Raw genomic sequence first — 144,179 nt, forward strand, 5'->3', positions numbered from 1 at the left:
CTGCAAATTCCCCTGCCCAAAGCAGAATTCGGCTTACCTCCCCTCCCTCATGGCGGCCCAGCTTCTGGTGCCACCATGCCTGTTTATATATGCCACAGCCGTGGCATTGTCTGACTGTACTCTGATTGCCTGACCCTGCAACAGAGGATGCGCCAGCAGGAGCGCATGAAACACTGCCCGTAATTCTAGGATGTTTTTAGGCAGTCTTGCCTCCCGCTGAGTCCAGTGACCCTGAAAATCTCTTCCCAGAGTCACTGCCCCCCACCCTCTCAGACTTGCATCCATGGTGAGGAGAATCCAATCCCACACAGCAAACTGTCTTCCTGCTAACAGGTGAGAGGGATTCATCCACCAAATGAGAGATGTTCGAGTTTTGGATAGTAGAAATCGCTGGTGGAGAAAGAGATGGGATCCTGACCAGTGGGAGAGAAGGTCCAATTGAAATGGCCAGGCATGAAATCTCGCGTATTGAATCACCTCGAAGGTCGCCTCCATCTTCCCCGGAAGGCGAATACACAGATGTACAGACTCTGCAATGTCGCAGTATCAGACGCACCATGTGCTGAATGGAGGAGACCTTGTCTTGAGGGAGGCATTCCTTTTGTTCTACCGTGTCCAAGATCATGCCCAGGAATAGCAGGTGTTGTGTTGGTATTAGAGACGATTATTGGAAATTGAGAATCCACCCATGTTGTAAGAGCAGACTGAGTTAATTGAATATCCAGTAACAAACGAGCTACTGACGGGGCCTTGGTCAGGAGATCGTCCAAATACGGAACAATTATAACCCCCTGAAGCCGAAGCAGGGCCATCATAACAGCCATGACCTTCGTGAACACTCTTGGTGCCAACGAAAGACCGAAAGGTAAGGCCTGAAATTGCAAATGAGAGTCTAGCATCGCAAACCGAAGAAATTCCTGATGAGGCCAGATGGGGATGTGGAGATAGGCATCTTTTATGTCTAAGGACACAAGAAACTCATCCTTCTTGAGTCCTGCTATAACAGACTGGAGGGACTCCATCTTGAACTTGAAGGCTCGTAGATAGGGGTTGAGATCCCTAAGGTTGAGAATGGGTCTCATTGATCCGTCCAGCTTGTGCACCACAAACAAGCTGGAATGAAAACCCTGGCCTCTCTGATGGGTCGGAACATTCACTACCACCTGAGACAATAGCAGTTTGTGTATTGCTTCCTGAATTACCACCCATTTTCTGTTGCCAGTGGTAAACTGGTCGTGAAAAAACGAGAAGGTGGTTGGATTTTGAAGTCCAACTTCAGTCCCTGAGTAATGATGTCCCGGACCCAGGCATCCGGACAAGATTTGATCCACGCTTCTTTGAAGTTCAGAAGACGAGCTCCCACCCTGGGATCTCCCAAGTGAGAAGGGAGAGCATCATGCAGTGGGCTTTGCTGCGGCCTTGTCCTGCTGGGACGAGGATGCAGAAGCTCTACCATGGCCTCTGGAACTGCGGGAGAAAGCCGGAGCTCCTCTGGAACGACCTCTAAACTTTCCTGGGACACGAAAGGACGGTCCTGTAGCAAATCTTCTAGGAGGAGGAGCAGTGGATCGTAGATAAGTGGATTTACCACCTGTAGTCTGTGAGATCCACTTATCTAACTCCGTTCCAAATAGAATGTCCCCATTAAAAGGAAGAGCCTCTACTGCCCTTTTAGATTCCACATCTGCTTGCTATTGTCGCAGCCAAAGAGCTATTCTAGCTAAGATAGCTAAAGCCGAGGATCTAGCATAAAGACTACATATGTCCTTAGAAGCTTCCCCAAGGACAGAGGCTGATTCAGCAATCTGTTCGGCCAGCTGAATAAGATACTCTGTTTGTGCTCCAGTCTTAAGACCCTCTGAAAGATGCGTAGCCCAAGCTTCTACAGCCTTGTTTACCCAACAGCTAACTAGCGCTGGATGAAGGGATACCCCTGCAACTGTATATATAGATTTTAACGTGTTTTCCAACTTCCTGTCAGAGGACTCTTTAAGGGAAACTGGCCCTGGTACCAGGAGTACTGTCTTTTTAGAAAGACAGGACACTGAGGGATCCACTGCTGGAGGAGTCTCACATAATTTTCTGCTTTCTGTGGGAGAGGGGTAATAAGATAAAAGTTTCCTTGATATTTGAAACTTCTCTGGGTGTTTCCACGCTGAGGTTAGGATCTCATCCAATTACTTTGATACTGGAAAAGTGGCAGCCTGTCTTTCACTTCTAAGTCCTCCACATGTAAAACTTGGTGTACTGCAGTAATTAATGCTTCTACGCCCTGAGTTACAGGTTCTGACTCTTCCAGAATCTGAATCTCCTCTGGTTCTTGAACCTCGCCCTCCTCTGGCTCCTGCATTTCTTAATCCTCTGATTCATCCCACCTTAAAAGATTCTGAATCAGTCACTTATTAGGGACATTAGAAGACGAGGCTGCAGGAGGGACCTGGGACATAACCTTTGTGAGCTCCTCTACAGATCTGGCTAATGAACAAGCCCAATCTGGTTCTGAGACGGAAGATGTCTGTGTTCTGATCACCTCTCTGTCTCTGCGAGCTGCTTCCAGCTCTGCAGACAGATGAGACATAACTGATGTCAATTGATCTGTCCATATAGGCTGTATTGGTGAGTCAGCAGTCTGAGACTGAGAAACACACTTATCACACAGCAGGGAAGCATTAGAATGCCCCTGTGTGCATTTCTCTGCACAATTCTTGCAGGAGAATGATTTTTGTGCAGCCTTAGATCCCTTGGAAGACATGGTTAGCAGTTCACTGTCACACACACACACACAGGTGAAAGGACAGTGAGATCCACACAGAGACTGTATAAAGAAAAAGATAAGGGCATAGAGGGAGATATGCTATGACCTCCACAGCGCTGATGCAATGAACAGCGCTGTTATATGTGTAATAAATGCTACTATAATTACAGCTACACTAGCCTGACTCCTGTGTCACAGAGTCGGGATGCAGACAGTCTGTGTGCAACAGTAGCTAAAATGGCCGCCAGCCTCCTACTTGAAGCACTGGGGCTGCTGGGAGGCAGGAGCAGAACTAGACATTAGACTCCACTCCCCGCTATGGCGCCCGTTTTCAGCGCTAGCGGACCGATATAATGTATGCCTGCCTAACGTCCTGGCTTCCCTGCTATTCAGGGAGCCAGGACACACTAACCTGATCGTTGCCTTGTGCTGCCGGCGGCAGGCTATGCTGTGGGAGACCGCGACGTGCGCCACATGCAGTACGTCTTGGTACTCCCCAGAGACTGAGGTCTCTATAGCAGGAGACCCCAGCGCACACCACAAGCAGCTACGGTGAGGTCTCCCCAGCAGCTCCAACATAGCAGACAGGCAGGGGCAGTGAGCTGCCTGTCTGTGTCCTCATTTGCTTTGTAGTTAAGGATTTTTCTTAGAGAGCCCGAAGGAGGTATACCAGCTCCCTGGGCACAAATTTTAGACTGACCTGTAAGGGGGTACAGAGGGAGAGGAGCTAGCTTCCTTTGAAATTTTTAAAGGTGCCAGCTCCCGGTTAAACAACTTCTATACCCCACTGTACTGAGACTCCAGTGTCCCCTAGTGGATGAAGGCGAAAGTGAGATTACTGTATATAATAATTAAGACAAAGCAAGAATTAGAAGTACTGTTTTACTCACCTACAACAAACGCCACAAGTGTTGGAAACTGGAGTTATCCTCTTATCTCCTTGTTAAGCAGGTGTCTTGAAGAGAGCTTAGTCTGCCTTCTGCTAACCAAGACTTCACATAAGGTACTGGATTCTATACGTGAAGGGGAGGACCACATATACTTATCATCATTAGTTCTGGTAGGTGAGGAATTTAAATAGCTTGGTAGCTATCAAGCACACTGAAACCTGCATTGCTAACTGGCACTGTTTGAATGCACCGTAAAAGCTGCAACAATTCTTAAGGTATACTTTTGCCTCTGTTTTGTTTGAAGTCTGGAAAAGCCATCTTTGTGTTTCCAAAATTAATTTGGAAATGGTCACGTAAGGTTTTCAACTCTTTTTCACCAAACTATTGGCAAGACATCAGGCCAGAAGTCACTGTAAAGACACCGTTTTTCAATATGTCCTTTTGGCTAGCATAAAGCTGCCCCCGTCTGATGGTTTTTACTTTAGAATTCTTAATAAGTTCTATTCCTTTGAAATGTCCGGTAGCATTAGCTTCAGAATCCTCATTTGTGAACATTCCAGATACATTTTCAATATTTAAAATACAGTCTGTGCTACGCTTCCTTTTGCTGAGGATAACGTGGGAAAGAAAAACACATGTAGGTTAGGCTTGTACTTGTAGTTCTCCGGCTACGTCGGCTAACAGTCTATGCAGATAGCAGTAGTTCACCGGCAACTTGCAATAATTTAACACAGTCTTTGGGCCTAGAGAAAATAGGGATAACAGTCTTCCTAAATGCCTATGCCACAAATTACTACCACCAGAATTGCCAGCCAGGGTTACACAGGGCTAAATAAACCATTAATGTACATTACACCACAGAAATTGACAAGGGTGAAAAATCACAGCTGACATGCACCTTGTGCTAAGAGATGACAGCAACGGTAGTATACATTACATCAGCATGAATGTACTTTAGAATGGATACCAGCAACAAGCAGTGTATAAAAGTCACTTTACATTAACACCAATACCAGCAAGTGATCAAACATTTCATGGCAAGTAAAATAATAATCAGCATTGACAACAATAACACAGCGAGCAGTGAACAGCTTTACAGAGTGTTATAACAGATAAAGGGCCACGGAGAGCCACTATCAACCACTTTAGCTAACACACGAGTCAAACAGTAAACAGAGCCAAATACAAATCACATGGCATTACATTTAGTTTAAAGATAGACATAAAATACTTTATACATCACCCACAGTGGCATTGGACATGAGCCGACACCCATAAATCACGTCCCCTCCTGGACTTGAGCCAGAGGTTCACAGGAGAGAAAACAACCAACTCTTGGGGGGTCAGAAGAGGTAACCTAACTTTCACTTCCCCCCTTATTTCCACATTACAGACACACTTTAAGGCACAATGAAGTGGAGATGGGACAATAATATGCTAAAAAAAAAAGAAAACCCCCTGGTGGGCCTGAGAGTGAATACTGGCCAATGACTGCACGGCGGCAGCTCCTAGGAGGTGAGAAGGGACCCATTAGAAAGTACTATGGGGAGGGGGCAAGGGGTATCCCGGCAGGGTGATATCTAATTAAAAGCAGGAGTTGCGCTCAGGGGCAGGGTGGAGGTAAGAGCTGGTATAGGGAGGTCTGATGTTCTCACCCCTGGCTGTGGCTGTTCAGCTTCCACGATATCCAGGGAAGCTCCAGGATGCTAAGCACCGCACCAGAGCCTCCTGCACGATCCCCGGCAGGCACTCCTCGTGATCTCCACGCAGGTAAGTATTCCTAATAGCCTGAGGATTCCATCCGGTGGGACTCTTCTCCAGCAGCTCTTCTCCTTGTACATGGGCACTTGGCTGATGATATCATCCGGTCTCTTCTCCGCGGCGTCCTCTTCACCGGATGGCACAGCTCCTTTATCCGGAAACGATCCTCCTCAGCGGCGTTCACTCTCACCCAGCAGCGTGTCCTCTCCCTGGCGGCAGTCTTCTCACTCCTCTTCATTGCCTGTGGCTGGCCAGCGGTACCCTCGGGTCTCCTGAGGGGCTTCCAAACAGCAGGGGTCCCCCAGGGTGGTACTAGCACTCAGCTCTGTGCGGCAGTGGCCCCCTCACTCCGGCAACGGTCACCAGCTACTCAGCAGGGGTCCTCCGATTTGCGGGCACTGCTTCAGGCAGCCTGTGGCTGAAAGTGGTCCTCTCTGCGGGTCCTTTAGTCCTCCCAAGGGTTCTGTGTGGCTGACTTCAGTGCTGGGGCTTTCAGTGAGTCCTCTTCACCCAGCGACGTCCGTGGAGTGGTCCTGGATCTCTGCTCCGGCCAGGCAGTCCAACGACAGGGCAGGCATGTGGCAGATGAGTCAGGCAGGTGCCGTATAGTCAGTCCCGGCGGTCCTCTCCTAGGGGATGGCAAGTTCAGTCTTCACCCCGCACTGTCCTGCAATCCTTCCCCACAGCGGGGATCCTCACAGCAGCCCAGCAAAACTCTTTAGTTCCCGTATATATATTTTTTCTGACAGACTTTGATATTCACATAACACATACCTTCCCGTTAAATTATAGAATTTGACATTGATGGTTTACTAAAACTTACTGTTATATGAAAATGTAATCTTTTCATACATATATCAATTTGAGATGTCCTCAAATCTACAGACACCCGAATGATTTATGAATATTATATCACTGATTAAAGAACATTTAACACAAGAGACTCATAGTGGTTAGATTTGTTTAATTGAATCTTAATATCACATTGTTTATTATTATGACACTTTGTTATGTTTGTTTTCTTCTATATTTCGCGGACAAATATTTTAATTGAAATACCAATAAAGGTTACATTTTAACTGATAACAATTTCCTTATAACAGTCGACACATTGTCTGCTGAAATGTTTCAGTAATAAGTCCATGAGTTCCCCATAAAGGAATTACTTTCCTCCTTTGGATTCTTTGATAAATACACTCTAGCCAAGCATAACTAGTCCTCCCCACCTTCCTTGCAACCTTCCTCCCTCCTCACCTCCTTTCCATAGAGTTCCCTGGCCTGAAACAGCAGCACAGAGTTAATGACGAAATATTTTTGATAACAACAATATCAGCACTGAACCAATATATCAGTTCTGAACAGAGAACAGTGGGAGAGGTACAGGGGAGGAAGGGGGGAGAGGCACATGGTGGAACAAGAGGAAAGAGAGATGGGGAAACAGACAGAGAGTGAGAGAGATAGGGGAAGGTGGGAATGGGGAGAAGCCATTTACAAAATAGAAGAGGAGGACAGAGACACACAAAGAAATAGGGGGAAAAGTGGACAGAAATTAAAAAGGAGAGGAAAGAAAAGAGAATTCTGGGGGGAAATTGCAATGACAGCCAATACAGCTAGTGACCTGGCGTGTACAATCACTACCCCAATCAACAAGAAAAGAGATGCAGGAGTGAGAGAGAGGAGGAAGGGGACATAAAAGACGGAGGGGAGAGAGGAGAAGGAAACCAATAATAAGGTAAGAAAAACCCAGGAAAATTAGTAAAACGGTGAGATTGGGGAGGAATAGTGGGAAACATGAGGTATAGCAGGAGGAATAGGGGAGACGGAAAGAGTAGCTAAAGACAGATGGAAGAGAGGTAAAGAACCCTACAAAGTAACTAACAACATGATAAATAAGTCCAAGATACTAGTATATTTATAAATATATTCAGATAAAGTTAGACCTGTTTCTGTCCAGTTTTTTATGTTAGTCCGTCTGTTTTCGACCATCTAAAACATTTCAATATACAAAATACAATTATTATTTATAATACCCACAGGTATACTTTTATATGCAAAAGGAAAATATTCCACACCATCAAATCTTCAAAACGTGGATACTGGCCCTATTGGTGGACCGCCTCCAGATCCTTTGGTGTGGCTGTTGACTTGTAACATTTTTCTTTTAGCGGAGACGTTGTAGACACAAAATGGCTTTTTACAGAGTTTGACACTTCTGCAGACCCCAGTCGCACTTATAGATACTATTTCCTTTCAGGACTGTAGCTTCCCACATTTGGCCGTCCAGACATTTGGCTGTAGTGTAAGCGCCTAAGATTCTAGTGCTCTATATTGCCTCTGCTGTCCCGGCAGCTGAAGTGATAGAAATATTGCATTATAAAAAGTGCAATAATCAGAGAAAATTAGGTGCTACTGTTAGTACCATTTATTCACCATCTGTAACACCTGTCCTGAAATGTTATTTCTATCAGACTTCTCATTTTCATAGAGTGGGGACATCTTGTGACCACAACTGATACTGCAAAACTCAGAAGATCATGTACTCAGGATGTACTTGTGCACCTGTTTGTACATATATATGCAAATACAGAAGGAAACCTTAATATATTCCCTCAAAGTTTGCACATAAAAATATGGACATTTATTACTTGACAGTTGGGTTTCTTTTAATCATTGCCAACTCTCCCTGATTCCTACTATTTGAAGGAATCTCCCTGACAATCTCCCTGAAGAGCCAGCAATCTCCCTGACTGCACCTTACCCTATTATGAAGCTGTTATATAAAAAAAACAGAGATATATACTTTCAAATTGGATCATTAGTATAATTTTCCCCACATTGGTTATAAGGCACAATGGGCCTGATTCAGACCCACTCGCGAGCGGCTGTCCGCTCGCAAGTGGGTCGATGTTATGGACTGAGCATGTGCACGACGGAGGGAGCTCCGTCGTGCGCATGTGCCAGATGCGACGAGCGAAGGAAAGTCCTTCGCTCGTTGTGTCCGATCAAAGGGGGCGTGCTGTCAATGTTGATTGACAGCACGCCCCCTTTGGTAGGCGTTCCGGGGGCGTGCCTCCCTGACGGGGGCGTTCCCACGGGAACGCCTCCTGTCAAAAGCCGGCCCACTGACATCACTAGTGATGTCAGTGGGAACTGACATCACTAGTGATGTCAGTGGGAGTGATTTTGGCTCTGATAGAGCCAAAATCACTCCGGAGCTTGCGGTTGAAAACCTCAACCGCAGGCTCCGGCTCGCAATTTCGATGGTCGTGATGGTCACGACCATCGCGCCCATCAAAATGCACGCTCGTATAGCCTGTGGGTGGTGACCCACAGCTATACGAGCGTCCAGGAGGACGCTCCATTTTCATGGAGCCCGGCCCTCATTCAGAGCGTGCGCTCTGCTCAGAGCGTACGGCTCTGAATGAGGGCCAATGAACCCTATAGCTACATGCATTTTCTGAAAAGGACCAGTGTGTTTTCATCAACAGGTAGATCTTGATAACTGAGTTGGGGCGCATTTACATTTGGATGTAAGTCAGGTTTATGACACGCCCATCACATGTATGACACGCCTCTCAGATGTAGCAGGACACGCCCACTGTACCTCATAGGTGCTGCTTCCACAGTCTCCCTGACATGCTTTTCAAAAGTAGGCAAGTATGTGTTTAATGTTGCTTGCACCCAGAGTTACCAAGAGGATAGTGGTGCATACAGTGCCCAGGCCAACCTGGGGGAATACCAGAGAGATACAACCAAACCCCCATGATGACAAGGACCTTCCATCTTAAACACATGCAGCTTTTGCAGAGGTCTCCAAGAGCAGCTCCACCCCCCTCTCCCTTACTACCAGGGTCTAACAGATCTCTTGGTACTTTTGTAGCGTTTTAAATCTCCGGTTTTTATTATTATTATTATTTATGTCATTGCATTTTCTACTTTATTCCATTAGATATGAATAAAATTAAATGTAATGGACATGTAACAGACCAAGTAATAGATAGGAGTCTTTGGGCAGGATGAACTAAAGTGGAAAATGTTGTTTTACCGCATTTTCCATGTGTACAAAGCACTAGAATGCGATGCATGCATCTGAGTTTGACGTGTAAACGGAGCAGAAGAATTTTGCTTCGAACAACCAGAGGACTGTGATTAACTTTTTTTCCATGGCCTACAATGACTACAAGGCCTGCAGTACAATGACTACATGGCCTACAGTACAATGACTACATGGCCTACAGTACAATGACTACAAAACCTGCAGTACAATGACTACATGGCCTACAGTACAATGACTACATGGCCTACAGTCAAATAACTACATGGCCTATAATACAATGACTACATGCCTACAGTACAATGACTACATGCCTACAGTACAATGACTGCGTGGCCTATAATACAATGACTACATGGCCTACAATATAATGACATGGCCAACAGTACAGTGACTACATGGCCTACAGTACAATGAATACATGGTCTACAGTCAAATAACTACATGACATATAATACAATGACTACATGCCTACAGTACAATGACTACATGGCCTACAGTACAAGGACTGCGTGGCCTATAATACAATGACTACATGGCCTACAATATAATGAATAAATGGTCTACAATGACTACAAGGCCTACAGTACAATGACTACATGGCCTATAATACAATGACTACATGCCTACAGTACAATGACTACATGGCCTACAGTACAAGGACTACATGGCCTACAATATAATGAATACATGGTCTACAATGACTACAAGGCCTACAGTACAATGACTACATGGCCTACAATACAATAACTACATGGCCTACAGTACAATGACTACATGGCCTATAATACAATGACTACATGGCATATAGTAATGACTACATGGCCTATAATAATGACTACATGGACTACAAAACAATGACCACATGGCCTACAGTACAATTACTACATGGCCTATAATACAATGACTACATGGCCTGCAGTACAATGACTATATGGCCTACAGTACAATTACTACATGGCCTATAATACAATGATGGCGGCTGCAATTGATGATATCACTCTGGCTGATTCTCTCTGTTCTCCGGAGGTCACTTCCTGCTTCTCCACCAACATGCCCCAATGGCACTTTTTCAAGGAACCAGTTTTAAATTTATGGCATACTGCAATAAATTAGAAGTAACCTATTTTCATGTTGGAAACATTTTCATTGTTGCACAGTATTATTGTTTTATTTATAAACATTTTAACAGATGGACGTCAAAGTGTTTTGTTATTATAAAGCTGTAGCTTTTTCCTTGGTGAATGGCTTAGCAGTTAACATTTCAATAGCTCAATATATATATATACTCAGAGTCTGTGTCAGATAGTTAGCTAGCCGATAACGCAGGCTGGGGGTGGGTGATTCATTGCTGCTCTGCTGTCCTGTGTGTGCTGCGGGCTGGTCCCCGCTGACTCCCGGTGAGCGATGTTGGTGCGGCCGGGCAGAGTTTGGGGTGCAGTTTGTGTGCAGCTTCAGAACCACGGCTGGTTATAAAACACTTCTGTTCTAATATAAAGTTGAATGATACAACGTAGCACAGTTACTGTAAAATTAATCTCCTTGCTGTAACCCATTGTCAGAGCAATTATATTCAGTTCATCAAGCCATTTTATCTATGCAGCATATCTCAACACAGTCTTAAACGCTGCTGAAATTCATTGTTAAACCAGTTGTTTGCATTAAAACAAGACACACCTAGTAAAAAGTCACAGATGTATATACAATAAGTTACTGATAAAGAAGGGGGGGGTAGGGGGACCTGGTGTGCAGACTTGCTGGGAAATAGTTAACAAGTGATTTTACTATAATATTTATTATTACTTTAATGAAAAATGTGCGCATTTTGGCACTGAGCAATTGCTAAAAGCTGATAACGCATCAGCCAGCGGAAATTAATTAATTAAGACACCCACCAGAGCCCTCGTAGTTTTCCACAAGTGTGTACACAAATGCAGCATTGAACGTAGATCCTCAAAACATCGACTCTTTGAGTCTATGGTCACTCAGATTGGCCGCGGTAACTGAGACGCTGGGGCTTTGTTCTCTGTGTGCGTGATCGCATACGCCGGCTAGTACAGGCTGTGTCAACTAACAGAAGGTATCAGTGGATACATTTGTGGGATGCTAATGCCTTTAGTAGGTAGGTGGTGGCAGAAGTGGGGTATCTATAATGGGTGCAGGGCTTGTGGTGCACCACACACTGCACCCATTACCACTCCAGAGTCCTCAACACAGAGGCCATTTTCCTGGATATTTGTGCATGCACAGTACAGAAATCTTCGGGAACATGGCACCCACTCCGTGTCCCTAGAGACACACACATGCGCAGTAGACTGGCTCAGTGCTAGTGTCTACTTGCAAACTTGGAGAGGTGAGGGAGCCCACATGGAGGCTACACACAGGAATAAAAGTAGCTGCATAATGTGCCCTTATTTTAGGGATCTTGCTTTTCATGAGACAATGTCATTGTTTACAGAAATCCCTGGCTCATTATAATGGGCCTAGGCATTTTATGGGTTAATGTCTTTGGCTTCTGGAGGGTTAGCAGATATATTAGCTGATGTTAGAGGTTTATGATGATCATTGTCCTCTGCCATCACTAAAGTTCTTTTACACGTACTAACATACTTAGATATGAGTTTGCTTATTCTGTCTTGTGCGCAGTAAGATTTAACCTTACAAGCTACTTATAAGGAGTTCCGTTAATCTAAGGTGCTGTCAGTGGTGTCACATTGTACATTACGTAGGGAACATTCCTATTGGCAGACCATACTATGGCAACAGACTAGTGGTGGAACTGCGGGGGTGGGGCTATTATGGTGATGAAGATGAGGGAGGCTCTCACTGCTGGGCTACCAACCTAATACCCCCATTTAAGAACCTTGTACCCACCTTCCCTGCTCTCCACTGAAAACAGAAAAGCAGGTACCTCTACCGAGAAGCGCATGCTCTGATGGGGAGACTTGAGCGGAGTCTTTGAACCACTTCCCCCAATTGTTGCTACTGTATGCTGCACAGCTCAGTAATTCCCAGGGATTGGAAAGGCTTCCACAGTGTAGGTGACCGATACCCTTTCTGGTGCCGCAAAGCGTCAGGTGATCTATGGAGTTTCCTCAGATTATCCACCATTAGCCTTCCATGGACTGCACAAAATATACTGTATTTTTTTTTAAATGTATAGTAGTTAATCCTGCTGCTGTTAATGTTGTGTTTTATTCTTATTAAAAACCTCCGATTGATATGATAATTGTCGATGTATTGTTTTAAGTTAATCTTGCCCGGTACCTTCTGATGGTTTCCTGAGCGTATATATAGATGATGTTTTTACTTGTGAGATGGAGATGGATATGCTCACATCCCCTCTCTTTCCTATTCACTATACTAGCACTTGGCAAGCAGCCGTGACTACTTTTAGGTTTTACTTTACGTTATTGCAACTCACTGAGGGGAAAATTTAATGAAGCTTCCAAAAATGCTTAGCAACCAATCAGCATCTAGCTATCATTTATCTAGTACATTCTATAAAATGATGGGTAGAAGCTGATTGGTTGCTATGGAAAACGCCTCCACTAGCCCTCTTAAAGGTTTGATAAATATCCCCCTAAATCACAGTTAACTGATTAGATGACCTCACGCGCTGTGATAACGCCATCATTACTATGTGATCGGCCAGATATCGCACCACGTGTGGTGCCAAAGAGAGTGAAGCCAGATAATAATCCTATTATAACAGTCGGGAAAATGTGGGAGGAAGATGTCTGCTATCAGTTCCAGTGATCATGGAAATAATCCGACCTCTCGACCATAGCGGTCGGCCATTCGGATCTTCTTCTGGTGCCGATTTCTAATCCCACAGAGATAAACTGATGGGTTGTATTGAAAAAATAAAAACGACAACAAAGAATCAAACTACGGTTAGTGGTATGAATTTAATTTTTATAATCTTGTAACAAAGCAGATATTAGCCCGTCTGGGTTTATCCAGATTATTATCTAAATCTAAATACTGTGCATCTACTTGGCTGTATATTTTTTGGCAGAGCTTTGTGAAATCTACGTGAGTGGCACTGATTGGCTGGGTTTGGTGAAATCAGAAGTGAAGACGTTCAGATAGACAGAGACACCTGATGATACAACTTAGGCCTGGAAGTGGGGCCAGTCCTGAATGACTCTGTAGAGGCTGTCTCCTGGGCAGCTTGTGCTCATCACATTGCGGTGCCCCTTCAGTACATAATTACTTATGATGAAATTTCCGGACACCCAACAAGCGATGAGATTTTTAGCTGCAGTTAGCGCCGCGTTGTTGGGCTGATGATCTGGGATAGAGAAGAAAGAAGATGTGAGAGTTACTGAATTGCTAAACATAACCGCTTGGTGGAGAACACAAGACCACAAGGAAAGTCCAGGCTCTGTAGGAAATATAAATAGGAGAGAGAAGGTAAAGAGAATGATACTCGTTACTTCTACGTCTATGGTTATCTCCCGTTTCTCCTTGTTATATTCCCACTTACTGGTGAAGGATCCAATGAAGCTGATGCCAATGGAGATGGGGTTGTAGGATTTTGCATGACCTCCCTGAGATGTCCAACCTCGGCCTTCATAAACTTGCCCATCCTCCCCAATTAGGAAGCTGTGGGAGAATATTGGGAAGCATGCCGTTATATATTCTACAACTTTACCTTTTGTTACATTAGTTTATCTTTTATTTAGCCTTATGTATTATCTTTATACCTTTTTGGTTCCTTTTTTTTTTGCCTATCTCTCTACCCTGTACAACTTTTTCCCCCATCCTCCTTTCCTTATCTACCTGCCCTCTCACCACTTCAATCCACCCTCCTTCCTCCTCCACTGCTAACTTCCAGGACAGCTAAAATCAATCCCACTTTTGCTCCTTTTGTCTTTCATCACCCGGTCACTCTAGAACAGTGATTTTCAACCTTTTTTAAATCAAGGCACACTTCACAAGATTTTAAAATTGTCAAGGCACACCTTCCGGCGATGCGGTGTGTGCAACCTATGAAAAAACACACTACATTGGCCCCCACAGGAACAAAATGCACTACATTGGCCCCCACAGGAATAAAACACACTACATTGACCCCCCGCAGGAACAAAATGCACTACATTGGCCCCCACAGGAATAAAACAATCACATTTTTGGGCCACCACAGAAATAAAACAATCACATTTTTGGGCCACCACAGAAATAAAAAAAATCACATTGGCCCCCACAAAGAAAAAAAACACGTTGCTCCCCAACTGAAAAAAAAGCAGATTGGGTCACCCCACAGGGCTGGCTGTCCCCGGGTGAGAAGGGTTGGCTCGGTCACTGGTGCAGGGCTGGTGGGAAGCGCTGGCTCGGTCACTGGCGCAGGCAGGGCGAGCTTGCATGCAGGCAATGTGGCATGCGTGACCTGTGATGTTACACCGCCGCGTCTAGGTATGTGACAGCCCGGGGGCGCGCCTGAGCCTCCCAGAGGAGCTCAATGGCAGCCTGGGTCGCAGTACTGTATAATGTGCCTGATGGCTCTGATAGCCTCTGCAGCACACTTTACAACCGCTGCTCTAGAATGTAAGCTCTCACAGGCAGGGCCCTCTATCCTGTGTCTAATGTCTCTGTCCTGTAACTGAAGAAATTAAATGCTTGTGCTTAACCAAATGTGTCCAATATGCTGTTTTTCTTCCCTAAGTGTAATAGATTAGGGGCCAGTGGAGAAAAATCTAAAGATTCATGGATTGTAGTGTTAACTTGTAGTCACCTAGGTAACAGTTACTTCACAATCAACTGTCTCCATTCCCGTCCACCATTCCCTTTGCTATTAATTTCTAAATTTCACCTCCTCCATATCATTTTTTCCTAAAACCATGTATTTCATTACTGATAAACTCTGCCATTTGTAGCCTTGCTTGGCTGCTCACTTGTATGCGATGTCACACCAGCCTCTAGTGTTCATATGATAAGTTTGTAAATTTTGGACTTGTGCACTGCATGTAGTCCGGGAGTTACAGAAGGCCCCATCAGTGTGGTGGATGATCACATTCGGTACAGGAGTAGACAGCCTGGTACTGCATGTGGAATTCCTGGCCCCCCATTGTGCCCTGCTTATAATGGTTGGACAGCCTGGGGAGAGTAAACAAAAAATTATATGTGACATTTCTATATAAAGCTATAATAAAATCTGCAAAACACATGGATTTGTGCACCAAAATGACCACATCTGCTGGGGTGCACAAGTTTGCAACTTCTAAAAAGAGCAGATCGGGGGAGATACGCTGAGTACTGGTTAAGCGGTTGGGTGTTTTTGCAGGATGGCATTATGTAAAGGCTGAGAAGGTGCATTTTGAGGGCATTCCCAGTTTTTCAGGAGAGTGCAGAGCATTTTCCTTCATTTCTCAACAGCCTCAAGTGGTGGAAATCAGATCTCTAATTGGAATAGAGTGAATAGGATGAACTTTGAGCCCTATAGTTGCACATTTGTGGAGAAGTGATATCTTGTAATAAAAAGCTTCAAACGCACAAATTGGCCGATCCAGTTCAGGGCTATGTGCCGTAAAACATCACCACGATGTTCGGCTGCGCACTTATTTGCCCATTACAGTACTCTCAGTATCGCACATCTACAGGGTTCGAGGAAAACCAAGCAATTTAGTTGGCTGCGATGTGCAGTTCTAGAACGGTCCCAGGAGACACGTTATTAAGCCTCTCCCAAAGTCCTCTCACTTTCCTAATTAATTGAAGATATAAATGAGCAATTATTATGATAAAAAATAATTGCATTAAGTGGGCGGTCCTACAGTGGTAGTATGTTTGGCTTTGCAGGTGACAATTCTCTGTATAAGCAGTTTCAGGTGTATCTGCAAAAGTCGCCGTAAAACCAGGTATTTTGCGCTTACCATTTGCCACGATGCAAAGCACAGACAGGAGCACGAGCAGATGAATCATGGTACTAGTAGTTCTCCGAGCCCGATCCCTGGAAGAGGAAAAGAATGTCCATGAAAAGCCCTTTTACTCGTTCATCTACCGCGGATTCCACAAATAGACACGAGGAACCTGTGAATGCGTCGGTGCTTATTACATTGCATTGTTAGATGTTCTTTAGTCATAACATGGGAATGCTAATTAGTTATAATAACTAACCCGTTCTTGTTATAATGACCATTTTATTTATTTATTATATATTAACAGTTTCTTATATAGCGCAGCATATTCCTTTGCGCTTTACAATTGGAAACATTTATAGAACAAAACAGGGTAATAACAGACAGACATAGAGGTAAGAGGGCCCTGCTTGCAAGCTTACAATCTATTTTAAATACTGTACGTGTGTTTATGCACATGTGACAGGCAGGGGCGTATTTCCCTATTGGCCAGGATGGCACGAGCTGCCTTACCAATGCCTGTTTAGCTGTCAGCGCTTCCGCGTCATACCACCTGGCACGGAAGCACTGACAGCTGAACCGGCAGGGTCCGAGCGGCGCGCCTGTGCTGCAGTAACAGTTAAAGACCTTTCAGAGGGAGCGTGGGAGAAGGCGGATCACGGCCGCCCAGCAGCCCGGCACCTAGGAGGAGGTCCAAGCAGCACAGCCCACACGTGTGTGTAAGTATGCTCTGTGTGTGTGTGTGTTTGCAAGTATGCTTTGTGAATGCTATGTGTGTTGTACTGAATGTTGTGTGTGTGTATGATCAGTGTTTATGTGTGTACATATACAGTATATATAGATATATATACACATACATATACACTGATCATACACACAACATTCAGTACAACACATATATATATATGTATATATATGTGCTTTTCCTCCTTATTAATACTTGCCTCTGCCACTATAAGGTGCTTGTCCTTGTCCCTCTCATATATATATATATATATATATATATTATTCTATAGAAACCCCCCCACTAAAAGTCCTGCGTTCGCCACTGGCCAGTTTAGTCAAAAGTCTGTGCTTCTGCTGATCTGTTAGTCATAAGCATCATTGCTGGACAGCGAGGGAGGGGAGGGGGGAGCGATTGACACTCGTACAGCCATTACGGTGTCTGTTACCTAACTGCCAATGGGGTGGGGGGGGCGCCAGGCCCCTATTTTGCCAGGGGCACTCAGACCTCTAGATACACCCCTGGTGACAGGGATCTGAGGAAGGTGTAAAATAACCAGGCTACAATGTGTATGTACAGAAGCTGAGCTGTATGTATTCCTATTGGTCCTGACTCACTGACCAGTCCATGTGGCAAATGTCAGGAGCCAGAGCCAATCAGCATCCGCTCTACAGTTAGTGGCCGCTGATTGGCTGGCAGATCGTGACAGTTCTCGATGATCAGTGGAGAGCTAGTTAGCGGTGTATGTGGTTACACCAGAGGTGGGCCGGGGGGCAGGGTGCCATGTGCCCCTGGGCCGTGGCAGTCTGTGTCTCTGTGACACAGGCTGCACCGCGTGTGTAGCGCTGACCGGACGGAGTTCGGTCAGCACTACACTGATGCCGGCTCCGGCAGCTGTGTGTTTATTTTGATCAGCAGCCAATGAGAGTCTGACAGACTCTCATTAGCTGCTGCTGCGCCCACTGCAGGAGCTGTTCCATCTTCCAGCTCCCGCAGTGTGTAATGGGAGAGGCGTCATGATGTCTCTCCCATAAGGAAGAGCGGCCCGGGAGGACAGATGGGGGAGCGGGGATTCAGGTAAGTGGTTTTTTTTTTTTTTTTATTATGTGTGTCTACTGGGGGGGGGGGGGCTGGAACTACAAGGGGGAGACCACTACTGGGGGCACTGTAAGGGGGGGGACTACTACAAGGGGGGGCCTACTACTACTGGGGGCACTACAAGGGGGGGACTACTACTACTGGGGGCACTACAAGGGGGGGATTACTACTGGGGGCACTACAAGGGGGGGACTACTACTGGGGGCACTACAAGGGGGGGACTACTACTAGGGGCACTACAAGGGGAGGGGACTACTACTAGGTGCACTGCATAGGGGGGAGGGGACTACTAATAGGGGCACTACATAGGGGGGAGGGGACTACCACTGGGGGCACTGCATCGAGGGACCACTGCTGGGGGCTCTATATAAGGGCAATACTGGGGGTACTGCATAGGGGGGAGACTACAACTGGGGCCACTATTTAAGGGGCACTGCATAAGGGTTACCACTATTGGGGGTGGACTGGTACTGGGGACACTATATAAGGGGCTTACTACTGGGGGCACAAGGGGCACTGCACAGGAGGGACCACTACTGGGGCACTATAAGCGGCACTGCATAGGGGGATCACTACTGGGGGCACTACTGGAGGCCTGCATAAGGGGGTCCTCTCCTGGAGCATAGGGGGGCACTGAATATGGGCACCACGACAAGGGGCTGCCCCATATCTTTATTTTTACTTTACATTAATCCCATATGGACCCGCCTCCTCCCTAGAACACTTGAGGGGGGGGCCGTAGCACGCACGTTCTTCGGGCACCCTGGCTACACACTACTCCTCTGCCAGGGCCCCCCAGGCTAAAAGTTGCCAGCCAGCCCCTGGGTCACACACATACACCGCTGATGGTAAGTGACCCCCTTGGATGCTACGGACACCAGCGCCAGGATGGAGGTGAGTATAGGATATTTTTTGCAGGTACATCCAAACGGATTTCTACATGGGAGAAGTGGACGTGAACAGATCTGGCAACAGGTAAGTATGTGTGAATGGGATAGGTTTATGTAATAAACTTTTACTGTATACGGTGTGTGTGTGTACTATCTTTGTTTAACTATTTTTTTACAGTGGAGTGCTGGCCGCCTACTGGCACTTGTAGTTCCACAAGTGCCAAAGGGCAGGCATGCTGGCACCTGTAGTTACACTGTAAAATACAATAGTTTGCTACTTTTAAAATGCTTTATTACCCCCGTACCCACAGCCCAGGGGTGCGGGGAAGAGCCCCAGGCTTCAGAGCAAGCCTGGGGTTTCAGGAGAGGGTTGACCCCTTCTTGGGTGGTCCCCACCTCCCCTGAGATCCCTAGCTTGGGGTGTTAATGCTTTGGCCATGGAGCCCCGGTGATAGGGTCTCCTGGCTGTGGCATTACACCCCGGTTGGTTTGGGTCTGGTGCTGATTTTAAATATAGGGGGACCTCTACATAATTTCTTTTCCCTATATTTAAAACCAGCACTGGCCCTGCAGCCAGGTGCTGGTTCCTAAATTACGGGGGAACCCTACTCGTTTTTTTCCCCGTCATTTTTGGAACCAGGCCTGGTTGACCAGTCCAGGGCTGGTTATGCTTTTTTTTGGGGGGGGGTCCCTATGTCATTTTTAATAAAAATTAACCCTTCTTTTACAGGTCTAATACACAAGCAGCCTTCAAATATCTCACTGATGTCTGCAGGGTGCTAGCTCAGGAGAAATTTGCAGAGAGAAAACACTGCAATCTCGGGTGAGTAATCTCCTCTAAACTTGCAACTCGGGGGAAATATCTCGATTTGCATCACCATCGGGAAACTCACTTTATCCTAAACTCACATAGTAAATTTGTGAGATGAAAACCGGGAATATCATCCGAGATTCGCCGATGCAAATCGAGATAAAAAAAAAAACAAATCTCAAACAAACTCGATTCTTAGTATATTTAGACCCTGGTGTCTGTCTAGGCACTGTGGACCTTTTTACTGTCTATCTGTTAATCCACACCCGAGAAATATGTTGTTAAATACAGAATAAAATACAAGTTAATTTAGTTAAATAACACAGTGACGTTTTCTGTCCCTTATGTCATTGTATAGATATACAGTAATTAGGGCAAAGTATATGTTTCTATCAGTAAACAATAACCTGAAATTTGTATATCAGAGACACTAAATGCTTTATGTTAGTAGCTGCAATCTATTAAAGTTTAGTAACACAAAACCACTTTGTAAAGCGATTCAATTAATAGACTTGTAAAGCTGAATAATGTTTTCCAAATTAAAAATTCAATTCAATAGCAGAAAGAAAAGTTATGACTAAGCGGCAGCACGACTTTAAAATAAAAACCCTGGACTCTTTTAATCTTAATGTAGTTTCAGAAAAAATATACAATTACGTTACTTACGGTAAGAGTAATGTTTTCCAGATCTGGGAGTATAGGACACAGCTGAGACAGTCTGCAGCAGTTTGTAAGCATGGAGTGGAGATGTGATGCTCTGCAGATCTATGTATCTAGTAAACTTGTCATTCCTGAAATTCACTGACAGCTCAACTTTCTCCTATGTGGCCTTTTATATACTGTACTTCTCTGCCTGGGCTGGTGGGAGGGCTGAATATTTCAGTTTAGATCCTGTTTGTTTTAAAGGGATGTAGTCAGGAAGCCGACGGTCTAAATGCCGACCGCCGGCTTCCCGACTGTCAAATACCGGCAAGGTACTAAAGACGGGTGTCGAAAACTCGACGCCTGTCATTAGACCTACGCCGGAAGCCCAAAGTCCGACATACCGAACAAAGGTAAGCCGAGGGCGAGGGTTAGGTTTTAGGGCTCCCGGGGGGAATTATGGTTAGGCACCCCCCGGGAGGGTTAGGTTTAGGCTAGGGGAAGGGTAACGGGTTAGGCACCCCCAGGGGGAGGTTAGGGTTAGGCTCCCCCCCGGGAGACTTAGGTTTAGGCTGCGGGGAAGTGGGGGTTAGGTTTAGGCACTTAGAGGGGGGTTAGGCAGCCCTAAGGGAGGGTAGGGAGTAGGGTTAGCAGTACTTACCTTATTTAGCGTTCGGAATCTTCACTTCTGCCGGGCTTTCACTGTCGGGATTTGAACGGCCGGTGGTAATACCTAATACACCCATTTTAAAGGCTGTGTTCTTCTACAGTATTTAGTGATTTAATAACTAGCTGATGTCCCCGGGTAGACCATAGAGATATTTAATATTTCCATTTCCTTCAACAGCTAGCAACACGGTGACACCCTCCATCACTCCACCGTTGCCCCTGATGTCTTTGAGGGTCCTTGTTAGGGCCTCAAAGATCGCATTGTGCGCCATGGTACTCTCGTCCCTGACAATGAGCTTACAGTGTTGAAGTCCTTAGCAGTGGTGGCTGCAGTGCAGTCCAATATTCAAATAGGGGAACCACACCAACTGCCACCCCAAATGCTGCCAAACATCACTGGCAGTTGGTGTGGCTCCCCTATTTCAATATTGGGCTGCGCTGCAGCCCCACCTCTGGAGCCACCACTCGTCCCAGACAATGAGCTTACAGTCCCACAGTACTTGGAATATTTTGTTTTGTCCCCCAATCACCTTTAGGAGCCGAATTGAAAAAAATCCATGATTCTTCCACAATGAAATCGCTTCTGCCATCATTTTTTTGTTTATTTGAGATGTTCTAGTTGTGTTGCTTCTGCATGGGGGCCCTGTCACAGGAGTGGCAAACGTTATACAGCAGCGTTATACAGGCTGATGGCAGAAATGCCTTCACCCAGCACACCCACCAATGTCACTGTGTGCCCTTTCTGGCCTATCTTATTCAAGTGAAAGCACCTGTTCCCCCACCCCTTACCAGCCGCGCTCATGAGGACACAACTATCTCTTACATTGATTATGTAAAAAAAAATGTATTATTAATTTTGCTAAGCTTTAACTTTACTGATCAAGATGAAACAAAGTGCAGGTTATTTCTAGGAGTTTCCACTACAAAATGACGACATTCATGAAAATCAGTTCAGTAGTTTTAGCACCAACTTGAGAAATAGGTATAGTGCAATGAGACTACAGCCCTGACGAAGCCCGCACAGGTACTAGCGGGTGAAACGCGTTGGCCACGCCCCCCCATCTGCATGATCCACTGATTCCGGTTCCAGCAAACCGGCCGGAATTCAGCGTGCATGCTGACCACCGGAGCGCTTTAACACAGCAGCAAGTTTACCCCATCTGCCGATTAACAGCACAAGCGTCAAAGGAGGAACGGAGAAGAAGGAAGAGGCCCACTCACCATCACACCACACTTTAGGGGATTCGCATTTGGACACTATGCACAACAACAAGATGAGGTAGGAGGGGCGCGCACCCATTCTCATTCAATAATACACACTTCCAGCTGACGAGCTGTGATTAAAAGACTATTGTGACTAAGGTATTACCTACCTAACAAATTTATATCAGAACGGAATTATTGAACCCCCTTTTTTCTTTTGCATCTTTCATATGGTTGCAACAATTGTGACCACATTTATATGTTATCAAATACAAATTTCTGTTCTGTTTTGATCTATCTCGCATAAGATTGTGTATATTTTTTAATATGCCAATATATTATTACCAGTTATTATTCTTACCAGTTATTTATATAGCGCACACATATTCCGCAGCGCTTTACAGAGAATATCTTACCATTCACATCAGTCCCTGCCCCAGTGGAGCTTACACTCTATATTCCCTATCACATACACACTAGGGTTAATTTTATGTTTTGGAGCCAATTAACCTACCAGTATATTTTTGGAGTGTGGGAGGAAACCGGAGTACCCGGTGGAAACCCACGCAAGCACAGGGAGAATATACAAACTACACACAGTTAGGGCCGTGGTGGGAATCGAACCCACGACCTCAGTGCTGTGAGGCAGTAACGCTAACCATTACACCGTCTGTGCTGCCCAATATATCTTATTATTGACAATTTTTAATAACTTTCTGAACCAATCGATATTATTAAATCATTATTACTTTTTTACTGTACTGTGGTTGGTTTCAACTCATTATATTTCATATGTTGCGCTATTAAATAGACACTAACTTTCTTATTACATAGTGCAATGAGTACCGAAAGACAGCTGTTTGTGTTGGGTGCGTTGCTGGATCTGAAGGTGCCACTCCTAAGGTTGATATAGAAAGAAAAGTTTGAAACCTTCGCTCAAAACCCTGTGGACCTGATTCAGAGCCGGACGCTATTTGCGGACACTCGTTCATAAAAAGGGTCTGGCTTTTTAAATTAAGCGCTCGCTCTTTGCGGTCTGTTGACGCCTCTATGTCTGAACGAGCGAACGAAACATGTGCTCACTATTTAGGAAAAAATGCCCCCTGGCCGCTCGCATCCTACGTTATCTCCGCTATTTATTTGATTAATCGAGTACATCGAAAGGCGTATGAACTGCTCGCAGTGCTTGTGGTTGGATTTTCCTACCGCAATCATGCAAGCAGTTCAGGCTAAAAGACAACCAAGTGACGTGGTCAATGACGCTGCTTTGTTAATTATGCACTCCCATTAAACGCCCATTTTGACCGTTTGGCACGCCTGCGTTCTGATCTCCACTCCCCGTTTTCAAGCACCTTCCCCTGTTACCACCCACAAACGCCTCACTCTGTCACTCAAATTAGCAGGCATTCGCTATTTTGCTAGCACACCATTTTCCACTGCACTGACTGGTTCGCGCATGCGTACTAAAACCCATACGCATGCGCAGATGTGCGAACATCGCTCGGAGCGAACGAGCGGCCGCTTACGAGCGGCTCTGAATCAGGCCCTATGTGTGTAAGTAAGTATATGTATGTTCAGAATTAGGTATACCAGTTGGCAAATTAACATCACCCAGAGGACACTTATTGAACACCGTTTGAATGAACAACCTTATGTGTACTATTTAGTGTTCTATATGAATTGGCTCTATTTATTTTAATTGAGATGTTACTGTTTGCACTGTATATGACGTTAGTAAACTTATTCAGAATATTTCATGATTACTACACATAGGCCTATTTCACACCTGCCGGTTTTGCCCAGCCGGCAAAAAAACAGACACAAGCCGGCCGTTTTTTGCAGGCAATGTGTGCCTTTCACATGCAACGGCTTTGAGTTGTTTTTAATGTTCTTTTATTTATTCTTCATGTGTTGGGCATGTGCAGCAGCATCTGTACTACGAGCTGTGAAAAGCCGGCCGGTGTGTGTGAATGGCTACATTGTATACTGTGATTGACTGCCTTGCATGTACAACACTACATAGCAGCCGTCCTACTCAGTGGATATTCCCGGCTGTAACACGGACACCGCGCCCGAGCCATCTGAAAGGAACCACCCATTTGCACGTTTAACTAAATTTCACACAGCAGTTTTTTTGCCGGCAAGTGAAAAAACGTCGGGTGTGAAATAGCCCATAGGATTTTGAGCGCAGGATTCAAACTTTTCTGTCTTTAGCACTAACTTGGACACAATGGCCCTCATTCAGAGCCGCACGTTAACAACAGTACGCTCGTTGCGTTCCGATGTTGACTAACCGCGCATGCGTCGGTGTTACACTGCGCATGTGCGTACGGCAGATTGCGAGCTTTTTTTCTCTCGTTCCTAAAATAGCGTACAGGAAGTGACATGTCAAATGTGATTGACAGAACAGGGCGTTTTTGGGTGTTGACGGGGGTGTAGATGAAAAAACGCAGGCGTGGCGAGGCGTTTTTGGGGCGTACATACATTAGCAGATGCGAACGTCAAATGTGTTCGGACCGTCTCATACGTCACTGGAACATCCGCTTTCCCTTCAAAATGCTCGCACAGCTTAGGGTCAGGATTACTCGACCACATTGGCGATGGCCTTCTCCTCCGTCCCGGGACTCAACGATGGTGCTGCGATTAATCGCGGCTGGTCAGTAAAGTAATTAGTGTTGGATTGAAAACCGGCTTGGTATGTGTTTGGAAAGCAGTTTATTGGGATAGCACAAAAGCGTACGCAGGTGGAAATCAGAGCTGCTAATGTCATGATTACACAATCAATTCGCGTACATTTTTGGTGTTTTATTTTGGCCACAATTTGTTGGTTATGGCCTATTGTAACAATAATGTCATCATGTTTTAATTAGCTCCCCTTTTTTTTGGTTTACTGTGGAATTTGCATCGCTATGTGATTTTTTAAACGTTCCTTAAAGAGGCCTTTTTTTTTTTTTTAAGAGGGTCAGTTTTTGCCTTTAGGGCCAGGATTAAATGTAACCCATTTGTACAATAATGTCACAATACAATGTCAGTTTTTTGTTTTAAATTTATTGTTTAAACACAAACAAATTGGCCTAATATTTTGTTGCCTTTTTTTTGTGGCAAAGATATTTGTTAAAAAATAAAAAAAAGCCATAACTGGTAACATAAACGTAAATACCAAAATTAAAAACATTTCACAAGAAAGGAGAGGGAAGTTTTGACCAGAAAGGAATATGAGCCAAGCACAGAAGGAGTGTGGGAAAAGTCGCCATTGCTGTCACCGTTTTCTCGCCCGTTTGGCTGGGTGAGGGTGGGCGCCAGACCGGGTCCGGGATGCCATCGGGCTGGCCTGTCCAGAGGCAGATGTTGTGGCCTCTGGACTAGGCACAGGGCTAGGCACATTTGGAGGATTGGCTGATGTGCCAGAGGTGGAGGATCCGGATGTTCCGGCAGGAAGGGAGGTCGGCTCCACCATGTGCTGGCGAACGAGCTGCTCCAGGGCATCGGCGATGCGGATGTTGGCCCTGGTATTTTCCGCCAGGGCCTGAGCAATGGTCACGTTGGCCGCAGCATTTTGCTCCAGGGCCTCAGCCACCCGTATCAGACTGGCGTCCATCCTCTGCAGAATCTCTGTATGGAAATCCGATTTAAAATTGAGTTCTGTGAGGAGGCCCACTGCCTGCGAGGGGGCACGCCCTGGACTGGCTTCTGCAGGGTCCTCAGCCGGATGTACTGGTTCCTCCCCTGCAGAGCCAGCAGAAATTCTGCGGCCAAGGCTCCCCTCTGGAGCAGACTCATCCGCCTCTGTCTCTGTTAGGAAAAATGCGAAAAGACTCACATTAGAATCTACATATTGGCACAATAGCATTTCAGAGTTGGTGACATCACAAGACTTACCTTGGCCAACATGAGGAGCCGCAAAGTCTGGCATGTCCGTATCCAATGGGGTTTGTTTATAGGATGGGAAAGTGTTTACTTACCGCCGTTTGACATCCCGGGCTAGACGGACATAATCACCCACCCTATTGACAGCAACGGCGACCTCCTCCCACATTCTCCACTTCTGGCTTTGGCTCATATTCCTGGCTGCCTGGGGCAGGATGTCAACGCACTTCTGGATCAAAACATCCATCTCCTTGCTTGTGAAATGTGGCTGCCTTTTTTTTTTGGCAGCTTTGGCGGGTTGACTGGGGCCAGCAGTCTCTTCCATGTCATCCTCCTCACCTATTTGGGTAAATATGCAGATTTAGCCACTTCACAACTTGCACAATATTATGTTTTAAAAGAATCATTGAGACAAAATGCATGAAGGCCTTACCGCCGGAATTTTGGCCATTGTTTCCCTGGTCTGAAGCCATGTCTCTGCTTCCAGAATGAAATCAACCAGAAATTAAATGTGATTTCGTGACGTATTTATACATGCGTCCTTAGTTTGCGGCCGCATCATTGATTGTGCGTCCCTATGATTCATCCTTAATTTGTGCGGGAAAATAAACACTATTTATGGCTTGGTGTGTGTGGAGTCGAGGTTGCGTTGTTGGATTGTTGGCGGTTAAGTTGGTTGGATTTGGTTGTTTGCGGTTGGAGGATTTGGCGGTGTTTGTATTTTTTTTGGTTTGCTACAGTTGTTTTGGTTTTCCGTTCGCATTTTTTTGGTTTATTTTTTGCCATCGTTTCCTGATTTGGTAAGTTTTGTGCAGTCTAATTTGTGGCCAATTGGTGTCTACTTCTGTTTTTTTGTTTGATATTTTTTTTTTAACACTAATTTCATCTATTTTAGTTTGTTTTGGCTTTCGGACCCAAAGACCTTTTTGAGGGAAATCTTATATATTCGATTTTGGTAAGTCCATTATTTTTCTTGCATTTGCGAACTAATTAACGCATTTTTGACTGTTGGTGTAGTGACTTGCATTTGCGAAATAATTAACGCATTTTTGACTGTTGGTGTAGTGACTTGCATTTGCGAAATAATTAACGCATTTTTCGAGGCTTATTCATCATGTAAACCAGTTTTGTTCTTCCCTTTTCCATTTTTGGGGTCCATTTGACCCCTATTTGACGTACGGTGTGCAATGTCGTTTTCATCGATGGCCAAATGTGTGTTTCGCCTATTTTATGTGTTGGCTTGCACCAATTTGACAAACATAAAATCACCCTCTAAATTTTTGATGTCTCATTTTTGGCTTTTTTACAGTTTATACGTATCATGACAATACCCCGGCATGTAAGCAGCTATGGATGGTATCATAAAGCTAAGTTGTTTTATGTTACTTTTGGGGTGGCTCAAAAGCCTTACATTGTAAACTTTGAATTTCAGGTAGATCTGGGGCAAATTGTTCTGGCCCTGCTCCCGGAAGACGACCAACCTCAAACTCATCGTAGGCATGCAAGGCCCCAGATATTTCGAACACGTGTCACCCTTTTTGGAATGCCCGATGATGAGGTTTTAAGACGCTACCGTCTACCTCCCAAAATCATCATAGACACTCTCTCATTAATAGAAAGTGATCTTGAGCGGCAAATTGACAGTCCAACAGGAATACCACCACTGACGCAATTTATGGCGGTGTTACATTTCTGTGCCTCAGGATCATTTCAAACAACGGTGGGAATAGTGGCGGGCATCTCCCAATCCTCCTTTTCCCGGATCCTGAGGGCAGTGATGGAGGCACTTTTCAAGCACCTCCATCATTTTATTAAAATGCCTTTGGATATGGGTGCCCTTAGTGTGGCCAAGGCCAATTTTTACCAAATAGCTGGCTTCGCACACATCATAGGGGTTGTGGATGGTACTCACATACCACTTCAGCCTCCAGCACGGCTGGAGGCAATATTTAGAAACCGTAAACACTATCACTCCCTGAATGTAATGGTGGTATGTGATGCCTCCCTCCAGATCCTGTCCCTGAATGCTAAATTACCAGGAAGTGCTCATGACTCCTTCGTCATCCGGCAATCAGGGATATGGCAGAAATTAACCAACCTACAAGCTGGTGATGCGTGGCTTCTGGGTAAGTGGAGACCTTTAGTACATAACAATGTTAAGCTTGATACACAGTGTTCCTGATGTTGTCTATTTTTTTTCACAGGAGACAGTGGATACCCTTGCATGTCCTGGCTGCTCACTCCTTATTTGGCTCCCACACCAGGGCCACAAAGTGCGTATAATTCCGCACTTACAGCCACCAGGCAAGTGGTGGAGCGCTGTATCGGCCTTTTAAAAGGCCGATTCAGATGCCTCCACCGCTCTGGTGGCGAGCTCATGTATGTGCCGGATATGGTGTCTAAAATTGTGGTCCTGTGTGGGATATTTCACAACATTGCCATAAGGAGTGGTGTCCCAATGCAGCCAGAGGATGCCTTACCTGAGGATGGCCCCCCCGAGGTTGGTCGGAGGTCAGTATGTGGGGGGGCCATACGCGATGATGTTGTGGCCAGATTTTTTAGGTAAGTTGTAACAAAACTACAGTGTTTATACCTAATGTGTTTGTGTTTGTTTGCGAACATCTAATTTTGTGTTTTTTTTCTCACCATCTTCTGTTCACATAATCTTTGGCACTCCAACGCTCACTACTTCCTGCTACCCTTACCAAACCTGGATCTGGTCCTTTTGGGCATATATTCTGGAACCCATATCGCAACGCCATGTTTGTGGAATCATGTTGGCATGGTCCTTCGTCAACCAGTTCTTGATTTTTTGTTTTTATTTAATTATTTCTTGGTATGTGTTGTATTTGAATTTATCACTGTGTTCTTTTTTTGGGAGTGACCACTTTGTTTTCTCTGTTATGTTGTGAATAAATGTTTGGAGAGTGAAATGGACTTCCTTTTTTGGGACGTTAACAGCAAGTGTAACCAGGTTAACACTTGACTAAGGGGTAATCCAGTACTGACGCCAGTTGAGCTAAACTGAAATATGTTTTCAGCTTCCCAACCCACACCAAAAGGAAGCCTGGCCCAACCTTGGGATTTGTAAGATTGGCCTAAGCAGCTTGCGCACCAACTAGGAACCTGTAAAATGTAGAAATATGTAATTGACACTACACCCAAAAAGGGAAATGACATTGTTACTGTTATGTGTTTCTTGTGTCTGTTTGACATACAAAGACAAAACACAATCTAACTTTTAAAAAAGGGAAATCTTGCAGGAACAGTCTACTTATGTCAGGCTAAACTATCTTGGTTTTGGATTTAAAAAATGAGCCAGAACGTATATTTGTATTAAAAATTAATTTTGAAAAGTTAACAAAAATAAAAAAACTACTGGCGAAGGAGGCCAGACAGCCGGTCGAGGGCCACAAGAATGCCAATTACATGTTGGCGCATCTGGCCAACACAATCCGCCACCTCTTGCCGACGCCTCTGTTCCTCTGTGGGTGAGAAAAGTGTGTGGGTTAATACAACAATAGGGAATCCACATTAAAAAAACAAAAACACAACGAAATCACTCCTAAACCTAAAAAAAAAAAAAAAGGGGGTGCTGCCAAAAATACAAGGCCTATGTACAAATTCCCACAGGTGTGATATGTGTATGTTGAAATCACCAGGAAGAGGTAAAGGCAAACTGCGAAATCACCAAAAGTCAAGCCACAAAAACACGAAGAAAGGCACGACACATGATTACATACAAACAGTTTGTGCTTTAAAGAAAAACAAAATAAAAACATACCGGGAGCCAAAACGGGAGCTCCGGAAATGCCTCCATGATCCTCCTCGGAGGATCCGTCATTCCCCAAAGAATGGGGAGGAGTTATGATGGACTCCGGGGAGGGGGTAATTGGAAGAGGGGTGGGTGGAGGAGAGGGGGAAGTGGGACGGAGGGGAAGGAGGCCCGACATTTCCGGGAGAGGGTCTGGGAAGGATGGGGAGGAGTGGGGAATAGGGGAAAGATTTGGGGTGGAGTGTTGGCTGGGGGTTGGGGATAGTGGCCGGGAACGCCGTCTGGACGGACGGTGACGGCGGAGTCTTGGCTGTCCCCCTAAAATATGTCAAAGAAATTGCGGTTAGTTTATGGACAAATCCGGGGACCAAAACTAAAAAAAAAACAAAACCCAAAAAATAAGCCAAATAGGAGTAGAATGAATAAATCAGAAATAGAGGGAAAACATGCACACGCAGATATGAGTACAAATAATAAATAGGACAGACAGGAAAACATGCACACGCAGATATGAGTACAAATAATAAATAGGACAGACAGGAAAACATGCACACGCAGATATGAGTACAAATAATAAATAGGACAGACAGGAAAACATGCACACGCAGATATGAGTACAAATAATAAATAGGACAGACAGGAAAACATGCACACGCAGATATGAGTACAAATAATAAATAGGACAGACAGGAAAACATGCACACGCAGATATGAGTACAAATAATAAATAGGACAGACAGGAAAACATGCACACGCAGATATGAGTACAAATAATAAATAGGACAGACAGGAAAACATGCACACGCAGATATGAGTACAAATAATAAATAGGACAGACAGGAAAACATGCACACGCAGATATGAGTACAAATAATAAATAGGACAGACAGGAAAACATGCACACGCAGTTTGCCCCACAAACACAAACATTAAAACCACAATACATAACACTTACTTTCCTCGATCTGCATGCGAAAGCATGCCAGCAAGCGGGGCGTTCGCCGTTGCAGGTCGGACCACCTGCGCTCCAGCTGCCCGATGTTGCGGCGTGAGCCGAAGGACCGCAGGCGGGACCGTGCCTCCGCATACGCGGAGCGCTTCTGCCGGTTGGTGATGGGTGGAGGCTGGCTGGTGATCCGGCGATCCATGACCTCCGTAAGCACCAGCAGCTCGCGCCTGGTGAATGCGGAGGCTCTCATGATGGCAATGGTGTTTTTCTTAAAAATCATTTTTGATAAAGTGTGTAAAAATTTTCTGATTGGCTAATGTATTTTGGAAATTAACAGGAGCAATTTTATTGGTTAGTGTATGAGTCATGTGTTCGACAGGGCCAGAAATCTCTGGAGAGTTATGATAGGCTTGATGCAGTGACATGCGTAAGCAAATTTAAATAAATAAATGAACCCAGGGAAATATGCGGGGATCCACAGCAATAGTACAATTGTTTAATTGTGGTTCACATGTTTTTTGAACAATAAAAGCGAATGTTTCATCTGTACGTATTCTGCGGGTAAACACAAACACGGACAAGAGTAAAGTTTCTTGCATTGTGTTGAAAAAAAACAAACAATTAAGCTAATTGATACATTGATTGGCATGATACGATTGATGGAGGTAGGCAGAATAAAGGAGCAGGTAATCGACATCTGACAAGGCCACTTCCTGTTTATACTTGTGCGTGCGTTCCTTTCAAGCCATTTCGGGGATGTACGCTCGCTATTTCGTACGCTCGTTAGTTAGAGGAGGGGTCGTCAGAGTTTAGGGAGGAATTTTAGATGCGAACGAAAATACGAGCGAGCCATTGAATTTAAATATTTTTGTACGTACGCCTAACGTACGTGCGCCCGCTTGCGAGTGGGTCTGAATCAGGGCCAATGTTCTTATAATATTATTATAGATTGTTCAAAGAAATTTCCCTTGAAATCATGTGACATCCACTAATTTCCACATTTGGGTGTAGCCACTGAATATACATCGTTGATCCATTATCAGTCATATCCTTATGGAGGTTAGAGAAGCAAATACACCTAATGCAGAAAGGTCACAAAGTGTTTGTGAGGATACCGGGTTTATGTGTGCGTTATTTTCACCTATCACCTTGAGAAAAGCAGAGATAGGTTCTCGCACGGTTCCCTGGTTCCTTTATGAGTTCTGGGTTCACACAGTAAGCGTGCAGTAGCACCTTTATTACACACACAATAGTTATGCATTTAAACCGTAGCCACACTATGTACAATATATACAGGTAGCATTACTATCAATCACAATTAGGACTTTTCTAAAAATCACACAAAGGAAGCCTCCACCCCCTGGACAATCAATAGTCGCCTCAGGGAGTAAGTGAGCCTGGACCGCTGCACGACTGAGACTCCAGTGGGTGATCTGCCGCTGGGAGAGGTACCACTGTGCGACTTCCAACAGACGACTCTCTCTTTCTCTCCCTCCCACCTGCATAGATCACAAACCACAGCATGTAAAGTGATTTTAACAATGCATCAATCTGCAGCGGCACTCACGGGTCAATAAACCAAGCTGGTGACAACGGTTTAATCTGATGCTTCAGAACTGTTAAATTCTTTCTTCAGGGCTTCCTGAGGAAAGAACTTAAAAGTTCTGAAATGTCTGATTGAACCGCTGTCATCAGTGTGGTTTATTGACCCATGAGTGCGGCTGCAGATTGATGATTATATATGAATGCAATAGTCTTTAAAATAATTACATTTTATCTGTGAGAGATTTGGGTATTTTCAGTTGTTGCAACTTATTATAAAAGGGGTTATAAAATAGGTTACTCACATTATGTAGAGTTAAACAGAGTGCACGCTTAGATATGTGGGTGAAACAAAATCCGGAATGTGAAATTACACGTGTAGGAGCACGTACAAAGAATAAAATAGACAAACATTCATTATTTAAATATTTTATTTGACATACATAACTCCAGCCTGAAACACTTTCACTTTAAAGCAATTGAACAACTCGGTGAAAGGTGATATACTATAGACAGGATTTTATCCCAGAGAGAGTAAGATTGCCAAGTAACATGTTATAATACATTTTGATGGATGGTTTATTTGTTTTAGCACCAAGGCACACAGGCCCACCATTTTTCAATTATTACACAAGGTATATTAAGGGAAATTTGGCCATGAATAGTTATGCTCCTGAGGAAGCTGACCTGAAGCATACTGTAAAAGCAACCAAAGAGTTTTTTAAGGCTAAAAAGTGGAATGTTATGCAATGGCCAAGTCAATCCCCTGACCTGAATCCGATTGAGCATGCATTTCACTTGATGAAGACAAAACTGAAGGGAAAATGCCCCAAGAACAAGCAGGAACTGAAGACATTTGCAGTAGAGGCCTGGCAGAGTATCACCAGGGATGAAACCCAGCGTCTGGTGATGTCTATGCGTTCCAGACTTCAGGCTGTAATTGCCTGCAAAGGATTTGCAACAAAGTATTAAAAAGTGAAAGTTAGATTTAGGATTGTTTAGTTTGTCCCATTACTTTTGGCCCCTTAAAAAGTGGGAGGCACATATAGAAACCGTTGTAATTCCTACACCGTTCACCTGATTTGGATGTAATTACCCTCAAATTAAATCTGAAGTCTGCAGTTAAAGCACATCTTGTTTGTTTCATTTCAAAGCCATTGTGGTGGTGAATAGAGGCCAAAATATGAAAATTCTGTCAATGTCCCAATATTTATGCACCTGACTGTATGTCTATAAAATACAGAGACTGTGATTCCACCTAGTAAACAAAGCAGTCAGAACCGGCTCTAACTGCATACGTAGTAACCTTGAACTTGTCTGAACCTGCATGACAAGCAGCAACACTCTATGACGTTCAGTTGATTGCGAGTCGCCATTTAATTTGGTTGTGTTTTCTGTAGAGTGCCGAAAAAATGCTACATTTAAAAGTTGAACGTGTCAATTTGAAATTTTTAGTAAAATTGCACAAAACACCAGCAGAATGTTTTCAAATGCTTACTACGGCCTATGGTAATGACTGCCTGTCTCGTGCACATGTGTTTGAGTTGTACAAAAGATTCAGCGAGGGATGTGAGAATGTCGAAGAAGATGAACGCCCTGGACGACTTTGCACTTCAAGAACCGAAGAAAATGTAGAAAAAAATCAGTCAGATTGTTCGAAAAGACCGCCGACTCAGTGTTCGAATGATAGCTGGATCTGTGAACATTGGCAAAGACACCGCATGGAAAATTTGGCGTCAGGATCTTAACATGACGAAAGTTTGTGCAAAGATGGTCCCAAGGGGTCTCACATCAGAGCAAAAAGAACGTCGCAAGGAATATTGTGTCGACATTTTGCAGCAACTTGACGCAGATCCAAACCTGTTTCATAAAGTAATCACTTGTGATGAGACCTGGATCTTCCAGTACGATCCTGAAACCAAAAGACAGTCAGTGCACTGGAAAACACCGTCATCACCAAGCATGAATAAAGCTCGTCAAAACACGTTAAAATTCAAAGCAATGCTCATTGTTTTTTTCGATATCAAGGGTGTAATTTTTCAAGAATGGGTTCCAGAAGGCGCAACAGTAACCAGCATTATTATAAGGAACTTTTGAAAAAGTTGAGAGAGAGAATCAAAATGAAACGGCCGCAACTGTGGAAAAATGGTTTCATTCTTCACCGGGACAATGTGCCTGATCACAAAGCACTTTCTGGGACCGACAATCACATTATTACTACACTTCAACAACCTCCATATTCGCACAATTTAGCACCTTGCGACTTTTATCTTTTCCCAAAAGTTAAATAAGTGCTTAAATGGACACATTCTGAATCAGTTGATGCTGTAAAGAAGAACACAGCAGATATGTTGAAACAGCTAACAGACATTGATTTGCTCCATGACTTGTGGAAAACAAGGCTACAGCGATGTATTAGTGCAAATGAGGAGTATATTGAAGGGGACTTGTATGTTGTATGTTGATTGCTCAACATACAACGATAGCAATTATTCATAATTACGTATACTTACCTTTATTACTCTACCTCAGGGCCTGATTCAGCTTTGGGAATAGAGTGAGAAACAGCACATAACTGATCATCTTGGTGAAACCAGGCTGCACCGCAGGTGTGGGCAGATGTAAAATGTGCAAAGAGAGTGTTAGATTTGGGAGAGGTGCGTCCAAAATTGACATCTAAATTGCAGTGTAATAATAAAGCTGTACAGTATTTGTGCGCTACATGCAAAAGCAGCTAGTATTTACCCTACATGCAAAATAAAATGTATGCATTTGCACCCCTTGCATTGCAACATGGTTTGTCCTGGTTCACAGTTCCCTGCTCTTTCTCACTCTATTCCCAAAGCTGAATCAGGCCCGCAGTGCGGTGTTCCCCCAATCTCCCTTCTCCCTAATTTATGCTCTCTATTTCCAAACGTTGTACCTGTTCCAGGGCCGCAACTAGGGGGGGGCTGGAGGTGCACGTGAACCGGGTGAGCCGCTGTACCTGGTGCCAGTGACCTCCAGCCCGGCGCTGCAGAGAGGCTCCAAGCCGGACGTCCGCTGGTAATATTTATTACCAGCAGGCGCCCGGCTCCTTCTCTGCAGCGACGCGGTTTTGCCGGAGCCGGAGGCTGGAGTTCTCTCCCGAACTCCAGCTTCCGGCTCTCCCCACGGGCACTATGGGGGAGACGTCATGACATCTCCCCCATAGTTCCAAGGAGCAGCCGGCGGACCGGACGCGACGCTGGATGCAGGAGCGGGGTTCAAGGTAAGTATTTTTTTTTTTAATAAGCTGCACTACAGGGGCATTATTATGGGGGCAGGGGCATTACCACAGGGGCATTACTATGGGGGCATAGGCAATAAGGGGCATTACTAATGGGGCATGAGCACTACAGGGGCATTACTATTGGGGCATGGGCACTACAGGGGCATTACCACAGGGGCATTACTGTGGGGGCATGAGCACTACAGGGGCATTACTGTAAGGGCACTACAGGGATATTACTATGGGGGCATGGACAATACAGGGGCATTACTATGAGAGCATGGGCACTACAGGGGCATTACTGTATGGTGGGCACTACAGGTGCATTACTATGGGGGTACTAACATATGGGCATTACTATGGGGGCATAGGCAATAAGGGGCATTACTAATGGGGCATGAGCACTACAGGGGCATTACTATTGGGGCATGGGCACTACAGGGGCATTACCACAGGGGCATTACTGTGGGGGCATGAGCACTACAGGGGCATTACTGTAAGGGCACTACAGGGATATTACTATGGGGGCATGGACAATACAGGGGCATTACTATGAGAGCATGGGCACTACAGGGGCATTACTATGAAAGCATGGGCACTACAGGGGCATTAATATGGGAGCATGGGCACTACAGGGGCATTACTGTATGGTGGGCACTACAGGGGCATTACTATGGGGGTATTAACATATGGGCATTACTATGGGGGCATTACAATATGGGCACTACTGCAGGGGGAATTACATGGGGGGCGCCAAATTACTGTCTTGCCCCTGGTGACAAAAATCCTAGTTTCGGCCCTGACCTGTTCAAACGCAGTGAAGTTGCATTAAAGAAACCTTGTTGGCAATGTGTCACAGAAATTAAATATACGTTATCTTTCTGATACGAGGAAGTGATATTATTGTGCTGGCTGACAAGATAAAGAAACCTCGTTGCCAATACGTCACAGAAATTAAATGTACGTTGTCTTTCTGATACGAGGAAGTGATATCATTGTGCTGACTGACAAGATAAAGACACCTTGTTGGGAATGCGTCACAGAAATTAAATGTACGTTGTCTTTCTGATACGAGGAGGTGATATCATTGTGCTGGCTGACAAGATAAAGAAACCGTGTTGGGAATGAGTTACAGAAATTAAATGTAAAAATTATTAAAACATGAAAAACAGCACTATGAATAAAATAATGTACTCTAGTAAAATGTAATAATCACATACACTTATATAACAGCCTATAATAACATATCAATGAATATCACAATAGGCTTAGATAATAATTGACCTCAGGTTGGTTGTTAAAAAGTCTGTGCACAAAAGATAATCATATATCCACAAGTTTTGGGACACTGTCCAGCTATGAAGACTTTGAAAAAGCTGCTATACAGCAGCGAAACGCGTTAGATGCTGTGACCCAAGTATTGGAATTTAATTGGAGAAGCTTCCCCATACGAACTTTACCACTGTCTATATTGGGGACCACCAGCATGTGACTTGCAAGACCGAGGACTAGGAGCCTGTACATCTGCTTTGGGAATTATTAAAACCTGACCTCCGCTAATTAAAGGACTCCATCTAACTGTCTCACAGAGCCGGTAATGAGTCTTCATAGCTGGACAGTGTCCCAAGACTTGTGGATATATGATTATCTTTTGTGCACAGAATTTTTAACAACCAACCTGGGGTCAATTATTATCTAAGCCTATTGCGATATTCATTTATATGTTTTTATAGGCTGTTATATCAGTGTAAGTGAGTATTAAATTTTACTAGAGTACATTATTGTATTCATAGCGCTGTTTTTCATGTTTTAATAATTTGTACTATGGTGTAAGGAGATTGACTATCTCCTATTTTAAACAGCAGCTTTTAGTTATTGGAACTGCAACACGAAAGCAGCGCCTGTCTGTTATTACTAGTTAACTTATATTTAATTTCTGAGATAAATTATTATCTTTCTGATACGTGAAAGTGATATCATTGTGCTGGCTGACAAGATAAAGAAACCTTTTTGTCCATGCGTATCCACTATTAGATGGAGAAACGAGAGCACGATTACGACATTGTAATCGTGCAGTCATTTCTCCGTCTGTGATGTGCCTACACTGAACGTTCAGTGTACCATCATCCCCGTACATGCTGAACCTGACGTGATCGTCAGGTTGACCGGCATGTACGGGCGATGATAGATGTCGGAAACGACCAGCGGGCGTGCGCATCGCTGGTGGTTTCCGACCAAAATGTGCCCGATACATGCGAGATTTTCAAGCGATTGAAAGATAACGATGTCGTTATCGTTCAATCGCCTGTTAAAATCGATATGTGGATACGCAGCTTTAGGAAATATATGTAATGTCAGCCCAATGTCAAAAGAACAGAAATGAAAGAATAAGTATTTTCCCAGAAGTCACAGACAGAAAGACAACCATATATTATATAAACATTTTATTGTTACACATAAATCCAACCCGGAACACTTTCACTTTAAAACAGTGGAACAAATACTGAATGAAAGGGGAGGTAAACTAGAAAGGCTTTTAACCCAGAGAGAGAGATACTGGATCTTTATAATTCATACTCTATTACCCAATGGCCTTAATCACAGCTTCTATATTAATCCCTTTCTCTGATCTGGTTTTATATTATTTATATTTATTTTCCCCGTATATTATCAGGTGTACTTCTAGTAACGTAGGACTACATATGTTTCATTGCTATATGCATTGTTCATTAATATAAGTTTTGTTTTTTTTCAAATGTACCCACTCCATCTTGAGATAATAACACATTTGGGGGAGAACCCCTGAGAGTACATATATAATCACAGTAAAACAGAAAAGAAAAAGAACTCTCGTTTTGTTTGGGGGCAAATAGTAGATACATACAACCAAATATAAACAATAATAAATGATGTTGCAGGGAGGTATATTGGATGCTCCAATTTAACTCCCGGCATCCCGATGGCTTGAATGAGTCGATAGAACTCAACTCAGTTATTCGATAAAACATATTTTTGTTTATTTTATTATTATTTGTAATTACTTTTTATAATGTTAATTATGTCATAATATTCTGCTAGATTCACACTAATATTATTTACATCTATTTATGTGAAATCCAACCATGTGATTCATGACATGTGACTATATCTAACCAAAGAAGTCAGTTCCCATTGAAATTGTATTATGGGTACGGCCTAATAGGCTGGGACCAAGCGCTGTAAATCTGTGTTTCTATATAGGAAAAATGTGTATGTAAGTAGAAAAATAGAATACAGTAAGGAGACAGAGATCGGAAGATAAAAAAAACAGTGGTAAAAATGAAAAAAATTAAAATGAAATAAAAAAAGGCAGATAAAGTCAAATAAAATGAATGAAATAAAATAACAAAAAAGGACAAGTAATTTACAACTGGCAGTCAGCAAATTTAAAGTAGTGGTTAATAACCACATACATATAAGTAATGTTTACAGTCTTTTTGGACTGATTGGTGCAGCGATGGGATGTCCGGTTTGTGCAGTCTTGCTCGAGGATGCTTCACCCTGGTGTGGATGAGGATGTCCCTAACTGACCCTACCTGTGGATGCTGCTCCTCTTCTTGCCGCGATTTCCAGTGGTGTGCGGCAGAGACCCAGTCGGTGTGGCCGCAGCGGTATGTGATGACGTCGGATGCCGTCTTCGTTTCTAATGGGGTCTTGCCTCCTCCAGCTAGTTTTTGCTTGCATGCTTCTCTTCCCCACCAACGCGTTTCACATCAAACGATGCTTTGTCCCATTGAAATTTACGCTATGCAGTCTGGTCACATGGCCGGTATGCATCTCGAGCTCATTGGTTGGTCCCACCTCATGTGACCGTAGCTGATTATGTGACCGGGAAGCACAATAATGAATTTGAGGCCATTGAGCAAAACCCGTGTTGATTGGATGGTCCCAGACCAGTGCTGGTCACGTGACCAGGAAACCAAACATCGGGATCTCCCGAATCTTAGTATTTTCAATTTGTTTTTATCAATAAATTTTTATTAATCATATGCAAACAAATATAGGGTTACAAAAAAAAGAAAAGGGAATAACATGGGGGGAAGGAAAAGGGGACAAGTAATGGGAAGGGTAACAGGTCATCTACAGACATCAAGCAAACATCAAATCTGTAGTTAAATAATAGGTGAATAAATCAAGCATCCAAATCCACCATTGGAGGTTCATTAAGGTTAAAGGGGGGAGTAGGACTCCATTGGATAGAGTGTGCAGGGTGCGCATACAAATGTCATGGACCATTACACTGTAGGGGAAGAGGGGGCCATGGAGTAGGGAGCCCCTCTCATCTCCATTTCAAAATTAAAATGCATTTTGGCTATAACCTTAGCAAATGGAGGGAGGGCAGGAGATTTCCAATATTGAGCTATGGTAGCCCTAGCAGATCTTAAAATGTGACTGAGAACATAACGGGCAGATTTAGGAACAGCAGAGGGGTAGCAATGTAGAAGGGTTAAAGAGGGGTCTGGGGGTAAGGTGAGAGCAAACACCTCCGTCCAAAAAGGACGCAAGATGCAATCCCAAAAAAACATGGTAAATGGTACCGTCAGAGTGGCAAAAATGCCAGCAGAATTTGGAAATAGTGGGCCATATATTATGTAGTCTAGAATGGGTCAGATACAGTCTATTTAAAAGTTTAGCATGCATTTCGGTGTGGTTATAGTACATTTAGATAAGGAAAAAGAAGAAAGATGAATAGATTCCCACTGTTTAAGGGTGAAAGAATATTGAAGATCTGTCTCTCATTTAAGCTGGACAGGGGATTTGTTTGTCAAATCCGGGGGCGACAAAAGGGAATACCAATAAGAGATGGCACCACGAGAGGAAAATTTAGATATTCTGCATAAAACATGATCTGGGGTTGTTTGAAACACAGTGGGGCCACTATTCATCTGGTCAATCCAATGTTTAAGTTAATGGGCAGAACTTGATTTAATTTATAATAGGAAACAGCACTATAACTATCTAAAATAGCATGAAGGGAAAAGAACGAGGTCTCCGGGTTGGTCACAAACAATAAAACATAATCTGCGAAGAGTCACAGCTTATGGAAAGTATTACAAACGGAAATCTCAGGGAACTCAGAAGATAACCAGATCTTTTGAGCAAGGGGCTCTATGGCCAACACATATTAATAGGGAGAGGGGGCACCCCTGTCTAGTACCTTTAGAAATTGGGAAAGAGGAAGGGCCAGTATAAAGAGCATTAATAGCTCGAAGAATGAAACCTTGAAGTCCAAATGTGGACAGCCCTGGAGCATATAACCCCAATGGAGTCTGTCGAACACTTTTTTAGCATCGAGAGAGAAGAGGAGGAATTGTGACACACTTTCAACCAAATCTTAAACTCTACCTGGTCAGGATGTATCAGCTGTGGGAGTAAGAGATTAAGGTGATTAGCTATCAATTTAGCATAGATTTCTACATATGTGTTAAATGCTATGGGTCTATAGTTCTTACAGTCAGAGGGGTCCTTACCGGGCTTTGGGATAGTTACAACTTGAGCTTCCACTATTTCAGCTGGAAAAGAACCCGTATTATAAGCCTCTGTATATAGCTGTAGGAGAACAGGAGGAAGAACCTCACTGAATGCAGAGTAAAAGTAGTTGACAAAACTGTCAGGGCCAGGGGCCTTAGGCATCTGCTGAATTACCAGCTGTACCTCCTCCAAAGACCATGGGGTGTTCAGGGACGCCAGGCTATCTTCATCTAGAGAGGGGGGAGAAAGGCCGTCTGGAAAAGAAGAAATAATGTCCGCTGAAGGTTGTGGAGTGGAAGGGTCCTCATGTAAAAAGTACAATTTTGGGTATTCATTTGAAAACAAATTGGCAATATCAAGGGGGTTAAGACATCTTGAACCGGATAGAGGGAGAAGACATTTGATCCTATTACGAGCCTGATGGCCACTGAGTTTATGTGCTAGTAGACGAAAAGCCTTATTCCCAGCAGTATAAAACTTATGGCAGAGACGAGCAGGAGCCAAATGCAAGCGGAGCATGAAAAGTTTATGAAGCTGTTATCGCACCTCCTGGAGCTGTTTACGTAATATTCCAGTAGGATGGGCTTGATTCTAAGACTCCAGAGACCATAGGGTAGACTCCAAGTCACTCTGTGTTTCTCGGGAGCGGCCTTTAAGCTTGACTCCCTTCTGAATGGGAGTGCCGCAGAGTACCGCTTCCAAAGCACACCACTAAGTGAAGACGGAAGTATTAGTAGGGGAGTTAGTCTGCATGTACAACAGAAGAGAGTCAGTAAAAGCCTTTAGAGTCTCAGGATCATGTAATTTATACTCAGGAAAATGCCAAGGGTGTATAGAGGGAACCTGACTACCTGTATCCAAAGTCCATAAGATGGGAGCATGGTCGGACCATGTAATGGGAAGAATTTTCAAAGTTTTAGTAAACTAAAGGATTCATTTGACCAGAAGGAGAAGATCTATTCTGGAATAACTATTGTGAACTGAGGAAGAAAAGGTGTAATCTCTCTCATCAGGTAAATAAGTGCGCCAAGCATCATATAGATCAAACTTTGCTAACAGTTTCTTAAAGGCAAGGGAGGGGCCCACATCACGAGGGGAGAAAGGGTGTCCTTGGGGAGAGGATCTATCTAATTGTGGGTCGAGGACCAAATTAAAATCACTCATCAATATAAGTGCTCCTTGGCAAACTTTAGAGATTTCCTCAAAAGTGTCTAAAAGAAAAAGGACTTGGCGAAAATTAGGAACATACAGAGAGACCAGCGTGACCAGGACTTCCTCAACAATGCCAGTGAGAATGAGAAACCTGCCATTTTTATCCTCAATTTTCCGGTGCAAAGTATATGGGGTATTTACATGGAACAAAATAGCAACACCATTATGTTTAGATGGGCCATTGGCAGTATAGTATAAGGGATAACTATGGTCTTTAAATACAGGGGGCGCCAAGGAAGAAATATGTTTCTCTTGTGGCGACAATATTAGCTTATGTTGGTGGAAGGTTAGGAGGGCCAACCGCGGCTTATGTGGAGAATTAAGCCCTTTGACATTTAAAGAGAAAACCTTAACCATTGGGCATAATAGAACAATAAGGGAGACAAGATGTCCTAGATATACCTGTTATACAAAACAAGGGGAAAGAAAATATAAAACTAGGGGGAAAAAAAGGAGGGGGCAAAAAAACAAACAAAAGATCCAGTATATCAGGCCACAGTAGTTTCCACAAGGAAAAAATATGGCAAAATGGTTAACATGTGGGGGCGAACTGTTCCATTCCCCACTCATATGACCTTACATAAAATAGAACAGAAATTGCAAAACAGTAGAGTATAATATTAATATACTGTAATGACTTAACATTTCAGTATAACTTAAAAGAGATAAGCATCACAGTAATCAACTAGCAAACAAACAAAAAAAGAAGTAGGAAACCACATAGTCTAGGCAATAAAACAGACTGCAAATATACGAACAGAGAAGTCCATAAAGTGGAAATACTTGCGGCTGAGGAGCCCAATGTGTAGTGTCTAGGAGCGGAACACCTGGAAAGGAAGCAGGAGAGAATGGTGCTCCCAATAAAGGGCCTGGTCATCAGCAGATAAAGTCAGTGTAGCAAAGTAAGCAACAACGACCTAGATTAAAGTAGCTCGCATCTCAGCTAACAAATGTCCGGAAGCACATGAGAAATCCAAGGAAAGTAGCCTGGAATATCTTCATTCCCCCTGAGACCAATCCAACTGGAGAAGAGGACCTTGGGAAGACGGGGCAATGGAAACTGGAATATCCCATTGTGTCAGCAAATTGGTGCTGGCTTCCAGGGATGATATAACAAATGTAGATCCATCTTTTCGCACTATAAGCTTAACCGGAAACCCTCAACAGTACTGGACAGTATAGTCCCGAAGAGCTTTTGTGATGGGTTGAAAAGATCTGTATTTGGTTATAGTGTGGATTGAGAGGTCTGGGAATAGCAAAAGAGTGTTTAAAACATCTGTATCTTCCGCCAAACGTGCAGCTCTAAGAATGTCCTCCTTCGCGTGGAAGAAGTGAAGACGCAGTAGAATATTTCGGGGAGAGCTTCCAGGGGTTGAATGAGATTTAGGGAGACGGTGGATGCAGTCAATCAACAAGTCCCGGGCCTTCCATAGAAGTTAATAGTTTTTTATTGGTAATAGAGGGACAGAGCAAAGTCTTGAAGGCCATCATTAGACACGGATTCCGGAACACCCCTGATCTTGATTTTATTTCACCTGGACCTGTTCTCCAAATCAGCCAGTTTGTCTTTCACAGTCGCTTGTTCCGCCAGAACTGAATTGTGAGATACCTGCTGCCTCACCGGTAACTTGTTTGACTAAGGCTTGAAAGTCAGAGGTGAGATCTGTCCGAAACGCCTGGAGCATCTGATGGTCCATGCAGACTGTAAGTGGGGAATCAGCAGAAGGGTCAAGGGTGAGGTCAAAGCCAGGGGGAGAGATAGCCGATCCAGGGGAACAGGAAGCCATAGAAGTTGACGCCACTGAAGACTTTCCGGCAGGTGAGAAAAATTACCATATTTATATATAATTATATATAGGTAAGATTGCCAAGTAACATTTTATAATACATTTTGATGGCCGGTTTATTTGTTTTAGCACCAAGGCACACAGGTGCCATACATTTTCCAATTATTACACAAGGTATATTAAGGGCAGTTTGGCCATGAATAGTTATGCTCCTGAGGAAGCTGGGTGATCTAACAGGAGCTGTACTCCTGACATTTCATCTGACTTTATTTGGACTTTGTGACCATCCCTGGAATAAACCTGCAGCCATCTGGATACCTGGTGGACTTTCCCAGCCTGTATATTTGCACTTGGCTGCTAAGGGGACTGTTTGGATACAGAGACTCACTGATTGGGAATATCCTGCTGCTTTATTGGGATTCTATATAGACATAGAGGACAGAGGGGCCTATTCATTAAACCTAAAAATTCTAAGGAGATAATTAGCTTTATAACTCTCATGGAGTTCTAGCTAATTATAGGTGGAATTCATCATTCCACCTCTCCATAAGTATCTATTCCGAAAAGCTGTCATTTTTGCGATGACAGCTTTTCGGGAAATAGATACTTTTCCCTGCCTACACTACCTTATCGCGTCTGGAAACAGTGCTGTGCATGCGCTGTTAAATCTGTAAAACCAGCGCATGCGCAGCACTGCCTACAGATGCGTTAAGTTTGTGTACCCCCCCGACTTACCTGTCCGCGCAGCAGCCTCCGGCTCCGTCCTGCTGGTCTGTCATGTGGTTTCCCAGCAGACCACATGACAGATTAGAAAAAAATAATAATCATTTTTTTCTTTTTCTAAACTTTCTTGTGCTCTGCTGGGGAGCACACATGTCCGACCAGCCTCCGGAACCTGAGGACGGAGCAGAGCACCGGAGGGACTCATCGGGGGACCTGCACACGCGGATACAGGTAAGTTTCACCTGCTATTCGCCACCTCACAGTGGCGAATATTAACTGCATCAAATTCCGAAAATTGATAATTTTCGGAATTTGATGAATACCATAATTTCCACATCCCCATACTAATGTACTAATGTATGGGGAGTGTGGAAATTAACGCAGGGGAACTTAGCAAGGAGATATCTGTGATATCTCCTGTGCTAAGTGGCTACATGAATACCAAAATAACGTTATTTAAGGAAAATGTCCTTAAAAACGTTATTTTAGTGTTGATGAATAGGCCCCAGAGTCCTAATTTTAACATTGTTTATACAGGAGTCAGTATGTTAACCTTTGAACTCATCGATCTACTGTGGCCTTTTTTATGACAGTATTTTTATTATTATTTATTAATTTTATTCAGACATTAAATGTGTAATACTTTTTTGCCAAACCGTCCATCCTTTTATATTATATATAGTAGCGCTGGTTTTCCAAAGGTTGTACCTGTTCAAACACAGAGAAGTTGGATTAAAGAAGGTAATGGAGTCACTATTTCAGGTGACTTAAAGGTAAGCAAACATTGTAACAAAGCAATGAGGAAGGCAAGTCAGGTGCTTGGTTGCATAGGGAGAGGATCAGTAGCAGAAAGAAAGAAGTGATAATACCACTGTATAGGTCATTGGTACGGCCTCATCTCGAATACTGTGTTCAGTTCTGGAGGCCATATCTCCAGAAGGATATTAATACATTAGAGACTGTACAAAGAAGGGCAACTAAAATGGTGCGAGGTCTACACCACAAAACGTACCAGGAAAGACTAAAAGATCTTAATATGTATAGTATGGAGCAGAGAAGGGATGGGGGGGACATGATAGAAACGTTCAAATATATATATATATAAAGGGTTTTAACAAGGTACAGGAAGGAGACATTGAAGTATTAGAACAAGAGGACATGCTCTGAAACTGGAGGGTGGTAGGTTCAGGGGAAATTTGAGGAAAAATTACTGCACAGAAAGGGTAGTGGACAAGTGGAACAGCCCCCATCAGAGGTGGTAGAGGCTAAGACAGTAGAACAATGTAAACATGCATGGGATAGACATAAGGATATCCTTCAGAAGAAGTAAGGTTCAATAAGGGTTGAGGTAACAATATGTTTAAAAATGTGGCAGACTAGATGGGCCAAGTGGTTCTTATCTGCCGTCAAATTCTATGTTTCTATGTTAAGGAAATATATGTAAATGTCAGTCCAGTTTCAAAAGAACAGAAAGTGCTTACTGTGCCCCACTTACAATCTTCCTCTTCCTCCCCGCACAAGCAGGGCCGGCCCTAGCCCAACTTTTTTGGTAAGCGAGTATATTTTTTGGCGCCCCCTATGCAGTGCCCCTTTTACAGTGCCCCCGGTAGTGGTCCCCCCTGTGCAGTGCCCCTTGTGCCCCCAGTAGAACTCCCCCCTATGCAGTGCCCCCAGTAGTGGTACCCCCTATGCAGTGCTCCTTTTATAGTGCCCTCAGTAGTAGTCCCCCCCATGCAGTGCCCAAAAATAGTGGTATCCCTTATGCAGTGCCCTTTAAACAGTGGCCCCAGTTGTAGTTCCCCCCCCCATGCCAGTTGTAGTTCCCCCCCTATGCAGTACCCCCAATATTGCCCTTTATATAGTGCCCCCAGTAGTGTTCCCTCGATGCAGTGCCCCCAGTGGTAGTCCCCCCATGCAGTGCCCCAGTAGTAGCCACCCCCTTTGTAGTAGTCCCCCCCTTGTTGTGCCCCAGTGGAGGTCCCCCCTATGCAGTGCCCCAGTAGTAACCGCCCCCCCTTGTAGACACACATGTAATAAAAATAAAACCACTTACCTGAATCCCCGCTCCGGCCGCCGCCATCCGCTCCTCAGTCTGGGCAGGGCCGCTCTGCATTATGGGAGAGACGTCATGACGTCTCTCCCATTACCCACTGCAGGAGCCAGAAAGCTCCAGTCCGGCTCCGGCAGTGGGCGCAGCAGCTAACGAGAGTCTGACAGACTCTCAGTGGCTGCTAATCAAAACATCACACAGCTGCCGGCGGCTGTGTGTTTGTCACTGTGTAGTGCTGACCGAACTCTGTCCGGTCAGCGCTACACGCGCGGTGCAGCCGTGTCACAGAGACACAGGGTCTGATTCAGACCCGCTCGCGAGCACTATGCGCTCACAAGCGGGTCGATGGTGGCCCAGTGCGCATGTGCGAGACCCAGATAGCGACGGGCAAACCGTCGCTCTGGGTCTCACTACAAAGGGGGCGTGCTGTCGATGTTGAGTGACAGCACGCCCCCTTTGGTGGGCGGGCCGGGGGTGTGGCTGCCCAAACGGAGGCGTTCCCATGTGAACGCCTCCGTTTGGGGACGGCCCCACTGACTTCACGAGTGATGTCAGTGGGAGAGATATCGGCTCTGTGAGAGCCGAAATCTCTCTGGGGCTTGCGGCCACGAGACCCTTCCCCAGGGTCTCGTCGCAAGCCCGATGGTCGCGATGGTCTTGACCATCACGACCATCTTCCTGGCCACTCGCTATAGCTGTTGGTGGTCATACACAGCTATGCGAGCGGCCAGGAGGCCGCTCTAAAAAACAAGAAGGCCGGCCCTGATTCAGAGCGAGCGGTCTGTCAGAGCGTCCGGCTCTGAATCAGGCCCACAGTCGGCCCGCATGGTCGCAGCTGAGGTGCCCTCCAGTATGTGGTGCCCAACTCAGCTTTGTACCATGCGTAATGGTAGAACCGGCCCTGTGCACAGGTAAAGTCCCATCTCAGGCCACCATAAACGCCGCTAAAAGCCTCATCCAGTGCGGGGTTTCCAAAAATGTATAAAACCAAATTATACCCTGAAGGGACATCAGAACATGTTCAACACTGCTTGCCCCAGGAATGTGTTATATAATAACGTCAAAACCTGGGGCAGGTTCAAGGAGTATGGATCTCTTCCATAGAATCCAGTGTATTTCACAGGGATAATGGGAAACCTGCTGATTGCAATCATTATCTGCCTCCTCTTTATACCTCTATCCCTATGTGCTGATCATGGTATTATTGCAAAACATTTGCTCTGTACATATGTAATCATTCTGCTATGTTATGTCAAACTAAAATGCTATGGAAAATAAAGCATACACAATTGTTCCTTGCCTCATGTGCAAAATGTGCAATGTGTTATTGGCTATTTTCAGGCAGCTACTGAACCAATCATGAATAAAAAAGAGTTTACCAGGCGCCAATCATGCACTGCTCAGGTGAAAAGTATCTATGGTGTAGGCTATTGCTTACCACCTGGGAATATTGCCACTCTTCCCAACAACAAGAAACATGTAAAAAAATAGGTGGAAAAAGCGCTACACAAACACACATATATTCAATAATATTAGTAATAAAACATTTTAATACATAATAAAAAGTTCTAAAAGATATACAAATATATGACTGTTTGCTAATATTAATCCAAATGTCTGGTGGAATTACTAATATAGACATAAATCACTTGTACAATATGATAACATCAAAACTGTGCAAAAATAGAGAATGCAGATGAAGGACCTATTATGGATTGAAAGTCCTGAATGAGCATAAAAAATAAATAATAATAAGAAAGACAGAAAAAATTAAAAAATAAAGTCACTGGTATAACTGTTGGATATATCCATATAATGAAATGGAGATATAGCAGCCGATGATGGATTCTAACAGCTCTGCTAGCAACAGTATCAAAAAGTGTGGCTATAGGAAGCTGATACACAATTCCACATGCAGTTCACATACCCACAGGTTCACCTCCTCGGATGGACAGATCTGTGTGCACTGAACATGAAATAGGAGTACCCTCCTGCAGCACAGTGGGAATGCTGTTTCTATCGGCTGAGTTCCGATTTCAGCAGTGTGGTCCGTCCACTGCTGGAGTGAATAGCTGTCCCGCTAAGAACCGTGTCCCGGCTGCTGTTAGCAAGCGTGACCCAAGTGAGGTGCCTACAGCGGCACTTACACTACAGTCAGTAGCGCCGAACAACGCGGCTGCAGATGAATATCGCTGGGTGCGTGCAGTCTCTACGGGTGGCGGGTGTTAACTCCGGAGGTGCAGGGTGGCACATGGAGAAGTAGATCCTTAGTATTAAGTCCCTTAACGCGTTTCACCGCTAAACGCGGCTTTCTCAAAAGGCAGAATAAGTGGTCTGCATTCACAGTCAGGTTTAAATAGCCTGAAATTAGGCTCAATCACCTGTCGGTATTTTATCATTTCACAGGGCAATATACATGTTACCACCAGGTAGTCAAATATATTAAATACATATAAATATGTTTTGTTCATTTGACACATTAAATCCTATACTTCAAAGATACTACATAGCAAACTAAAAAAAAAAATTTTTAGAGCAAACTATAATCAGAAATAAATAAAACAGTGTATGGACACAAAAATGAATGAAAAATACAAATAAAGATAAAAAATTATTTTGACGTGTTATACCATACTACCAAAATACATGAATATAGATATAAAAAATATTAAGTTGTAGTCAAAGAGATATGTATATATATAGATGAATAAATAAACTCTTAAATAAATTAATTAAACTAGATATATATTGATGATGAAAAGCCTCTAAAATAGTAATGAAATATTTACTGCAATATATATATATATTAATAAATGCAGAAACAATTCAAGAGCATAATAAAACATTAGAAGTGATAGGGTAGAGCAGAAAAGTAGAGGAGAGAGAGGATTTGTTCAAAAGCAACCCATACATATGCAAACTGGGTGTAACTGGAAAGCACCACTAATACGGTGCTCTAAGGTTGGAAATCTGAGGTGAACTGGACACTAAACCATATGCACCCAGTATAATGTTGAAAAAAGTAACACAAACATGTATGTCTATATATGCGTGCATGCACATACACACACATACAAAAGTACATTCACAGATCCCAACACACAATGAAATGCTTCAAATGAATTCAAGGTCTATTTTTTTGTTAAGACCCTGTGGACTTAGGGCCTGATTCAGACCCACTCACGAGCGGCTGTCCGCTCGCAAGTGGGTCGATGGTCTGCACTGAGCATGCGCACGACGGAGGGAGCTCCGTCGTGCGCATGCGCCAGACGCGATGAGCGAAGGACTTTCCTTCGCTCGTTGTGTCTGATCAAAGGGGGCGTGCTGTCGATGTTGATTGACAGCACTCCCCCTTTGGTGGGCGTGCCGGGGGCGTGCCTCCCTGACGGGGGCGTTCCCATGGGAACGCCTACCGTCAGAAGCCGGCCCACTGACATCACTAGTGATGTCAGTGGGAGTGATTTTGGCTCTGATAGAGCCAAAATCACTCCGGGCCTTGCGGTTGAAAACCTCAACTGCAGGCTCCGGCTCGCAGTGGCGATGGTCGCGATGGTCACGGCCATCAAACTGCACGCTCGTATAGGCTGTGGGTGGTGACCCACAGCTATACGAGCGTCCAGGAAGACGCTCCATAATTATGGAGGGCGGCCCTCATTCAGAGCGTGCGCTCTGCTCAGAGCGTACGGCTCTGAATGAGGGCCTTAATGTCTGCATTTTTAGAATCCATGCAGCCTCTTGTCTACACAGGTGTCTGAACCTATCACCACCCCTCGGCATGTGTGGGATCTGTTCTATTCCCACCACCTTAAGCCCACTAGGGTCACTAGAATGAAAATCCAGAAAATGCCTAGGTACACTGTGATTAAAGCGTTTCTTAATAATATTTCGTCTATGCTCGAGAAATCTCTGCTTAAGTGGCCGAATTGTTCGACCAATATAGCAGAGGCCGCACTGGCATATCAACAAATATATTACAAATTGCGAATTACAATTAATAAAGGACCGGATTTCAAATTTTGTCCGAGCCACTGTGGCAGACACATATTTTGTTTTAAGAACATGAGAGCAGGTGATACATTTACTGTGATTACACTTAAAGCATCCAGAAATCTTCGGACCTGTAATAGTTTTCTGAGTGGAGGTAACCACAGTATCATATTTTTTACCAAAGAAGCTGGGAGCCAGAATATTTCTCAAATTGGTTGCTTTTCTGAAAACTATAAGGGGTTTCCGATCAAGTTGCGTCTTCAAGACCGAATCTGTCAACAGTAATTTATGATTATTTCTCATAATGCTAGATATTTTATTAGCAGCCACATTATATTTGGAAATAAATGTGGGTTTTAACATCCTTTTATTGTTACTACCTTAATTTGAATTTACATTATTTTCGATCATTTGTTACCACTTCTTCATCCCGACCCAAAATTTAGTTTCTATATAAAGATTTGGAGACTTCCAATGCTTCGTCTAGAATCATTTGTGGATAGCCCTTCACGGAGAAGTCTCTCATCAGATCACCAGCATGTTCTTGAAATTTACTTGTTGATGTACAATTCCTACGAATTCTACGGAACTGGCTTCTAGGAACATTATTTAGCCACTTCCGTTTGTGATTACTGGTATATGGAATAAAACTGGGGACATCAACTGTTTTTCTATAGGTAGAAACTGAGATCTTATTCTCTATCACTTCCAAAGTGATATCAAGATAATTAATCTGTGAGGAGTGTCACACGTGCGTGAATAATAAACCAAAAGTGTTGTTATTCAAATAACTAATAAAATCTGTAACTGAAGACACATCACCATCCCAAATGAAAAACAAATCATCTATATATCGGCAGAAGAGGACCAGATTCGCAGCGAACTCCCCGCCCCACACTAGCTCGTCCTCAAGACGACCCATATATAGGTTCACGAAGCTCGGTGCGAATCTGGTCCCCATCGCCGTGCCACGTGTCTGTAAATAGTGACAGTGATCAAACAAAAATAATTGTGACGTAATATAAAAAATATAGATGACAAAATAAATGTGCGTTGTCTCTCTGAGATCCCGCCATCCCGAGCCAAATACCAATCCATTGCTTCCACCTCCTTGTCATGGGGGATGTTGGTGTACAAGGCTTGTACATCACAAGTCACAAATAGTTAGATTTCCATAATTTCCCTTCCACTAATGTGATGAATTGTGTGGTATCGCGTATGTAGGATCTCAGAGAGGCAGCGTGTGGTTGAAGAAAGTGATCAACTAAAAAGGATAAATTAGATGTTAAACCCCCAATCCCTGAAATAATAGGACGTCCTGGTGGATGGTGAAGGGATTTGTGAATTTTAGGAAGGTGATAATAAATTGGGGTGATTGGATGTGAGGGAAAAAGAAAATTAAATTGTTCTTTGGAAATGACCTTATCATCCACAGCAGAAATAAGTAAAGACTTCAGTTTTTTTTTGGAACTGTGTAGTAGGATCCGAGGAGACACTCCTATAGAAGAACTGATCTGACAATTGCCTTTGAGCCTCCTTTACATAATCTACAGTGTCCTGAATAACCCCCCCCCCCTTTGTCAGCCATTTTAATCATTATAGATGTATCATTTGTTAGTGCCTTAAGGGCACCTCTCTCTTTGGCAGTTAAATTATAGGAGCTCGGATGTGGTTTCTTTTCACATAATTGCCTAAATTGTTCAAGAGTAGTGTAATAGAAGGTTTCAATGGCATTAGTTTTATGTTGTATAGGAAAAAAGTTTGATTTCGCTCTGAATTTATGTTCCATATGTGAGACTGAACCAATCATCCATTAAATGTGTTGTGTATGTGCAGAGCCACTAGGAAGATCTACCGGAACGCAATGATTTGTTTGGGTTAGGCCAGGTGTGTGGGGTATGGCCGAGCCCAGTAGAAATGACCAGGGCCATCTTTACATGCTGCATAGGTTGTGCACCACCATTGTAAGGGTGTGGCCAGACTCTCATGGAAGGCCTGGGATTATCAGTGGGGGGTGAGGCCCCATACACCATTACCCCCTGTACCCTTCTGATAGTGGCCATGTGTGTGTTTAAATACAAGATTGGAGCCAGCATCTCTTCCTGTTTGTTGGATCACAGTGATATCAGTGGATGCTGGTGGTGAAGCTCTGGGCCTGATTCAGAGGCGCTCGCTGTTTGCGAGCACTTGCTCTGAATCAGGGCATTTTTTTGTTTGTTTCGGCCTCCACAGCTAGTGCGAGCGGCCTAGCGATGGTTTCGATTATCGCGACCATCGGGCTTGCGACGAGACCTTGCGGGAGGGTCTCGGCTCCCGCAAGCCCGAGTAGACTTCCTGCTCTAATAGAGCAGGAAGTCCACTACTGACATTACGTGTGATGTCAGTAGGGCCTCCCACAAACGGCAGGCGTTCCTAAGGGAACGCCTGCATTTGTGCAGCCACCCCCCCTCCCCACCTACAAAACGGAGCGAGCTGTCAACTTCGACAGCTGCCCCATCTTGTAGTGAGCCCCAAAGTGACAGAGCTGCCGTCACTCGCTGGGACTCAAGCATGCGCACGCCGGAGCAGATCTGAATCAGGCCCTCTGTGTGAATTAGCAGAGCTCTCTGTGCAATGTACTGTAGCACACTGCACAGGTGATGTAATTACCCGCCAACACTCTGGAACTAGGAGACGTCACTGATAAATCCTGACAAGTGTGTCACCATCCAAAGATTATTATTTAAGTTGCAAAGCACAATAATGTAGATAGAACTTAGAAAGAAAAATAAAAGGACCAGTTAATACAAATATCCCCACCAAAAAACTTTAAAGCTCCCCCTACAAATTACTAACTTACTCCTCCTCCCATTGTGCAGGGCATTAGCGAGAAATACAAAGTTGATATATATTATAAGAATCTAAGCATTCGGTGACTATGAAATGTATTAACCTATTTTATATCCTTATAGTGTGCGATGAGAATAAATTTTTATCTAGAGTTCCTCCTACTGCTGCTCCACACAAACACATGACAAAAATTGATCACATAAGTATAAAACCCATGTTTTAATCATTGAAAACTAGTAGCCCCTTTGTCTGCAATTACAGCAGCGCGTCTACATGGGCCTCCGGCGCAAGTCTGCCAGCTCATCTTTGCGTTATTGCTCGAATTCTATCTGGTCGGTTTTATATAGGACAAATCTGAACACTAAGGGCCGTATTCAATTAGCCGCAAAAAGTCGGAAAGGTTTCGCCTGCCGTACTTTTCGCCTACGTTGCGTGATTTGGCCGCAGAAATTTACCGGGCGCGGCCCCCGCTATTCGCCCTATTCAATTCCAAAGGACGCGAAAAGGCGTCCCGGCGAAACTCAAACAGGCGAAAAGTGCTGTCAGAATTGGGGAAATCAGCCTGACACCCCCCAAAAGATGCACTAACATTGGGGATCAATATAGATGTCCCCGAATAGCCCTACTGAACCTATTTAGGGTACTTAAGTGCTGTCAATTGCCTGTAATTAGCATCTTTGCATAAGTGGTGAAGAATAGCATTAAGCTGTATTTTTTGGAGAAAATAAGTTGTCCTGTCAAATTTGGGGAACCTGAAAATGGGTGCTAGCATATTTTACTGTCTGTAAAGTGGTGTTTTTAAAAAAGTTAAATTCCTCCGTCATACAAGTACCTGCAATCCCAAAACACTTGATCCCCATTGAGCACCCTAGAAACTTATTTCGCTAGTTTTTTAAGTAGTCCTCCCACTTTGTACTTTTTAGCCCCCAAAATGAAAGTACTTGTTTGGGGTGTTCCTCACTTTTTTAATGGATTTTTTAACAAAGTTAACCTTTGGGGGACTGTCTTAAGGGTTCAGGGTGGTTTCCCCACCTTTGCACCCCCCAAATAAAAAAAATGCACCACTTTTCACCACCTATTCTTAAGCAAATCTTTTTCAAAAGTCTTTGGAATTGAATACGGCGAAAAGTTTCCGCCTGGCGAAATGACCTCATCCGCGATACTTTTTCGCGGAAAACGGCTTTTCGCATCTAATCGAATATGGCCCTTCATGGAAAAGCATTTGACATGACTTGATGGCAAACTATTGTAGTTAGCTATTAATTAATTCCTACCAGGCCTGGCTCTATACAATTCTAACGATGTAATTTACACCACTGTAACGTTATATGGCTACACTGGGGGTTCTGGAACCCTGGAAAATTGTCTCCATACCCTGAGCACAGGAATATCTCCAAAACACAGTGATGTCATCTCATATCCCGGAACCCATTGTCCAGGAAGATCTAAAAAAAAAAAACAATTATTAACATACAAATTTATTGCTGATGACTCACCTGCAGCATGACGCCCCAAACAGCTCAGTAAAAGGAGTAACATTTAACTAGGGAATCCCGGCAGTAACCACCTTAGTTATGGAGGATATTATGGAGATAATGAGTCCATAATTTGAGGATATTTTTCATAAAGTGTTCTGCTAAATATGGTAGAACAACCACATTGGGTAACAAAACCTTTCCATTGTGACAGCAGTCTGAAAAATGTCCGTTAATCACTTCTAGGGCACCACATTGCACGTCCATAGGACCCAGAGCAGTATTGTGGCAAATACAGTCAGGTGCATAAATATTGGGACATTGACAGAATTTTCAGATTTTGGCCTCTATTCACCACCACAATGGTTTGAAATGAAACAAACAAGATGTGCTTTAACTGCAGACTTTCAGATTTAATTTGAGGGTAATTACATCCAAATCAGGTGAACGGTGTAGGAATTACAACGGTTTCTATATGTGCCTCCCACTTTTTAAGGGGCCAAAAGTAATGGGACTATCAACTCAAAAGATATTTCATGGACAGGTGTGGGCTATTCCCTCATTATTTCATTATCAATTAAGCAGGTAAAAGGTCTGGAGGTGATTCTACGGTAAGTGTGACATTTGCATTTGGAATCAGTTGCTGTTGACTCTCAATATGAGATCACAAGAGCTGTCACCTTCAGTGAAGCAAGCCATCATTAGGCTGAAAAATCAAAACAAACCCATCAGAGAGATAGCAAAAACATTAGGTGTGGCCAAATCAACTGTTTGGAACATTTTTAAAAAAGAACGCAACGGAGAGCTCAGCAACACCAAAAAGACCCGGAATACCACGGAAAACAACTGTGGTGGATGACAGAAGAATTACTTCCCTGGTAAAGAAAAACCCCTTCACAACAGTTGGCCAAATCAAGAACACTCTCCAGGAGGTAGGTGTATATGTGTCAAAGTCAACAATCAAGAGAAGACTTCACAAGAGTGAATATAGAGGGTTCACCACAAGATGTAAACCATTGGTGAGCCACAAAAACAGGAAGACCAGATTAGAGTTTGTCAAACAACATCTAAAAAAGCCATTACAGTTCTGGAACAACATCCTATGGACAGATGAGACAAAGATCAACTTGTACCAGAGTGATGGGAAGAGAAGAGTATGGAGAAGGAAAGGAACTGCTCACGATCCAAAACATACCACCTCATCAGTGAAGCATGGTGGTGGTAGTGTCATGACGTGGGCATGTATGGCTGCCAATGGAACTGGTTCCCTTGTATTTATTGATGATGTGACTGCTGACAAAAGCAGCAGAATGAATTCTGAAGTGTGTTGGGCAATATTATATGCTCATATTCAGTCAAATGCTTCAGAACTCATTGGACGGCGCTTCACAGTGCAGATGGACAATGACCCGAAGCATACTGCAAAAGCAACCAAAGAGTTTTTTAAGACTAAAAAGTAGAATGTTATGCAATGGCCAAGTCAATCCCCTGACCTGAATCCGATTGAGCATGCATTACACTTGATGAAGACAAAACTGAAGGGAAAATGCCCCAAGAACAAGCAGGAACTGAAGACATTTGCAGTAAAGGCCTGGCAGAACATCACCAGGGATGAAACCCAGCGTCTGGTGATGTCTATGCGTTCCAGACTTCAGGCTGTAATTGCCTGCAAAGGATTTGCAACAAAGTATTAAAAAGTGAAAGTTAGATTTAGGATTGTTTAGTTTGTCCCATTACTTTTGGCCCCTTAAAAAGTGGGAGGCACATATAGAAACCGTTGTAATTCCTACACCGTTCACCTGATTTGGATGTAATAACCCTCAAATTAAATCTGAAAGTCTGCAGTTAAAGCACATCTTGTTTGTTTCATTTCAAAGCCATTGTGGTGGTGAATAGAGGCCAAATTATGAAAATTCTGTCAATGTCCCAATATTTATGGACCTGACTGTATGTCATGTCTGATGCAAGGGGTGTATCAGTTGATCTTATTATACATTGTTTAAGATATCTGAACTGCGCGCTCTGGGTGACCTGTAAGGGTTCCACCACATCAACTTAATCGAGGCCGGCCTCTAGGCGTGTTTAGTGTAAACAATGCAAGATGGAGTGAATAATGAAATAACATAGCAGTCGGTGATTGAGGTCCCTGCAAGATGCGCTGATATATGTGGCTGCAAATAATAACTGTTACAGTTTCCAGACTTCCCAGCAGGTCACATGTTCCAGGTCACCCAGCAGGTGCAGAGGGAGAGTTCCCCAACTGTCACATTTTCCTGAGCACAATGGTGATGCATTGTAAATGGCGGGCGGACGTTTTCCCACATAACTCCAAAACAAAGCAATCAACACAAATATGGTATATGATGTGCCCTGATCAAACAACAGCATTATAGAAATATGTCACTCATAAAAGTTGTCCTTCTGCTATTAATATATAGATTTCCTTTGGCAGAAGTTTAGCATTTTACCACCAGATGGTGCTGTTCAGCTTCACAATATATTTAACAAGTTTTGTCAGCTCGGAACTTTCATCAACCTTAGTGCATGCTGCAGTGAATGACTAATCGGAGGGAAAGTGGTAAGGGGCAACCTAGTGCTTCACACCCCTTTCATAACAAGCCACACACGCTATCCCACTTCTTGGGTCCAAAATATTGGGAGTTTCACCTTCACTATTTCCCTACCTTTAAATACAGCTGTGAGCTCCTCATGTGTGGTGAAAGTAATGCACATCCATTGTACTTCCACCCATGCATCGTCCCAGGGGCCTGATGTAATAGCCTGTGAGATGCGGTCACGGGCGCAATTCTGGCGAGTCTGACTATATTTTTTAAGCTGTGGACCAGGTTGGTTTCACCTTTTAAATTATTGCCACATTAAATTTATGGGCAGATACGCTCGATTTTCAAGCCCATGTCTGCATCTTGCAGGCTGTTACATAAGGCCGTACAGTATAGTACATTGATGGGGCAGCTCTTTAAGAACATTACATTTCAGAAAGAAATGGCGCCACTGCTAACGTAGGGAACAATTGTTTAGAAAACTAGAGTTTAGAAAACTAAACATGGGACAACTTACCACTAGAAGTAACAAAGGACTTAGGGGTCTAGTTACTAAGCAGTGTTAGGAGACAGAGTGAAAAGTGATAAGGTGCCAGCCAATCAGCTCCCAACTGTCATCTCACAGGCTGTGTTTGAAAAATGACAGTTGGGAGCTGATTGGCTGGTACCTTATCACTTTTCACTCTGTCTCCTAACACTGCTTAGTAAATAGACCCCTTAGAGAATTACACCAAAATTAGGGCTTGTAAAGGGAAATGTAACTATTAAAAAAAACTGACATGATCAAATGGACTCTGCCGTGTGCATTGCTTTTGTTCCCTTATACTAGTTACATTTATACCCAGGGATTCTTTCATAATATGAATATTTAATAATTATATGTTTGGGGGTTTTTTTGGCACCTGATCAGAAGTATTACAATATTATGCAATCGCTCACTTTTCATTTTTATCTCCTTTTTGTACTTTTTATGTGATTATTTTGCCACACAGGTGCTGACGATATAAGCGCACAACAGGGGCGCCCTGCTTACACCCGTCTAGTGTGCTTACCATTCCTCAGGGAACCCTGTCAAGGCAATTTCTAATATTTTTATTTTAATGTCACTTTTGTGAATTCTGATCAATATTATTTCATAACTGTTGATACATAATCCATATTAATTTGCTTTTTTTAAGCTGCATAAATCTTACGGTGTGAGCAGAAGTCACACTATCCATCTATACTATGACACAAATACCACTTTCCAACCAATTACAGTAACCCCCTATTCCCCATATGCATGCGACCTCCTATTCTGCTGTAAGGCAATATATAAATATGCATATTCTGCCTTTTAATGTGGTTTCCTAAAGAGCCTTATCACATAACAGATTCAACCCACCATCTGGCTTGAGAAATTAATGGTATTTCTTAACACAGCATTGACTAATATGGATTTGCAAAGAAACCTTTCTTGCCTGAGGCCTGTCTGGTGAAATCTCAGTCTCTCAGGGCGCATGACATGACTGCAAATGTAGCGAGAAATTAGGATAGGATCCAAGTGGCCGTACCATCTGGCCCTATTATAATTAGATAAGTGGTTAAGGGGTCTATGTACTGAGGGCCTGATTCAGACCCGCTCGCGAGCGCTATGAGCTCCCAAGCGGGTCGATGGTGGCCTAGTGCTCATGCGCACGACGGAGCCAAACCGTCGCTCCGGGTCTCGTACCAAAGGGGGCGTGCTGTCGATGTTGAGTGACAGCGCGTCCCCTTTGGTGGGTGGGCTGGGGGCGTGGCTGCCCAGACAGTGGGGCCGCCCCCACTGACATCACTAGTGATGTCAGTGGGAGTGCTTTCGGCTCTGTTAGAGCCGAAAGCACTCTGGGGCTTGCGGCAACGAGACCCTACCGCAAGGGTCTCGTCGTAAGCCCGATGGTCTTGACCATCGTGACCATCATCATGTCCGCTCGCATAAGCTGTGGGTGGTAACCGCAACAAAAAAAAAAAACGCCCTGATTCAGAGCGGGCGCTCGTTCAGAGCGTCCAGCTCTGAATCAGGCCCTGAGTCTTGGAGAGAGATAAAGTGGACGGAGATAAAAGTACCCACCAATCATCTCCTAATTGTCATTTTTAAAACACAGCCTGTAAAGTGACAGGAGCTGATTGGTTGGCACTTTATCGACCTCCACTTTATCTCTCTCCAAGCCTTAATACATAGGGCCTGATTCAGACCCACTCGCGAGCGGCTGTCCACTCGCAAGTGGGTCGATGGTCTGCACTGAGCATGCGCACGACGGAGGGAGCTCGGTCGTGCGCATGCGCCAGACACGACGAGCGAAGGACTTTCCTTCGCTCGTTGTGTCCGATCAAAGGGGGCGTGCTGTCAATGTTGATTGACAGCACGCCCCCTTTGGTGGGCGTGCTGGGGGCGTGCCTCCCTGACGGGGGCGTTCCCACGGGAACGCCTCCCGTCAGAAGCCGGCCCACTGACATCACTAGTGATGTCAGTGGGAGTGATTTTGGCTCTTATAGAGCCAAAATCACTCCGGAGCTTGCGGTTGAAAACCTCAACCGCAGGCTCCGGCTCGCAATTTCGATGGTCGCGATGGGCACGACCATCGCGGCCATCAAAATGCACGCTCGTATAGCCTGTGGGTGGTGACCCACAGCTATACGAGCGTCCAGTAGGACGCTCCATGAAAATGGAGCCCGGCCCTCATGCAGAGCGTGCGCTCTGCTCAGAGCGTACGGCTCTGAATGAGGGCCATAGATCCTTAAGTTTTCCTCCACCTAATTATTTATACAGTGTCAAACTTCTCAAGGTGGTTGAAGTAGGAATCGGAACAATTTAGAGAACAGATACAGATATGTGCTTTCATTCTGTAATGTGCACTCATCCAAGCCAACTGCCTATTAGTATTACACATCCAGGTGCTCCCACCCTACGCGTTTCGCTGATTCCTACCCCTACAATGGGCAAGCTGAAACTTTTTGTGACCTTTCTGCAGGTGGTGTATTTGCTTCCCTAACCCCCTAAGGATATGACTGATAATGGATCAATTTTATGTCAATTCCGTGTCTACGCCTGAATGCGGAAACTGCTGGGTCTCACGTGATTTCAAGGGAAATTTCTGTGAACAATTTAGTTATAAAGTCACTAATTAGAACAATAAAACCTATACAGCAAACAGAAACTAAAACATTCAGCCCTCCCACTAGCCCAGACAGACTAGTATATAAAAGGAGGAAATTCAGCTATCAGTGTATTTCAGGAACGACAAGTTTATTACATACATAAATCTGCAGAGTATCAGATCTTCACTCCATACTTATAAACTCCTGCAGACTGTCTCAGCAGTGTCCTATACTCCCAGATCTGGAAAACATTACTCTTACCGTAAGTAACGTAATTATATATTTTTTCTAGAATTACAACATTAAATAAGTCCACAATTACAATTTAAAAACATTGGCCCTCATTCAGAGCCGTACGCTCTGAGCAGAGCGCACGCTCTGAATGAGGGCCGTCCTCCATAACTATGGAGCGTCCTCCTGGACGCTCGTATAGCTGTGGGTCACCACCCACAGCCTATACGAGAGTGCAGTTTGATGGCCGCGATGGTCTTGACCATCGCGACCATCGAAACTGCGAGCCGGAGCCTGCGGTTGAGGTTTTCAACCGCAAGGCCCGGAGTGATTTTGGCTCTATCAGAGCCAAAATCGCTCCCACTGACATCACTAGTGATGTCAGTAGGCCGGCTTCTGACGGTAGGCGTTCCCTTAGGAACGCCCCCGTCAGGGAGGCACGCCCACCAAAGGGGGCGTGCTGTCAATCAACATCGACAGCGCGCCCCCTTTGATCAGACACAACGAGCGAAGGACTTTCGTCCCTCCGTCGTGCGCATGCTCAGTGCAGAACATCGACCCACTTGCGAGTGGACAGCCGCTTGCGAGTGGGTCTGAATCAGGCCCATTATTCAGCTCTACACGTCTATTATTTTAAACTCTTTACAAAGTAGATTGTTTTACTGAACTACACCGATTTCAGGTTATTGTATAGTGACACAACCATATACATTGCCCTAATTACTGTAGGAATATCCATACAATGACAGAACAGACAGAAAATGTCAGGGTGTTATTCAAATCAACTAACTTGTATTCTATTCTGTAGATGCTACTAAAACCCTCATACACTCACTGGTCATCTCCAGATTGGACTACTGTAACCTCATATCTGACCTACCCAACTCCCATCTCTCTCCTCTCCAGGTTGTCCTCAATGCTGCTGCACGGCTCATCTTCCTCTCCAAACGCTCTACATCTGCCTCCCCTCTCCTACAAGCCCTACACTGGCTCCCCTTCCCTTTCAGAACCCAATGTAAGGTTCTCACTCTCGCTTACTAAGCCCTCTCCCAATCTTCTCCCATTTATATGTCTGATCTAATCTCCCTTCATTCTCCTGTCCGCACTCTTAGTTCCACAAATACACGCCGCTTCTCATGCCAACTGATTACTTCCTCCCACTCTCGCCTCCAAGATTTTGCCCGTGCTGCTCCCCACCTTTGGAACTCTCTCCCTCTCCCCATCAGACTCTCCACCTCTCTACAATCATTCAAACAGGCTCTCAAGACCCCACTATTTCATCAAAGCCTTCCAGCTCTCATTCTAACCCACTACTACATGCTCCTTCCTCCCTGCCTACCCCATCTGTGTCACGCCTGTTTGTCTGCCCCTCCCCTTTGGAATGTAAGCTCTTACAAGCAGGGCCCTCTACCCTCTTGTGCTTCTCCCTTTCATCTACTTTTTAACACTTCGGTGCTTAAGCTCTGCTGCTTATCTGGGTGTTAAGGTCGCTAATGTAGCAATATATATTATCCATGTCCTTGTCCTGTATTGTACAGTAAGTCACTGGTCACCTATTTGTTTATGTACTGTGTAAGGTGCCACGTAACATAATAATAATGATAATAGACACCAACATATTTCTTAGTGGCTCAGAGAGAGACCACTGCACTATAGGCACATTACACAACATTACTATTGTATGTACAAAGATTACAGCAAATATTATTTCTGAGTCCATTAATGCTGAGTCACCTTTGCAGATCCCGTTACCATCTATCCTCAGTGTAATCTTGCGCAGGGAAGTGTACAGTACAGGGAATTGTCCTGAGCAGGGAAGTATACAGTACAGGGCATTGTCCTGCGCAGGGAAGTGTACAGTACAGGGCATTGTCCCGCACAGGGAAGTGTACAGTACAGGGCATTTTCCTGCGCAGGGAAGTGTACAGTACAGGGCATTGTCCTGCGCAGGGAAGTGTACAGTACAGGGCATTGTCCTGCGCAGGGAAGTGTACAGTACAGGGCATTGTCCTGCTCAGGGAAGTGTACAGTACAGGGCATTGTCCTGCACAAGGAAGTGTACAGTACAGGGCATTTTCCTGCGCAGGGAAGTGTACAGTACAGGGCATTTTCATGCGCAGGGAAGTGTACAGTACAGGGCATTTTCCTGCGCAGTGAAGTGTACAGTACAGGGCATTTTCCTGCGCAGGGAGGTGTACAGGGCATTTTCCTGCGCAGGGAGGTGTACAGTACAGGGCATTGTCCTGCACAGGGAGGTGTACGGTACAGGGCATTGTCCTGCGCAGGGAGGTGTACGGTACAGGGCATTGTCCTGCGCAGGGAAGTGTACGGTACAGGGCATTGTCCTGCGCAGGGAAGTGTACGGTACAGGGCACTGTCCTGCGCAGGGAAGTGTACGGTACAGGGCACTGTCCTGCGCAGGGAAGTGTACCGTACAGGGCACTGTCCTGCGCAGGGAAGTGTACCGTACAGGGCACTGTCCTGCGCAGGGAAGTGTACAGTATAGGGCATTGTCCTGCGCAGGGAGGTGTACAGTAGAGGGCATTGTCCTGCGCAGGGAGGTGTACAGTACAGGGTATTGTCCTGCGCAGGGAGGTGTACAGTACAGGGCATTGTCCTGCGCAGGGAGGTGTACCGTACAGGGCATTGTCCTGCGCAGGGAGGTGTACAGTACAGGGCATTGTCCTGCGCAGGGAGGTGTACAGTACAGGGCATTGTCCTGCGCAGGGAGGTGTACAGTACAGGGCATTGTCCTGCGCAGGGAGGTGTACCGTACAGGGCATTGTCGGTTTTTCACTTTTTGTTTTTATTGTCAATGTGTTATGTACTCATATTAATGCACTACTTGGGCGTACAGATGGCCAAGAAGGTCTCCTGTTAAAAGCAGTGAGCGAGGTCCAATTACTGCCACCTCCTCATAGGGCTTCATACCATTTTGGCTCAGAATTACCTGCATTACCCCAGATGCACTATCTACCCATGTTTAGCACAATGTGCTCTTCTTCATGTGAAAATCAGGCAAAAACGTGCAGCTTTCTTGGTGGAAGCTGTGACTCTGGCCTACTAAATGTACATATTTCATAGATTCAGATAAAATTGCAGATCATTGCACCTACTGTATGTTGTACATTCAGTTAAACTTTCAGATCATTGCACCTATGTTGTACATTATTCTAAACTTGCAGATCATTGCACCTATGTTGTACGTTATTATAAACTTGCAGATCATTGCACCTATGTTGTACATTATTTTAAACTTGCAGATCATTGTACCTATGTTGTACATTATTCTAAACTTGCATATCATTGCCCCTATGCTGTACATTCAGCTAAACGTGCAGAACATTGCACCTATACTGTAAGTGCATAATACAGAATTGGGCACTTAGTATTATTGAAAATAAATATACAGTAAGTAGGCAGAATTTCCTCCCGCAGCTGGGAGACTGTTGTGCATCCAATTTAAATAACAAATCTGTTATATCAGTAATGTCGACATGTTGGATTTTGACATTCTGAACATCGACATTTAGACTGAATATGTCAACATGCTAAACCTGACTATATGGGATGCAGTTCATATCCTGACAATCGGAATGCCGGCTCCAGTATCCCGACGGTAAGTATTAGGGATAGGGGGAGGGTTAGGGTTAGGCGCTAGAGGGAGGGTTAAGGTTAGGATGCTTACCTGTAGGTGTTGGTATCCTAACCCAGTCGGGATGCCGGCATCGGGATTCTGACTGCCAGCATTCCGTACCCAACCCATCTACATTACAGTGTTGACATTTTGAATGTCGACATTGTAACTACATACCCTGAGGAATCCCAAATAATAATAGGGTGAGGCCCTGTGTCTCTACTAGTAAAAGGCCATAATATTTTAAAACTCTTGCATACATTAAACTCTGCAGTAGAGACGGACTGGGGCAGTAGTTCAGCTCTGGTAGTCCGTCCTGTGAGCGCGCCTTAGGCGCGGGTGCTCTCGAAGGGGGCATGCCATGAGTCACGGGGGCCTGGCATCACGGGACACACCTGTCTCTTCTCGGACCATCACTGCCGTGACAGCTTTTCCCTCACCCTGAGCGCCGCGCAGAACCTGTATCTGGTGGCGTGGGATGGAGGGCGGTCGGCACTTCCTCCCTCCTCGAGTCCAGCCCTGCTCTCCAGCGTCCCATATTTCTCCAATTACAGCCAAAATCTTGGAATCTATGGCTGAGAGCAACATTTCCTGAGCCTGACTTATAGGATTAGCTAGAGCTCAGCTTCTGTACATACACATTGTAGTCTGGCTATGTTACACCTTGTGTAATAATAAACATGTATTGTATGCTCCAGTGGCGTAAATTCATCCCAGACGCCCGGAGGCGAGTTATAAATAGGTGCCCCCCCCCCGTCACAGCCGCTGACACTGTAATGTAGCAATGCGCATGCAGACAGGCTATAGATATATGAAGGCAGCAGCTGATGGTATGACATGGAGCTCTCCACTAGTGTATGGTGGCTTCTCCGGTGTCATGTATTGGGCGGCCGTGACGGTACACTCCGGGTACATGGTTACAGCCCTAAGTGGGGTGAATATATAGTGGGCAATGGAGAAAGTGCCCCCTTCAGTGCTGGAGCCCGGCGGCAGGCGCCTCCATTGTCTCCCATAGTTCTGCCCCTGGTATGCTCATTATAAGGAGAGCAGATTAGTTATAACGAGAGATGAGCAGCTCGGTTCTACTAGGTTAAGTTCGGATCCGAAAAATGGCATCTTATTGCCTATCTGGCTCTCTTGCATTTTGGATAACCTATAAAGATGAGTCTGAACTTGTGCTCATTTGATGAAAGAACCAAGTAGAACGGCACCGCTCATCTCTAGTTATAACTAATTAGCATTCCCATGTTATGACTAAAGCACATGTAACAATGTAATATAACATGGGATTACAGCACCGACGCATTCGCAGGTTCCTCGTGTCTATTTGTGGAATCCGCGGTTGATGAACGAGTAAAAGGGCTTTTCATGGATATTCTTTTCCTCTTCCAGGGATCGGGCTCGGAGAACTACTAGTACCATGATTCGCCTGCTCGTGCTCCTGTCTGTGCTTTGCATCATGGCAAATGGTAAGCGCAAAATACCTGGTTTTACGGCTACACTGTAGATACACCTGAGACTGCTTATACAGAGAATTGGCACTTGCAAAGCCAAACATACTACCACTGTAGGACCGCCCACTTAATTTATTTAAACATATAAAACCATTTTTAATAAACTGCTTATTTATATCTTGAATTCATTAGGAGAGTGAGAGGACTTTGGGACAGGCTTAATTACGTGTCTCTGTGGGGCCAATTTGGAATTCCACATTGTGGCCAAAAAAATTACTTGTTTTTCCTCGAACCCTGTAGATGTGCGATACTTAGCGTACTGTAATGGGCAAATAAGTGCGCAGCCGAACATCGTGGTGATGTTTTACGGCACATAGCCCTGAACTGGATCGGCCAATTTGTGCGTTTGAAGCTTTTTATTACAAGATATCACTTCTCTACAAATGTGCAACTACAGGGCTCAAAGTTCATCCTATTCACTCTATTCTAATTAGAGACCTGATTTCCACCACTTTAGAGGCTGTTGAGAAAAGAAGGAAAATGCTCTGCACTCTCCTGAAAAACTGGGAATGCCCTCAAAATGCACCTTCTCAGCCTTTTAATGCCATCTTGCAAAAACACCCAAACGCTTAACCAGTACTCAGCGGAACTCACCCGATCTACTCTTTTTAGAAGTTGCAAACTTGTGCACCCCAGCAGATGTGGTCATTTTGGTGCACAAATCCATGTGTTTTGAAGATTTTATTCTAGTTTTATATATAAATGTCACATATAATTTTTTGTTTATCTGTTTACTCTCCCCAGGCTGTCCAACCATTATAATCAGGGCACAATGGGGAGGTGTGAATTCCAAATGCAGTACCAGGCTGGCTACTCCTGTACCAAATGTGGTCATCCACCACACTGAAGGGGCGTTCTGTAACTCCCGGACTACTTGCAGCACACAAGTCAAAAATATACAATCTTATCATATGAAGACTAGAGGCTGGTGTGACATCGGATACAAGTGAGCAGCCAAGCAAGGTTACATATAGCTGAGTTTATCAAAAACGACAGAGCAAAATTACTTTAAGGAAAGATCAGGAACAAAACACATGGTTTGGGGGAAAAATTATATGGAGGAGGAGGAAATGTTTGAGGTGAAGTTTAGAAATTAATAGAAAAGTGAATGGTGAACTGGAATGGAGACAGTTGATTGTGAAGCAGGCGTTACTTAGGAGACTGCAAGCCAACAATACAATCCATGAAGCTTTAGGATTTTATCCACTGACCCCTTACTTATTCCACTTAGGGAAGAAGAACTGTTTGGACACATTTGGTTAGGGACAAACATTTCAGTTCTTCAAATCCAATGACAGAGACATTAGACATAGGGTAGAGGGCCCTGCCCATGAGAGCTTACATTCTAGAGGGAGAAGGTGATGAGAGACAATAGGTTCTAAAGGGACATTGACCTTAGCGGTCCTGGCAGTTAGCAGTGGAGGTAGACGCTAAACAGCTGAGGTGGAAGTAGGATTGGTTGAAGCAATGATAGGGCAGGTTGCAGTAGGTAAAGGAAGAAAGATAGGATAAGAGGCAGAGGAACATAGGGAAGAGTGAAGAGACATGAAGAACGTTCTGTGCAGTGCGGGAAGAGGTACCTGGTAATACAGATTAATAACATGGTGACACAGATGAATAACTTAGTGGACATCCTGAGAAATGAGAAGAGGTTTCAGGGACATAAAAGGACTAAAGATCATAAATAAAAAATAAACTAAAGTAACAAAAGGGAAAGTTGTAGAATATATAACGACACTCCTCAAAAATATTCTCCCACAGCTTCCTAATCGGGGAGGATGGACAAGTTTATGAAGGCAGAGGTTGGACAACTCATGGAGCTCATGCATTATCCTACAACCCCATCTCCAGCGGCATCAGCTTCATTGGATCCTTCACCAGTAAGTAGGAATATAACAAGGGAGGAGAAACGGGAGCTAACCATAGACGTAGAAGTAACGAGTATCATTCTCTTTACCTTCTCTCTCCTATTTATATTTCCTACAGAGCCTGGACTCCTTGTGGTCTTGTGTTCTCTACCAAGCGGTTATGTTTAGCAATTCAGTAACTCTCACATCTTCTTTCTTCTCTATCCCAGATCGTCAGCCCAACAACGCGGCTCTATACGCGGCTAAAAATCTCATCGCTTGTGGGGTGTCCAGAAAATTCATCAAAAGTAATTATATACTGAAGGGTCACCGTAATGTGATGAGCACAAGCTGCCCAGGAAACAGCCTCTACAGAGTCATTCAGGGCTGGCCCCGCTTCAAGGCCTGAGTTATATCAACGGGTGTCTCTGTCTATCTGATCGTCTTCACTTCTGATTTCACCAAATCCAGCCAGTCAGTGCCACTCACGTAGATTTCACCGAGCTTTGCCGAAGAAGATGCAGCCAAGATGTTGCACAGAGTGTACGCCTGCCCTTGTGTATTCTATGCAGCCAAAGCTTTTCTAAACGTATTTTAATGAATAATCTTGATAAACCCAGATGGGCAGATATCTGCTTTGTTACAGAAATTATAAAAACTAAATTCATATCACAATCCCCAGTCTGCTGCGTTGTTTATTTGTAGTAAAATGCTCATTCATTTATTTCTCTACTCTTGAAATACTAAACCAGAATAAAATCATGTCCCACACTATAGGCCTGTTACAGATTAGTACGTAAACGCCATGGTTTACGTGCTAATCTAATTGTTTGGGGTCTGCACATGCACAGGGCCCATTCTGCCTGCAGAATGGGTCCTGGTCTGCGTCGGTGGATTTGACATTTCCTGGCCTCGCAAGCTGCCAGACTGAGTAAGCTGAAGCTTATTCAGACCGGCCGGTGCTGCCGCCATGGTGACTGATGGTCATGACGGTGATCCCATGCAGCAGCTCCGGATGCTGCACTCGTATCAGGAGCTGTCTGCTTCCCATAGACGCCTCCTGCAACATTTAAATCTTTGCTGGACATTATTGCACAGATGATTCCTTTGCGAATGTGCAATATTGTCCATATCTCAATCAGGCCTGTGGTGGAGCGGTTGGATCACTTCCGTGCTGTCTAGAGCCGGTAGCAGACATCCTCCATCAACATATTTCCAATATACCCAACAATAATTCCATCAGTTTTAACGGGATTATTTTCTGGAGTCACTCTCTTTGGGACCACACGTGGGACGGTATCAGGGCGATCACCTAGTATGAATGGAGTTATTGTAATACCCACTTTCAGGGTCCAAGGGTTGGGGTAGGCCACTCAATCATGGCAGAGAGGTGAAGATTATCTGATAGGCCTAATAACCACATACTATAGGTTTTAAATAAACTTTATTTATTTAATTAGTCGCAGTTGGAGACCAAGGTAGCAATTTAGACCATCAGGTACAATTGTTCAGATGTAAATATATATATATATATGCAACAAACCACGTCTAAAATTTTAATAAACACAAATTCTGTCTCTGATTCCAGAAATAAACTTATAACTACAGGTCAGAGTACTATATACTTTTCAACAATATGAATCCTGGCTATTACTATACCTTAAATCTTACACTGCAGTATAAAGTCCCAAATCGCAATATCCCCAGAGTTTTAACTATATTGCAAAATTGACGGTGCACATTGAGTTTATATATTGGTACTGTATCTGCCACCTCCAGCTGGTTAATTGGCTGATATATAGGTTGTAATGGTTATGAATTGAGCAGATTAGTCTATGAGAGTCTAGTTATATTAATTTATTCTGCAAAGTCCGAGGTTATGTGAATAAGGTTGCTGGAACCTGCTTTATAGCATACTGGTTATAGTGTGAGACTGTCCTCCACAAAGGGCTTCCTATAAAATATTACACTTCTCTTCTGTATAATTGCTAGGGAAGCTAAACTGACTCCACTACACCAATAGCGCTGAGGCCTTGTACTTCTATACACACTGAGTATAGCGCTGAGGCCTTGTACTTCTATACACACTGAGTATAGCGCTGAGGCCTTGTACTTCTATACACACTGAGTATAGCGCTGAGGCCTTGTACTTCTATACACACTGAGTATAGCGCTGAGGCCTTGTACTTCTATATACACTGAGTATAGCGCTGAGGCCTTGTACTTCTATACACACTGAGTATAGCGCTGAGGCCGTGTACTTCTATACACACTGACTATAGTGCTGAGGTCTTGTACTTCTGTACACACTGAGTATAGCGCTGAGGCCTTGTACTTCTATACACACAGTATAGCGCTGAGGCCTTGTACTTCTATACACAATGAGTATAGCGCTGAGACCTTGTACTTCTATACACACTGAGTATAGCGCTGAGGCATTGTACTTCTATACACACTGAGTATAGCGCTGAGACCTTGTACTTCTATACACACTGAGTATAGCACTGAGGGATTGTACTATACACACTGAGTATATCACTGAGGCCTTGTACTTCTATACACACTGAGTATAGCACTGAGGCCTTGTACTTCTATACACACTGAGTATAGCGCTGAGGCCTTGTACTTCTATACACACAGTATAGCGCTGAGGCCTTGTACTTCTATACACACTGAGTATAGCGCTGAGGCCTTGTACTTCTGTACACACAGTATAGCGCTGAGGCCTTGTACTTCTATACACACTGAGTATAGCGCTGAGGCCTTGTACTTCTATACACACGGAGTATAGCGCTGAGGCCTTGTACTTCTATACACACTGAGTATAGCGCTGAGGCCTTGTACTTCTATACACACTGAGTATAGCGCTGAGACCTTGTACTTCTATACACACTGAGTATAGCGCTGAGGCCTTGTACTTCTATACACACGGAGTATAGCGCTGAGGCCTTGTACTTCTATACACACTGAGTAAAGCACTGAGGCCTTGTACTTCTATACACACTGAGTAAAGCGCTGAGGCCTTGTACTTCTATACACACAGTATAGCGCTGAGGCCTTGTACTTCTATACACACTGAGTATAGCGCTGAGGCCTTGTACTTCTGTACACACAGTATAGCGCTGAGGCCTTGTACTTCTATACACACTGAGTATAGCGCTGAGGCCTTGTACTTCTATACACACGGAGTATAGCGCTGAGGCCTTGTACTTCTATACACACTGAGTATAGCGCTGAGGCCTTGTACTTCTATACACACTGAGTATAGCGCTGAGACCTTGTACTTCTATACACACTGAGTATAGCGCTGAGGCCTTGTACTTCTATACACACTGAGTATAGTGCTGAGGCCTTGTACTTCTATACACACGGAGTATAGCGCTGAGGCCTTGTACTTCTATACACACTGAGTATAGCGCTGAGGCCTTGTACTTCTATACACACTGAGTATAGCGCTGAGGCCTTGTACTTCTATACACACTTAGTATAGCGCTGAGGCCTTGTACTTCTATACACACGGAGTATAGCACTGAGGCCTTGTACTTCTATACACACTGAGTATAGCACTGAGGCCTTGTACTTCTATACACACTGAGTATAGCGCTGAGGCCGTGTACTTCTATACACACTGAGTATAGCGCTGAGGCCTTGTACTTCTATACACACTGAGTATAGTACTGAGGCCTTGTACTTCTATACACACTGAGTATAGCGCTGAGGCCTTGTACTTCTATACACACGGAGTATAGCGCTGAGGCCTTGTACTTCTATACACACTGAGTATAGCGCTGAGGCCTTGTACTTCTATACACACTGAGTATAGCGCTGAGACCTTGTACTTCTATACACATTGAGTATAGCGCTGAGGCCTTGTACTTCTATACACACTGAGTATAGCGCTGAGGCCTTGTACTTCTATACACACAGTATAGCGCTGAGGCCTTGTACTTCTATACACACTGAGTATAGCGCTGAGGCCTTGTACTTCTATACACACTGAGTATAGCGCTGAGGCCTTGTACTTCTATACACACTGAGTATAGCGCTGAGGCCTTGTACTTCTATACACACTTAGTATAGCGCTGAGGCCTTGTACTTCTATACACACGGAGTATAGCGCTGTGGCCTTGTACTTCTATACACACTGAGTATAGCGCTGAGGCCTTGTACTTCTATACACACTGAGTATAGCGCTGAGGCCGTATACTTCTATACACACAGTATAGCACTGAGGCCTTGTACTTCTATACACACTGAGTATAGCGCTGAGGCCTTGTACTTCTATACACACTGATATAGTGCTGAGGCCTTGTACTTCTATACACACAGTATAGCACTGAGGCATTGTACTTCTATACACACTGAGTATAGCACTGAGGCATTGTACTTCTATACACACTGAGTATAGCGCTGAGGCCTTGTACTTCTATACACACTGAGTTTAGCGCTGAGGCCTTGTACTTCTATACACACTGAGTATAGCGCTGAGGCATTGTACTTCTATACACACTGAGTATAGCGCTGAGGTCTTGTACTTCTATACACACTGAGTATAGCACTGAAGCCGTGTACTTCTATACACACTGAGTATAGCGCTGAGGCCGTGTTCTTCTATACACACTGAGTATAGCTCTGAGGCCTTGTACTTCTATACACAATGAGTATAGTACTGAGGTTTTGTACTATACACACTGAGTATAGCACTGAGGCCTTGTACTTCTATACACACTGAGTATAGCGCTGAGGCCGTGTACTTCTATCCACACTGAGTATAGCTCTGAGGCCTTGTACTTCTATACACAATGAGTATAGTACTGAGGTTTTGTACTATACACACTGAGTATAGCACTGAGGCCTTGTACTTCTATACACACTGAGTATAGCGCTGAGGCCGTGTACTTCTATCCACACTGAGTATAGCGCTGAGGCCTTGTACCTCTATACACACTGAGTATAGCGCTGAGGCCTGGTACCTCTATACACACTGAGTATAGCGCTGAGGCCTTGTACTTCTATACACACTGAGTATAGCACTGAGGCCTTGTACTTCTATACACACTGAGTATAGCACTGAGGCCTTGTACTTCTATACACACTGAGTATAGCACTGAAGCCGTGTACTTCTATACACACTGAGTATAGCGCTGAGGCCGTGTTCTTCTATACACACTGAGTATAGCGCTGAGGCCTTGTACTTCTATACACACTGAGTATAGTACTGAGGTTTTGTACTATACACACTGAGTATAGCACTGAGGCCTTGTACTTCTATACACACTGAGTATAGCACTGAGGCCGTGTACTTCTATACACACTGAGTATAGCGCTGAGGCCTTGTACTTCTATACACACTGAGTATAGCGCTGAGGCCTTGTACTTCTATACACACTGAGTATAGTACTGAGGTTTTGTACTATACACACTGAGTATAGCACTGAGGCCTTGTACTTCTATACACACTGAGTATAGCACTGAGGCCTTGTACTTCTATACACACTGAGTATAGCGCTGAGACCTTGTACTTCTCTACACACTGAGTATAGCGCTGAGACCTTGTACTTCTCTACACACTGAGTATAGCGCTGAGGCCTTGTACTTCTATACACACTGAGTATAGCGCTGAGGCCTTGTACTTCTATACACACTGAGTATAGCGCTGAGGCCTTGTACTTCTATACACACTGAGTATAGCGCTGAGGCCTTGTACTTCTATACACACTGAGTATAGCACTGAGGCATTGTACTTCTATACACACTGAGTATAGCACTGAAGCCGTGTACTTCTATACACACTGAATATAGCACTGAGGCCTTGTACTTCTATACACACTGAGTATAGCACTGAAGCCGTGTACTTCTATACACACTGAGTATAGCGCTGAGGCATTGTACTATACACACTGAGTATAGCGCTGAGGCCTTGTACTTCTATACACACTGAGTATAGCGCTGAGGCCTTGTACTTCTATACACACTGAGTATAGCGCTGAGGACTTGCACTTCTATACACACTGAGTATAGCGCTGAGGCCTTGCACTTCTATACACACTGAGTATAGCGCTGAGGCCTTGTACTTCTGTACACACAGTATAGCACTGAGGCCTTGTACTTCTATACACACTGAGTATAGCGCTGAGGCCTTGCACTTCTATACACACTGAGTATAGCGCTGAGGCCTTGCACTTCTATACACACTGAGTATAGCGCTGAGGCCTTGCACTTCTATACACACTGAGTATAGCGCTGAGGCCTTGTACTTCTGTACACACAGTATAGCACTGAGGCCTTGTACTTCTATACACACTGAGTATAGCGCTGAGGCCTTGTACCTCTATACACACTGAGTATAGCGCTGAGGCCTTGTACTTCTATACACACTGAATATAGTGCTGAGGCCTTGTACTTCTATACACACTGAGTATAGCACTGAGGCCTTGTACTTCTATACACACTGAGTATAGCACTGAAGCCGTGTACTTCTATACACACTGAGTATAGCGCTGAGGCCTTGTACTTCTATACACACTGAGTATAGTACTGAGGTTTTATACTATACACATTGAGTATAGCACTGAGGCCTTGTACTTCTATACACACTGAGTATAGCGCTGAGGCCGTGTACTTCTATACACACTGAGTATAGCGCTGAGGCCTTGTACCTCTATACACACTGAGTATAGCGCTGAGGCCTTGTACCTCTATACACACTGAGTATAGCGCTGAGACCTTGTACTTCTATACACACGGAGTATAGCGCTGAGGCCTTGTACTTCTATACACACTGAGTATAGCGCTGAGGCCTTGTACTTCTATACACACTGAGTATAGCGCTGAGGCCTTGTACTTCTATACACACTTAGTATAGCGCTGAGGCCTTGTACTTCTATACACACGGAGTATAGCGCTGTGGCCTTGTACTTCTATACACACTGAGTATAGCACTGAGGCCTTGTACTTCTATACACACTGAGTATAGCTCTGAGGCCTTGTACTTCTATACACACTGAGTATAGCGCTGAGGCCGTGTACTTCTATACACACTGAGTATAGCGCTGAGGCCTTGTACTTCTATACACACTGAGTATAGCGCTGAGGCCTTGTACTTCTATACACACGGAGTATAGCGCTGAGGCCTTGTACTTCTATACACACGGAGTATAGCGCTGAGGCCTTGTACTTCTATACACACTGAGTATAGCGCTGAGACCTTGTACTTCTATACACACTGAGTATAGCGCTGAGGCCTTGTACTTCTATACACACTGAGTATAGCGCTGAGGCCTTGTACTTCTATACACACAGTATAGCGCTGAGGCCTTGTACTTCTATACACACTGAGTATAGCGCTGAGGCCTTGTACTTCTATACACACTGAGTATAGCGCTGAGGCCTTGTACTTCTATACACACTGAGTATAGCGCTGAGGCCTTGTACTTCTATACACACTTAGTATAGCGCTGAGGCCTTGTACTTCTATACACACGGAGTATAGCGCTGTGGCCTTGTACTTCTATACACACGGAGTATAGCGCTGAGGCCTTGTACTTCTATACACACTGAGTATAGCGCTGAGGCCTTGTACTTCTATACACACTGAGTATAACGCTGAGGCCTTGTACCTCTATACACACTGAGTATAGCACTGAGGCCTTGTACTTCTATACACACTGAGTATAGCGCTGAGGCCTTGTACTTCTATACACACTGAGTATAGCGCTGAAGCCGTGTACTTCTATACACACAGTATAGCGCTGAGGCCTTGTACTTCTATACACACTGAGTATAGCGCTGAGGCCTTGTACTTCTATACACACTGAGTATAGCGCTGAGGCCTTGTACTTCTATATACACTGAGTATAGCGCTGAGGCCTTGTACTTCTATACACACTGAGTATAGTGCTGAGGCCTTGTACTTCTATACACACAGTATAGCACTGAGGCATTGTACTTCTATACACACTGAGTATAGCACTGAGGCATTGTACTTCTATACACACTGAGTATAGCGCTGAGGCCTTGTACTTCTATACACACTGAGTTTAGCGCTGAGGCCTTGTACTTCTATACACACTGAGTATAGCGCTGAGGCATTGTACTTCTATACACACTGAGTATAGCGCTGAGGCCTTGTACTTCTATACACACTGAGTATAGCACTGAAGCCGTGTACTTCTATACACACTGAGTATAGCGCTGAGGCCGTGTTCTTCTATACACACTGAGTATAGCTCTGAGGCCTTGTACTTCTATACACAATGAGTATAGTACTGAGGTTTTGTACTATACACACTGAGTATAGCACTGAGGCCTTGTACTTCTATACACACTGAGTATAGCACTGAAGCCGTGTACTTCTATACACACTGAGTATAGCGCTGAGGCCTTGTACTTCTATACACACTGAGTATAGCGCTGAGGCCTTGTACTTCTATACACACTGAGTATAGTACTGAGGTTTTGTACTATACACACTGAGTATAGCACTGAGGCCTTGTACTTCTATACACACTGAGTATAGCACTGAGGCCTTGTACTTCTATACACACTGAGTATAGCGCTGAGACCTTGTACTTCTCTACACACTGAGTATAGCGCTGAGACCTTGTACTTCTCTACACACTGAGTATAGCGCTGAGGCCTTGTACTTCTATACACACTGAGTATAGCGCTGAGGCCTTGTACTTCTATACACACTGAGTATAGCGCTGAGGCATTGTACTTCTATACACACTGAGTATAGCGCTGAGGCCTTGTACTTCTATACACACTGAGTATAGCACTGAAGCCGTGTACTTCTATACACACTGAGTATAGCGCTGAGGCCGTGTTCTTCTATACACACTGAGTATAGCTCTGAGGCCTTGTACTTCTATACACAATGAGTATAGTACTGAGGTTTTGTACTATACACACTGAGTATAGCACTGAGGCCTTGTACTTCTATACACACTGAGTATAGCGCTGAGGCCGTGTACTTCTATCCACACTGAGTATAGCGCTGAGGCCTTGTACCTCTATACACACTGAGTATAGCGCTGAGGCCTGGTACCTCTATACACACTGAGTATAGCGCTGAGGCCTTGTACTTCTATACACACTGAGTATAGCACTGAGGCCTTGTACTTCTATACACACTGAGTATAGCACTGAGGCCTTGTACTTCTATACACACTGAGTATAGCGCTGAGGCCTTGTACTTCTATACACACTGAGTATAGCGCTGAGGCCTTGTACTTCTATACACACTGAGTATAGCGCTGAGGCCTTGTACCTCTATACACACTGAGTATAGAGCTGAGGCCTTGTACTTCTATACACACTGAGTATAGTACTGAGGTTTTGTACTATACACACTGAGTATAGCACTGAGGCCTTGTACTTCTATACACACTGAGTATAGCACTGAGGCCGTGTACTTCTATACACACTGAGTATAGCGCTGAGGCCTTGTACTTCTATACACACTGAGTATAGCGCTGAGGCCTTGTACTTCTATACACACTGAGTATAGTACTGAGGTTTTGTACTATACACACTGAGTATAGCACTGAGGCCTTGTACTTCTATACACACTGAGTATAGCACTGAGGCCGTGTACTTCTATACACACTGAGTATAGTACTGAGGTTTTGTACTATACACACTGAGTATAGCGCTGAGGCCTTGTACTTCTATACACACTGAGTATAGCGCTGAGACCTTGTACTTCTCTACACACTGAGTATAGCGCTGAGACCTTGTACTTCTCTACACACTGAGTATAGCGCTGAGGCCTTGTACTTCTATACACACTGAGAATAGCGCTGAGGCCTTTTACTTCTATACACACTGAGTATAGCGCTGAGGCATTGTACTTCTATACACACTGAGTATAGCGCTGAGGCCTTGTACTTCTATACACACTGAGTATAGCACTGAGGCATTGTACTTCTATACACACTGAGTATAGCACTGAAGCCGTGTACTTCTATACACACTGAATATAGCACTGAGGCCTTGTACTTCTATACACACTGAGTATAGCACTGAAGCCGTGTACTTCTATACACACTGAGTATAGCGCTGAGGCATTGTACTATACACACTGAGTATAGCGCTGAGGCCTTGTACTTCTATACACACTGAGTATAGCGCTGAGGCCTTGCACTTCTATACACACTGAGTATAGCGCTGAGGCCTTGCACTTCTATACACACTGAGTATAGCGCTGAGGCCTTGTACTTCTGTACACACAGTATAGCACTGAGGCCTTGTACTTCTATACACACTGAGTATAGCGCTGAGGCCTTGCACTTCTATACACACTGAGTATAGCGCTGAGGCCTTGCACTTCTATACACACTGAGTATAGCGCTGAGGCCTTGCACTTCTATACACACTGAGTATAGCGCTGAGGCCTTGTACTTCTGTACACACAGTATAGCACTGAGGCCTTGTACTTCTATACACACTGAGTATAGCGCTGAGGCCTTGTACTTCTATACACACTGAGTATAGCGCTGAGACCTTGTACTTCTATACACACTGAGTATAGCGCTGAGGCCTTGTACTTCTGTACACACTGAGTATAGCGCTGAGGCATTGTACTTCTATGCACACTGAGTATAGCGCTGAGGCCTTGTACTTCTATACACACTGAGTATAGCGCTGAGGCCTTGTACTTCTATACACACTGAGTATAGCGCTGAGACCTTGTACTTCTATACACACTGAGTATAGCGCTGAGGCCTTGTACTTCTATACACACGGAGTATAGCGCTGAGGCCTTGTACTTCTATACACACTGAGTAAAGCACTGAGGCCTTGTACTTCTATACACACTGAGTAAAGCGCTGAGGCCTTGTACTTCTATACACACAGTATAGCGCTGAGGCCTTGTACTTCTATACACACTGAGTATAGCGCTGAGGCCTTGTACTTCTGTACACACAGTATAGCGCTGAGGCCTTGTACTTCTATACACACTGAGTATAGCGCTGAGGCCTTGTACTTCTATACACACGGAGTATAGCGCTGAGGCCTTGTACTTCTATACACACTGAGTATAGCGCTGAGGCCTTGTACTTCTATACACACTGAGTATAGCGCTGAGACCTTGTACTTCTATACACACTGAGTATAGCGCTGAGGCCTTGTACTTCTATACACACTGAGTATAGTGCTGAGGCCTTGTACTTCTATACACACGGAGTATAGCGCTGAGGCCTTGTACTTCTATACACACTGAGTATAGCGCTGAGGCCTTGTACTTCTATACACACTGAGTATAGCGCTGAGGCCTTGTACTTCTATACACACTTAGTATAGCGCTGAGGCCTTGTACTTCTATACACACGGAGTATAGCACTGAGGCCTTGTACTTCTATACACACTGAGTATAGCACTGAGGCCTTGTACTTCTATACACACTGAGTATAGCGCTGAGGCCGTGTACTTCTATACACACTGAGTATAGCGCTGAGGCCTTGTACTTCTATACACACTGAGTATAGTACTGAGGCCTTGTACTTCTATACACACTGAGTATAGCGCTGAGGCCTTGTACTTCTATACACACGGAGTATAGCGCTGAGGCCTTGTACTTCTATACACACTGAGTATAGCGCTGAGGCCTTGTACTTCTATACACACTGAGTATAGCGCTGAGACCTTGTACTTCTATACACACTGAGTATAGCGCTGAGGCCTTGTACTTCTATACACACTGAGTATAGCGCTGAGGCCTTGTACTTCTATACACACAGTATAGCGCTGAGGCCTTGTACTTCTATACACACTGAGTATAGCGCTGAGGCCTTGTACTTCTATACACACTGAGTATAGCGCTGAGGCCTTGTACTTCTATACACACTGAGTATAGCGCTGAGGCCTTGTACTTCTATACACACTTAGTATAGCGCTGAGGCCTTGTACTTCTATACACACGGAGTATAGCGCTGTGGCCTTGTACTTCTATACACACTGAGTATAGCGCTGAGGCCTTGTACTTCTATACACACTGAGTATAGCGCTGAGGCCGTATACTTCTATACACACAGTATAGCACTGAGGCCTTGTACTTCTATACACACTGAGTATAGCGCTGAGGCCTTGTACTTCTATACACACTGATATAGTGCTGAGGCCTTGTACTTCTATACACACAGTATAGCACTGAGGCATTGTACTTCTATACACACTGAGTATAGCACTGAGGCATTGTACTTCTATACACACTGAGTATAGCGCTGAGGCCTTGTACTTCTATACACACTGAGTTTAGCGCTGAGGCCTTGTACTTCTATACACACTGAGTATAGCGCTGAGGCATTGTACTTCTATACACACTGAGTATAGCGCTGAGGCCTTGTACTTCTATACACACTGAGTATAGCACTGAATCCGTGTACTTCTATACACACTGAGTATAGCGCTGAGGCCGTGTTCTTCTATACACACTGAGTATAGCTCTGAGGCCTTGTACTTCTATACACAATGAGTATAGTACTGAGGTTTTGTACTATACACACTGAGTATAGCACTGAGGCCTTGTACTTCTATACACACTGAGTATAGCGCTGAGGCCGTGTACTTCTATCCACACTGAGTATAGCTCTGAGGCCTTGTACTTCTATACACAATGAGTATAGTACTGAGGTTTTGTACTATACACACTGAGTATAGCACTGAGGCCTTGTACTTCTATACACACTGAGTATAGCGCTGAGGCCGTGTACTTCTATCCACACTGAGTATAGCGCTGAGGCCTTGTACCTCTATACACACTGAGTATAGCGCTGAGGCCTGGTACCTCTATACACACTGAGTATAGCGCTGAGGCCTTGTACTTCTATACACACTGAGTATAGCACTGAGGCCTTGTACTTCTATACACACTGAGTATAGCACTGAGGCCTTGTACTTCTATACACACTGAGTATAGCACTGAAGCCGTGTACTTCTATACACACTGAGTATAGCGCTGAGGCCGTGTTCTTCTATACACACTGAGTATAGCGCTGAGGCCTTGTACTTCTATACACACTGAGTATAGTACTGAGGTTTTGTACTATACACACTGAGTATAGCACTGAGGCCTTGTACTTCTATACACACTGAGTATAGCACTGAGGCCGTGTACTTCTATACACACTGAGTATAGCGCTGAGGCCTTGTACTTCTATACACACTGAGTATAGCGCTGAGGCCTTGTACTTCTATACACACTGAGTATAGTACTGAGGTTTTGTACTATACACACTGAGTATAGCACTGAGGCCTTGTACTTCTATACACACTGAGTATAGCACTGAGGCCTTGTACTTCTATACACACTGAGTATAGCGCTGAGACCTTGTACTTCTCTACACACTGAGTATAGCGCTGAGACCTTGTACTTCTCTACACACTGAGTATAGCGCTGAGGCCTTGTACTTCTATACACACTGAGTATAGCGCTGAGGCCTTGTACTTCTATACACACTGAGTATAGCGCTGAGGCCTTGTACTTCTATACACACTGAGTATAGCGCTGAGGCCTTGTACTTCTATACACACTGAGTATAGCACTGAGGCATTGTACTTCTATACACACTGAGTATAGCACTGAAGCCGTGTACTTCTATACACACTGAATATAGCACTGAGGCCTTGTACTTCTATACACACTGAGTATAGCACTGAAGCCGTGTACTTCTATACACACTGAGTATAGCGCTGAGGCATTGTACTATACACACTGAGTATAGCGCTGAGGCCTTGTACTTCTATACACACTGAGTATAGCGCTGAGGCCTTGTACTTCTATACACACTGAGTATAGCGCTGAGGACTTGCACTTCTATACACACTGAGTATAGCGCTGAGGCCTTGCACTTCTATACACACTGAGTATAGCGCTGAGGCCTTGTACTTCTGTACACACAGTATAGCACTGAGGCCTTGTACTTCTATACACACTGAGTATAGCGCTGAGGCCTTGCACTTCTATACACACTGAGTATAGCGCTGAGGCCTTGCACTTCTATACACACTGAGTATAGCGCTGAGGCCTTGCACTTCTATACACACTGAATATAGCGCTGAGGCCTTGTACTTCTGTACACACAGTATAGCACTGAGGCCTTGTACTTCTATACACACTGAGTATAGCGCTGAGGCCTTGTACCTCTATACACACTGAGTATAGCGCTGAGGCCTTGTACTTCTATACACACTGAATATAGTGCTGAGGCCTTGTACTTCTATACACACTGAGTATAGCACTGAGGCCTTGTACTTCTATACACACTGAGTATAGCACTGAAGCCGTGTACTTCTATACACACTGAGTATAGCGCTGAGGCCTTGTACTTCTATACACACTGAGTATAGTACTGAGGTTTTATACTATACACATTGAGTATAGCACTGAGGCCTTGTACTTCTATACACACTGAGTATAGCGCTGAGGCCGTGTACTTCTATACACACTGAGTATAGCGCTGAGGCCTTGTACCTCTATACACACTGAGTATAGCGCTGAGGCCTTGTACCTCTATACACACTGAGTATAGCGCTGAGACCTTGTACTTCTATACACACGGAGTATAGCGCTGAGGCCTTGTACTTCTATACACACTGAGTATAGCGCTGAGGCCTTGTACTTCTATACACACTGAGTATAGCGCTGAGGCCTTGTACTTCTATACACACTTAGTATAGCGCTGAGGCCTTGTACTTCTATACACACGGAGTATAGCGCTGTGGCCTTGTACTTCTATACACACTGAGTATAGCACTGAGGCCTTGTACTTCTATACACACTGAGTATAGCTCTGAGGCCTTGTACTTCTATACACACTGAGTATAGCGCTGAGGCCGTGTACTTCTATACACACTGAGTATAGCGCTGAGGCCTTGTACTTCTATACACACTGAGTATAGCGCTGAGGCCTTGTACTTCTATACACACGGAGTATAGCGCTGAGGCCTTGTACTTCTATACACACGGAGTATAGCGCTGAGGCCTTGTACTTCTATACACACTGAGTATAGCGCTGAGACCTTGTACTTCTATACACACTGAGTATAGCGCTGAGGCCTTGTACTTCTATACACACTGAGTATAGCGCTGAGGCCTTGTACTTCTATACACACAGTATAGCGCTGAGGCCTTGTACTTCTATACACACTGAGTATAGCGCTGAGGCCTTGTACTTCTATACACACTGAGTATAGCGCTGAGGCCTTGTACTTCTATACACACTGAGTATAGCGCTGAGGCCTTGTACTTCTATACACACTTAGTATAGCGCTGAGGCCTTGTACTTCTATACACACGGAGTATAGCGCTGTGGCCTTGTACTTCTATACACACGGAGTATAGCGCTGAGGCCTTGTACTTCTATACACACTGAGTATAGCGCTGAGGCCTTGTACTTCTATACACACTGAGTATAACGCTGAGGCCTTGTACCTCTATACACACTGAGTATAGCACTGAGGCCTTGTACTTCTATACACACTGAGTATAGCGCTGAGGCCTTGTACTTCTATACACACTGAGTATAGCGCTGAAGCCGTGTACTTCTATACACACAGTATAGCGCTGAGGCCTTGTACTTCTATACACACTGAGTATAGCGCTGAGGCCTTGTACTTCTATACACACTGAGTATAGCGCTGAGGCCTTGTACTTCTATATACACTGAGTATAGCGCTGAGGCCTTGTACTTCTATACACACTGAGTATAGTGCTGAGGCCTTGTACTTCTATACACACAGTATAGCACTGAGGCATTGTACTTCTATACACACTGAGTATAGCACTGAGGCATTGTACTTCTATACACACTGAGTATAGCGCTGAGGCCTTGTACTTCTATACACACTGAGTTTAGCGCTGAGGCCTTGTACTTCTATACACACTGAGTATAGCGCTGAGGCATTGTACTTCTATACACACTGAGTATAGCGCTGAGGCCTTGTACTTCTATACACACTGAGTATAGCACTGAAGCCGTGTACTTCTATACACACTGAGTATAGCGCTGAGGCCGTGTTCTTCTATACACACTGAGTATAGCTCTGAGGCCTTGTACTTCTATACACAATGAGTATAGTACTGAGGTTTTGTACTATACACACTGAGTATAGCACTGAGGCCTTGTACTTCTATACACACTGAGTATAGCACTGAGGCCGTGTACTTCTATACACACTGAGTATAGCGCTGAGGCCTTGTACTTCTATACACACTGAGTATAGCGCTGAGGCCTTGTACTTCTATACACACTGAGTATAGTACTGAGGTTTTGTACTATACACACTGAGTATAGCACTGAGGCCTTGTACTTCTATACACACTGAGTATAGCACTGAGGCCTTGTACTTCTATACACACTGAGTATAGCGCTGAGACCTTGTACTTCTCTACACACTGAGTATAGCGCTGAGACCTTGTACTTCTCTACACACTGAGTATAGCGCTGAGGCCTTGTACTTCTATACACACTGAGTATAGCGCTGAGGCCTTGTACTTCTATACACACTGAGTATAGCGCTGAGGCATTGTACTTCTATACACACTGAGTATAGCGCTGAGGCCTTGTACTTCTATACACACTGAGTATAGCACTGAAGCCGTGTACTTCTATACACACTGAGTATAGCGCTGAGGCCGTGTTCTTCTATACACACTGAGTATAGCTCTGAGGCCTTGTACTTCTATACACAATGAGTATAGTACTGAGGTTTTGTACTATACACACTGAGTATAGCACTGAGGCCTTGTACTTCTATACACACTGAGTATAGCGCTGAGGCCGTGTACTTCTATCCACACTGAGTATAGCGCTGAGGCCTTGTACCTCTATACACACTGAGTATAGCGCTGAGGCCTGGTACCTCTATACACACTGAGTATAGCGCTGAGGCCTTGTACTTCTATACACACTGAGTATAGCACTGAGGCCTTGTACTTCTATACACACTGAGTATAGCACTGAGGCCTTGTACTTCTATACACACTGAGTATAGCGCTGAGGCCTTGTACTTCTATACACACTGAGTATAGCGCTGAGGCCTTGTACTTCTATACACACTGAGTATAGCGCTGAGGCCTTGTACCTCTATACACACTGAGTATAGAGCTGAGGCCTTGTACTTCTATACACACTGAGTATAGTACTGAGGTTTTGTACTATACACACTGAGTATAGCACTGAGGCCTTGTACTTCTATACACACTGAGTATAGCACTGAGGCCGTGTACTTCTATACACACTGAGTATAGCGCTGAGGCCTTGTACTTCTATACACACTGAGTATAGCGCTGAGGCCTTGTACTTCTATACACACTGAGTATAGTACTGAGGTTTTGTACTATACACACTGAGTATAGCACTGAGGCCTTGTACTTCTATACACACTGAGTATAGCACTGAGGCCGTGTACTTCTATACACACTGAGTATAGTACTGAGGTTTTGTACTATACACACTGAGTATAGCGCTGAGGCCTTGTACTTCTATACACACTGAGTATAGCGCTGAGACCTTGTACTTCTCTACACACTGAGTATAGCGCTGAGACCTTGTACTTCTCTACACACTGAGTATAGCGCTGAGGCCTTGTACTTCTATACACACTGAGAATAGCGCTGAGGCCTTTTACTTCTATACACACTGAGTATAGCGCTGAGGCATTGTACTTCTATACACACTGAGTATAGCGCTGAGGCCTTGTACTTCTATACACACTGAGTATAGCACTGAGGCATTGTACTTCTATACACACTGAGTATAGCACTGAAGCCGTGTACTTCTATACACACTGAATATAGCACTGAGGCCTTGTACTTCTATACACACTGAGTATAGCACTGAAGCCGTGTACTTCTATACACACTGAGTATAGCGCTGAGGCATTGTACTATACACACTGAGTATAGCGCTGAGGCCTTGTACTTCTATACACACTGAGTATAGCGCTGAGGCCTTGCACTTCTATACACACTGAGTATAGCGCTGAGGCCTTGCACTTCTATACACACTGAGTATAGCGCTGAGGCCTTGTACTTCTGTACACACAGTATAGCACTGAGGCCTTGTACTTCTATACACACTGAGTATAGCGCTGAGGCCTTGCACTTCTATACACACTGAGTATAGCGCTGAGGCCTTGCACTTCTATACACACTGAGTATAGCGCTGAGGCCTTGCACTTCTATACACACTGAGTATAGCGCTGAGGCCTTGTACTTCTGTACACACAGTATAGCACTGAGGCCTTGTACTTCTATACACACTGAGTATAGCGCTGAGGCCTTGTACTTCTATACACACTGAGTATAGCGCTGAGACCTTGTACTTCTATACACACTGAGTATAGCGCTGAGGCCTTGTACTTCTGTACACACTGAGTATAGCGCTGAGGCCTTGTACTTCTATACACACTGAGTACAGCGCTGAGGCCTTGCACCTCTATACACACTGAGTATAGCGCTGAGGCCTTGTACTTCTATACACACTGAGTATAGCACTGAGGCCTTGTACTTCTATACACACTGAGTATAGCACTGAAGCCGTGTACTTCTATACACACTGAGTATAGCGCTGAGGCCGTGTTCTTCTATACACACTGAGTATAGCGCTGAGGCCTTGTACTTCTATACACACTGAGTATAGTACTGAGGTTTTATACTATACACACTGGGTATAGCACTGAGGCCTTGTACTTCTATACACACTGAGTATAGCGCTGAGGCCGTGTACTTCTATACACACTGAGTATAGCGCTGAGGCCTTGTACCTCTATACACACTGAGTATAGCGCTGAGGCCTTGTACCTCTATACACACTGAGTATAGCGCTGAGGCCTTGTACTTCTATACACACTGAGTATAGCACTGAGGCCTTGTACTTCTATACACACTGAGTATAGCACTGAAGCCGTGTACTTCTATACACACTGAGTATAGCGCTGAGGCCGTGTTCTTCTATACACACTGAGTATAGTGCTGAGGCCTTGTACTTCTATACACACTGAGTATAGTACTGAGGTTTTATACTATACACACTGGGTATAGCACTGAGGCCTTGTACTTCTATACACACTGAGAATAGCGCTGAGGCCTTTTACTTCTATACACACTGAGTATAGCGCTGAGGCATTGTACTTCTATACACACTGAGTATAGCGCTGAGGCCTTGTACTTCTATACACACTGAGTATAGCGCTGAGGCCTTGTACTTCTATACACACTGAGTATAGCACTGAGGCATTGTACTTCTATACACACTGAGTATAGCACTGAAGCCGTGTACTTCTATACACACTGAATATAGCACTGAGGCCTTGTACTTCTATACACACTGAGTATAGCACTGAAGCCGTGTACTTCTATACACACTGAGTATAGCGCTGAGGCATTGTACTATACACACTGAGTATAGCGCTGAGGCCTTGTACTTCTATACACACTGAGTATAGCGCTGAGGCCTTGCACTTCTATACACACTGAGTATAGCGCTGAGGCCTTGCACTTCTATACACACTGAGTATAGCGCTGAGGCCTTGTACTTCTGTACACACAGTATAGCACTGAGGCCTTGTACTTCTATACACACTGAGTATAGCGCTGAGGCCTTGCACTTCTATACACACTGAGTATAGCGCTGAGGCCTTGCACTTCTATACACACTGAGTATAGCGCTGAGGCCTTGCACTTCTATACACACTGAGTATAGCGCTGAGGCCTTGTACTTCTGTACACACAGTATAGCACTGAGGCCTTGTACTTCTATACACACTGAGTATAGCGCTGAGGCCTTGTACTTCTATACACACTGAGTATAGCGCTGAGACCTTGTACTTCTATACACACTGAGTATAGCGCTGAGGCCTTGTACTTCTGTACACACTGAGTATAGCGCTGAGGCCTTGTACTTCTATACACACTGAGTACAGCGCTGAGGCCTTGCACCTCTATACACACTGAGTATAGCGCTGAGGCCTTGTACTTCTATACACACTGAGTATAGCACTGAGGCCTTGTACTTCTATACACACTGAGTATAGCACTGAAGCCGTGTACTTCTATACACACTGAGTATAGCGCTGAGGCCGTGTTCTTCTATACACACTGAGTATAGCGCTGAGGCCTTGTACTTCTATACACACTGAGTATAGTACTGAGGTTTTATACTATACACACTGGGTATAGCACTGAGGCCTTGTACTTCTATACACACTGAGTATAGCGCTGAGGCCGTGTACTTCTATACACACTGAGTATAGCGCTGAGGCCTTGTACCTCTATACACACTGAGTATAGCGCTGAGGCCTTGTACCTCTATACACACTGAGTATAGCGCTGAGGCCTTGTACTTCTATACACACTGAGTATAGCACTGAGGCCTTGTACTTCTATACACACTGAGTATAGCACTGAAGCCGTGTACTTCTATACACACTGAGTATAGCGCTGAGGCCGTGTTCTTCTATACACACTGAGTATAGTGCTGAGGCCTTGTACTTCTATACACACTGAGTATAGTACTGAGGTTTTATACTATACACACTGGGTATAGCACTGAGGCCTTGTACTTCTATACATACTGAGTATAGCGCTGAGGCCGTGTACTTCTATACACACTGAGTATAGCGCTGAGGCCTTGTACCTCTATACACACTGAGTATAGCGCTGAGGCCTTGTACCTCTATACACACTGAGTATAGCGCTGAGGCCTTGTACTTCTATACACACTGAGTATAGCGCTGAGGCCTTGTACTTCTATACACACTGAGTATAGCACTGAGGCCTTGTACTTCTATACACACTGAGTATAGCACTGAAGCCGTGTACTTCTATACACACTGAGTATAGCGCTGAGACCTTGTACTTCTATACACACTGAGTATAGCGCTGAGACCTTGTACTTCTCTACACACTGAGTATAGCGCTGAGGCATTGTACTTCTATACACACTGAGTATAGCGCTGAGGCATTGTACTTCTATACACACTGAGTATAGCGCTGAGGCCTTGTACTTCTATACACACTGAGTATAGCGCTGAGGCCTTGTACTTCTATACACACTGAGTATAGCGCTGAGGCATTGTACTTCTATGCACACTGAGTATAGCGCTGAGACCTTGTACTTCTATGCACACTGAGTATAGCGCTGAGGCCTTGTACTTCTATACACACTGAGTATAGTGCTGAGGCCTTGTACTTCTATACACACAGTATAGCACTGAGGCATTGTACTTCTATACACACTGAGTATAGCACTGAGGCCTTGTACTTCTATACACACTGAGTTTAGCGCTGAGGCCTTGTACTTCTATACACACTGAGTATAGCGCTGAGGCATTGTACTTCTATACACACTGAGTATATCGCTGAGGCATTGTACTTCTATACACACTGAGTATAGCACTGAAGCCGTGTACTTCTATACACACTGAGTATAGCGCTGAGGCCGTGTTCTTCTATACACACTGAGTATAGTACTGAGGTTTTGTACTATACACACTGAGTATAGCACTGAGGCCTTGTACTTCTATACACACTGAGTATAGCACTGAGGCCGTGTACTTCTATACACACTGAGTATAGCGCTGAGGCCTTGTACTTCTAAACACACTGAGTATAGCGCTGAGGCCTTGTACCTCTATACACACTGAGTATAGCGCTGAGGCCTTGTACTTCTATACACACTGAGTATAGCACTGAGGCCTTGTACTTCTATACACACTGAGTATAGCACTGAAGCCGTGTACTTCTATACACACTGAGTATAGCGCTGAGGCCGTGTTCTTCTATACACACTGAGTATAGCGCTGAGGCCTTGTACTTCTATACACACTGAGTATAGTACTGAGGTTTTGTACTATACACACTGAGTATAGCACTGAGGCCTTGTACTTCTATACACACTGAGTATAGCACTGAGGCCGTGTACTTCTATACACACTGAGTATAGCGCTGAGGCCTTGTACTTCTAAACACACTGAGTATAGCGCTGAGACCTTGTACTTCTCTACACACTGAGTATAGCGCTGAGGCCTTGTACTTCTATACACACTGAGTATAGCGCTGAGGCCTTGTACTTCTATACACACTGAGTATAGCGCTGAGGCCTTGTACTTCTATACACACTGAGTATAGCGCTGAGGCCTTGCACTTCTATACACACTGAGTATAGCGCTGAGGCCTTGCACTTCTATACACACTGAGTATAGCGCTGAGGCCTTGCACTTCTATACACACTGAGTATAGCGCTGAGGCCTTGTACTTCTGTACACACAGTATAGCACTGAGGCCTTGTACTTCTATACACACTGAGTATAGCGCTGAGGCCTTGTACTTCTGTACACACAGTATAGCGCTGAGGCCTTGTACTTCTATACACACTGAGTATAGCGCTGAGGCCTTGTACCTCTATACACACTGAGTATAGCGCTGAGGCCTTGTACCTCTATACACACTGAGTATAGCGCTGAGGCCTTGTACTTCTATACACACTGAGTATAGCGCTGAGGCCTTGTACTTCTATACACACTGAGTATAGCGCTGAGGCCGTGTACCTCTATACACACTGAGTATAGCGCTGAGGCCTTGTACCTCTATACACACTGAGTATAGCGCTGAGGCCTTGTACTTCTATACACACTGAGTATAGCACTGAGGCCTTGTACTTCTATACACACTGAGTATAGCACTGAGGCCTTGTACTTCTATACACACTGAGTATAGCACTGAAGCCGTGTACTTCTATACACACTGAGTATAGTGCTGAGGCCGTGTTCTTCTATACACACTGAGTATAGCGCTGAGGCCTTGTACTTCTATACACACTGAGTATAGTACTGAGGTTTTGTACTATACACACTGAGTATAGCACTGAGGCCTTGTACTTCTATACACACTGAGTATAGCACTGAGGCCGTGTACTTCTATACACACTGAGTATAGCGCTGAGGCCTTGTACTTCTAAACACACTGAGTATAGCGCTGAGACCTTGTACTTCTCTACACACTGAGTATAGCGCTGAGGCCTTGTACTTCTATACACACTGAGTATAGCGCTGAGGCCTTTTACTTCTATACACACTGAGTATAGCGCTGAGGCCTTGTACTTCTATACACACTGAGTATAGCGCTGAGGCCTTGCACTTCTATACACACTGAGTATAGCGCTGAGGCCTTGCACTTCTATACACACTGAGTATAGCGCTGAGGCCTTGTACTTCTGTACACACAGTATAGCACTGAGGCCTTGTACTTCTATACACACTGAGTATAGCGCTGAGGCCTTGTACTTCTATACACACTGAGTACAGCGCTGAGGCCTTGTACCTCTATACACACTGAGTATAGCGCTGAGGCCTTGTACCTCTATACACACTGAGTATAGCGCTGAGGCCTTGTACTTCTATACACACTGAGTATAGCGCTGAGGCCTTGTACTTCTATACACACTGAGTATAGCACTGAGGCCTTGTACTTCTATACACACTGAGTATAGCACTGAAGCCGTGTACTTCTATACACACTGAGTATAGCGCTGAGGCCGTGTTCTTCTATACACACTGAGTATAGCGCTGAGGCCTTGTACTTCTATACACACTGAGTATAGTACTGAGGTTGTATACTATACACACTGAGTATAGCACTGAGGCCTTGAACTTCTATACACACTGAGTATAGCGCTGAGGCCGTGTACTTCTATACACACTGAGTATAGCACTGAAGCCGTGTACTTCTATACACACTGAGTATAGCGCTGAGGCCGTGTTCTTCTATACACACTGAGTATAGCGCTGAGGCCTTGTACTTCTATACACACTGAGTATAGTACTGAGGTTTTATACTATACACACTGAGTATAGCACTGAGGCCTTGTACTTCTATACACACTGAGTATAGCGCTGAGGCCGTGTACTTCTATACACACTGAGTATAGCGCTGAGGCCTTGTACCTCTATACACACTGAGTATAGCGCTGAGGCCTTGTACCTCTATACACACTGAGTATAGCGCTGAGGCCTTGTACCTCTATACACACTGAGTATAGCGCTGAGGCCTTCTACTTCTATACACACTGAGTATAGCACTGAGTCCTTGTACTTCTATACACACTGAGTATAGCACTGAGGCCTTGTACTTCTATACACACTGAGTATAGCACTGAAGCCGTGTACTTCTATACACACTGAGTATAGCGCTGTGACCTTGTACTTCTATACACACTGAGTATAGCGCTGAGACCTTGTACTTCTCTACACACTGAGTATAGCGCTGAGACCTTGTACTTCTCTACACACTGAGTATAGCGCTGAGGCATTGTACTTCTATACACACTGAGTATAGCGCTGAGGCATTGTACTTCTATACACACTGAGTATAGCGCTGAGGCCTTGTACTTCTATACACACTGAGTATAGCGCTGAGGCATTGTACTTCTATGCACACTGAGTATAGCGCTGAGACCTTGTACTTCTATGCACACTGAGTATAGCGCTGAGGCCTTGTACTTCTATGCACACTGAGTATAGCGCTGAGACCTTGTACTTCTATACACACTGAGTAAAGCGCTGAGGCCTTGTACTTCTATACACACTGAGTATAGCGCTGAGGCCTTGTACTTCTATACACACAGTATAGCGCTGAGGCCTTGTACTTCTATACACACTGAGTATAGCGCTGAGGCCTTGTACTTCTATACACACTGAGTATAGCGCTGAGGCCTTGTACTTCTATACACACTGAGTATAGCGCTGAGGCCTTGTACTTCTATACACACTTAGTATAGCGCTGAGGCCTTGTACTTCTATACACACGGAGTATAGCGCTGTGGCCTTTTACTTCTATACACACTGAGTATAGCACTGAGGCCTTGTACTTCTATACACACTGAGTATAGCGCTGAGGCCTTGTACTTCTATACACACTGAGTATAACACTGAGGCCTTGTACCTCTATACACACTGAGTATAGCGCTGAGGCCTTGTACTTCTATACACACTGAGTATAGCGCTGAAGCCGTGTACTTCTATACACACAGTATAGCACTGAGGCCTTGTACTTCTATACACACTGAGTAAAGCGCTGAGGCCTTGTACTTCTATACACACTGAGTATAGCGCTGAGGCCTTGTACTTCTATACACACTGAGTATAGCACTGAAGCCGTGTACTTCTATACACACTGAGTATAGCGCTGAGGCCGTGTTCTTCTATACACACTGAGTATAGCGCTGAGGCCTTGTACTTCTATACACAATGAGTATAGTACTGAGGTTTTGTACTATACACACTGAGTATAGCACTGAGGCCTTGTACTTCTATACACACTAAGTATAGCGCTGAGGCCGTGTACTTCTATACACACTGAGTATAGCGCTGAGGCCTTGTACTTCTATACACACTGAGTATAGCGCTGAGGCCGTGTACCTCTATACACACTGAGTATAGCGCTGAGGCCTTGTACCTCTATACACACTGAGTATAGCGCTGAGGCCTTGTACTTCTATACACACTGAGTATAGCACTGAGGCCTTGTACTTCTATACACACTGAGTATAGCACTGAGGCCTTGTACTTCTATACACACTGAGTATAGCACTGAAGCCGTGTACTTCTATACACACTGAGTATAGTGCTGAGGCCGTGTTCTTCTATACACACTGAGTATAGCGCTGAGGCCTTGTACTTCTATACACACTGAGTATAGTACTGAGGTTTTGTACTATACACACTGAGTATAGCACTGAGGCCTTGTACTTCTATACACACTGAGTATAGCACTGAGGCCGTGTACTTCTATACACACTGAGTATAGCGCTGAGGCCTTGTACTTCTAAACACACTGAGTATAGCGCTGAGACCTTGTACTTCTCTACACACTGAGTATAGCGCTGAGGCCTTGTACTTCTATACACACTGAGTATAGCGCTGAGGCTTTTTACTTCTATACACACTGAGTATAGCGCTGAGGCCTTGTACTTCTATACACACTGAGTATAGCGCTGAGGCCTTGTACTTCTGTACACACAGTATAGCACTGAGGCCTTGTACTTCTATACACACTGAGTATAGCGCTGAGGCCTTGTACTTCTATACACACTGAGTATAGCGCTGAGGCCTTGCACTTCTATACACACTGAGTATAGCGCTGAGGCCTTGTACTTCTGTACACACAGTATAGCACTGAGGCCTTGTACTTCTATACACACTGAGTATAGCGCTGAGGCCTTGTACTTCTATACACACTGAGTACAGCGCTGAGGCCTTGTACCTCTATACACACTGAGTATAGCGCTGAGGCCTTGTACTTCTATACACACTGAGTATAGCGCTGAGGCCTTGTACTTCTATACACACTGAGTATAGCACTGAGGCCTTGTACTTCTATACACACTGAGTAAAGCACTGAAGCCTTGTACTTCTATACACACTGAGTATAGCGCTGAGGCCGTGTTCTTCTATACACACTGAGTACAGCGCTGAGGCCTTGTACCTCTATACACACTGAGTATAGCGCTGAGGCCTTGTACTTCTATACACACTGAGTACAGCGCTGAGGCCTTGTACCTCTATACACACTGAGTATAGCGCTGAGGCCTTGTACTTCTATACACACTGAGTATAGCGCTGAGGCCTTGTACTTCTATACACACTGAGTAAAGCACTGAAGCCTTGTACTTCTATACACACTGAGTATAGCGCTGAGGCCTTGTACTTCTGTACACACTGAGTATAGCGCTGAGGCCGTGTTCTTCTGTACACACTGAGTATAGCGCTGAGGCCTTGTACTTCTATACACACTGAGTATAGTACTGAGGTTTTTCTACTATACACACTGAGTATAGCACTGAGGCCTTGTACTTCTATACACACTGAGTATAGCGCTGAGGCCGTGTACTTCTATACACACTGAGTATAGCGCTGAGGCCTTGTACCTCTATACACACTGAGTATAGCGCTGAGGCCTTGTACCTCTATACACACTGAGTATAGCGCTGAGGCCTTGTACCTCTATACACACTGAGTATAGCACTGAGGCCTTCTACTTCTATACACACTGAGTATAGCACTGAGTCCTTGTACTTCTATACACACTGAGTATAGCACTGAGGCCTTGTACTTCTATACACACTGAGTATAGCACTGAAGCCGTGTACTTCTATACACACTGAGTATAGCGCTGTGACCTTGTACTTCTATACACACTGAGTATAGCGCTGAGACCTTGTACTTCTCTACACACTGAGTATAGCGCTGAGACCTTGTACTTCTCTACACACAGAGTATAGCGCTGAGGCCTTGTACTTCTATACACACTGAGTATAGCGCTGAGGCATTGTACTTCTATACACACTGAGTATAGCGCTGAGGCCTTGTACTTCTATACACACTGAGTATAGCGCTGAGGCCTTGTACTTCTATACACACTGAGTATAGCGCTGAGGCCTTGTACTTCTATACACACTGAGTATAGCGCTGAGGCCTTGTACTTCTATACACACTGAGTATAGCGCTGAGGCCTTGTACTTCTATACACACTTAGTATAGCGCTGAGGCCTTGTACTTCTATACACACGGAGTATAGCGCTGTGGCCTTTTACTTCTATACACACTGAGTATAGCGCTGAGGCCTTGTACTTCTATACACACTGAGTATAGCGCTGAGGCCTTGTACTTCTATACACACTGAGTATAACACTGAGGCCTTCTACTTCTATACACACTGAGTATAGCACTGAGGCCTTCTACTTCTATACACACTGAGTATAGCACTGAGTCCTTGTACTTCTATACACACTGAGTATAGCACTGAGGCCTTCTACTTCTATACACACTGAGTATAGCACTGAGTCCTTGTACTTCTATACACACTGAGTATAGCACTGAGGCCTTGTACTTCTATACACACTGAGTATAGCACTGAAGCCGTGTACTTCTATACACACTGAGTATAGCGCTGTGACCTTGTACTTCTTTACACACTGAGTATAGCGCTGAGACCTTGTACTTCTCTACACACTGAGTATAGCGCTGAGACCTTGTACTTCTATACACACTGAGTATAGCGCTGAGGCATTGTACTTCTATACACACTGAGTATAGCGCTGAGGCCTTGTACCTCTATACACACTGAGTATAGCGCTGAGGCCTTGTACTTCTATACACACTGAGTATAGCGCTGAGGCATTGTACTTCTATGCACACTGAGTATAGCGCTGAGGCATTGTACTTCTATACACACTGAGTATAGCGCTGAGGCCTTGTACTTCTATACACACTGAGTATAGCGCTGAGGCCTTGTACTTCTATACACACTGAGTATAGCGCTGAGGCATTGTACTTCTATGCACACTGAGTATAGCGCTGAGACCTTGTACTTCTATGCACACTGAGTATAGCGCTGAGACCTTGTACTTCTATACACACTGAGTAAAGCGCTGAGGCCTTGTACTTCTATACACACTGAGTATAGCGCTGAGGCCTTGTACTTCTATACACACAGTATAGCGCTGAGGCCTTGTACTTCTATACACACTGAGTATAGCGCTGAGGCCTTGTACTTCTATACACACTGAGTATAGCGCTGAGGCCTTGTACTTCTATACACACGGAGTATAGCGCTGAGGCCTTGTACTTCTATACACACTGAGTATAGCGCTGAGGCCTTGTACTTCTATACACACTGAGTATAGCGCTGAGGCCTTGTACTTCTATACACACTTAGTATAGCGCTGAGGCCTTGTACTTCTATACACACGGAGTATAGCGCTGTGGCCTTTTACTTCTATACACACTGAGTATAGCGCTGAGGCCTTGTACTTCTATACACACTGAGTATAGCGCTGAGGCCTTGTACTTCTATACACACTGAGTATAACACTGAGGCCTTGTACCTCTATACACACTGAGTATAGCGCTGAGGCCTTGTACTTCTATACACACTGAGTATAGCGCTGAAGCCGTGTACTTCTATACACACAGTATAGCACTGAGGCCTTGTACTTCTATACACACTGAGTAAAGCGCTGAGGCCTTGTACTTCTATACACACTGAGTATAGCGCTGAGGCCTTGTACTTCTATACACACTGAGTATAGCACTGAAGCCGTGTACTTCTATACACACTGAGTATAGCGCTGAGGCCGTGTTCTTCTATACACACTGAGTATAGCGCTGAGGCCTTGTACTTCTATACACAATGAGTATAGTACTGAGGTTTTGTACTATACACACTGAGTATAGCACTGAGGCCTTGTACTTCTATACACACTGAGTATAGCGCTGAGGCCGTGTACTTCTATACACACTGAGTATAGCGCTGAGGCCTTGTACTTCTATACACACTGAGTATAGCGCTGAGGCCGTGTACCTCTATACGCACTGAGTATGGCGCTGAGGCCTTGTACCTCTATACACACTGAGTATAGCGCTGAGGCCTTGTACTTCTATACACACTGAGTATAGCACTGAGGCCTTGTACTTCTATACACACTGAGTATAGCACTGAGGCCTTGTACTTCTATACACACTGAGTATAGCACTGAAGCCGTGTACTTCTATACACACTGAGTATAGTGCTGAGGCCGTGTTCTTCTATACACACTGAGTATAGCGCTGAGGCCTTGTACTTGTATACACACTGAGTATAGTACTGAGGTTTTGTACTATAAACACTGAGTATAGCACTGAGGCCTTGTACTTCTATACACACTGAGTATAGCACTGAGGCCGTGTACTTCTATACACACTGAGTATAGCGCTGAGGCCTTGTACTTCTAAACACACTGAGTATAGCGCTGAGACCTTGTACTTCTCTACACACTGAGTATAGCGCTGAGGCCTTGTACTTCTATACACACTGAGTATAGCGCTGAGGCCTTTTACTTCTATACACACTGAGTATAGCGCTGAGGCCTTGTACTTCTATACACACTGAGTATAGCGCTGAGGCCTTGCACTTCTATACACACTGAGTATAGCGCTGAGGCCTTGCACTTCTATACACACTGAGTAAAGCGCTGAGGCCTTGTACTTCTGTACACACAGTATAGCACTGAGGCCTTGTACTTCTATACACACTGAGTATAGCGCTGAGGCCTTGTACTTCTATACACACTGAGTACAGCGCTGAGGCCTTGTACCTCTATACACACTGAGTATAGCGCTGAGGCCTTGTACCTCTATACACACTGAGTATAGCGCTGAGGCCTTGTACTTCTATACACACTGAGTATAGCGCTGAGGCCTTGTACTTCTATACACACTGAGTATAGCACTGAGGCCTTGTACTTCTATACACACTGAGTATAGCACTGAAGCCGTGTACTTCTATACACACTGAGTATAGCGCTGAGGCCGTGTTCTTCTATACACACTGAGTATAGCGCTGAGGCCTTGTACTTCTATACACACTTAATATAGTACTGAGGTTTTATACTATACACACTGAGTATAGCACTGAGGCCTTGTACTTCTATACACACTGAGTATAGCACTGAGGCCGTGTACTTCTATACACACTGAGTATAGCGCTGAGGCCTTGTACTTCTAAACACACTCAGTATAGCACTGAAGCCGTGTACTTCTATACACACTGAGTATAGCGCTGAGGCCGTGTTCTTCTATACACACTGAGTATAGCGCTGAGGCCTTGTACTTCTATACACACTTAATATAGTACTGAGGCCTTGTACTTCTATACACACTGAGTATAGCGCTGAGGCATTGTACTTCTATACACACTGAGTATAGCGCTGAGGCCTTGTACTTCTATACACACTGAGTATAGCGCTGAAGCCGTGTACTTCTATACACACTGAGTATAGCACTGAGTCCTTGTACTTCTATACACACTGAGTATAGCACTGAGGCCTTGTACTTCTATACACACTGAGTATAGCACTGAAGCCGTGTACTTCTATACACACTGAGTATAGCGCTGTGACCTTCTACTTCTATACACACTGAGTATAGCGCTGAGACCTTGTACTTCTCTACACACTGAGTATAGCGCTGAGACCTTGTACTTCTCTACACACTGAGTATAGCGCTGAGGCATTGTACTTCTATACACACTGAGTATAGCGCTGAGGCATTGTACTTCTATACACACTGAGTATAGCGCTGAGGCCTTGTACTTCTATACACACTGAGTATAGCGCTGAGGCCTTGTACTGCTATACACACTGAGTATAGCGCTGAGGCCTTGTACTTCTATACACACTGAGTATAGCGCTGAGGCCTTGTACTTCTATACACACTGAGTATAGCGCTGAGGCCTTGTACTTCTATACACACTGAGTATAGCACTGAGGCCTTGTACTTCTATACACACTGAGTATAGCGCTGAGGCCTTGTACTTCTATACACACTGATATAGTGCTGAGGCCTTGTACTTCTATACACACTGAGTATAACACTGAGGCCTTGTACTTCTATACACACTGAGTATAGCACTGAGGCCTTGTACTTCTATACACACTGAGTATAGCGCTGAGGCCTTGTACTTCTATACACACTTAGTATAGCGCTGAGGCCTTGTACTTCTATACACACTGAGTATAGCGCTGAGGCCTTGTACTTCTATACACACTGAGTATAACACTGAGGCCTTGTACCTCTATACACACTGAGTATAGCGCTGAGGCCTTGTACTTCTATACACACTGAGTATAGCGCTGAAGCCGTGTACTTCTATACACACAGTATAGCACTGAGGCCTTGTACTTCTATACACACTGAGTATAGCGCTGAGGCCTTGTACTTCTATACACACTGAGTATAGCGCTGAGGCCTTGTACTTCTATACACACTGAGTATAGCGCTGAGGCCTTGTACTTCTATACACACTGAGTATAGCGCTGAGGCCTTGTACTTCTATACACACTGAGTATAGCGCTGAGGCCTTGTACTTCTATACACACTGAGTATAGCGCTGAGGCCTTGTACTTCTAAACACACTGAGTATAGCGCTGAGGCCTTGTACTTCTATACACACTGAGTATAGCGCTGAGGCCTTGTACTTCTATACACACTGAGTATAGCGCTGAGGCCTTGTACTTCTATACACACTGAGTATAGCGCTGAGGCCTTGTACTTCTATACACACTGAGTATAGCGCTGAGGCCTTGTACTTCTATACACACTGAGTATAGCGCTGAGGCCTTGTACTTCTATACACACTGAGTATAGCGCTGAGGCCTTGTACTTCTATACACACTGAGTATAGCGCTGAGGCCTTGTACTTCTATACACACTGAGTATAGCGCTGAGGCCTTGTACTTCTATACACACTGAGTATAGCGCTGAAGCCGTGTACTTCTATACACACTGAGTATAGCGCTGAGGCCTTGTAGTTCTATACACACTGAGTATAGCACTGAGGCCTTGTACTTCTATACACACTGAGTATAGCGCTGAGGCCGTGTACTTCTATACACACTGAGTATAGCGCTGAGGCCTTGTACCTCTATACACACTGAGTATAGCGCTGAGGCCTTGTACCTCTATACACACTGAGTATAGCGCTGAGGCCTTGTACTTCTATACACACTGAGTATAGCGCTGAGGCCTTGTACTTCTATACACACTGAGTATAGCGCTGAGGCCTTGTACTTCTATACACACTGAGTATAGCACTGAGGCCTTGTACTTCTATACACACTGAGTATAGCACTGAAGCCGTGTACTTCTATACACACTGAGTATAGTGCTGAGGCCGTGTTCTTCTATACACACTGAGTATAGCGCTGAGGCCTTGTACTTCTATACACAATGAGTATAGTGCTGAGGTTTTGTACTATACACACTGAGTATAGCACTGAGGCCTTGTACTTCTATACACACTGAGTATAGCGCTGAGGCCGTGTACTTCTATACACACTGAGTATAGCGCTGAGGCCTTGTACCTCTATACACACTGAGTATAGCGCTGAGGCCTTGTACCTCTATACACACTGAGTATAGCGCTGAGGCCTTGTACTTCTATACACACTGAGTATAGCGCTGAGGCCTTGTACTTCTATACACACTGAGTATAGCACTGAGGCCTTGTACTTCTATACACACTGAGTATAGCACTGAAGCCGTGTACTTCTATACACACTGAGTATAGTGCTGAGGCCGTGTTCTTCTATACACACTGAGTATAGCGCTGAGGCCTTGTACTTCTATACCCACTGAGTATAGTACTGAGGTTTTGTACTATACACACTGAGTATAGCACTGAGGCCTTGTACTTCTATACACACTGAGTATAGCACTGAGGCCGTGTACTTCTATACACACTGAGTATAGCGCTGAGGCCTTGTACTTCTATACACACTGAGTATAGCGCTGAGACCTTGTACTTCTCTACACACTGAGTATAGCGCTGAGGCCTTGTACTTCTATACACACTGAGTATAGCGCTGAGGCCTTTTACTTCTATACACACTGAGTATAGCGCTGAGGCATTGTACTTCTATACACACTGAGTATAGCGCTGAGGCCTTGTACTTCTATACACACTGAGTATAGCGCTGAGGCCTTGTACTTCTATACACACTGAGTATAGCGCTGAGGCATTGTACTTCTATACACACTGAGTATAGCACTGAAGCCGTGTACTTCTATACACACTGAATATAGCACTGAGGCCTTGTACTTCTATACACACTGAGTATAGCGCTGAGGCCGTGTACTTCTATACACACTGAGTATAGCGCTGAGGCATTGTACTATACACACTGAGTATAGCGCTGAGGCCTTGTACTTCTATACACACTGAGTATAGCGCTGAGGCCTTGTACTTCTATACACACTGAGTATAGCGCTGAGGACTTGCACTTCTATACACACTGAGTATAGCGCTGAGGCCTTGCACTTCTATACACACTGAGTATAGCGCTGAGGCCTTGTACTTCTGTACACACAGTATAGCACTGAGGCCTTGTACTTCTATACACACTGAGAATAGCGCTGAGGCCTTGCACTTCTATACACACTGAGTATAGCGCTGAGGCCTTGCACTTCTATACACACTGAGTATAGCGCTGAGGCCTTGCACTTCTATACACACTGAGTATAGCGCTGAGGCCTTGTACTTCTGTACACACAGTATAGCACTGAGGCCTTGTACTTCTATACACACTGAGTATAGCGCTGAGGCCTTGTACTTCTATACACACTGAGTATAGCGCTGAGACCTTGTACTTCTATACACACTGAGTATAGCACTGAGGCCTTGTACTTCTATACACACAGTATAGCGCTGAGGCCTTGTACTTCTATACACACAGTATAGCGCTGAGGCCTTGTACTTCTATACACACAGTATAGCGCTGAGGCCTTGTACTTCTATACACACTGAGTATAGCGCTGAGGCCTTGTACTTCTATACACACTGAGTATAGCGCTGAGGCCTTGTACTTCTATACACACTGAGTATAGCGCTGAGGCCTTGTACTTCTATACACACTGAGTATAGCGCTGAGGCCTTGTACTTCTAAACACACTGAGTATAGCGCTGAGGCCTTGTACTTCTATACACACTGAGTATAGCGCTGAGGCCTTGTACTTCTATACACACTGAGTATAGCGCTGAGGCCTTGTACTTCTATACACACTGAGTATAGCGCTGAGGCCTTGTACTTCTATACACACTGAGTATAGCGCTGAGGCCTTGTACTTCTATACACACTGAGTATAGCGCTGAGGCCTTGTACTTCTATACACACTGAGTATAGCGCTGAGGCCTTGTACTTCTATACACACTGAGTATAGCGCTGAGGCCTTGTACTTCTATACACACTGAGTATAGCGCTGAGGCCTTGTACTTCTATACACACTGAGTATAGCGCTGAAGCCGTGTACTTCTATACACACTGAGTATAGCGCTGAGGCCTTGTAGTTCTATACACACTGAGTATAGCACTGAGGCCTTGTACTTCTATACACACTGAGTATAGCGCTGAGGCCGTGTACTTCTATACACACTGAGTATAGCGCTGAGGCCTTGTACCTCTATACACACTGAGTATAGCGCTGAGGCCTTGTACCTCTATACACACTGAGTATAGCGCTGAGGCCTTGTACTTCTATACACACTGAGTATAGCGCTGAGGCCTTGTACTTCTATACACACTGAGTATAGCGCTGAGGCCTTGTACTTCTATACACACTGAGTATAGCACTGAGGCCTTGTACTTCTATACACACTGAGTATAGCACTGAAGCCGTGTACTTCTATACACACTGAGTATAGTGCTGAGGCCGTGTTCTTCTATACACACTGAGTATAGCGCTGAGGCCTTGTACTTCTATACACAATGAGTATAGTGCTGAGGTTTTGTACTATACACACTGAGTATAGCACTGAGGCCTTGTACTTCTATACACACTGAGTATAGCGCTGAGGCCGTGTACTTCTATACACACTGAGTATAGCGCTGAGGCCTTGTACCTCTATACACACTGAGTATAGCGCTGAGGCCTTGTACCTCTATACACACTGAGTATAGCGCTGAGGCCTTGTACTTCTATACACACTGAGTATAGCGCTGAGGCCTTGTACTTCTATACACACTGAGTATAGCACTGAGGCCTTGTACTTCTATACACACTGAGTATAGCACTGAAGCCGTGTACTTCTATACACACTGAGTATAGTGCTGAGGCCGTGTTCTTCTATACACACTGAGTATAGCGCTGAGGCCTTGTACTTCTATACCCACTGAGTATAGTACTGAGGTTTTGTACTATACACACTGAGTATAGCACTGAGGCCTTGTACTTCTATACACACTGAGTATAGCACTGAGGCCGTGTACTTCTATACACACTGAGTATAGCGCTGAGGCCTTGTACTTCTATACACACTGAGTATAGCGCTGAGACCTTGTACTTCTCTACACACTGAGTATAGCGCTGAGGCCTTGTACTTCTATACACACTGAGTATAGCGCTGAGGCCTTTTACTTCTATACACACTGAGTATAGCGCTGAGGCATTGTACTTCTATACACACTGAGTATAGCGCTGAGGCCTTGTACTTCTATACACACTGAGTATAGCGCTGAGGCCTTGTACTTCTATACACACTGAGTATAGCGCTGAGGCATTGTACTTCTATACACACTGAGTATAGCACTGAAGCCGTGTACTTCTATACACACTGAATATAGCACTGAGGCCTTGTACTTCTATACACACTGAGTATAGCGCTGAGGCCGTGTACTTCTATACACACTGAGTATAGCGCTGAGGCATTGTACTATACACACTGAGTATAGCGCTGAGGCCTTGTACTTCTATACACACTGAGTATAGCGCTGAGGCCTTGTACTTCTATACACACTGAGTATAGCGCTGAGGACTTGCACTTCTATACACACTGAGTATAGCGCTGAGGCCTTGCACTTCTATACACACTGAGTATAGCGCTGAGGCCTTGTACTTCTGTACACACAGTATAGCACTGAGGCCTTGTACTTCTATACACACTGAGAATAGCGCTGAGGCCTTGCACTTCTATACACACTGAGTATAGCGCTGAGGCCTTGCACTTCTATACACACTGAGTATAGCGCTGAGGCCTTGCACTTCTATACACACTGAGTATAGCGCTGAGGCCTTGTACTTCTGTACACACAGTATAGCACTGAGGCCTTGTACTTCTATACACACTGAGTATAGCGCTGAGGCCTTGTACTTCTATACACACTGAGTATAGCGCTGAGACCTTGTACTTCTATACACACTGAGTATAGCGCTGAGGCCTTGTACTTCTATACACACTGAGTATAGCGCTGAGGCCTTGTACTTCTATACACACTGAGTACAGCGCTGAGGCCTTGTACCTCTATACACACTGAGTATAGCGCTGAGGCCTTGTACCTCTATACACACTGAGTATAGCGCTGAGGCCTTGTACTTCTATACACACTGAGTATAGCGCTGAGGCCTTGTACTTCTATATACACTGAGTATAGCGCTGAGGCCTTGTACTTCTATACACACTGAGTATAGCACTGAAGCCGTGTACTTCTATACACACTGAGTATAACGCTGAGGCCGTGTTCTTCTATACACACTGAGTATAGCGCTGAGGCCTTGTACTTCTATACACACTGAGTATAGTACTGAGGTTTTATACTATACACACTGAGTATAGCACTGAGGCCTTGTACTTCTATACACACTGAGTATAGCGCTGAGGCCTTGTACTTCTATACACACTGAGTATAGCGCTGAGACCTTGTACTTCTATACACACTGAGTATAGCGCTGAGGCCTTGTACTTCTATACACACTGAGTATAGCGCTGAGGCCTTGTACTTCTATACACACTGAGTATAGCGCTGAGGCCTTGTACTTCTATACACACGGAGTATAGCACTGAGGCCTTGTACTTCTATACACACTGAGTATAGCGCTGAGGCCTTGTACTTCTATACACACTTAGTATAGCGCTGAGGCCTTGTACTTCTATACACACGGAGTATAGCGCTGTGGCCTTGTACTTCTATACACACTGAGTATAGCACTGAGGCCTTGTACTTCTATACACACTGAGTATAGCACTGAGGCCTTGTACTTCTATACACACAGTATAGCGCTGAGGCCTTGTACTTCTATACACACAGTATAGCGCTGAGGCCTTGTACTTCTATACACACAGTATAGCGCTGAGGCCTTGTACTTCTATACACACTGAGTATAGCGCTGAGGCCTTGTACTTCTATACACACTGAGTATAGCGCTGAGGCCTTGTACTTCTATACACACTGAGTATAGCGCTGAGGCCTTGTACTTCTATACACACTGAGTATAGCGCTGAGGCCTTGTACTTCTAAACACACTGAGTATAGCGCTGAGGCCTTGTACTTCTATACACACTGAGTATAGCGCTGAGGCCTTGTACTTCTATACACACTGAGTATAGCGCTGAGGCCTTGTACTTCTATACACACTGAGTATAGCGCTGAGGCCTTGTACTTCTATACACACTGAGTATAGCGCTGAGGCCTTGTACTTCTATACACACTGAGTATAGCGCTGAGGCCTTGTACTTCTATACACACTGAGTATAGCGCTGAGGCCTTGTACTTCTATACACACTGAGTATAGCGCTGAGGCCTTGTACTTCTATACACACTGAGTATAGCGCTGAGGCCTTGTACTTCTATACACACTGAGTATAGCGCTGAAGCCGTGTACTTCTATAAACACTGAGTATAGCGCTGAGGCCTTGTAGTTCTATACACACTGAGTATAGCGCTGAGGCCTTGTACTTCTATACACACTGAGTATAGCGCTGAGGCCTTGTACTTCTATATACACTGAGTATAGCGCTGAGGCCTTGTACTTCTATACACACTGAGTATAGCACTGAAGCCGTGTACTTCTATACACACTGAGTATAACGCTGAGGCCGTGTTCTTCTATACACACTGAGTATAGCGCTGAGGCCTTGTACTTCTATACACACTGAGTATAGTACTGAGGTTTTATACTATACACACTGAGTATAGCACTGAGGCCTTGTACTTCTATACACACTGAGTATAGCGCTGAGGCCTTGTACTTCTATACACATTGAGTATAGCGCTGAGACCTTGTACTTCTATACACACTGAGTATAGCGCTGAGGCCTTGTACTTCTATACACACTGAGTATAGCGCTGAGGCCTTGTACTTCTATACACACTGAGTATAGCGCTGAGGCCTTGTACTTCTATACACACGGAGTATAGCACTGAGGCCTTGTACTTCTATACACACTGAGTATAGCGCTGAGGCCTTGTACTTCTATACACACTTAGTATAGCGCTGAGGCCTTGTACTTCTATACACACGGAGTATAGCGCTGTGGCCTTGTACTTCTATACACACTGAGTATAGCACTGAGGCCTTGTACTTCTATACACACTGAGTATAGCACTGAGGCCTTGTACTTCTATACACACAGTATAGCGCTGAGGCCTTGTACTTCTATACACACAGTATAGCGCTGAGGCCTTGTACTTCTATACACACAGTATAGCGCTGAGGCCTTGTACTTCTATACACACTGAGTATAGCGCTGAGGCCTTGTACTTCTATACACACTGAGTATAGCGCTGAGGCCTTGTACTTCTATACACACTGAGTATAGCGCTGAGGCCTTGTACTTCTATACACACTGAGTATAGCGCTGAGGCCTTGTACTTCTAAACACACTGAGTATAGCGCTGAGGCCTTGTACTTCTATACACACTGAGTATAGCGCTGAGGCCTTGTACTTCTATACACACTGAGTATAGCGCTGAGGCCTTGTACTTCTATACACACTGAGTATAGCGCTGAGGCCTTGTACTTCTATACACACTGAGTATAGCGCTGAGGCCTTGTACTTCTATACACACTGAGTATAGCGCTGAGGCCTTGTACTTCTATACACACTGAGTATAGCGCTGAGGCCTTGTACTTCTATACACACTGAGTATAGCGCTGAGGCCTTGTACTTCTATACACACTGAGTATAGCGCTGAGGCCTTGTACTTCTATACACACTGAGTATAGCGCTGAAGCCGTGTACTTCTATAAACACTGAGTATAGCGCTGAGGCCTTGTAGTTCTATACACACTGAGTATAGCACTGAGGCCTTGTACTTCTATACACACTGAGTATAGCGCTGAGGCCGTGTACTTCTATACACACTGAGTATAGCGCTGAGGCCTTGTACCTCTATACACACTGAGTATAGCGCTGAGGCCTTGTACCTCTATACACACTGAGTATAGCGCTGAGGCCTTGTACTTCTATACACACTGAGTATAGCGCTGAGGCCTTGTACTTCTATACACACTGAGTATAGCGCTGAGGCCTTGTACTTCTATGCACACTGAGTATAGCACTGAGGCCTTGTACTTCTATACACACTGAGTATAGCACTGAAGCCGTGTACTTCTATACACACTGAGTATAGTGCTGAGGCCGTGTTCTTCTATACACACTGAGTATAGCGCTGAGGCCTTGTACTTCTATACACAATGAGTATAGTACTGAGGTTTTGTACTATACACACTGAGTATAGCACTGAGGCCTTGTACTTCTATACACACTGAGTATAGCGCTGAGGCCGTGTACTTCTATACACACTGAGTATAGCGCTGAGGCCTTGTACTTCTATACACACTGAGTATAGCGCTGAGGCCGTGTACCTCTATACGCACTGAGTATGGCGCTGAGGCCTTGTACCTCTATACACACTGAGTATAGCGCTGAGGCCTTGCACTTCTATACACACTGAGTATAGCGCTGAGGCCTTGTACTTCTATACACACTGAGTATAGCGCTGAGGCCTTTTACTTCTATACACACTGAGTATAGCGCTGAGGCCTTGTACTTCTATACACACTGAGTATAGCGCTGAGGCCTTGCACTTCTATACACACTGAGTATAGCGCTGAGGCCTTGCACTTCTATACATACTGAGTAAAGCGCTGAGGCCTTGTACTTCTGTACACACAGTATAGCACTGAGGCCTTGTACTTCTATACACACTGAGTATAGCGCTGAGGCCTTGTACTTCTATACACACTGAGTACAGCGCTGAGGCCTTGTACCTCTATACACACTGAGTATAGCGCTGAGGCCTTGTACCTCTATACACACTGAGTATAGCGCTGAGGCCTTGTACTTCTATACACACTGAGTATAGCGCTGAGGCCTTGTACTTCTATACACACTGAGTATAGCACTGAGGCCTTGTACTTCTATACACACTGAGTATAGCACTGAAGCCGTGTACTTCTATACACACTGAGTATAGCGCTGAGGCCGTGTTCTTCTATACACACTGAGTATAGCGCTGAGGCCTTGTACTTCTATACACACTTAGTATAGTACTGAGGTTTTATACTATACACACTGAGTATAGCACTGAGGCCTTGTACTTCTATACACACTGAGTATAGCGCTGAGGCCGTGTACTTCTATACACACTGAGTATAGCGCTGAGGCCTTGTACCTCTATACACACTGAGTATAGCGCTGAGGCCTTGTACCTCTATACACACACTGAGTATAGCGCTGAGGCCTTGTACCTCTATACACACTGAGTATAGCACTGAGGCCTTCTACTTCTATACACACTGAGTATAGCATTGAGTCCTTGTACTTCTATACACACTGAGTATAGCACTGAGGCCTTCTACTTCTATACACACTGAGTATAGCACTGAGTCCTTGTACTTCTATACACACGAGTATAGCACTGAGGCCTTGTACTTCTATACACACTGAGTATAGCACTGAAGCCGTGTACTTCTATACACACTGAGTATAGCGCTGTGACCTTGTACTTCTATACACACTGAGTATAGCGCTGAGACCTTGTACTTCTCTACACACTGAGTATAGCGCTGAGACCTTGTACTTCTCTACACACTGAGTATAGCGCTGAGGCATTGTACTTCTATACACACTGAGTATAGCGCTGAGGCATTGTACTTCTATACACACTGAGTATAGCGCTGAGGCCTTGTACTTCTATACACACTGAGTATAGCGCTGAGGCCTTGTACTTCTATACACACTGAGTATAGCGCTGAGGCCTTGTACTTCTATACACACTGAGTATAGCGCTGAGGCCTTGTACTTCTATACACACTGAGTATAGCGCTGAGGCCTTGTACTTCTATACACACTGAGTATAGCACTGAGGCCTTGTACTTCTATACACACTGAGTATAGCGCTGAGGCCTTGTACTTCTATACACACTGATATAGTGCTGAGGCCTTGTACTTCTATACACACTGAGTATAACACTGAGGCCTTGTACTTCTATACACACTGAGTATAGCACTGAGGCCTTGTACTTCTATACACACTGAGTATAGCGCTGAGGCCTTGTACTTCTATACACACTTAGTATAGCGCTGAGGCCTTGTACTTCTATACACACTGAGTATAGCGCTGACGCCTTGTACTTCTATACACACTGAGTATAACACTGAGGCCTTGTACCTCTATACACACTGAGTATAGCGCTGAGGCCTTGTACTTCTATACACACTGAGTATAGCGCTGAAGCCGTGTACTTCTATACACACAGTATAGCACTGAGGCCTTGTACTTCTATACACACTGAGTATAGCGCTGAGGCCTTGTACTTCTATACACACTGAGTATAGCGCTGAGGCCTTGTACTTCTATATACACTGAGTATAGCGCTGAGGCCTTGTACTTCTATACACACTGAGTATAGCGCTGAGGCCTTGTACTTCTATACACACAGTATAGCACTGAGGCATTGTACTTCTATACACACTGAGTATAGCACTGAGGCATTGTACTTCTATACACACTGAGTATAGCGCTGAGGCCTTGTACTTCTATACACACTGAGTTTAGCGCTGAGGCCTTGTACTTCTATACACACTGAGTATAGCGCTGAGGCATTGTACTTCTATACACACTGAGTATAGCGCTGAGGCCTTGTACTTCTATACACACTGAGTATAGCGCTGAAGCCGTGTACTTCTATACACAATGAGTATAGTGCTGAGGCCGTGTTCTTCTATACACACTGAGTATAGCGCTGAGGCCTTGTACTTCTATACACAATGAGTATAGTGCTGAGGTTTTGTACTATACACACTGAGTATAGCACTGAGGCCTTGTACTTCTATACACACTGAGTATAGCGCTGAGGCCGTGTACTTCTATACACACTGAGTATAGCGCTGAGGCCTTGTACCTCTATACACACTGAGTATAGCGCTGAGGCCTTGTACCTCTATACACACTGAGTATAGCGCTGAGGCCTTGTACTTCTATACACACTGAGTATAGCGCTGAGGCCTTGTACTTCTATACACACTGAGTATAGCACTGAGGCCTTGTACTTCTATACACACTGAGTATAGCACTGAAGCCGTGTACTTCTATACACACTGAGTATAGTGCTGAGGCCGTGTTCTTCTATACACACTGAGTATAGCGCTGAGGCCTTGTACTTCTATACACACTGAGTATAGTACTGAGGTTTTGTACTATACACACTGAGTATAGCACTGAGGCCTTCTACTTCTATACACACTGAGTATAGCACTGAGGCCGTGTACTTCTATACACACTGAGTATAGCGCTGAGGCCTTGTACTTCTATACACACTGAGTATAGCGCTGAGGCCTTGCACTTCTATACACACTGAGTATAGCGCTGAGGCCTTGTACTTCTGTACACACAGTATAGCACTGAGGCCTTGTACTTCTATACACACTGAGTACAGCGCTGAGGCCTTGTACTTCTATACACACTGAGTACAGCGCTGAGGCCTTGTACCTCTATACACACTGAGTATAGCGCTGAGGCCTTGTACCTCTATACACACTGAGTATAGCGCTGAGGCCTTGTACTTCTATACACACTGAGTATAGCGCTGAGGCCTTGTACTTCTATACACACTGAGTATAGCACTGAGGCCTTGTACTTCTATACACACTGAGTATAGCACTGAAGCCGTGTACTTCTATACACACTGAGTATAGCGCTGAGGCCGTGTTCTTCTATACACACTGAGTATAGCGCTGAGGCCTTGTACTTCTATACACACTGAGTATAGTACTGAGGTTTTATACTATACACACTGAGTATAGCACTGAGGCCTTGAACTTCTATACACACTGAGTATAGCGCTGAGGCCGTGTACTTCTATACACACTGAGTATAGCACTGAAGCCGTGTACTTCTATACACACTGAGTATAGCGCTGAGGCCGTGTTCTTCTATACACACTGAGTATAGCGCTGAGGCCTTGTACTTCTATACACACTGAGTATAGTACTGAGGTTTTATACTATACACACTGAGTATAGCACTGAGGCCTTGTACTTCTATACACACTGAGTATAGCGCTGAGGCCGTGTACTTCTATACACACTGAGTATAGCGCTGAGGCCTTGTACCTCTATACACACTGAGTATAGCGCTGAGGCCTTGTACCTCTATACACACTGAGTATAGCGCTGAGGCCTTGTACCTCTATACACACTGAGTATAGCGCTGAGGCCTTCTACTTCTATACACACTGAGTATAGCACTGAGTCCTTGTACTTCTATACACACTGAGTATAGCACTGAGGCCTTGTACTTCTATACACACTGAGTATAGCACTGAAGCCGTGTACTTCTATACACACTGAGTATAGCGCTGTGACCTTGTACTTCTATACACACTGAGTATAGCGCTGAGACCTTGTACTTCTCTACACACTGAGTATAGCGCTGAGACCTTGTACTTCTCTACACACTGAGTATAGCGCTGAGGCATTGTACTTCTATACACACTGAGTATAGCGCTGAGGCATTGTACTTCTATACACACTGAGTATAGCGCTGAGGCCTTGTACTTCTATACACACTGAGTATAGCGCTGAGGCATTGTACTTCTATGCACACTGAGTATAGCGCTGAGACCTTGTACTTCTATGCACACTGAGTATAGCGCTGAGGCCTTGTACTTCTATGCACACTGAGTATAGCGCTGAGACCTTGTACTTCTATACACACTGAGTAAAGCGCTGAGGCCTTGTACTTCTATACACACTGAGTATAGCGCTGAGGCCTTGTACTTCTATACACACAGTATAGCGCTGAGGCCTTGTACTTCTATACACACTGAGTATAGCGCTGAGGCCTTGTACTTCTATACACACTGAGTATAGCGCTGAGGCCTTGTACTTCTATACACACTGAGTATAGCGCTGAGGCCTTGTACTTCTATACACACTTAGTATAGCGCTGAGGCCTTGTACTTCTATACACACGGAGTATAGCGCTGTGGCCTTTTACTTCTATACACACTGAGTATAGCACTGAGGCCTTGTACTTCTATACACACTGAGTATAGCGCTGAGGCCTTGTACTTCTATACACACTGAGTATAACACTGAGGCCTTGTACCTCTATACACACTGAGTATAGCGCTGAGGCCTTGTACTTCTATACACACTGAGTATAGCGCTGAAGCCGTGTACTTCTATACACACAGTATAGCACTGAGGCCTTGTACTTCTATACACACTGAGTAAAGCGCTGAGGCCTTGTACTTCTATACACACTGAGTATAGCGCTGAGGCCTTGTACTTCTATACACACTGAGTATAGCACTGAAGCCGTGTACTTCTATACACACTGAGTATAGCGCTGAGGCCGTGTTCTTCTATACACACTGAGTATAGCGCTGAGGCCTTGTACTTCTATACACAATGAGTATAGTACTGAGGTTTTGTACTATACACACTGAGTATAGCACTGAGGCCTTGTACTTCTATACACACTAAGTATAGCGCTGAGGCCGTGTACTTCTATACACACTGAGTATAGCGCTGAGGCCTTGTACTTCTATACACACTGAGTATAGCGCTGAGGCCGTGTACCTCTATACACACTGAGTATAGCGCTGAGGCCTTGTACCTCTATACACACTGAGTATAGCGCTGAGGCCTTGTACTTCTATACACACTGAGTATAGCACTGAGGCCTTGTACTTCTATACACACTGAGTATAGCACTGAGGCCTTGTACTTCTATACACACTGAGTATAGCACTGAAGCCGTGTACTTCTATACACACTGAGTATAGTGCTGAGGCCGTGTTCTTCTATACACACTGAGTATAGCGCTGAGGCCTTGTACTTCTATACACACTGAGTATAGTACTGAGGTTTTGTACTATACACACTGAGTATAGCACTGAGGCCTTGTACTTCTATACACACTGAGTATAGTGCTGAGGCCGTGTTCTTCTATACACACTGAGTATAGCGCTGAGGCCTTGTACTTCTATACACACTGAGTATAGTACTGAGGTTTTGTACTATACACACTGAGTATAGCACTGAGGCCGTGTACTTCTATACACACTGAGTATAGTGCTGAGGCCGTGTTCTTCTATACACACTGAGTATAGCGCTGAGGCCTTGTACTTCTATACACACTGAGTATAGTACTGAGGTTTTGTACTATACACACTGAGTATAGCACTGAGGCCGTGTACTTCTATACACACTGAGTATAGCGCTGAGGCCTTGTACTTCTAAACACACTGAGTATAGCGCTGAGACCTTGTACTTCTCTACACACTGAGTATAGCGCTGAGGCCTTGTACTTCTATACACACTGAGTATAGCGCTGAGGCTTTTTACTTCTATACACACTGAGTATAGCGCTGAGGCCTTGTACTTCTATACACACTGAGTATAGCGCTGAGGCCTTGCACTTCTATACACACTGAGTATAGCGCTGAGGCCTTGCACTTCTATACACACTGAGTATAGCGCTGAGGCCTTGTACTTCTGTACACACAGTATAGCACTGAGGCCTTGTACTTCTATACACACTGAGTATAGCGCTGAGGCCTTGTACTTCTATACACACTGAGTACAGCGCTGAGGCCTTGTACCTCTATACACACTGAGTATAGCGCTGAGGCCTTGTACTTCTATACACACTGAGTATAGCGCTGAGGCCTTGTACTTCTATACACACTGAGTATAGCACTGAGGCCTTGTACTTCTATACACACTGAGTAAAGCACTGAAGCCTTGTACTTCTATACACACTGAGTATAGCGCTGAGGCCGTGTTCTTCTATACACACTGAGTACAGCGCTGAGGCCTTGTACCTCTATACACACTGAGTATAGCGCTGAGGCCTTGTACTTCTATACACACTGAGTACAGCGCTGAGGCCTTGTACCTCTATACACACTGAGTATAGCGCTGAGGCCTTGTACTTCTATACACACTGAGTATAGCGCTGAGGCCTTGTACTTCTATACACACTGAGTATAGCACTGAGGCCTTGTACTTCTATACACACTGAGTAAAGCACTGAAGCCTTGTACCTCTATACACACTGAGTATAGCGCTGAGGCCTTGTACTTCTATACACACTGAGTATAGCGCTGAGGCCGTGTACTTCTATACACACTGAGTATAGCGCTGAGGCCTTGTACCTCTATACACACTGAGTATAGCGCTGAGGCCTTGTACCTCTATACACACTGAGTATAGCGCTGAGGCCTTGTACCTCTATACACACTGAGTATAGCACTGAGGCCTTCTACTTCTATACACACTGAGTATAGCACTGAGTCCTTGTACTTCTATACACACTGAGTATAGCACTGAGGCCTTCTACTTCTATACACACTGAGTATAGCACTGAGTCCTTGTACTTCTATACACACTGAGTATAGCACTGAGGCCTTGTACTTCTATACACACTGAGTATAGCACTGAAGCCGTGTACTTCTATACACACTGAGTATAGCGCTGTGACCTTGTACTTCTATACACACTGAGTATAGCGCTGAGACCTTGTACTTCTCTACACACTGAGTATAGCGCTGAGACCTTGTACTTCTCTACACACAGAGTATAGCGCTGAGGCCTTGTACTTCTATACACACTGAGTATAGCGCTGAGGCATTGTACTTCTATACACACTGAGTATAGCGCTGAGGCCTTGTACTTCTATACACACTGAGTATAGCGCTGAGGCCTTGTACTTCTATACACACTGAGTATAGCGCTGAGGCCTTGTACTTCTATACACACTGAGTATAGCGCTGAGGCCTTGTACTTCTATACACACTGAGTATAGCGCTGAGGCCTTGTACTTCTATACACACTTAGTATAGCGCTGAGGCCTTGTACTTCTATACACACGGAGTATAGCGCTGTGGCCTTTTACTTCTATACACACTGAGTATAGCGCTGAGGCCTTGTACTTCTATACACACTGAGTATAGCGCTGAGGCCTTGTACTTCTATACACACTGAGTATAACACTGAGGCCTTCTACTTCTATACACACTGAGTATAGCACTGAGGCCTTCTACTTCTATACACACTGAGTATAGCGCTGAGTCCTTGTACTTCTATACACACTGAGTATAGCACTGAGGCCTTCTACTTCTATACACACTGAGTATAGCACTGAGTCCTTGTACTTCTATACACACTGAGTATAGCACTGAGGCCTTGTACTTCTATACACACTGAGTATAGCACTGAAGCCGTGTACTTCTATACACACTGAGTATAGCGCTGTGACCTTGTACTTCTTTACACACTGAGTATAGCGCTGAGACCTTGTACTTCTCTACACACTGAGTATAGCGCTGAGACCTTGTACTTCTATACACACTGAGTATAGCGCTGAGGCATTGTACTTCTATACACACTGAGTATAGCGCTGAGGCCTTGTACCTCTATACACACTGAGTATAGCGCTGAGGCCTTGTACTTCTATACACACTGAGTATAGCGCTGAGGCATTGTACTTCTATGCACACTGAGTATAGCGCTGAGGCATTGTACTTCTATACACACTGAGTATAGCGCTGAGGCCTTGTACTTCTATACACACTGAGTATAGCGCTGAGGCCTTGTACTTCTATACACACTGAGTATAGCGCTGAGGCATTGTACTTCTATGCACACTGAGTATAGCGCTGAGACCTTGTACTTCTATGCACACTGAGTATAGCGCTGAGACCTTGTACTTCTATACACACTGAGTAAAGCGCTGAGGCCTTGTACTTCTATACACACTGAGTATAGCGCTGAGGCCTTGTACTTCTATACACACAGTATAGCGCTGAGGCCTTGTACTTCTATACACACTGAGTATAGCGCTGAGGCCTTGTACTTCTATACACACTGAGTATAGCGCTGAGGCCTTGTACTTCTATACACACGGAGTATAGCGCTGAGGCCTTGTACTTCTATACACACTGAGTATAGCGCTGAGGCCTTGTACTTCTATACACACTGAGTATAGCGCTGAGGCCTTGTACTTCTATACACACTTAGTATAGCGCTGAGGCCTTGTACTTCTATACACACGGAGTATAGCGCTGTGGCCTTTTACTTCTATACACACTGAGTATAGCGCTGAGGCCTTGTACTTCTATACACACTGAGTATAGCGCTGAGGCCTTGTACTTCTATACACACTGAGTATAACACTGAGGCCTTGTACCTCTATACACACTGAGTATAGCGCTGAGGCCTTGTACTTCTATACACACTGAGTATAGCGCTGAAGCCGTGTACTTTTATACACACAGTATAGCACTGAGGCCTTGTACTTCTATACACACTGAGTAAAGCGCTGAGGCCTTGTACTTCTATACACACTGAGTATAGCGCTGAGGCCTTGTACTTCTATACACACTGAGTATAGCACTGAAGCCGTGTACTTCTATACACACTGAGTATAGCGCTGAGGCCGTGTTCTTCTATACACACTGAGTATAGCGCTGAGGCCTTGTACTTCTATACACAATGAGTATAGTACTGAGGTTTTGTACTATACACACTGAGTATAGCACTGAGGCCTTGTACTTCTATACACACTGAGTATAGCGCTGAGGCCGTGTACTTCTATACACACTGAGTATAGCGCTGAGGCCTTGTACTTCTATACACACTGAGTATAGCGCTGAGGCCGTGTACCTCTATACGCACTGAGTATGGCGCTGAGGCCTTGTACCTCTATACACACTGAGTATAGCGCTGAGGCCTTGTACTTCTATACACACTGAGTATAGCACTGAGGCCTTGTACTTCTATACACACTGAGTATAGCACTGAGGCCTTGTACTTCTATACACACTGAGTATAGCACTGAAGCCGTGTACTTCTATACACACTGAGTATAGTGCTGAGGCCGTGTTCTTCTATACACACTGAGTATAGCGCTGAGGCCTTGTACTTCTATACACACTGAGTATAGTACTGAGGTTTTGTACTATACACACTGAGTATAGCACTGAGGCCTTGTACTTCTATACACACTGAGTATAGCACTGAGGCCGTGTACTTCTATACACACTGAGTATAGCGCTGAGGCCTTGTACTTCTAAACACACTGAGTATAGCGCTGAGACCTTGTACTTCTCTACACACTGAGTATAGCGCTGAGGCCTTGTACTTCTATACACACTGAGTATAGCGCTGAGGCCTTTTACTTCTATACACACTGAGTATAGCGCTGAGGCCTTGTACTTCTATACACACTGAGTATAGCGCTGAGGCCTTGCACTTCTATACACACTGAGTATAGCGCTGAGGCCTTGCACTTCTATACACACTGAGTAAAGCGCTGAGGCCTTGTACTTCTGTACACACAGTATAGCACTGAGGCCTTGTACTTCTATACACACTGAGTATAGCGCTGAGGCCTTGTACTTCTATACACACTGAGTACAGCGCTGAGGCCTTGTACCTCTATACACACTGAGTATAGCGCTGAGGCCTTGTACCTCTATACACACTGAGTATAGCGCTGAGGCCTTGTACTTCTATACACACTGAGTATAGCGCTGAGGCCTTGTACTTCTATACACACTGAGTATAGCACTGAGGCCTTGTACTTCTATACACACTGAGTATAGCACTGAAGCCGTGTACTTCTATACACACTGAGTATAGCGCTGAGGCCGTGTTCTTCTATACACACTGAGTATAGCGCTGAGGCCTTGTACTTCTATACACACTTAGTATAGTACTGAGGTTTTATACTATACACACTGAGTATAGCACTGAGGCCTTGTACTTCTATACACACTGAGTATAGCGCTGAGGCCGTGTACTTCTATACACACTGAGTATAGCGCTGAGGCCTTGTACCTCTATACACACTGAGTATAGCGCTGAGGCCTTGTACCTCTATACACACACTGAGTATAGCGCTGAGGCCTTGTACCTCTATACACACTGAGTATAGCACTGAGGCCTTCTACTTCTATACACACTGAGTATAGCACTGAGTCCTTGTACTTCTATACACACTGAGTATAGCACTGAGGCCTTCTACTTCTATACACACTGAGTATAGCACTGAGTCCTTGTACTTCTATACACACTGAGTATAGCACTGAGGCCTTGTACTTCTATACACACTGAGTATAGCACTGAAGCCGTGTACTTCTATACACACTGAGTATAGCGCTGTGACCTTGTACTTCTATACACACTGAGTATAGCGCTGAGACCTTGTACTTCTCTACACACTGAGTATAGCGCTGAGACCTTGTACTTCTCTACACACTGAGTATAGCGCTGAGGCATTGTACTTCTATACACACTGAGTATAGCGCTGAGGCATTGTACTTCTATACACACTGAGTATAGCGCTGAGGCCTTGTACTTCTATACACACTGAGTATAGCGCTGAGGCCTTGTACTTCTATACACACTGAGTATAGCGCTGAGGCCTTGTACTTCTATACACACTGAGTATAGCGCTGAGGCCTTGTACTTCTATACACACTGAGTATAGCGCTGAGGCCTTGTACTTCTATACACACTGAGTATAGCACTGAGGCCTTGTACTTCTATACACACTGAGTATAGCGCTGAGGCCTTGTACTTCTATACACACTGATATAGTGCTGAGGCCTTGTACTTCTATACACACTGAGTATAACACTGAGGCCTTGTACTTCTATACACACTGAGTATAGCACTGAGGCCTTGTACTTCTATACACACTGAGTATAGCGCTGAGGCCTTGTACTTCTATACACACTTAGTATAGCGCTGAGGCCTTGTACTTCTATACACACTGAGTATAGCGCTGAGGCCTTGTACTTCTATACACACTGAGTATAACACTGAGGCCTTGTACCTCTATACACACTGAGTATAGCGCTGAGGCCTTGTACTTCTATACACACTGAGTATAGCGCTGAAGCCGTGTACTTCTATACACACAGTATAGCACTGAGGCCTTGTACTTCTATACACACTGAGTATAGCGCTGAGGCCTTGTACTTCTATACACACTGAGTATAGCGCTGAGGCCTTGTACTTCTATATACACTGAGTATAGCGCTGAGGCCTTGTACTTCTATACACACTGAGTATAGCGCTGAGGCCTTGTACTTCTATACACACAGTATAGCACTGAGGCATTGTACTTCTATACACACTGAGTATAGCACTGAGGCATTGTACTTCTATACACACTGAGTATAGCGCTGAGGCCTTGTACTTCTATACACACTGAGTTTAGCGCTGAGGCCTTGTACTTCTATACACACTGAGTATAGCGCTGAGGCATTGTACTTCTATACACACTGAGTATAGCGCTGAGGCCTTGTACTTCTATACACACTGAGTATAGCGCTGAAGCCGTGTACTTCTATACACAATGAGTATAGTGCTGAGGCCGTGTTCTTCTATACACACTGAGTATAGCGCTGAGGCCTTGTACTTCTATACACAATGAGTATAGTGCTGAGGTTTTGTACTATACACACTGAGTATAGCACTGAGGCCTTGTACTTCTATACACACTGAGTATAGCGCTGAGGCCGTGTACTTCTATACACACTGAGTATAGCGCTGAGGCCTTGTACCTCTATACACACTGAGTATAGCGCTGAGGCCTTGTACCTCTATACACACTGAGTATAGCGCTGAGGCCTTGTACTTCTATACACACTGAGTATAGCGCTGAGGCCTTGTACTTCTATACACACTGAGTATAGCACTGAGGCCTTGTACTTCTATACACACTGAGTATAGCACTGAAGCCGTGTACTTCTATACACACTGAGTATAGTGCTGAGGCCGTGTTCTTCTATACACACTGAGTATAGCGCTGAGGCCTTGTACTTCTATACCCACTGAGTATAGTACTGAGGTTTTGTACTATACACACTGAGTATAGCACTGAGGCCTTGTACTTCTATACACACTGAGTATAGCACTGAGGCCGTGTACTTCTATACACACTGAGTATAGCGCTGAGGCCTTGTACTTCTCTACACACTGAGTATAGCGCTGAGACCTTGTACTTCTCTACACACTGAGTATAGCGCTGAGGCCTTGTACTTCTATACACACTGAGTATAGCGCTGAGGCCTTTTACTTCTATACACACTGAGTATAGCGCTGAGGCATTGTACTTCTATACACACTGAGTATAGCGCTGAGGCCTTGTACTTCTATACACACTGAGTATAGCGCTGAGGCCTTGTACTTCTATACACACTGAGTATAGCGCTGAGGCATTGTACTTCTATACACACTGAGTATAGCACTGAAGCCGTGTACTTCTATACACACTGAATATAGCACTGAGGCCTTGTACTTCTATACACACTGAGTATAGCGCTGAGGCCGTGTACTTCTATACACACTGAGTATAGCGCTGAGGCATTGTACTATACACACTGAGTATAGCGCTGAGGCCTTGTACTTCTATACACACTGAGTATAGCGCTGAGGCCTTGTACTTCTATACACACTGAGTATAGCGCTGAGGACTTGCACTTCTATACACACTGAGTATAGCGCTGAGGCCTTGCACTTCTATACACACTGAGTATAGCGCTGAGGCCTTGTACTTCTGTACACACAGTATAGCACTGAGGCCTTGTACTTCTATACACACTGAGAATAGCGCTGAGGCCTTGCACTTCTATACACACTGAGTATAGCGCTGAGGCCTTGCACTTCTATACACACTGAGTATAGCGCTGAGGCCTTGCACTTCTATACACACTGAGTATAGCGCTGAGGCCTTGTACTTCTGTACACACAGTATAGCACTGAGGCCTTGTACTTCTATACACACTGAGTATAGCGCTGAGGCCTTGTACTTCTATACACACTGAGTATAGCGCTGAGACCTTGTACTTCTATACACACTGAGTATAGCGCTGAGGCCTTGTACTTCTATACACACTGAGTATAGCGCTGAGGCCTTGTACTTCTATACACACTGAGTACAGCGCTGAGGCCTTGTACCTCTATACACACTGAGTATAGCGCTGAGGCCTTGTACCTCTATACACACTGAGTATAGCGCTGAGGCCTTGTACTTCTATACACACTGAGTATAGCGCTGAGGCCTTGTACTTCTATACACACTGAGTATAGCGCTGAGGCCTTGTACTTCTATACACACTGAGTATAGCACTGAAGCCGTGTACTTCTATACACACTGAGTATAACGCTGAGGCCGTGTTCTTCTATACACACTGAGTATAGCGCTGAGGCCTTGTACTTCTATACACACTGAGTATAGTACTGAGGTTTTATACTATACACACTGAGTATAGCACTGAGGCCTTGTACTTCTATACACACTGAGTATAGCGCTGAGGCCTTGTACTTCTATACACACTGAGTATAGCGCTGAGACCTTGTACTTCTATACACACTGAGTATAGCGCTGAGGCCTTGTACTTCTATACACACTGAGTATAGCGCTGAGGCCTTGTACTTCTATACACACTGAGTATAGCGCTGAGGCCTTGTACTTCTATACACACGGAGTATAGCACTGAGGCCTTGTACTTCTATACACACTGAGTATAGCGCTGAGGCCTTGTACTTCTATACACACTTAGTATAGCGCTGAGGCCTTGTACTTCTATACACACGGAGTATAGCGCTGTGGCCTTGTACTTCTATACACACTGAGTATAGCACTGAGGCCTTGTACTTCTATACACACTGAGTATAGCACTGAGGCCTTGTACTTCTATACACACAGTATAGCGCTGAGGCCTTGTACTTCTATACACACAGTATAGCGCTGAGGCCTTGTACTTCTATACACACAGTATAGCGCTGAGGCCTTGTACTTCTATACACACTGAGTATAGCGCTGAGGCCTTGTACTTCTATACACACTGAGTATAGCGCTGAGGCCTTGTACTTCTATACACACTGAGTATAGCGCTGAGGCCTTGTACTTCTATACACACTGAGTATAGCGCTGAGGCCTTGTACTTCTATACACACTGAGTATAGCGCTGAGGCCTTGTACTTCTATACACACTGAGTATAGCGCTGAGGCCTTGTACTTCTATACACACTGAGTATAGCGCTGAGGCCTTGTACTTCTATACACACTGAGTATAGCGCTGAGGCCTTGTACTTCTATACACACTGAGTATAGCGCTGAAGCCGTGTACTTCTATACACACTGAGTATAGCGCTGAGGCCTTGTAGTTCTATACACACTGAGTATAGCACTGAGGCCTTGTACTTCTATACACACTGAGTATAGCGCTGAGTCCGTGTACCTCTATACACACTGAGTATAGCGCTGAGGCCTTGTACCTCTATACACACTGAGTATAGCGCTGAGGCCTTGTACCTCTATACACACTGAGTATAGCGCTGAGGCCTTGTACTTCTATACACACTGAGTATAGCGCTGAGGCCTTGTACTTCTATACACACTGAGTATAGCGCTGAGGCCTTGTACTTCTATACACACTGAGTATAGCACTGAGGCCTTGTACTTCTATACACACTGAGTATAGCACTGAAGCCGTGTACTTCTATACACACTGAGTATAGCGCTGAGGCCGTGTTCTTCTATACACACTGAGTATAGCGCTGAGGCCTTGTACTTCTATACACAATGAGTATAGTACTGAGGTTTTGTACTATACACACTGAGTATAGCACTGAGGCCTTGTACTTCTATACACACTGAGTATAGCGCTGAGGCCGTGTACTTCTATACACACTGAGTATAGCGCTGAGGCCTTGTACTTCTATACACACTGAGTATAGCGCTGAGGCCGTGTACCTCTATACGCACTGAGTATGGCGCTGAGGCCTTGTACCTCTATACACACTGAGTATAGCGCTGAGGCCTTGTACTTCTATACACACTGAGTATAGCACTGAGGCCTTGTACTTCTATACACACTGAGTATAGCACTGAGGCCTTGTACTTCTATACACACTGAGTATAGCACTGAAGCCGTGTACTTCTATACACACTGAGTATAGTGCTGAGGCCGTGTTCTTCTATACACACTGAGTATAGCGCTGAGGCCTTGTACTTCTATACACACTGAGTATAGTACAGAGGTTTTGTACTATACACACTGAGTATAGCACTGAGGCCTTGTACTTCTATACACACTGAGTATAGCACTGAGGCCGTGTACTTCTATACACACTGAGTATAGCGCTGAGGCCTTGTACTTCTAAACACACTGAGTATAGCGCTGAGACCTTGTATTTCTCTACACACTGAGTATAGCGCTGAGGCCTTGTACTTCTATACACACTGAGTATAGCGCTGAGGCCTTTTACTTCTATACACACTGAGTATAGCGCTGAGGCCTTGTACTTCTATACACACTGAGTATAGCGCTGAGGCCTTGCACTTCTATACACACTGAGTATAGCGCTGAGGCCTTGCACTTCTATACACACTGAGTAAAGCGCTGAGGCCTTGTACTTCTGTACACACAGTATAGCACTGAGGCCTTGTACTTCTATACACACTGAGTATAGCGCTGAGGCCTTGTACTTCTATACACACTGAGTACAGCGCTGAGGCCTTGTACCTCTATACACACTGAGTATAGCGCTGAGGCCTTGTACCTCTATACACACTGAATATAGCGCTGAGGCCTTGTACTTCTATACACACTGAGTATAGCGCTGAGGCCTTGTACTTCTATACACACTGAGTATAGCACTGAGGCCTTGTACTTCTATACACACTGAGTATAGCACTGAAGCCGTGTACTTCTATACACACTGAGTATAGCGCTGAGGCCGTGTTCTTCTATACACACTGAGTATAGCGCTGAGGCCTTGTACTTCTATACACACTTAGTATAGTACTGAGGTTTTATACTATACACACTGAGTATAGCACTGAGGCCTTGTACTTCTATACACACTGAGTATAGCGCTGAGGCCTTGTACCTCTATACACACTGAGTATAGCGCTGAGGCCTTGTACCTCTATACACACACTGAGTATAGCGCTGAGGCCTTGTACCTCTATACACACTGAGTATAGCACTGAGGCCTTCTACTTCTATACACACTGAGTATAGCACTGAGTCCTTGTACTTCTATACACACTGAGTATAGCACTGAGGCCTTCTACTTCTATACACACTGAGTATAGCACTGAGTCCTTGTACTTCTATACACACTGAGTATAGCACTGAGGCCTTGTACTTCTATACACACTGAGTATAGCACTGAAGCCGTGTACTTCTATACACACTGAGTATAGCGCTGTGACCTTGTACTTCTATACACACTGAGTATAGCGCTGAGACCTTGTACTTCTCTACACACTGAGTATAGCGCTGAGACTTTGTACTTCTCTACACACTGAGTATAGCGCTGAGGCATTGTACTTCTATACACACTGAGTATAGCGCTGAGGCATTGTACTTCTATACACACTGAGTATAGCGCTGAGGCCTTGTACTTCTATACACACTGAGTATAGCGCTGAGGCCTTGTACTTCTATACACACTGAGTATAGCGCTGAGGCCTTGTACTTCTATACACACTGAGTATAGCGCTGAGGCCTTGTACTTCTATACACACTTAGTATAGCGCTGAGGCCTTGTACTTCTATACACACTGAGTATAGCACTGAGGCCTTGTACTTCTATACACACTGAGTATAACACTGAGGCCTTGTACTTCTATACACACTGAGTATAGCACTGAGGCCTTGTACTTCTATACACACTGAGTATAGCGCTGAGGCCTTGTACTTCTATACACACTTAGTATAGCGCTGAGGCCTTGTACTTCTATACACACTGAGTATAGCGCTGAGGCCTTGTACTTCTATACACACTGAGTATAACACTGAGGCCTTGTACCTCTATACACACTGAGTATAGCGCTGAGGCCTTGTACTTCTATACACACTGAGTATAGCGCTGAAGCCGTGTACTTCTATACACACAGTATAGCACTGAGGCCTTGTACTTCTATACACACTGAGTATAGCGCTGAGGCCTTGTACTTCTATACACACTGAGTATAGCGCTGAGGCCTTGTACTTCTATATACACTGAGTATAGCGCTGAGGCCTTGTACTTCTATACACACTGAGTATAGCGCTGAGGCCTTGTACTTCTATACACACAGTATAGCACTGAGGCATTGTACTTCTATACACACTGAGTATAGCACTGAGGCATTGTACTTCTATACACACTGAGTATAGCGCTGAGGCCTTGTACTTCTATACACACTGAGTTTAGCGCTGAGGCCTTGTACTTCTATACACACTGAGTATAGCGCTGAGGCATTGTACTTCTATACACACTGAGTATAGCGCTGAGGCCTTGTACTTCTATACACACTGAGTATAGCGCTGAAGCCGTGTACTTCTATACACAATGAGTATAGTGCTGAGGCCGTGTTCTTCTATACACACTGAGTATAGCGCTGAGGCCTTGTACTTCTATACACAATGAGTATAGTGCTGAGGTTTTGTACTATACACACTGAGTATAGCACTGAGGCCTTGTACTTCTATACACACTGAGTATAGCGCTGAGGCCGTGTACTTCTATACACACTGAGTATAGCGCTGAGGCCTTGTACCTCTATACACACTGAGTATAGCGCTGAGGCCTTGTACCTCTATACACACTGAGTATAGCGCTGAGGCCTTGTACTTCTATACACACTGAGTATAGCGCTGAGGCCTTGTACTTCTATACACACTGAGTATAGCACTGAGGCCTTGTACTTCTATACACACTGAGTATAGCACTGAAGCCGTGTACTTCTATACACACTGAGTATAGTGCTGAGGCCGTGTTCTTCTATACACACTGAGTATAGCGCTGAGGCCTTGTACTTCTATACACACTGAGTATAGTACTGAGGTTTTGTACTATACACACTGAGTATAGCACTGAGGCCTTGTACTTCTATACACACTGAGTATAGCACTGAGGCCGTGTACTTCTATACACACTGAGTATAGCGCTGAGGCCTTGTACTTCTATACACACTGAGTATAGCGCTGAGGCCTTGCACTTCTATACACACTGAGTATAGCGCTGAGGCCTTGTACTTCTGTACACACAGTATAGCACTGAGGCCTTGTACTTCTATACACACTGAGTATAGCGCTGAGGCCTTGTACTTCTATACACACTGAGTACAGCGCTGAGGCCTTGTACCTCTATACACACTGAGTATAGCGCTGAGGCCTTGTACCTCTATACACACTGAGTATAGCGCTGAGGCCTTGTACTTCTATACACACTGAGTATAGCGCTGAGGCCTTGTACTTCTATACACACTGAGTATAGCACTGAGGCCTTGTACTTCTATACACACTGAGTATAGCACTGAAGCCGTGTACTTCTATACACACTGAGTATAGCGCTGAGGCCGTGTTCTTCTATACACACTGAGTATAGCGCTGAGGCCTTGTACTTCTATACACACTGAGTATAGTACTGAGGTTTTATACTATACACACTGAGTATAGCACTGAGGCCTTGAACTTCTATACACACTGAGTATAGCGCTGAGGCCGTGTACTTCTATACACACTGAGTATAGCACTGAAGCCGTGTACTTCTATACACACTGAGTATAGCGCTGAGGCCGTGTTCTTCTATACACACTGAGTATAGCGCTGAGGCCTTGTACTTCTATACACACTGAGTATAGTACTGAGGTTTTATACTATACACACTGAGTATAGCACTGAGGCCTTGTACTTCTATACACACTGAGTATAGCACTGAGGCCGTGTACTTCTATACACACTGAGTATAGCGCTGAGGCCTTGTACTTCTATACACACTGAGTATAGTACTGAGGTTTTATACTATACACACTGAGTATAGCGCTGAGGCCTTGTACTTCTATACACACTGAGTATAGCGCTGAGGCCGTGTACTTCTATACACACTGAGTATAGTGCTGAGGCCTTGTACCTCTATACACACTGAGTATAGCGCTGAGGCCTTGTACCTCTATACACACTGAGTATAGCGCTGAGGCCTTGTACCTCTATACACACTGAGTATAGCGCTGAGGCCTTCTACTTCTATACACACTGAGTATAGCACTGAGTCCTTGTACTTCTATACACACTGAGTATAGCACTGAGGCCTTGTACTTCTATACACACTGAGTATAGCACTGAAGCCGTGTACTTCTATACACACTGAGTATAGCGCTGTGACCTTGTACTTCTATACACACTGAGTATAGCGCTGAGACCTTGTACTTCTCTACACACTGAGTATAGCGCTGAGACCTTGTACTTCTCTACACACTGAGTATAGCGCTGAGGCATTGTACTTCTATACACACTGAGTATAGCGCTGAGGCATTGTACTTCTATACACACTGAGTATAGCGCTGAGGCCTTGTACTTCTATACACACTGAGTATAGCGCTGAGGCATTGTACTTCTATGCACACTGAGTATAGCGCTGAGACCTTGTACTTCTATGCACACTGAGTATAGCGCTGAGGCCTTGTACTTCTATGCACACTGAGTATAGCGCTGAGACCTTGTACTTCTATACACACTGAGTAAAGCGCTGAGGCCTTGTACTTCTATACACACTGAGTATAGCGCTGAGGCCTTGTACTTCTATACACACAGTATAGCGCTGAGGCCTTGTACTTCTATACACACTGAGTATAGCGCTGAGGCCTTGTACTTCTATACACACTGAGTATAGCGCTGAGGCCTTGTACTTCTATACACACTGAGTATAGCGCTGAGGCCTTGTACTTCTATACACACTTAGTATAGCGCTGAGGCCTTGTACTTCTATACACACGGAGTATAGCGCTGTGGCCTTTTACTTCTATACACACTGAGTATAGCACTGAGGCCTTGTACTTCTATACACACTGAGTATAGCGCTGAGGCCTTGTACTTCTATACACACTGAGTATAACACTGAGGCCTTGTACCTCTATACACACTGAGTATAGCGCTGAGGTCTTGTACTTCTATACACACTGAGTATAGCGCTGAAGCCGTGTACTTCTATACACACAGTATAGCACTGAGGCCTTGTACTTCTATACACACTGAGTAAAGCGCTGAGGCCTTGTACTTCTATACACACTGAGTATAGCGCTGAGGCCTTGTACTTCTATACACACTGAGTATAGCACTGAAGCCGTGTACTTCTATACACACTGAGTATAGCGCTGAGGCCGTGTTCTTCTATACACACTGAGTATAGCGCTGAGGCCTTGTACTTCTATACACAATGAGTATAGTACTGAGGTTTTGTACTATACACACTGAGTATAGCACTGAGGCCTTGTACTTCTATACACACTAAGTATAGCGCTGAGGCCGTGTACTTCTATACACACTGAGTATAGCGCTGAGGCCTTGTACTTCTATACACACTGAGCATAGCGCTGAGGCCGTGTACCTCTATACACACTGAGTATAGCGCTGAGGCCTTGTACCTCTATACACACTGAGTATAGCGCTGAGGCCTTGTACTTCTATACACACTGAGTATAGCACTGAGGCCTTGTACTTCTATACACACTGAGTATAGCACTGAGGCCTTGTACTTCTATACACACTGAGTATAGCACTGAAGCCGTGTACTTCTATACACACTGAGTATAGTGCTGAGGCCGTGTTCTTCTATACACACTGAGTATAGCGCTGAGGCCTTGTACTTCTATACACACTGAGTATAGTACTGAGGTTTTGTACTATACACACTGAGTATAGCACTGAGGCCTTGTACTTCTATACACACTGAGTATAGCACTGAGGCCGTGTACTTCTATACACACTGAGTATAGCGCTGAGGCCTTGTACTTCTAAACACACTGAGTATAGCGCTGAGACCTTGTACTTCTCTACACACTGAGTATAGCGCTGAGGCCTTGTACTTCTATACACACTGAGTATAGCGCTGAGGCTTTTTACTTCTATACACACTGAGTATAGCGCTGAGGCCTTGTACTTCTATACACACTGAGTATAGCGCTGAGGCCTTGCACTTCTATACACACTGAGTATAGCGCTGAGGCCTTGCACTTCTATACACACTGAGTATAGCGCTGAGGCCTTGTACTTCTGTACACACAGTATAGCACTGAGGCCTTGTACTTCTATACACACTGAGTATAGCGCTGAGGCCTTGTACTTCTATACACACTGAGTACAGCGCTGAGGCCTTGTACCTCTATACACACTGAGTATAGCGCTGAGGCCTTGTACTTCTATACACACTGAGTATAGCGCTGAGGCCTTGTACTTCTATACACACTGAGTATAGCACTGAGGCCTTGTACTTCTATACACACTGAGTAAAGCACTGAAGCCTTGTACTTCTATACACACTGAGTATAGCGCTGAGGCCGTGTTCTTCTATACACACTGAGTACAGCGCTGAGGCCTTGTACCTCTATACACACTGAGTATAGCGCTGAGGCCTTGTACTTCTATACACACTGAGTACAGCGCTGAGGCCTTGTACCTCTATACACACTGAGTATAGCGCTGAGGCCTTGTACTTCTATACACACTGAGTATAGCGCTGAGGCCTTGTACTTCTATACACACTGAGTATAGCACTGAGGCCTTGTACTTCTATACACACTGAGTAAAGCACTGAAGCCTTGTACCTCTATACACACTGAGTATAGCGCTGAGGCCTTGTACTTCTATACACACTGAGTATAGCGCTGAGGCCGTGTTCTTCTATACACACTGAGTATAGCGCTGAGGCCTTGTACTTCTATACACACTGAGTATAGTACTGAGGTTTTTCTACTATACACACTGAGTATAGCACTGAGGCCTTGTACTTCTATACACACTGAGTATAGCGCTGAGGCCGTGTACTTCTATACACACTGAGTATAGCGCTGAGGCCTTGTACCTCTATACACACTGAGTATAGCGCTGAGGCCTTGTACCTCTATACACACTGAGTATAGCGCTGAGGCCTTGTACCTCTATACACACTGAGTATAGCACTGAGGCCTTCTACTTCTATACACACTGAGTATAGCACTGAGTCCTTGTACTTCTATACACACTGAGTATAGCACTGAGGCCTTCTACTTCTATACACACTGAGTATAGCGCTGAGGTTTTGTACTATACACACTGAGTATAGCACTGAGTCCTTGTACTTCTATACACACTGAGTATAGCACTGAGGCCTTGTACTTCTATACACACTGAGTATAGCACTGAAGCCGTGTACTTCTATACACACTGAGTATAGCGCTGTGACCTTGTACTTCTATACACACTGAGTATAGCGCTGAGGCATTGTACTTCTATACACACTGAGTATAGCGCTGAGGCCTTGTACTTCTATACACACTGAGTATAGCGCTGAGGCCTTGTACTTCTATACACACTGAGTATAGCGCTGAGGCCTTGTACTTCTATACACACTGAGTATAGCGCTGAGGCCTTGTACTTCTATACACACTGAGTATAGCGCTGAGGCCTTGTACTTCTATACACACTTAGTATAGCGCTGAGGCCTTGTACTTCTATACACACGGAGTATAGCGCTGTGGCCTTTTACTTCTATACACACTGAGTATAGCGCTGAGGCCTTGTACTTCTATACACACTGAGTATAGCGCTGAGGCCTTGTACTTCTATACACACTGAGTATAACACTGAGGCCTTCTACTTCTATACACACTGAGTATAGCACTGAGGCCTTCTACTTCTATACACACTTAGTATAGCACTGAGTCCTTGTACTTCTATACACACTGAGTATAGCACTGAGGCCTTCTACTTCTATACACACTGAGTATAGCACTGAGTCCTTGTACTTCTATACACACTGAGTATAGCACTGAGGCCTTGTACTTCTATACACACTGAGTATAGCACTGAAGCCGTGTACTTCTATACACACTGAGTATAGCGCTGTGACCTTGTACTTCTTTACACACTGAGTATAGCGCTGAGACCTTGTACTTCTCTACACACTGAGTATAGCGCTGAGACCTTGTACTTCTATACACACTGAGTATAGCGCTGAGGCATTGTACTTCTATACACACTGAGTATAGCGCTGAGGCCTTGTACCTCTATACACACTGAGTATAGCGCTGAGGCCTTGTACTTCTATACACACTGAGTATAGCGCTGAGGCATTGTACTTCTATGCACACTGAGTATAGCGCTGAGGCATTGTACTTCTATACACACTGAGTATAGCGCTGAGGCCTTGTACTTCTATACACACTGAGTATAGCGCTGAGGCCTTGTACTTCTATACACACTGAGTATAGCGCTGAGGCATTGTACTTCTATGCACACTGAGTATAGCGCTGAGACCTTGTACTTCTATGCACACTGAGTATAGCGCTGAGACCTTGTACTTCTATACACACTGAGTAAAGCGCTGAGGCCTTGTACTTCTATACACACTGAGTATAGCGCTGAGGCCTTGTACTTCTATACACACAGTATAGCGCTGAGGCCTTGTACTTCTATACACACTGAGTATAGCGCTGAGGCCTTGTACTTCTATACACACTGAGTATAGCGCTGAGGCCTTGTACTTCTATACACACGGAGTATAGCGCTGAGGCCTTGTACTTCTATACACACTGAGTATAGCGCTGAGGCCTTGTACTTCTATACACACTGAGTATAGCGCTGAGGCCTTGTACTTCTATACACACTTAGTATAGCGCTGAGGCCTTGTACTTCTATACACACGGAGTATAGCGCTGTGGCCTTTTACTTCTATACACACTGAGTATAGCGCTGAGGCCTTGTACTTCTATACACACTGAGTATAGCGCTGAGGCCTTGTACTTCTATACACACTGAGTATAACACTGAGGCCTTGTACCTCTATACACACTGAGTATAGCGCTGAGGCCTTGTACTTCTATACACACTGAGTATAGCGCTGAAGCCGTGTACTTCTATACACACAGTATAGCACTGAGGCCTTGTACTTCTATACACACTGAGTAAAGCGCTGAGGCCTTGTACTTCTATACACACTGAGTATAGCGCTGAGGCCTTGTACTTCTATACACACTGAGTATAGCACTGAAGCCGTGTACTTCTATACACACTGAGTATAGCGCTGAGGCCGTGTTCTTCTATACACACTGAGTATAGCGCTGAGGCCTTGTACTTCTATACACAATGAGTATAGTACTGAGGTTTTGTACTATACACACTGAGTATAGCACTGAGGCCTTGTACTTCTATACACACTGAGTATAGCGCTGAGGCCGTGTACTTCTATACACACTGAGTATAGCGCTGAGTCCTTGTACTTCTATACACACTGAGTATAGCGCTGAGGCCGTGTACCTCTATACGCACTGAGTATGGCGCTGAGGCCTTGTACCTCTATACACACTGAGTATAGCGCTGAGGCCTTGTACTTCTATACACACTGAGTATAGCACTGAGGCCTTGTACTTCTATACACACTGAGAATAGCACTGAGGCCTTGTACTTCTATACACACTGAGTATAGCACTGAAGCCGTGTACTTCTATACACACTGAGTATAGTGCTGAGGCCGTGTTCTTCTATACACACTGAGTATAGCGCTGAGGCCTTGTACTTCTATACACACTGAGTATAGTACTGAGGTTTTGTACTATACACACTGAGTATAGCACTGAGGCCTTGTACTTCTATACACACTGAGTATAGCACTGAGGCCGTGTACTTCTATACACACTGAGTATAGCGCTGAGGCCTTGTACTTCTAAACACACTGAGTATAGCGCTGAGACCTTGTACTTCTCTACACACTGAGTATAGCGCTGAGGCCTTGTACTTCTATACACACTGAGTATAGCGCTGAGGCCTTTTACTTCTATACACACTGAGTATAGCGCTGAGGCCTTGTACTTCTATACACACTGAGTATAGCGCTGAGGCCTTGCACTTCTATACACACTGAGTATAGCGCTGAGGCCTTGCACTTCTATACACACTGAGTAAAGCGCTGAGGCCTTGTACTTCTGTACACACAGTATAGCACTGAGGCCTTGTACTTCTATACACACTGAGTATAGCGCTGAGGCCTTGTACTTCTATACACACTGAGTACAGCGCTGAGGCCTTGTACCTCTATACACACTGAGTATAGCGCTGAGGCCTTGTACCTCTATACACACTGAGTATAGCGCTGAGGCCTTGTACTTCTATACACACTGAGTATAGCGCTGAGGCCTTGTACTTCTATACACACTGAGTATAGCACTGAGGCCTTGTACTTCTATACACACTGAGTATAGCACTGAAGCCGTGTACTTCTATACACACTGAGTATAGCGCTGAGGCCGTGTTCTTCTATACACACTGAGTATAGCGCTGAGGCCTTGTACTTCTATACACACTTAGTATAGTACTGAGGTTTTATACTATACACACTGAGTATAGCACTGAGGCCTTGTACTTCTATACACACTGAGTATAGCGCTGAGGCCGTGTACTTCTATACACACTGAGTATAGCGCTGAGGCCTTGTACCTCTATACACACTGAGTATAGCGCTGAGGCCTTGTACCTCTATACACACACTGAGTATAGCGCTGAGGCCTTGTACCTCTATACACACTGAGTATAGCACTGAGGCCTTCTACTTCTATACACACTGAGTATAGCACTGAGTCCTTGTACTTCTATACACACTGAGTATAGCACTGAGGCCTTCTACTTCTATACACACTGAGTATAGCACTGAGTCCTTGTACTTCTATACACACTGAGTATAGCACTGAGGCCTTGTACTTCTATACACACTGAGTATAGCACTGAAGCCGTGTACTTCTATACACACTGAGTATAGCGCTGTGACCTTGTACTTCTATACACACTGAGTATAGCGCTGAGACCTTGTACTTCTCTACACACTGAGTATAGCGCTGAGACCTTGTACTTCTCTACACACTGAGTATAGCGCTGAGGCATTGTACTTCTATACACACTGAGTATAGCGCTGAGGCATTGTACTTCTATACACACTGAGTATAGCGCTGAGGCCTTGTACTTCTATACACACTGAGTATAGCGCTGAGGCCTTGTACTTCTATACACACTGAGTATAGCGCTGAGGCCTTGTACTTCTATACACACTGAGTATAGCGCTGAGGCCTTGTACTTCTATACACACTGAGTATAGCGCTGAGGCCTTGTACTTCTATACACACTGAGTATAGCACTGAGGCCTTGTACTTCTATACACACTGAGTATAGCGCTGAGGCCTTGTACTTCTATACACACTGATATAGTGCTGAGGCCTTGTACTTCTATACACACTGAGTATAACACTGAGGCCTTGTACTTCTATACACACTGAGTATAGCACTGAGGCCTTGTACTTCTATACACACTGAGTATAGCGCTGAGGCCTTGTACTTCTATACACACTTAGTATAGCGCTGAGGCCTTGTACTTCTATACACACTGAGTATAGCGCTGAGGCCTTGTACTTCTATACACACTGAGTATAACACTGAGGCCTTGTACCTCTATACACACTGAGTATAGCGCTGAGGCCTTGTACTTCTATACACACTGAGTATAGCGCTGAAGCCGTGTACTTCTATACACACAGTATAGCACTGAGGCCTTGTACTTCTATACACACTGAGTATAGCGCTGAGGCCTTGTACTTCTATACACACTGAGTATAGCGCTGAGGCCTTGTACTTCTATATACACTGAGTATAGCGCTGAGGCCTTGTACTTCTATACACACTGAGTATAGCGCTGAGGCCTTGTACTTCTATACACACAGTATAGCACTGAGGCATTGTACTTCTATACACACTGAGTATAGCACTGAGGCATTGTACTTCTATACACACTGAGTATAGCGCTGAGGCCTTGTACTTCTATACACACTGAGTTTAGCGCTGAGGCCTTGTACTTCTATACACACTGAGTATAGCGCTGAGGCATTGTACTTCTATACACACTGAGTATAGCGCTGAGGCCTTGTACTTCTATACACACTGAGTATAGCGCTGAAGCCGTGTACTTCTATACACAATGAGTATAGTGCTGAGGCCGTGTTCTTCTATACACACTGAGTATAGCGCTGAGGCCTTGTACTTCTATACACAATGAGTATAGTGCTGAGGTTTTGTACTATACACACTGAGTATAGCACTGAGGCCTTGTACTTCTATACACACTGAGTATAGCGCTGAGGCCGTGTACTTCTATACACACTGAGTATAGCGCTGAGGCCTTGTACCTCTATACACACTGAGTATAGCGCTGAGGCCTTGTACCTCTATACACACTGAGTATAGCGCTGAGGCCTTGTACTTCTATACACACTGAGTATAGCGCTGAGGCCTTGTACTTCTATACACACTGAGTATAGCACTGAGGCCTTGTACTTCTATACACACTGAGTATAGCACTGAAGCCGTGTACTTCTATACACACTGAGTATAGTGCTGAGGCCGTGTTCTTCTATACACACTGAGTATAGCGCTGAGGCCTTGTACTTCTATACCCACTGAGTATAGTACTGAGGTTTTGTACTATACACACTGAGTATAGCACTGAGGCCTTGTACTTCTATACACACTGAGTATAGCACTGAGGCCGTGTACTTCTATACACACTGAGTATAGCGCTGAGGCCTTGTACTTCTATACACACTGAGTATAGCGCTGAGACCTTGTACTTCTCTACACACTGAGTATAGCGCTGAGGCCTTGTACTTCTATACACACTGAGTATAGCGCTGAGGCCTTTTACTTCTATACACACTGAGTATAGCGCTGAGGCATTGTACTTCTATACACACTGAGTATAGCGCTGAGGCCTTGTACTTCTATACACACTGAGTATAGCGCTGAGGCCTTGTACTTCTATACACACTGAGTATAGCGCTGAGGCATTGTACTTCTATACACACTGAGTATAGCACTGAAGCCATGTACTTCTATACACACTGAATATAGCACTGAGGCCTTGTACTTCTATACACACTGAGTATAGCGCTGAGGCCGTGTACTTCTATACACACTGAGTATAGCGCTGAGGCATTGTACTATACACACTGAGTATAGCGCTGAGGCCTTGTACTTCTATACACACTGAGTATAGCGCTGAGGCCTTGTACTTCTATACACACTGAGTATAGCGCTGAGGACTTGCACTTCTATACACACTGAGTATAGCGCTGAGGCCTTGCACTTCTATACACACTGAGTATAGCGCTGAGGCCTTGTACTTCTGTACACACAGTATAGCACTGAGGCCTTGTACTTCTATACACACTGAGAATAGCGCTGAGGCCTTGCACTTCTATACACACTGAGTATAGCGCTGAGGCCTTGCACTTCTATACACACTGAGTATAGCGCTGAGGCCTTGCACTTCTATACACACTGAGTATAGCGCTGAGGCCTTGTACTTCTGTACACACAGTATAGCACTGAGGCCTTGTACTTCTATACACACTGAGTATAGCGCTGAGGCCTTGTACTTCTATACACACTGAGTATAGCGCTGAGACCTTGTACTTCTATACACACTGAGTATAGCGCTGAGGCCTTGTACTTCTATACACACTGAGTATAGCGCTGAGGCCTTTTACTTCTATACACACTGAGTACAGCGCTGAGGCCTTGTACCTCTATACACACTGAGTATAGCGCTGAGGCCTTGTACCTCTATACACACTGAGTATAGCGCTGAGGCCTTGTACTTCTATACACACTGAGTATAGCGCTGAGGCCTTGTACTTCTATACACACTGAGTATAGCGCTGAGGCCTTGTACTTCTATACACACTGAGTATAGCACTGAAGCCGTGTACTTCTATACACACTGAGTATAACGCTGAGGCCGTGTTCTTCTATACACACTGAGTATAGCGCTGAGGCCTTGTACTTCTATACACACTGAGTATAGTACTGAGGTTTTATACTATACACACTGAGTATAGCACTGAGGCCTTGTACTTCTATACACACTGAGTATAGCGCTGAGGCCTTGTACTTCTATACACACTGAGTATAGCGCTGAGACCTTGTACTTCTATACACACTGAGTATAGCGCTGAGGCCTTGTACTTCTATACACACTGAGTATAGCGCTGAGGCCTTGTACTTCTATACACACTGAGTATAGCGCTGAGGCCTTGTACTTCTATACACACGGAGTATAGCGCTGAGGCCTTGTACTTCTATACACACTGAGTATAGCGCTGAGGCCTTGTACTTCTATACACACTTAGTATAGCGCTGAGGCCTTGTACTTCTATACACACGGAGTATAGCGCTGTGGCCTTGTACTTCTATACACACTGAGTATAGCACTGAGGCCTTGTACTTCTATACACACTGAGTATAGCACTGAGGCCTTGTACTTCTATACACACAGTATAGCGCTGAGGCCTTGTACTTCTATACACACAGTATAGCGCTGAGGCCTTGTACTTCTATACACACAGTATAGCGCTGAGGCCTTGTACTTCTATACACACTGAGTATAGCGCTGAGGCCTTGTACTTCTATACACACTGAGTATAGCGCTGAGGCCTTGTACTTCTATACACACTGAGTATAGCGCTGAGGCCTTGTACTTCTATACACACTGAGTATAGCGCTGAGGCCTTGTACTTCTATACACACTGAGTATAGCGCTGAGGCCTTGTACTTCTATACACACTGAGTATAGCGCTGAGGCCTTGTACTTCTATACACACTGAGTATAGCGCTGAGGCCTTGTACTTCTATACACACTGAGTATAGCGCTGAGGCCTTGTACTTCTATACACACTGAGTATAGCGCTGAAGCCGTGTACTTCTATACACACTGAGTATAGCGCTGAGGCCTTGTAGTTCTATACACACTGAGTATAGCACTGAGGCCTTGTACTTCTATACACACTGAGTATAGCGCTGAGGCCGTGTACTTCTATACACACTGAGTATAGCGCTGAGGCCTTGTACCTCTATACACACTGAGTATAGCGCTGAGGCCTTGTACCTCTATACACACTGAGTATAGCGCTGAGGCCTTGTACTTCTATACACACTGAGTATAGCGCTGAGGCCTTGTACTTCTATACACACTGAGTATAGCGCTGAGGCCTTGTACTTCTATACACACTGAGTATAGCACTGAGGCCTTGTACTTCTATACACACTGAGTATAGCACTGAAGCCGTGTACTTCTATACACACTGAGTATAGCGCTGAGGCCGTGTTCTTCTATACACACTGAGTATAGCGCTGAGGCCTTGTACTTCTATACACACTGAGTATAGCGCTGAGGCCTTGTACTTCTATACACACTGAGTATAGCGCTGAGGCCTTGTACTTCTATACACACTGAGTATAGCACTGAGGCCGTGTACTTCTATACACACTGAGTATAGCGCTGAGGCCTTGTACTTCTAAACACACTGAGTATAGCGCTGAGACCTTGTACTTCTCTACACACTGAGTATAGCGCTGAGGCCTTGTACTTCTATACACACTGAGTATAGCGCTGAGGCCTTTTACTTCTATACACACTGAGTATAGCGCTGAGGCCTTGTACTTCTATACACACTGAGTATAGCGCTGAGGCCTTGCACTTCTATACACACTGAGTATAGCGCTGAGGCCTTGCACTTCTATACACACTGAGTAAAGCGCTGAGGCCTTGTACTTCTGTACACACAGTATAGCACTGAGGCCTTGTACTTCTATACACACTGAGTATAGCGCTGAGGCCTTGTACTTCTATACACACTGAGTACAGCGCTGAGGCCTTGTACCTCTATACACACTGAGTATAGCGCTGAGGCCTTGTACCTCTATACACACTGAGTATAGCGCTGAGGCCTTGTACTTCTATACACACTGAGTATAGCGCTGAGGCCTTGTACTTCTATACACACTGAGTATAGCACTGAGGCCTTGTACTTCTATACACACTGAGTATAGCACTGAAGCCGTGTACTTCTATACACACTGAGTATAGCGCTGAGGCCGTGTTCTTCTATACACACTGAGTATAGCGCTGAGGCCTTGTACTTCTATACACACTTAGTATAGTACTGAGGTTTTATACTATACACACTGAGTATAGCACTGAGGCCTTGTACTTCTATACACACTGAGTATAGCGCTGAGGCCGTGTACTTCTATACACACTGAGTATAGCGCTGAGGCCTTGTACCTCTATACACACTGAGTATAGCGCTGAGGCCTTGTACCTCTATACACACACTGAGTATAGCGCTGAGGCCTTGTACCTCTATACACACTGAGTATAGCACTGAGGCCTTCTACTTCTATACACATTGAGTATAGCACTGAGTCCTTGTACTTCTATACACACTGAGTATAGCACTGAGGCCTTCTACTTCTATACACACTGAGTATAGCACTGAGTCCTTGTACTTCTATACACACTGAGTATAGCACTGAGGCCTTGTACTTCTATACACACTGAGTATAGCACTGAAGCCGTGTACTTCTATACACACTGAGTATAGCGCTGTGACCTTGTACTTCTATACACACTGAGTATAGCGCTGAGACCTTGTACTTCTCTACACACTGAGTATAGCGCTGAGACCTTGTACTTCTCTACACACTGAGTATAGCGCTGAGGCATTGTACTTCTATACACACTGAGTATAGCGCTGAGGCATTGTACTTCTATACACACTGAGTATAGCGCTGAGGCCTTGTACTTCTATACACACTGAGTATAGCGCTGAGGCCTTGTACTTCTATACACACTGAGTATAGCGCTGAGGCCTTGTACTTCTATACACACTGAGTATAGCGCTGAGGCCTTGTACTTCTATACACACTGAGTATAGCGCTGAGGCCTTGTACTTCTATACACACTGAGTATAGCACTGAGGCCTTGTACTTCTATACACACTGAGTATAGCGCTGAGGCCTTGTACTTCTATACACACTGAGTTTAGCGCTGAGGCCTTGTACTTCTATACACACTGAGTATAGCGCTGAGGCATTGTACTTCTATACACACTGAGTATAGCGCTGAGGCCTTGTACTTCTATACACACTGAGTATAGCGCTGAAGCCGTGTACTTCTATACACAATGAGTATAGTGCTGAGGCCGTGTTCTTCTATACACACTGAGTATAGCGCTGAGGCCTTGTACTTCTATACACAATGAGTATAGTGCTGAGGTTTTGTACTATACACACTGAGTATAGCACTGAGGCCTTGTACTTCTATACACACTGAGTATAGCGCTGAGGCCGTGTACTTCTATACACACTGAGTATAGCGCTGAGGCCTTGTACCTCTATACACACTGAGTATAGCGCTGAGGCCTTGTACCTCTATACACACTGAGTATAGCGCTGAGGCCTTGTACTTCTATACACACTGAGTATAGCGCTGAGGCCTTGTACTTCTATACACACTGAGTATAGCACTGAGGCCTTGTACTTCTATACACACTGAGTATAGCACTGAAGCCGTGTACTTCTATACACACTGAGTATAGTGCTGAGGCCGTGTTCTTCTATACACACTGAGTATAGCGCTGAGGCCTTGTACTTCTATACACACTGAGTATAGTACTGAGGTTTTGTACTATACACACTGAGTATAGCACTGAGGCCTTGTACTTCTATACACACTGAGTATAGCACTGAGGCCGTGTACTTCTATACACACTGAGTATAGCGCTGAGGCCTTGTACTTCTATACACACTGAGTATAGCGCTGAGACCTTGTACTTCTCTACACACTGAGTATAGCGCTGAGGCCTTGTACTTCTATACACACTGAGTATAGCGCTGAGGCCTTTTACTTCTATACACACTGAGTATAGCGCTGAGGCATTGTACTTCTATACACACTGAGTATAGCGCTGAGGCCTTGTACTTCTATACACACTGAGTATAGCGCTGAGGCCTTGTACTTCTATACACACTGAGTATAGCGCTGAGGCATTGTACTTCTATACACACTGAGTATAGCACTGAAGCCGTGTACTTCTATACACACTGAATATAGCACTGAGACCTTGTACTTCTATACACACTGAGTATAGCGCTGAGGCCGTGTACTTCTATACACACTGAGTATAGCGCTGAGGCATTGTACTATACACACTGAGTATAGCGCTGAGGCCTTGTACTTCTATACACACTGAGTATAGCGCTGAGGCCTTGTACTTCTATACACACTGAGTATAGCGCTGAGGACTTGCACTTCTATACACACTGAGTATAGCGCTGAGGCCTTGCACTTCTATACACACTGAGTATAGCGCTGAGGCCTTGTACTTCTGTACACACAGTATAGCACTGAGGCCTTGTACTTCTATACACACTGAGAATAGCGCTGAGGCCTTGCACTTCTATACACACTGAGTATAGCGCTGAGGCCTTGCACTTCTATACACACTGAGTATAGCGCTGAGGCCTTGCACTTCTATACACACTGAGTATAGCGCTGAGGCCTTGTACTTCTGTACACACAGTATAGCACTGAGGCCTTGTACTTCTATACACACTGAGTATAGCGCTGAGGCCTTGTACTTCTATACACACTGAGTATAGCGCTGAGACCTTGTACTTCTATACACACTGAGTATAGCGCTGAGGCCTTGTACTTCTATACACACTGAGTATAGCGCTGAGGCCTTGTACTTCTATACACACTGAGTACAGCGCTGAGGCCTTGTACCTCTATACACACTGAGTATAGCGCTGAGGCCTTGTACCTCTATACACACTGAGTATAGCGCTGAGGCCTTGTACTTCTATACACACTGAGTATAGCGCTGAGGCCTTGTACTTCTATACACACTGAGTATAGCGCTGAGGCCTTGTACTTCTATACACACTGAGTATAGTACTGAGGTTTTATACTATACACACTGAGTATAGCACTGAGGCCTTGTACTTCTATACACACTGAGTATAGCGCTGAGGCCTTGTACTTCTATACACACTGAGTATAGCGCTGAGACCTTGTACTTCTATACACACTGAGTATAGCGCTGAGGCCTTGTACTTCTATACACACTGAGTATAGCGCTGAGGCCTTGTACTTCTATACACACTGAGTATAGCGCTGAGGCCTTGTACTTCTATACACACGGAGTATAGCACTGAGGCCTTGTACTTCTATACACACTGAGTATAGCGCTGAGGCCTTGTACTTCTATACACACTTAGTATAGCGCTGAGGCCTTGTACTTCTATACACACGGAGTATAGCGCTGTGGCCTTGTACTTCTATACACACTGAGTATAGCACTGAGGCCTTGTACTTCTATACACACTGAGTATAGCACTGAGGCCTTGTACTTCTATACACACAGTATAGCGCTGAGGCCTTGTACTTCTATACACACAGTATAGCGCTGAGGCCTTGTACTTCTATACACACAGTATAGCGCTGAGGCCTTGTACTTCTATACACACTGAGTATAGCGCTGAGGCCTTGTACTTCTATACACACTGAGTATAGCGCTGAGGCCTTGTACTTCTATACACACTGAGTATAGCGCTGAGGCCTTGTACTTCTATACACACTGAGTATAGCGCTGAGGCCTTGTACTTCTATACTCACTGAGTATAGCGCTGAGGCCTTGTACTTCTATACACACTGAGTATAGCGCTGAGGCCTTGTACTTCTATACACACTGAGTATAGCGCTGAGGCCTTGTACTTCTATACACACTGAGTATAGCGCTGAGGCCTTGTACTTCTATACACACTGAGTATAGCGCTGAAGCCGTGTACTTCTATACACACTGAGTATAGCGCTGAGGCCTTGTAGTTCTATACACACTGAGTATAGCACTGAGGCCTTGTACTTCTATACACACTGAGTATAGCGCTGAGGCCGTGTACTTCTATACACACTGAGTATAGCGCTGAGGCCTTGTACCTCTATACACACTGAGTATAGCGCTGAGGCCTTGTACCTCTATACACACTGAGTATAGCGCTGAGGCCTTGTACTTCTATACACACTGAGTATAGCACTGAAGCCGTGTACTTCTATACACACTGAGTATAGTGCTGAGGCCTTGTACTTCTATACACACTGAGTATAGCGCTGAGGCCTTGTACTTCTATACACACTGAGTATAGTACTGAGGTTTTATACTATACACACTGAGTATAGCACTGAGGCCTTGTACTTCTATACACA

General features: G+C 44.7%; 2 protein-coding genes and 1 pseudogene across 2 annotated transcripts; 1 reads left to right on the forward strand and 2 right to left on the reverse strand.

Annotated features, from left to right (window-relative positions):
* Positions 1-3,645: 3,645 nt before the first annotated feature.
* LOC148442938 (uncharacterized) lies at positions 3,646-5,644 on the reverse strand (annotated as a pseudogene).
* A 1,445-nt stretch (positions 5,645-7,089) lies between these two features.
* Positions 7,090-68,630, forward strand: LOC148442939 (peptidoglycan recognition protein 1-like). Its single transcript, XM_088463499.1, has 5 exons — positions 7,090-7,138; positions 66,253-66,329; positions 67,119-67,320; positions 68,136-68,254; positions 68,452-68,630. Exons 2-5 carry the CDS (start codon positions 66,281-66,283, stop codon positions 68,628-68,630), a joined length of 549 nt encoding a protein of 182 aa, XP_088319625.1. The 5' UTR covers positions 7,090-7,138; positions 66,253-66,280.
* Positions 13,579-16,384, reverse strand: LOC148442940 (peptidoglycan recognition protein 1-like). Its single transcript, XM_088463500.1, has 4 exons — positions 16,336-16,384; positions 15,361-15,562; positions 13,953-14,071; positions 13,579-13,757 (listed from the first exon to the last, which is right to left on the reverse strand). The coding sequence occupies exons 1-4, from the start codon at positions 16,382-16,384 to the stop codon at positions 13,579-13,581; spliced, it is 549 nt and encodes a 182-aa protein (XP_088319626.1).
* Positions 68,631-144,179: the final 75,549 nt, after the last annotated feature.

Source organism: Taudactylus pleione, unplaced genomic scaffold (genome assembly GCF_031769625.1).
Source record: "Taudactylus pleione unplaced genomic scaffold, aTauple2 ptg001386l, whole genome shotgun sequence".
Taxonomy (NCBI): Eukaryota; Metazoa; Chordata; class Amphibia; order Anura; family Myobatrachidae; genus Taudactylus; species Taudactylus pleione.

Coding starts and splice junctions, on each gene's coding strand:
- LOC148442939 (XM_088463499.1), top strand. CDS start 66,281: ATGATTCGCCTGCTCGTGCTCCTGTCTGTGCTTTGCATCATGGCAAAT. Junction 66,330..67,118: donor GCTTTGCATCATGGCAAATG/GTAAGCGCAAAA, acceptor TACTCTCCCCAG/GCTGTCCAACCATTATAATC. Junction 67,321..68,135: donor TGGTGTGACATCGGATACAA/GTGAGCAGCCAA, acceptor ATTCTCCCACAG/CTTCCTAATCGGGGAGGATG.
- LOC148442940 (XM_088463500.1), bottom strand. CDS start 16,384: ATGATTCATCTGCTCGTGCTCCTGTCTGTGCTTTGCATCGTGGCAAAT. Junction 15,563..16,335: donor GCTTTGCATCGTGGCAAATG/GTAAGCGCAAAA, acceptor TACTCTCCCCAG/GCTGTCCAACCATTATAAGC. Junction 13,758..13,952: donor CTTCATTGGATCCTTCACCA/GTAAGTGGGAAT, acceptor TCTCTATCCCAG/ATCATCAGCCCAACAACGCG.